Source organism: Barbus barbus (genome assembly GCF_936440315.1).
Source record: "Barbus barbus genome assembly, chromosome: 6".
NCBI classification, from domain to species: domain Eukaryota; kingdom Metazoa; phylum Chordata; class Actinopteri; order Cypriniformes; family Cyprinidae; genus Barbus; species Barbus barbus.
In genome coordinates this window covers 30,168,611-30,312,311 of record NC_136734.1, presented here as the reverse complement: position 1 = coordinate 30,312,311, position 143,701 = coordinate 30,168,611, and the positions used below count along the sequence as shown (strand labels likewise).

General features: G+C 38.5%; 11 protein-coding genes across 12 annotated transcripts; 7 read left to right on the top strand and 4 right to left on the bottom strand.

The window, feature by feature from the left end:
- Positions 1-22,829: 22,829 nt before the first annotated feature.
- Positions 22,830-26,592, top strand: LOC306871806 (zinc finger protein 703-like). The gene is made up of 2 exons (XM_079419977.1): positions 22,830-23,543; positions 24,292-26,592. The coding sequence occupies exons 1-2, from the start codon at positions 23,286-23,288 to the stop codon at positions 25,804-25,806; spliced, it is 1,773 nt and encodes a 590-aa protein (XP_079276103.1). The 5' UTR covers positions 22,830-23,285; the 3' UTR covers positions 25,807-26,592.
- Positions 26,593-41,380: 14,788 nt separating this feature from the next.
- LOC306871456 (procathepsin L-like) lies at positions 41,381-43,897 on the bottom strand. Its single transcript, XM_079419405.1, has 7 exons — positions 43,765-43,897; positions 43,521-43,643; positions 43,204-43,356; positions 42,876-43,100; positions 42,583-42,751; positions 42,308-42,425; positions 41,381-42,199 (listed from the first exon to the last, which is right to left on the bottom strand). Exons 1-7 carry the CDS (start codon positions 43,888-43,890, stop codon positions 42,100-42,102), a joined length of 1,014 nt encoding a protein of 337 aa, XP_079275531.1. The 5' UTR covers positions 43,891-43,897; the 3' UTR covers positions 41,381-42,099.
- A 4,475-nt stretch (positions 43,898-48,372) lies between these two features.
- Positions 48,373-51,216, bottom strand: LOC306870676 (uncharacterized protein). Its single transcript, XM_079418079.1, has 4 exons — positions 51,075-51,216; positions 49,587-49,907; positions 49,048-49,136; positions 48,373-48,801 (listed from the first exon to the last, which is right to left on the bottom strand). Exons 1-4 carry the CDS (start codon positions 51,157-51,159, stop codon positions 48,649-48,651), a joined length of 648 nt encoding a protein of 215 aa, XP_079274205.1. The 5' UTR covers positions 51,160-51,216; the 3' UTR covers positions 48,373-48,648.
- Positions 51,217-62,214: 10,998 nt separating this feature from the next.
- zdhhc23a (zDHHC palmitoyltransferase 23a) lies at positions 62,215-68,033 on the bottom strand. The gene is made up of 5 exons (XM_079418137.1): positions 67,660-68,033; positions 66,522-66,869; positions 64,658-65,308; positions 63,072-63,239; positions 62,215-62,975 (listed from the first exon to the last, which is right to left on the bottom strand). Exons 2-5 carry the CDS (start codon positions 66,641-66,643, stop codon positions 62,702-62,704), a joined length of 1,215 nt encoding a protein of 404 aa, XP_079274263.1. The 5' UTR covers positions 66,644-66,869; positions 67,660-68,033; the 3' UTR covers positions 62,215-62,701.
- Positions 68,034-76,075: 8,042 nt separating this feature from the next.
- LOC306870763 (uncharacterized protein) lies at positions 76,076-77,571 on the top strand (the record flags this gene model as incomplete). Its single annotated transcript, XM_079418184.1, has 2 exons — positions 76,076-76,532; positions 77,447-77,571. The coding sequence occupies 2 exons, from the start codon at positions 76,076-76,078 to the stop codon at positions 77,569-77,571; spliced, it is 582 nt and encodes a 193-aa protein (XP_079274310.1).
- A 951-nt stretch (positions 77,572-78,522) lies between these two features.
- LOC306871920 (V-type proton ATPase catalytic subunit A) lies at positions 78,523-93,666 on the bottom strand. Of its 2 annotated transcripts, none has more exons than XM_079420175.1 (15): positions 93,227-93,666; positions 91,282-91,378; positions 91,043-91,171; positions 90,433-90,647; positions 89,587-89,724; positions 89,217-89,368; positions 83,931-84,093; positions 83,705-83,813; positions 83,415-83,537; positions 81,471-81,585; positions 81,246-81,309; positions 80,928-81,131; positions 80,671-80,765; positions 80,360-80,531; positions 78,523-79,614 (listed from the first exon to the last, which is right to left on the bottom strand). In XM_079420175.1, exons 2-15 carry the CDS (start codon positions 91,361-91,363, stop codon positions 79,522-79,524), a joined length of 1,854 nt encoding a protein of 617 aa, XP_079276301.1. In that variant the 5' UTR covers positions 91,364-91,378; positions 93,227-93,666; the 3' UTR covers positions 78,523-79,521. The 2 variants fall into 2 exon arrangements, with proteins under 2 accessions (XP_079276301.1, XP_079276300.1); XM_079420174.1 differs by lacking the exon at positions 93,227-93,666 and adding an exon at positions 91,940-92,079.
- Positions 92,174-96,675, top strand: LOC306871921 (PHD finger protein 23A-like). The gene is made up of 5 exons (XM_079420176.1): positions 92,174-92,993; positions 93,552-93,583; positions 93,867-93,959; positions 94,863-95,412; positions 95,544-96,675. Exons 1-5 carry the CDS (start codon positions 92,966-92,968, stop codon positions 95,741-95,743), a joined length of 903 nt encoding a protein of 300 aa, XP_079276302.1. The 5' UTR covers positions 92,174-92,965; the 3' UTR covers positions 95,744-96,675.
- A 560-nt stretch (positions 96,676-97,235) lies between these two features.
- On the top strand, positions 97,236-99,140 carry LOC306871919 (phospholipid scramblase 2-like; the record flags this gene model as incomplete). The annotated part of the gene is made up of 6 exons (XM_079420173.1): positions 97,236-97,324; positions 97,939-97,981; positions 98,093-98,313; positions 98,466-98,627; positions 98,809-98,967; positions 99,081-99,140. Exons 1-6 carry the CDS (start codon positions 97,265-97,267, stop codon positions 99,138-99,140), a joined length of 705 nt encoding a protein of 234 aa, XP_079276299.1. The 5' UTR covers positions 97,236-97,264.
- A 2,133-nt stretch (positions 99,141-101,273) lies between these two features.
- LOC306871918 (sentrin-specific protease 3-like) lies at positions 101,274-108,517 on the top strand. Its single transcript, XM_079420172.1, has 11 exons — positions 101,274-101,709; positions 103,550-104,267; positions 105,293-105,454; positions 105,542-105,653; positions 105,737-105,884; positions 106,779-106,826; positions 106,994-107,071; positions 107,289-107,426; positions 107,509-107,592; positions 107,726-107,776; positions 107,879-108,517. The coding sequence occupies exons 2-11, from the start codon at positions 103,592-103,594 to the stop codon at positions 107,987-107,989; spliced, it is 1,608 nt and encodes a 535-aa protein (XP_079276298.1). The 5' UTR covers positions 101,274-101,709; positions 103,550-103,591; the 3' UTR covers positions 107,990-108,517.
- Positions 108,518-109,081: 564 nt separating this feature from the next.
- Positions 109,082-131,322, top strand: LOC306871917 (eukaryotic initiation factor 4A-I-like). Its single transcript, XM_079420171.1, has 11 exons — positions 109,082-109,336; positions 109,982-110,030; positions 110,285-110,417; positions 111,055-111,194; positions 111,671-111,839; positions 125,301-125,410; positions 125,714-125,857; positions 126,053-126,190; positions 129,748-129,837; positions 130,160-130,239; positions 130,350-131,322. The coding sequence occupies exons 1-11, from the start codon at positions 109,314-109,316 to the stop codon at positions 130,492-130,494; spliced, it is 1,221 nt and encodes a 406-aa protein (XP_079276297.1). The 5' UTR covers positions 109,082-109,313; the 3' UTR covers positions 130,495-131,322.
- Positions 131,323-135,728: 4,406 nt separating this feature from the next.
- LOC306871916 (transcription factor Sox-19a) lies at positions 135,729-138,049 on the top strand. Its single transcript, XM_079420170.1, has 2 exons — positions 135,729-136,705; positions 136,798-138,049. Exons 1-2 carry the CDS (start codon positions 136,062-136,064, stop codon positions 137,042-137,044), a joined length of 891 nt encoding a protein of 296 aa, XP_079276296.1. The 5' UTR covers positions 135,729-136,061; the 3' UTR covers positions 137,045-138,049.
- The last annotated feature ends 5,652 nt before the right edge of the window (positions 138,050-143,701 follow it).

Here is a 143,701-nt window from a genome sequence, read left to right as displayed (position 1 = left end):
ACGTCACTACAATGATTGGGAGATTGACAGTAATACCGTCTGGCGTCTGCGTACGTGTGGTGCGGAAGATGGTTAAAGCGCTTGGCGGAGAGGTCCAGGTGAAACAGAGAAGGGTACTGTTCTCCCACGTAGCGCGAAACAAACTGCTGTTGACATCCCTGTCACCAGCTCTCATTTCAACAACGCTGTAAAACTGAAGGAAGCCTATTAAAAGGAGAAAGAGAGTCAAAAATGAAAGTGAAAGATGCATTTATTCCAAGCCTGCCGCGTATCAGCACATCAGCCTGATCAAAGATGTTACTTGGGACGATCTGGGGTCAGTTTCGATGAATAAGTCATTCAAAGGGCGAAACGCTCAAGATCAAAACACGCTCTGGTGAGGTACTCTCACTTTTGCTTTGAACGGCGCAAACACACCAACACACACATCCTTCCCTTCACATAAAGAGGAGTTTTAAAGTGCATAAGAGTCGACAGACAGCATATTTTCATAACTCTTCTTGTTGGCTTGTAGTTCACCGGTAGAAGGCCTGTCAGCCTCTTTAGTTTAACAGTCAAGCACAGGGTGGATGTGGATGTGTTTGCAGCGAGCTTCTCAAAATGAGAACGAGTAGTAAGAGAGAGAGAGTGAAATTGAGAGGGAGAGATGAAGTGCAACTAAGATATTATTATCGATGCCAAACAGCAAGTATGAGGTCTTTCTTCTCTATTACTGGAACTGTAACTTAAGCCAAGGTGCTTGGAGCTACACGCGTCACTAAGAGTTTGAGTAAGTGACTTTGACGAGGTGGCCTGCAGCCAAGGCGGTAAGCCCACACACACTCACATACACACGTACGCCATGAACAGTATGCTTCACTTCACCTTTAGTTTGCTGCTATGAAACCTTCCTGTCCCCAGAACACACCTCTATTGTTCTTCAAAAGATCTCAGACATTCAAGTACAACTCAACCTCAGGTTAACACACAAAGTCATTATTCGACTTTATGAATAAAACATGTTGTAGGCTATGACACACAAAGACATAATGTCATGTATGACATGTTGTGTTGTTCATAACCACGTGGAAATATGACACTGTGACACACTGAGCACGACTAAGAAAAATGAATGGTATTTGAAGAGTTCTGTGCACTTTATGACTAAGATGGCTTAAGGAGGAACTGCCCGTTCCATTTAGTCCTCATCGTCCTCAGGCTGGGGGCTAACAGGGGCAAGGGCAACCACCTTATGTCTAAGCATGCTAACAGCAGGCTGATATTAACAGGTTCTAATGTGTATTTTAGGTGATTTGTTAGCACAAATGCTCGCCTTGCTCTGTTCTGTGATGCGCGTTCATGACGTCACGTAATACGCAGTTACGTGGAAAAGGTCACGGTTGACTTAGGCGGAAGTACCGAGTCAGTGTTTACAAATGTGCGGAAGGAGGACCATATACACGTATTCAAATGTCTTTGTGTCAGTTTATCGTTTAAAAAAAAAGCCTACTGACTCGGTACTTCCGCCTACCTCAACCGTGACCTTTTCCACGTAATTGCGTATTACGCGACGTCACGAACGAGCATCACAGAACAGAGCAAGGAGAGCATTTGTGCTTATAAAACTTAAACTTTTTTATTTATTTTTGAAATGACCGATCGTTTCGCTAGATAAGACCCTTATTCATCGTCTGGTATCGTTTAAAGCCCTTTGAAGCTGCACTGAAACTGTCATTTGGACCTTGAACCGTTTGGGTCCCAATGAAGTCCATTATATTGAGAAATGTTTTCATCAAAAACCTTAATTTCTTTTCGACTGAAGAAAGAAAGACATGGACATCTTGGATGACATGGGGGTGAGTAAATTATCAGCAAAAGTTTTTTTAAAAGTGAACTAATCCTTTAAGAATTCACAACATTTCTTAAGTCATAACGCCACAATTTCAGCCTGTGACTCACCTCTGCCACAACAAACATCTGATCCTGAAATTGTGTGAGCATGTGTTTAACGGGGTTGGATGTGAAAAGAGAAAATGATGGATAGCATTCATTTTCTTTTATTAGGGACTTTGGATTTGTGAGCTTTGGCTGTTCAGAGAGAGGGAGAGAACGAAGCAGGTCATACTAGTGGAGCATTTAACATGTTATTGGGTAAGAAATGGGGGAGGAGAACTGAGCAAAGCTAGACCGCTGGCAAATGCAGCCCATCTCCATAGCTGTTGACACATTTTAAAACAGTGCTGAAGAATAACTGTAATTTCTGGAGACTAAAGGATTTGCTCTGTTTGGCAGAATAATACCGTCCTTTTGGGCTGTAAAACACACTCCCAGTTCAAAGGCTGCCATGCAAACATTACTCACTTCTCTCTTCTTAAAACCAATGCTATCACTGTTCATTCAGCATATGACTCAAAAGTACACACAAAAAAATTTGGTATGAGGAGAGAGGATAAACCATTTCTGAACAGTGCCGACGAGAAACTAACTTGGCTACATTTTTTGAGATACATGACAATAGCTCAGTTGTTTTCAAAACAGTGTTTCATTAACAAGCAATAGAAAAAGTAGCGGTGTAGTTTGGCAATGTGAGAAGAGGCGAAATCAGTTTACATGCAACTTGGCATAACACTGTGGTTTAATAGGGATGCATCAATATTAACATTTTGGACAATGGTTACCTTGAAGTTATGGCCAATAACTGGCTATATTAAAATTCTATTTTGGCGATACAAAACTAAAATAATTTTAAATTCTGCAAATTAATTTAGGCATCACAACGTTCTGACGTACAGTATGAAAAATGGATTTTGAGATTATATTTAAGTGTTAAATTTAAGTGAAAAATTTTATCAGATTTAGATGACTGGAAAGCATGCATGCGCAATTACATACAGATTATTGGCAGATATGATACATTCTACATATTTATCATTCAGTACCATGTTAATATCAAAGTGCCATGGTATTCCCATCTTATCGGTTTCATAACATGGCTGCAGTACTTTTCTTTCTCTCCTTTTCTTACTGTCAGCTCATTTCAAAACGCAGTCCTGTTCTGCCAAATATAATAACCCCTCTCTTTATTTACCCTGCCCCACTTTATACTTTTGCTATTTTTCAATGTCAGCTGTGGACTTTTAAATAATTTTTATTGGATGTCCTGCTGGACTTAACAGCAAGAGCCATTTTTCCTGTCTTGCTCCCTCCACTCTCTCTTTCTTTCCATTTCTCTCCATTTTACTTTTTCACAGGTGTGACAGGCATAGTTCATTGCTATGTATTGCCGTTTTTTCCATTTTGCCCTTCGTTTTTTGACAACTCTCCAACCTTGCTAAAGCAGGGCAAGCCAGGAAATCTGAAATAGCCTTAAGCTACATTTTAACTTCGAAAGATTCATAATATACCTTAACGTCATCGACTCTCTCATCCTCTTTCCAAATGTGTTAGTGATCACGCATGTTTTGATTCAACATTAACGTCATCCGCAGGCTTCCTAAAGCATGAAACATCCAAACGTAAACTCTAGTGGCTAAAAAGCCCTCTTAGCTCTTTCTTGTGGTAATATGTTTGGAATTGCCAGTCCAGACTTTCCCTCAGAGAGCTGTGAGTGTAGGCAGCGAGTGCCATACGGCCGTAATCACATTACGGATGCCATATTGTGTGTCGAGCTGTCAGAGTTCATTTGAACCTCTCCCTCATGGGGTTCAGGCATTTTTTTTATTTATGTTTCTGTTTTGATGTAGGGCAGATAACAGCAGTAAAGCACATGTGTGACATTGATTATGGCAGAGGACTGTAAGTTTGTGATTAGCGTTGGTGGTTAGGGGCCAGTTTGTGTAACCTCCCTCTACTCGAGGGCATGTCTGAAGTCATTGAGCTTTCCAGGCTGAAACTCTGTCAGGAGGTTGAACCCTGTCGATCTGTCAAACTGCATCCTCCTCGTTCACTTCAGGGGGAGAGAATTGAGGAGAGCAGAGAAAATTACATAGACAAAGACTAGGAGAGAGCAGACTAACTGTATTCTTTTCAAACTAGAGCTTCCAAATCTATCTGACGTAAAATATCTTCCTGTTTTACCTATTCTGATGATCAGAAATTTATGGGAATAAAGTACATTGAATATGTTCTGAATTATCCTGCAGGTTTGCACTACACAACATCAGAAAGAGCAGGCCCTTTCTGACAGAGCATGCTGCGCAACTTCTTGTCCAGGCCCTTGTTGTTTCTAGACTGGACTACTGCAATGCTCTTCTGGCTGGTCTGTCATCAAACACAATCAAACCTCTACAAATGATTCAGAATGCAGCGGCACGACTGATCTTCAAAGAACCCAAAAGAACGCATGTTACACCTCTCTTCATCTCCTTGCACTGGCTACCAGTGGCAGCTCGCATCCAGTTCAAGACACTGATGCTTGCGTACAGAACTACCACAGGCTCAGCACCCTCCTACTTCCACTCACTACTACAAACCTACATCCCCTCCAGAAGTCTGAGATCTGCTAGTGAGCGACGCCTTGTGGTACCATCACAGAGAGGCTCAAAATCACTCTCCAGAACATTCTCGTTCACCATTCCTGGCTGGTGGAATAATCTTCCCACCCCTATCCGGAATGCCGGATCCCTGGCAATCTTCAAGCAACAACTGAAAACTCATCTATTTCGGCAGTACATGACTTCATCCTAAACTCAAAAAAAAAAAATGTCCCTCTATCTTTCTCTCCACTTACTAGCTTGTACTTGACTGAGACTTGGTGTTACGAGCACTTCCTCTGTCTGATTGCCTCTTCAAGATTAATCGCTTTTTGTATTCCCCAATTGTAAGTCGCTTTGGATAAAAGCGTCTGCCAAATGACTAAATGTAAATGTTATCAAACAGCAGAGGTGAGGTATGAGCCCATTTTCAGGAAAAAAGTTCTAAGATAACATTAGCAGAAGATCACATTAGAATTTCAAACAATTTCAAACAAATTTTGATGGAAAATCAAGAAGAAACATAAGATTCTGCACTATTTATAGGCCTTTCCTCAAATAAGAAATCTGTGACATTGATCATGTAAACTTAATAAAAATGTTTCTGTGGTGAAGAAAATAGATACTACAGAAAAAAAAATTTAATTTCTACATGAAAAAGTTAGTTCAGGCAATAATAAAAAAAACTAAGAAAATTCTGTATTGGTACTCATTTCAAGCTTGTAGAAGTTAAAGCATAAATATAAACGTTATAAAATTAAGTAAAACCTACTCAACTTTTCTAATACTGGTGTTCCCATCATGCACTGGGGCATGAATAATTAACGAGGTAGATTTTTTTTTCCTGTTTTCCAGCTGTATTTACACTGTTTTATACATACGTAACTTGCGATTTTGTTATATCTGGAGTTCATATTCTACTCAAAATGACACATTTATACCATAATTGTGTATTGCATACCAAATATTGAAGTCTCTGTGTTCGGATGACTGCCGCATTTCTAATTATGTAGATATGGTGTCTACATGATATCTATTGTATTATTTACTTGATGTTTCTAAGTAACATACAGCATGGTTTAATTAGGTGTTATATTAAGTAAAATCAAAGTATTTCCAAGTAAGCTTGGACTAAGTAAAAATTATTCAAACTTAGGTAACATTTTACTTAATTCTGTATGTGAAATTATATATAATTATGTAATATTTACTTAATTTCTGTATGAATGTTAAATTAAATAGTAATTAGGTTATACAGAGCAGTAGCAGTAAAATTTACTTCAAATGTGTAAGTGTAAACTGTTACACAGATTTTTTTTAAGTAAATCCTACTAGTTCTTTTTTTCAGTGTACAGATGGTAAGATATTTTTCACTGAAGCACAAGATGTGCACTGGATCATTCTCAAATAATCATCAGGTTTTAACAGGGTAGCGCCATATTTAATTTTTGAAAGGAATGAAAACAAGGCTGTGAGGGACAGAAGCACAGTGTGTTCAGTGAATACAACACACCAATTATCCGTTTGAAACATCTTTCCTCAAAAAAACAAAAAAAAACAATTTCAGTAGACAAAAACTCCATAGAAGTTTTGAAATCTGACAACTTTTAAAAGTTTAGAAAATTACTTTATCTGGGAACTTCACAAGGTGTATGCCATTGTTAAGACTGGGAGTTACTAAGAATTTGAAATTAAACTTTTCACTCAAAAGTTATGACATATCTCACAATGAAAATGGTAAAATATATGAGAAAATTAAAAATAGAAGAATTATCATTTGTAGTCATTTGTGTATTTAAAATTCCAGTAATTCTCATTTATGGCAATCGTGTGCACATAATTGAGATGATCTGATAATTAATACAGTGATCAGTGAGGTTAATTAATAAGTAAGAGATGACCAGGATAAATTAGTCAAAGTTTTTACCTTTAATTAATTGAGCTGTTTGATATAACTAAAGCCTCTGTATAGACACGGCATCTGAATATATCTGAACAGATTGTACAGAAATATATAAATATATATTAATCATAAGTAAGGTAAAAAAAAAAATGCCACAACAATTTTACAACAGGTAGAAAAAAAAAGTTTGCTCAAAGCTTTATGAAGCAACTCAGCAGTTCTGGGCATGAGAGGAGATTACATTTTTCACAAGCCACTTGAATTTATGGAGACTTATAAATGTGCACATGTGCAATGTGTAGTGACTTATTGGCATTGGCAGGTCACATTAATATGTCACATTAAAGCAGCAAGGCTGTTGACAGGTGCTGTTTGACCTCCATCAGAGTCGACACACGCACACACACCTCAGCTTGACTCTTTTTCCATTTCCTCTACTCCGAACCACATTCTCACAAGTGTACATGTCTGACACCCAAGCTCTAACATAAACATACACCTACATTTTAGATACAAACACAAATTGTTTAAACCATCTGTGAAAAGATTAAAACCACAGGAGTTCACCAAAAAGGAAAAGGGCATTAAAAAAGGCCAAACTCATAAGCAATTCAGCCTGAATTAACACAACAGAGAGGCAGGTCACACTTCAGCAGATACTTGTCAATACAGAAGTACACTCAAGTGGAACATTGGCCACTTGAATGCTCTTGTGTTAAGCCAGAGGGGGTTAAAGAAAAAGAAAGAATGAGAGACACAGAGAGAGGGGGGGAAAAAAAGGAGAGAGACATCAAAGGCCATGTTCCAGTCAGAGACCCCACGCAGACAGCGGCAGGTCCTCATCAGACAGGCCCCCTCATGAGTTCCCCCACCAGCAGCGAGCTGCTCTGCTTATCAAAGTGCCACAGAGCTATAGAAGAGCACTGAAGCAACGCTCAGCACACACACACCTCAAATCCTTAAATAAGGCTGATTATCTCGGACCTCACCCATCAGCGGTTTTTCTGTACCATACTTCATCCCCAGCTCCCAGAGACACACCCACACAAATGTCTCTCTCTCTCTGTTGGAGCTTTTACTTCTCAATTTTTAATTGTAGTTTTGGTCTTTGGCCACTTATATTGACAGGGATGTACAAAGAATGTTAGAGAAGAGCAGCTCAAATGATTTTAGCATCCAAATCCCTTTCCATTCATGACTTTGAATAGAATTGGCCACATACCACAGGAAGTGAAATTGGAATGTGAATGGCAAGGACAGAAAGTGGAATTGACTGACTTGCAAGTCAAAACAATTCAACAAGTAACAGCATCCTGCGAAATAGGAACTGTTCTTCCATACTAATCCACTGTGTTCCTGTTGTTCCTAAAAATCTTATGTTTCATACACATCAAAACTGTCCATAAGTTTGAGGCCAGAAAGACTGCAGTAATATTTTTGAAAGAAGTCTTTTATGCACAAAAAGTTTGGATTTATTTGAACAAATACTGCAGAAATGGTAAAAATTGTGAAATATTAGTTAAAATAACTATTTTCTATTTTGATATATTTTAAAATGCAATTTTTCTGTGATTACTCCATACTTCCATGTCACATGATCCTTCAGAAATCATTCTAATATGCCGATTTGGTGAAACACTTATTTATTATTATCAATGTTGAAACAGTTGCTGTTTATTATCAATGTTGAAAACAGCAACCCATTTGCAAACCATGATACAGGACAAAAAAAGAACAAGGTTTAATTGAAATAGAAATCTTTTGTAACATTAGAAATGCCTTTCCTGTTGCTCTTGATCAATTTAAAGCATCCTTGCTTCTTTCAAAAAAGAAAAAATTAATCGTATTGATGTCAAACTTTTGAACGGTAGTGTAAACAGATTAAATCTCCGGTCTAGTTCCTGTACACAACTTTTATGAGGTCGTCTACAATAAAGTGCCAGTACAAAGAGTATCAGAAACCCAAACAAGAGATCCTCCTGTCACTGACCCTCCCAGCATCTATTTTGTAGTGTCATTAGCACTAGTGTTGATTCCCCTCCTGTAATTGCAGGTCTAGTTATTTTCCTGCAGTCTCTCAGCCATCTGAAGACTGCCGTTTTACAAGCTCTCCCCCCTTTTCGTGTCCTCTAGTGATCAAAGCCTCCCTTTCACAGATACATTTCCCCATCAAACAATACCTTCTCACAAGCTGCTGTCAGCTCATCTTCTTTTCTTTCATTTCATCTTTTAAAGTTTTTTTTATCTCTTTCTTTTAATCATCATTCCCCTGCCTCTCTCTCTCTTCTCCTCCTTTGTGTGTGCTGTCAAGCATGACAGGTTGTAGCTGGGAGGGATGAGTGCGTAGAGAAAGGTAGAAGCAAATTTACAACAGGACGCCACCTGGCCTTGCCTCAGTAGGGCTGTCAATCACAAACAACGCACACATATAGTTTCGCACACATATGCTAAGAAAATCTGGTGTACTGCTAAAGCCGCTTTGGCGATCGACAAATAAACCTAAGCTGCGTATCTGATCTCTCTTTGCCATTGCATAACGTGTATTGTGTTCTTCAGGATCACCATGGTGATAGTCAAAGGCGAAACCTGAGTGTCAGTGTTTGTGCTGTGAGCGGCGACAGTAAGCGCGGTAAATCAAAGTGACGAATGGCTGCCACGGCACATTGATGGGCTCGGGATGATAGACAGTCACTGACACAAGCGCTCAGGACATGGCTGCTGACATCATGCTGTCTCCCGGGGGGGACCGGTGGGCCCCTGTGAAACTTGAGGACCTCTGTTGACCGCAACGGCAAAGACACATGCACACGAGACTCGATCCAGCAGCTCAAACAGATGAATTTTAGACTGGGGAGAAATGAGAGGAAAGAAAAAGAAGAGTGTATAATTTCAGTCCGTGAAGAAGAGGGAGCGATAAATAAAAGGCTGAGAGAATAGATGAGACTTTTGCCCTAAGGGTAAGGATTGAATCTCTTTGCTCATATGTAACATGCTAAGAGGGACAAACGTGATATTTATTCTGTCACCCTTGTAGCATCACATGTTACACTGTAAGGCAAAGTAAAGAATGATTTACCAAAAAAACTATAGTTTTCAGACGTCAACAACAGCCTAGTGGTTAGCACGTGGTGCTCATGTGAGATATGCAGGTATGATTCTATTGTGCCATCTTCTATTTTCCATTCCACTAATTTCCAGCTCCCTTCTATGGAAGCTTGTTTCCGCCACTTAATAAAAAAAAAAAAAAGTTAATTGTGAATTTTATCTCACAATTCAGAACTGTGTAATATAAACTCAAAATTGCGAGTTAAAAAGTCATAATTCTGAGATATAAACTCGGAATTCTGAGAAAAAAAGTCAAAATTGAGTGACATAAATTCGCAATTCTGAGAAAAAAAGTCAAAATTGCGAGAAAAAAAGTCAGATTTACGAGATATAAACTCAGAAAAGTCAGAATTGCGGGTTTCTATCTCGCTATTCTGACTTTGTAACTCGCAATTGCTATAATACCTATAATAAAAAAAGGTTATTGCGACTTTTTTTCCCACAGAATTGTGAGATAAAAAGTCGCAATAACCTTTTTTTTATTTTTTATTCAGTGGTGGAAACAGGCTTGCATAGATTTGCATCATGTTAACTCACAATTCTGAGAATTGTGAGATATAAAATCACAATTGTAACATATAAAATCAGAATTACGAGATATAAAGTAAGAATTGCAGGATATAAATTCGCAAATGCGAGAAATACAATTTTTTACTCGCAATTATGAGTTTGTATCTTGCAATTCTGACTTTTTTTCTCAGAATTGTGAGTTATAAACTTCAGTTCTCAGGAGAAAAAAAGACTGATATGGTCTCAGAATTGCAAGTTTATATCGCAATTCTGACTTTATAATTCACCATTGCAAGTTTATATCATGTAATTATGAGAAAAAAGTCAGAAATGGCTGTTTATATGTCGCAATTCTGACTTAATTTCTCACAATTCTGAGAAGAAAAGTCAGAATTGCGAGTTTGTATCAGGCAATTCTCAGAAAAAATGTCAGAATTGCAAGATATAAACTCACAATTGTGAGAAAATTGTGATTGTCAACTGTCAGATAAAAAGTCGCAATTACCTTTTTAAAAAAAATTTATTCAGTGGAGGAAACGGGCTCCCATACCCTTCAGTCCGTAAAAACCTAAAATAAAAATTAAACAGTATATGTTTTTTAGAGCTTTGTAAACTACACTGGCTCATCATCTTAGTACACTACAAAAAACAGCCTTTTCTGCCCATTTCCAGTAAAATAAATATATCTGAACATTCTTAAACAAGAAGCGTAACAGCTTGTTTTCAGAGAACATAACTATTCTTGTTATTCAGTCAAATTGTTTATTGTTATAAATTTTTTTATGAATAAAAGAAGAATAAACAACCTGACACACGTTCTCTGAAAACATGTCATATCTTACACAATTAACAAAAAACTTATAGTAGCTCAAATGAACAAGCTCTCGTCAAAAAAGTGCATAATTACCTAACTGTAATAATGAACAACTTCAAAAACACAACAGGGATCAGGAAGAGACACTGAGAGTTGATATTTGTCATATTTTAAACAAGTTAAGTCCACAATTCATTTATTTTTTAGTTTTGTTTTAGGTTTTATGTTGTGGAATTTGTGAATGTTTATGCAAAAAAAAAAAATTCAATAACAATCAAATAAATCTAATTAAATTTGAAATATTTTACCCATTAAAAAAGAAAATCAAGTAACTTCTTTCAACAATGTTTACAGTTTTTAAGACAAGAATACTTATTAATAAAATGTTTGGTACAGTGCTAATCATGGGAGAAGCTGTGTTGTCACTCAAAAGTGAAGCCCAAGATGAACCACAGTTCCAGCAACATTCAGTGCCTGAACGAGTTTCCTTTTTTTCAGATAATATCGATCATCTGGAGTTCAGATGAGCTGAAGTACGGTCACTTTTGGAGATTGTGATTTACTTTCAAAGTCACATATATTCCATTTTGTACCTCTCACTCTCCTGACCCCATTCGCATAAACTGGAGAAAAACTCACACTGACTAATACCATAGCCCTCTGCCCCCTGAGTTCACACATTAATCTAACACGTCAACGTCAGCTCTCTGTCACACGCACACACGTGTACACCACAGACACGTGACCCCCACAAATAGCACATACCTCACCTCCCTGCAGTGCCAGCTCCTGCTCTTTAGAGAAACAGCTGTCCGCTATAAACCCACACCTTCTCTTCAAACATCTGGAGTGCTGGGATTCACAGCTTTATAAATGTGTGTGCTGACTTTGATGAGCAAAGGCGTCCCATTTAGCAGCTTCCTTTAAAACTCCCATAGATGGCCGCCCACTGTGTCAGGATGAGGATATTAGCCTGTCAATGAGGTGTAAACTTTGTCACAATGCTACAGTTGGCTTCAAGAGAACATTAAAGGGGAGAATGGTGTTACTCAAGGTTGCTTCACACATAACATCCCACCTCTGTGAGGAAACGGATATGAAGCTGTTATGGCTCTGTAAAATTCTATACCACCTAGTAAGCTGCGGTCATCATATTTGGCTTTGAGTCAGCGCTTACGAGAAGGTTTCTTTTATTGCACGAATGCGGAGTGTCATTCATCTCCAGGTTTTTTTGTAAAACCCTCTATGCCGTCAAAATATCATGAGCCCCATATGAATGGCATATTTCCAGTGAACGCATATAATCCGATCCACATTATGGAGAGCATAGAGGTTCCAAGTTGCACCGCTTGGACAAGAAACACACGGTGAGGTTTTATTCACTGGAAAAGTTTCCACTGGCAGTTGCTGTGCATTGATATGATCTGTCCTTCCTCACAGACATTATCTTGTCTTCCACAGGCTCCTCCTATCATCCATTCTGATCTAAAGCATTCACTCAAAGATTGAGAGAACTTCTCCAGACAGACGTAACTTAAATCTCACTAAATCCACACATGCAGCAAATTACCCCATTCTGACAGCCGCAGTCAATCCAGGATATTTACTTTCTTACTTCTAAGCACAGAGTACACAATGACAAAGTGTCTGAGAGGATTAAAAAAAAGGAAACTCCAAAAAAATGCTCCTTCCATCAGCCCTCCACCCCTCACTCACCCCAATCCCTCTCTTCTCTCTGTCACTCTTTTCTCTGTCAAATCAATGCCACCATATCTGTTTTGCTGGCACATCACAGAGCGCACAGTATATAATCCCTGGCAGTTTAATGGCAAACCCCTTTTTTCATTTAGTCTTCCCACATGCGAGCCGTGTTTATAGATAGAATCTGCCTGCAGACTGAGATCAACACATATCAGAACGTTGCCACACACATACACACTCATCGCAGAGAAGAGAGATGTCAAAATAATGTCCCCATATAGGCCCTGTCACCGAAGTGAGATCATTTTAACATGCCACCCAAAAATTCTCATCATATTTTATATATAAAAACAAAACATCCTACCACAGCGGGTGAGCAATGTGTAGGACAAAAATATATTTTTTGTATTCAAGTAAGATATTTGCTTTTTAGATAGCAGCCATATATCTAAGATGGATCAGAAAAGATTTATGATGGCATTACACCTAGATGGGACATCAACTGATCATAGTGACACAATGCTAAAAGATCTAACAGACAGCATTCCTGTTGTAGCTCACACAACAGAATTCGATTAAAGGTATAGTTCACACAGAAATAAAATTCATCACCATTTACTCATTCTCATGTCATTCCAAACCAGTTGTTGCTTGCTTTCTTCTGTTAAACACAAAAGAAGATATTTTTAAGATGCCTCTCCTTCTCTCTGTTTGTTTGTTGTTGTGAGACAATGGTGTCCAATGTTGTTTTGGACCCTACTGATTTTCACTGTATGAAAAAAATCTGTTGTTATTGTTAACTGAAACTATTAAAAGACATTTTTGTTCATTGAAAAAAAGCAGAAATAACAACTATTATGTAAAATGATACTTACAAAAAAATAATTGCCTTGACAAAAGAAAAAGTTTTAAGTACCAAAACAAATTAAAATTAAAACAAAAACTTAAAATATAAAATGCAATTAAAAATACTAATAAAGATTAGAATAATAATATGTAAATAATACTACAAATTCACTGTGACAAACAAATTCTTAAAAATATTATCTTTTGTGCTCAGCAGAAGAAATAGAGTTTACAGACTTGGTGTCAGACTCAGTACACGACAGAATTTTCATTTTTGTGTGAACTATCCCTTTAAGCTTTCCTGTTTCCACCAAGTGAGCCCTATCCTACAAAAAAAAAAAAAACATGCATGATAGTGAAATCAATCATATTCCGTCGTGATTTAAATCAGGTTAAAATATTTTTCCCTTGAATTGAAGAAGAATGGGGGTGTAGGTGTAGGTGAAAATATGGATAGAGACTTCAAAAAAAGAACGAAAAAAGCTAAAGTTAACAAAGAGAAAAGGATTAAGTGCATTCTCTGTGGAGAAAAGAAAAGAGGGAATTGGTGGAGGAGTGGAACAGAGGAAAGAAGGGGAGATAAGGAGGAGGATAGGCCGTCTTCGCTCTACCCTGTGGGAAGAGATTTGGGTGGAGAACCTCCCTCGTATCCACACACGGGGAAGGCGAATGTGCGTTTTTTCCCCTGCCGCATCTGTGCAAGAGCATGTGTGCGTTTTATATCTACAGAGAAATGTGATTTATATTTTGGAACTTTGATCTCCTAAAAGGCTTTGAGATTTACACAACAATAATTCTTCTTGGCCAGCGCTGAGATAAATGATGTGCCTATGGCAGAAGTCCAGAGCAGATTTTAATAGACTGTAGGGAGAGGGGCTGGAAACAGAAGACATTCACCCTGCATGTATCTGACAGGCTCGCACAGACTACGGCGCACACTGGAAAGAGTCAGAGGTTAAAACAGTGTATAAATATCATAGGTAATAAAAAGCAAGGGCAGGGAGACTGCTGAATAAGATTACAGGCATCCTGTCTTTCTCATCGCTGCTTTAAAACGAGCCAGTTAAGACCCTCATGTTTAACAAATGTTAATGGACACAAATGATAGCTTTAGCTCTGTTTGTGGAAGGAAGAGGGGTCATATATTGTAAACCTCAAGTTTTTTAAGCATACGAAGGTCAAAGGCCTTTTACAAGCTCTAAAATAAAGACAGGAAGGGAAGCTATTGAGGTTAATGGAACAAAATGGCTACCAGCATCTGGTTAAAACATTTCAACCGGCATTCCTGACAGTAGAGTACAGCGCTAGCAACACCGAGATCATGGGTTTGATTCCTAGGGAATGCATACATTTGATAAAATGCATATCTTAAACACAATGCAAGTAGGGTTGGGTATCGTTTGAATATTTTCAATTCCAGTTCCAAATATTTCGATATAAAACATGTTTATGCTGTGTCTCTTTTCGCAAAACATTTAATTGCTGCTGAATACCCTGAACAAAAACCAGCCGGTTACATAAAAACTGGACTCGATTCAGAGCTGTTTGTGTGCAAAATAGAGATGCACGATTCTGGATAAATTTAGACTTTTTTTAAATGGATGTTGTGTTGAAATTCATTTTTGATCATTAATGAAGTACTCTCTATAAGTAAGTACATACAACATCCATATTTTGGAATATGTTTTGACCAAAGATATAACAACAAAAGTTACCAAAACAATTTATTTTCACTTGAAAAGACTCACCCATTTCATAGTTCTCCACCATTTTCTTCATGACCTCCTGTTGCCCTTGTGGGAAGTGTTACTGGTTGCACACTTTATTATTGCTCTTTACTATATCAATAAAAATCTGTAATAAAAAAAGTTCCAAAATGAACCATAATTTGCCCTCTATCCTGTCATTTAAACATGTATGACTTTTCTTCTTTGGAACACAAAACAATACTGCATATCAGTGATATCAATAAAAAAGACAAAATATAGAAAGTCATACAGGTTTGGAATGACATGAGGGTCAATAAATTATACCAGTGAACTTTTTGAGTAAACTATCTCTTTAAGGTCTTAAAAATGAGCACAAAGGCATGTAGGGTAAAAGTCACAAGCATTTAATTTAGACACATACTAGTCTCCAAGTCTTCAGACAGGCGAGTGTGAAGACAGACAGAAAAAGAGAGAGAAAAGGCGGTGGGAGGGGGAAGACATAAACGAAGACAGAGAGAGCACGAGCGCCAGTCTTTTGTCGTTTCATGTGTAATTTGTGCTCTCCTTCACCTTTCGCTGAGGGACTGTTTCTGTCAGGAGAGGAATGCTCTCCAGCAGCTCCGAGAATGGATGACTGACAGGCAGCTCTAGGTTTGGTTTCAATAACACCGAGCACAAACACTGTAAATTTACAGCTACGGATGACTCTCTGAAAAGATCACCCAAATCTCAGCAGTCATAACTCATTCTCTCTCGCTCTTTCCCCACCTCTCACTCTCTCAGTGTAGCAGCTGGTTGTACTCAGTATTGGGCCTGACACGGCACTTTGAAATAGCAATCAATGCCTTTATACTGCAGGGAGGACACGTAAAAGTGTCACGGCCAGAATATACGGCACCGTATTTCATCGCGTTTCTCTATTTTTAAACGCTGAGTTATGGTGGTGGAAATGTGTACCTATTAAAGGTGATATGATGTATTCTCTGCCTTGTTCTGAGGCTCATTCATCAAGTGGGGACCGAAAAGAAAACTGCACCCACTTCTTCACCCTCTTCCCTTCCCTCTTCCTCTCCTCCAGCTCCCCGGTTCTAGCGGCCTGTCGAGGGTAATTTATAGCAAGCAGGCAGTGTAACCTTCTGGCAGGCTTTGTGGAAGAAGCTTGTGTGCTCTCTCTCTTGGCAACTAATAACCTTTTATAAGGCTCAAACTTGGCCAGGTCATTGGACACGGGAGACAAATCCAGACAGGACCAGAAATGTAAAATGCGAATGAACTTGAGTTTTCTCTCTACAGAGAAACAAAATCAAACGAATCATGGAAAACCAGGGGAACTGTGTCTAAACGAAATGGCAAAAGACTTTAGTGAGGACGGCAATGACAATTTTAGCACAACATCATCTGATGTTCTTTACTACACTCTAAAAAATGCTGGGTAAAATATGGACAAACCCAGCTATCGAGTTGCTTTGACCCAGTGGTTGGGTTACCTCCCAGAAGGTTGGGTTAAACATTTCACCCCGCAGCTGGGTTGTTTTGACCATATTTCACTCAGCGATGGGTTGTATTTAACCCAGCATTTTATGTGCGATTTAGTGTCGCACAAAAAGACAGTGAAATAGGAAGGGGAAAGCGTTTTAGCGATACTGCAAGAGTTAGCTATTGCTAGCTTACACTTAACATAGCATCTGAAATGAGTATGCACAAATGACTTTATAATGATCTTGTACAGTGAGGCAGTTCAGTTCACTTCTTCCTCTGCTATATTTCCCATCATTTATTAGGCCATTTTATTTAGGAACCGGATAGAAAATTCATTCTCTTTTATTTTTACATTTAAAACCATTATACAGTTGGAATGTTAAAATAATATAAAATTATGACAGCCTAGAGGACATAATAAAAAAAAAAATCATAATATCCTGTTTCTCGAGTAAGCTCGCATGTAAGTTAGACCAAAAGTTTTGAGATCCGTTTCCTTATCCAGTTTGTCTTATGCGTTCCTCAGTTGTGACCTCGTCTTGACAGGTGAACAGTGCGAGATTAATGAGGTGGGCGGAGCAGTATACTAAACGTTTGTTTGAAGTGACAAGGCTGATAGGTGTTGATTTACTTACACGCTGATAGGCTTTTAATTGAGCGCCTCCATCTCTCATCACATCAAAGTCACTGTGACCGACAGGGCGCTCCTCCATACCGCGGGCCGTGATGACTGGCAGCTGACACTCTGCCAGAGTTTTTCCACACGCCTTTAAATCTCACTCCATAAATTCATTCTAATCCTGTATTATTAAATATAACACAGCAATACAAACAAGAATACAGATTATGGTACGACGGGTCTAAAAAACAGAAACAGTGTTCTATCTGGTCCCAAAGTGTAAGAATAGAATATATATTTAAAAAACTATTTAAATAATATTAACATTTATAATGCTTTCAAAATTGTTACAAAACGCATAAGAAATTACAAAAAAATCATTTATTGATATATTTGAATTGAATAGTGATGAAAAAAATGCGTTATTGAATGGTGAATGATGTGCTCTCCTGTATTTTATTCTAACAGCTATTAATAAATGGTGTAAAAAAGAATGCCTTCTGTAATGAAGAAAATGCACCATCATGTAGTTGTCAGTATATGAATATATGATGTAATCTTATTTTCAGAATTGATGGAGGACTCCAGGGAGGTGATGAAGGAAAACATCTGTGTTTTTACTGCAGTTTTCACAAGCCGCCAAGAACTGGGCTGTTGAGTTGTTATTGTTCAGGCAGCAAGTTTTCATATTTTCCTTATGTGCGACACAATGACATAACCTGCTTAGAGATCAACTGGCAAGCGCTTGAGCCTTGTCAGTCAACTGTGAGCTGATTGACAAGACTAACACAGGCTAGGTCAGTATCATCTTTTTCTTTGACGTCTGCTTTGTGTGAAAAAGTTAATTATTTCTTTGCGCGCCAGTGAGTATGACTCAGAAATGAAATGTGGGAATGAGCGTGGAACTTGTGAACTCTAAAAAGTGAATCAGACTTGCCTGAGGAACAGAGAGATTTCATTTGCCCAATGCATTACTAAAATGGAACGTGTCATGAGCCTCATGAATGGAGTGACTGTTGCTCCACACTAGCATTTTCTGGGCCAGCAACAGATAAAAAACACCTTTTGATGTCTGCTTAGATTTCACACAACAATATAGAGCAATCTGATTTGTGGCTCTGCTGTGTGTAGCCGGGTAGTTCTCCCACCCCTCCTGATAACTTCACCATGCAGAGGACAATGGGACCTTTTGTTTGAGCAAGAAGGGTGCATTTAAGTTCATTGTGTGTGTGTGGGTGTGTGTGTGTGTGTGTGTGTGCGCTTGTGTGTTTAGGTGCATATGACATGTTTGAAAGCTAAATAAAGATCTGTCATTAACTGTAGGGCATGTACATAATCACTCTGAGATAATCAGTGAGACAGGAAGATGAGTAGATCTGCCAGGCCCTTGATCACAGTGGCGACAAGAGAGCCGAGCCATTAAGCCTGTGAGAGCACTCAACATCACCGATATCATGAAAAAAATGGAAATAAGCTTTTACTGGGTATATAACTATTACTCAAGTCTAACTCATCCATCTTATTGTACGATATTCCATTCCGTCACATCATGTGCATGTGGTTTCACACAAATATTTATCCTGTCATCTCACCATCACTCACATCTTTGGATCAGAGAGACTCAAGATGTTCAAGTCTGATTATACCAAAACACAGAGATGAGTCATTAAATCAACCTGAGAAGCTCCCATTCTCCGAGGATTCTGGGAAGAGCCTTTTGTGCCATTTGTTCCCCCTGCATGCGTGTATGTTGTGTGCTCTATTCACACCGAACTAAATAAATCTTCTTTCTCTGCTCTTTTTTTGGCTCTGTTTGTGATACGTTCCTCATTTGATAAGCTCTCTCTATCATCTCCTCCACACGCACAAACATTACTCTTAGAAATACTTCACAGTGGAACAGTGCACTTTTAAATATCTGATTCTAAAAATCTCACAGTCACTCCGAAGGATTGTGAGGTTTGTGAAAGCAAAGAGAGAAAGGGAGTGCTACGTTTTACAGTTCTCTAGGGTTGGTCTCACATGTCAGCTACACTCCATAAAGCTGTCCTGTCCCTCTTTTTTCACTGGATTATTATTTCTGGAGAACAGAGCAGGCATGAGCAGCAGACTCGCTGCCTCTGGGCTCCCTTTTCATACCACTCACCTCATAAATCAGTCACAGGTAATTAAATGCAAGTGATTTGCATCCTTTTTGTTTCTCTCGGTCTGTACCAAAGAGTGACAAACTGTTCTGTGCCAGTCAAGTATAAAAATATAACACCAGTTTTTTTTAGCAGACAAAACAAGGCATTTTAGTTTTAATTAAATTAATTTTTATTTTTGTACTTTAATCTTTTCTTTTTCCCATGTGCATGTCCATGTTACATATTTTTGGTTAAATATGTAACATGGACTGTTACATAGTCCATTTGCTGTTTCGCATTAACATGAATGATGGCCTGCTATAAAATTCCGGTAGGTTTTCTGCTCTTCAGTAATCTGTTCTGAGTGACCTCTCACAAGAAACAGTGAGGGATGTGAGTGGGCTACGGTTAAGCAGGATGTCTAGCCTCTGCTTTTAGACCTTTGTTTAGTCAAAGTTATGGTAAAGCCCCGTGCTTTGATACAGTCATGCATAGGCGAACGCCTTGGGGCTTAACAGGGATTGGTCAGACAGGCCTCTTAAAGAGGAGGCCTGCCCCTTAAAATCCACAACAGGAAATGACAATCCGTCATTTATACGTCAAAACAGCTGTTAGCAGCCCACTTCAAGGCCAGACTTGAAAGGAGCTGTTCCCCGTTGTTCCAGCCCGCCCTCAGTTCTTTCTCTCACTCTCTTTCTCTTTTTTTTTATTTTCCCTTCCTCCTCCTCTAGGGTGCCTTTAAACTCCCTCCATTCCACCCACACCTTTGCCCCCTGCCAAACTTACTTATCCTGAAAATGTTTTTGTAAGGCAATCCATCTTAATTCTAAACCATTGGAATTCTAAGATTTGAGGTTTTCGTTTTTTTTTCGCATTTTCAAGAAGGCAGCGATCCTTCATTTTCTTTGCAGTCCTAAGAATACAACAATGGTTACACCCTGTGATTCTGGGTTTCTGACTAGAAACATCATTTCTAGACAAACGGAAACATGCCAGACATCTCAACCAAACTTTACGGAGTGGCAACAGGGATGGATCGACTGTAAAAGCAGGAAAAAAAACCCCCGTCTACCTGCATTAATACACTCGTTGACAGGTTAGACCACACCTGTCATAACCTGAAGTATCTGTTTGTGTGGGGCAAAGACAACTGATCTGTTCAAAGGAAGTGATCGCATCATATCACTTAACCCTGAGCTAATCTGAATTTGAATGTTCCTGTAGTTTTTCAGATTTGCACAGGCATTACAGACTCCTGTATAGGTGGCAAGTGATGGATGACACTAATAATGACAAAGCAAACAGCAGGGCTGTTGACAGAAGGAGAGGTGACTTCATACAACCATCGCTGCCATCTCTCAACACACACATGTGCACACACACACACACACACATGCAGAATGTTAAATGATTTTAGACGCCGCGGGTAAAGAGTTCCTTGTTTAACAATGGCAGATGCTCCTGTATGTTGACTCGACAATGTGTAGTTCCTGAATAAATAAGACAACGAGGGTTTAAAACTTAACAAACAATATATTTTGAGATGGATCTTTGTGTCGTGAGACAGAGTGACAGTTTAATCAACTTAGCTTTGATGTGCAAGACAGAAATAACTGTTATGTATGATTGAGAGCGGTTTAATACTTTGCCACTCCAGTCAACTTTGATCGTCTGTACGTACTTGTGAAAGTGTGGGAGGCTGTTTGTGTGTGTGTGCTGTATGTGGGATCTAAAATGACAGGTTGCTGACAAGCTTAAAACTCTTTCTGCCTCTGAAATGCAGTGTCCCGAGGCTTTCATTCCTCCCTGCACACCATTATTAAATGAATATTCACCTCTGCCACCCAGATACGTGAGACAAAGCCCTGCAAACACAGGTTTGCCTGTGGCTCCTCCTCTCCCTAGGTCAACAGTTCATGCATTCTGTCTTTTTGTCATTTTTATTACACTAAGGCAGGCAACATCACCTTTCAAGAAGCTTCCCAGGTGCTCTTTGTTTTTAACCCCGAGAACAGCTCCAGAGATCAGGCCTTTCTCATCTCTCTGACTCACCTGACAGGTATTACCATTCAGAGAAACATAAATATTCTCTCCCATCCATATGTTTACAGCACTGTGCAAATGGGGCAACTTTTATACTGTCAGTTTGTAATATGGCTCATCCTAAGGACAATGCATTATCAATACATAACAGCTAAATCAAATTAAATAATTCACACACACACACACACACACATATATATATGCAAGCTATCATATCATATTTGATTGCATACAGAAGTCACAAACAATTTTGTCAATACATGCAAGTTTGCTTCGCAAACACGCTTGCCAAAGTAATGTAATACAACTCAGTCCAATGTCTGAGGTTTAATAATACGCACTTTAAAGCACTTACGAAAAATCAAAGCCATTAAATATTCTGAACTTCAAAGTTACTTAGACACGAATTAGCACAGTCTCCCTGTAATAGCCTCTGTCAGGCTTCATTTTTCAATGATTAAGCCAATTCATTGCATAATTAAGTTAGCTAAATTACTTCAATGGCAAAGTAATATGGGATAATGTAATAAAGTTATTAACATTCCAGAACTAGAGGCGCACACACAAGCATGTACTGTTATTATGTATGAATGTATTGCTCAATATCATTTGACTTGTTTGACCTAAATAAGAAACTGCTACCACATTCTCAGCTTTTCCTTTTAACATAACGCTCTATTATTACAGTTAAGCTATACAGTAAAACTAGCATTGGCAGCATTAAATTAGAATTTTGTGTATAAGTGTGAAATACTCTTTAGATTATATTATTAATATAATGTTTGGACTTGCAAAGACAAATTATAGTAGTATGAATGTCATTTTGAACGACATGTATAAATACATCTGAATTAGTTTACTTATTATTAACTAGCAATGTTTGAAAAACTGTCAACTTAGTGATGAATCTATAATATCTTTGTTCACAAGGTGTTTCAATATTTATTCTTTAAAACTAACTAGAATGCATTACTCATATTTAAAATAACTACTAATCCAATAGTGACTATTTCAATAATGTAAATTCAAGCTTAGTAGCAGTCTGCATATTTACTAAAAAAATATTTATAAATGAGCCAACATCACCACAGATCCAAAGAACTCAGTGGCAAAAATGGCCACTTTTACATTAACACAGAACAGAATAAGAAAGACACTTGAAGTAAGGAATTAAGGAATTAATTACTAGTGTAAAGCCTACTCTAATTAAAGTTACTATTGTAATAAACAGTAAATACAAAATTAGCTACTCTTAATTGAAGTCATACTAAATTACTGGTGATTAAAAATTAACTATAAAAAAACACTATTAACAAAACTAGATAAGTAATAAAATAAACGTTAAAGCGCATGTCAGAGTCTTTGCATGTTTTGACACAGAACGAGCAAGCACTTGGCCAGCGGGTCAGGAGCGAGGAGCGAGGAGGAGTCTCCGCGTCTGTTGTGCCTACCCACTTATTACTAATGCAGATGCAGGCGATTGGACAGCGGCGGAGCGCTTTGAAGTTCTCCCTCAGATCTTCACTAGCAGAGTGTATATGCGCACGGAGGCTGTGGAGCACACACCGGAGCGCGCACAGACCAACGCAATGCCATTATTTGACACCATATTTCCCAGTAGTTCTCTTGCGTAGTTTCTTTCTTTTTATTTTACGACAAGTAAACAAGACTTCTCTTATATCTCTTACAAGTCGTCGTTTGCGCGTAAAGGACTCGCGATCGCTTTGGGGTTCAAGGCAACACTGATTCGGTGACGGAACGATGTGGAGACGGAGTGTACGTTCTTCATAGAGACTATAGCAGCTCTTTCTCTGGACTACACACAGAGTTGATGATTCAACGGGATATTTGACTGCAAGTAGAAAAGGATATAATGTCGTTTGGCTCTTTTTTGAAAACACTGGATATCTCTAAATGAAAACTGAAGGACACCCGCCCCGTCGCTGCCCTCGACAGGTCTCTGATCCGCCCCGATCCAGATGAGCGAACTGCCTCCTGGATTTGCAGTCAATTCACGGAACCAGCAGACCCTTAAAAGTCGTTTTATTAACAACGATAGTTCGCCCACCTGTTTAAGACCCCAAACCGACTTGATCGCCTCACTGCCGTACCGTGATCCCGCCCGTCAGGAAAAAAGGCTGCCTATACGGATTCTCAAAATGCTGACCGCTCACACAAGTCACATACTTCACCCAGAGTATCTCCAGCCGCTCAACTCCGCGCCAGTGAGCATCGAGGTACGAGTTACTCCTTTCTATTGCATCTGTTTCTTACTTCATTCTAATAAAACAAATAATATTTTCAGTGAGAAAAGCTGCTTGGTTGTCCGAGTTTGTGCGTTTCTTCTAAGTGAAAGGGTGTGTTAATAGATGTTTCGTGTGGGTTTGTACATCGTTTCTCAGTATTAGAGGTTATCTCGAGCGCCTCGAATTAATTCTATAATTCGGAATTCGCCAAGATTGCGATTCAGCGCCGATTTGAATGGATAGTCCGGATTTGAATGAGGCCGTGCTCCACTATCTGGCAGCATTTTAAGGTTTCACATTTCCTGATCGCTACTGACGTGTTTTTACGGTACTTATTTTTTTTTAAAGCATGTTTATCTGCCAGCTTTTCTTACATTTAAATAAAGCAATAGATTTTCATCAAGTAGCAGTGTACGACTGTTTATTAAATAAAACACTGCACCGCGTACTTTGTGTGTTTAGGTGCCGCAAAAACGATTTCAAAGCAATTTATTCCACCTAATATATTTAAAATGTGACTATGCCACGAAAACATCTCAATTAGCATTTTTGGACAATGTCACAGTTTCAAACCTCATCTAAATATAAACCAAATGATTTAATATTTTGTGAAGAAATATGAGCAATGTTGCAATCATTCAGCACATTGCCTAGAATTGGTTTTGAATTGGTCTTTTCTGTCAGTCCATGAGAAGGAAAAATAAAGAGTTAACCGTTAAATCTATTTTTTTCCCTATAGTTGGATGCTAAAAAGAGTCCCCTAGCATTGCTGGCCCAGACCTGCTCACAGATCGGTAAACCAGATCCTCCTCCCTCCTCTAAACTGGGATCCCTCTCCTCCAGCAGCCATGGAGACAAGGACAGCCGCTCCAGCCTGAAGCCTGCGGAGCATCAGAACCTAGATGACAAGTCCAGCTTTAAGCCTTACTCTAAAACTGGATCAGAATGCCGGAAGGATGGCGCTGGGATCAACAGCTCAGCAGATAAAGCGGGGTTCAGAGTGCCAAATAGCAGTTCTGCAGCTGTGACGTGCCCCTCTTTACCTCCTCATGCTCCCTCTCCACAGGCCAGCTCTCCTTCTCAGCAGACATCAGGACAGTCACACACACACCGGCAGTCTCAGTCTCCTGTATCGCAGAAACCAACGCATCTACAAACCTCCCACATGGACTCCAAAGCTGCAGGTTCAGACCTAGGGAACGACAGCAGCAGTGGTGGCGATCGCAATGGGAAAAAAGATTCAGACCACAGTAAATCTGGAAGCCTGGACATTGCACAGATCGCCAACTCCAGTCACGCACGTGCTAGTGCGAACTCCAGCAGTGCCAGCTCCTCCAGCAGTCCTCAACCTGACAGTAAGTCTGACGCCCCACACCCTCAGCCCAGCCTGGGCACGGGCCACATCGCCCCTGTGTCTCCCTTCAAACCAGGCCACTCGGTGTTTCCCCTCCCATCCTCCACCATGGGCTACCACGGCTCCATTGTCGGGGCCTATACCAGCTATCCTTCTCAGTTTGTGCCTGGGCTGGATCCCGCTAAATCTAGTTTAGTTGGTGCTGGGATGGGTGTTCCAGGAAAGCATCCCAGCTCCAGTCCTCTCACAGGGGCCTCGCCTCCCTCTTTCATGCAGGGGTTGTGCAGGGACCCATACTGCCTCACCTACCCCAATGCACCCCATCTCGGGGGCAGCAACTGCTCTTCCTGCGTACATGATCCATCATCTGCCCTAAAGACTGGCTTCCCTCTTATGTATCCCACCCATCACCTCCACTCCCTCCACCCCAGTTCTCTGTCCTCTAGCGCCACCTCTTCTCTGTCCCATCCTCTGTATACTTACGGTTTCATGCTGCCCAATGAAACGCTCCCTCATGCCTGTAACTGGGTCTCAGTGGGTGGCCCATGTGACAAACGCTTCACCACCTCAGAGGAACTCTTGGCCCATTTGCGTACGCACACGGCTCTGTCAGGTGTGGATGGGAAGCTGCTCTCCGGCTACCCTTCATCTGTCTCCTCTGCCGCTTCCTGCCACCTCCACCTGCCTCCTCCCAGCAGCCCAGGAGCCCTTCCCAGTTCCCTCTCCCTGCGTGGATCACCAGGGCTAGGTTTGGCACGGTATCACCCCTACGGAAAGGCACACTTGCCAGGAGCTCCATCCCTTCCTATGCACTCTCTCCCAGCCACAGCGCCCTACTATTCTCCCTATGCTCTATATGGCCAGAGACTGGGCCCAGCTTCAGCTCTTGGGTACCAGTGATTAAAAGACTTTGGACAGTGTAAAGATATTGGCATGAGCTCGCTGGCAAGCACAGGAACATGCAGGATTGCCCTAAAAAGAATGAAGCTTGGAATAGTTATATTCGCAATGAGGAATAAAATCTCATCTGCTTTGGATGACTGTTGCTTAATTAATGGTCACTCCAAATTTCAATTAGGATATTAGGGAACCCCTATGAACTTTAAGGTGGAGAGCGAATGAGAATGGCGGAACTCAGTTTATTTTATCTGATCAATTGTTTTTTTTTCAATTTACCAAAAGTGTATATTTATTTTTCACTTGAGCGCTTCACTTTTTGTTTTCTAAGTGACATTTACCGCCAAAATTTGTTCATTATCATTTTCACACAGGAGCAGTATTTTCACAGTATGAACATGATTGCTCCTTTCATACACTTTGTAATAATGCAATGTGTGCAACAACAGACTACGACATTGTCTCGCAGACATAAAATCTTTCTTTTAATGTCATTTTCTTTCATGCGTTAGATCTGTGCAACTCATTTTCTTTACTGGAGAACAGATGAGCATGACTCGGTCAACAGCTACCTTGTTCCTTATGATTTGGCGTTTATTTTGTACTTGTAAAGATCAAAGAATAAAAAACGGAAAGATGTGATATATTTTCTATTGTACCTGACTCTGCAAGCTGGGGATGGAAGTGGAGAGGGGAAAATAATTCAAATAAGAGTACTATGTTGTGATGGCAGCGCTATCCATTTAACAAAGTCTTATTTTGTGTAATAAATGATACTTGATTACATTTATAGATGTCCCTCGCTTCTCTTGCATATACGTTTCTTACACTCTTAATAACACGCATGCTTTCCCATATGTAATTTTGAGCAAAAGTTAGGCAGTTAACAGTCACACTTTGAAGAAGTGTACACACTGATCTCAAAAACTAATATATATATATATTTCTGCTACATATATATTAGACCTATCATAAATGCATATTTACACAATTACAGATTTTTTTTGTTTGGGTTGGTATTTAAAAAAAGAATTGCACTTTCACTTGAGCAACTAATCTTTGACTTTAGCTTCTACACTACTGACAGTTTTGTTCCCTATTAGTTCTAGCTATTAACACAAAATAAGGTCCTCTGTCTGTTTACTGTTCTGCTCGTAATGTGAAAGTGCAGTGTTAGTCACTGCTGCTTGTTTGTGCCTCTGCAGCATTGTGTAAAGAGCTGCCTCAGCACAAGGAAGTATTGGGTCTTAAATACAGCTCAATGATAGCCTGGTAATAACCCATGGGAGCCATGCACTCACTCCCAGTGCACTCTGATGGATTGCCTTGCTACACAAAGGGCAAAAGATGACAATGGGAGGCTGTTAATAGAGAAATATTTATCAAATGCTTGACATGACCCCCAGGAGTGCAGTCCCCATTGTTTGACCTGAGTGTGTTGTGTCCTGTGGTTCAGAAAGTCTTGCTTAATGCTGTGCTACAGAGAGGGTCAATAATCAATGTTGTTGATGTGATTGCGTGACAATGTCAGGCTTAATGTCTAAAACAGAAGCGGCCAGTGTGTAAACTCTTCTTCAGAACCATTTTCCTCAAACAGGATGAGTGGAAATGCTCTTAAGAGCTAAGATGAACCACACACACACACACGTACCCACAGATTCTCAGTTCATTAGCACCTCAGACAGGAGAGGACGCAGCACAGGTGTCACTTGACAGGGCCATTAAATGAATAGATCACTCCACCGCCTCTGTTAACTCAGGCTATCCAGCAAGGACACAGCATACGGTTCCTCTTATGGGAAACCAGGAGGTCAAGACTAGAGGAGGAAGAGCTGAGAAGAGAATAAACACTTGCGCTTTATGGTTCTGACTTCGCATTACCCAAAGCTACATTTTAGCAAGGCCCAACACAGGCCTGCTAATAGTACACAGTGTACTCATTACTGTCACAGGGCAGAAAATGTATAAACTGCAGTGGAGAGTATCTAAACTGTAGTATTGCATTTTGTTGACATAAAGAGAAGTACAGATCTAAAAGTAAGGTTAAGTGCCAACAGTCTATTTTAGAAATGGTCTTGAATGACTTCCTGTGAGACTCAAGAGAGGAAGTTATTTAATGGAGTTACGGACTATTTGAGCACAGCCCAAGAGAATTAAAACTTCATAAAATGGATTACGTTTCCCCTAGTGGTGAAGTAATGCAATTTCAATACACAATATGAAATTGTTGAAGTTAGTCAACAATTTGTGTTTTGTAAAAATTAGAAAATGCATAATATACCGTATTGCGAGCATGTAAACAGTGCTTTGATGAAGACTGGGGAAAAAAGAGATAAAATATTAGTTAAAGCAAGTACAGGAAGGTTAAATGGAGGGGAGGAATTTTCACATTTTATCCGAAGGTGAGGGATTAATCCTGCCATCAACCCGTTCCCACTCATTCATCACATTCCTGCTCTATCCTTCTCTCCGTCTTTCTCCTCATCAATCTCTCCCTGCCATTTATCTTTCTCTCCCTCGTCTCCCGGGCTCCAGCTGAGTCAATATGCAGTCACTCTGTTTCTGTCGCCTGCTTGTGGAGGGGAGGGGAGTAGGATGGATGTGTGGGTGGGGGTGTGGAGTTAATTTAGTCCCTGACCAGTGTCTTCTCAGCAGGGCTACACCTGTCTGATTGATCTCCTTCTCCCTTTCTCTGCTGTCCCACTGGGTTTAGAATGGAGGTGGTGGTGGTGGGGGGGTGCGACCCCCCCATTCCCAATGTGTCCAGTCAACTACTAAAGAGAGAAAGACTGTGAGTGAGAGAGAGAGAGAGAGAGAGAGAGCTGCAGCCCATCACAGCAGTGTCCCGGGCAGGCAGCCCAGCAGCCCCAGTGATTAATGACGACAGGGTGTGGAGCTGCTCCTCAATTAGCTGCCAAGTCCACAGCAACTCATGAGGCTGACAGCCCCAACCTGAAAAAGAATGAGAGAGGGAGAGCGTTAGATCACCCCTCCCTCCCCAACTCTTTTACTTGGGCTGTCTCTCTCCGTTTAGATCTTGTCTCTTGTCTCTCTTCACCTACACCCTCTTTTTCCCCTGGCTTCTCTCCTGTTGCTTTCTTGTTGTCTCTTTGATTATGTTAGCCTAATGTAGACTCTCTCTCTCCCTTCGCAAACTTCCATATACATTACACTCTGTTAATTACCGCATGAGTACTCCGATGACTGTTTGTCATGGTGATACAGACCAGACCATTCTCTTTCTCACACACACACTCCTCAAGCTCATAAAGCAATCAATTACACAACTGCTGCTGCTTCATGACTAAAAAAATCCATAGAGGACTTTCCACGGGACTCTTAATCTCATCAACCGCATCACAAAATACCGTTCCATACGCCAGCAACAACAAAAAATTGTGTCGGTGAGCACCTCTACCCAGTGATCTCTTAGCCATCTCATTTGTCTAGCGAAACTGTGTATGTGTGACGACAGCCTGACAACGCAGGCAAACGAGTGTGCTGCAATTATGGCTAACCACTAATAATGCATTCCACCGCTACAGCTGGATTCCATTTGCAAACGCGCTGGGGGAGTGCCGCACCGATGTCACGAACGTTGTGCACATGAAAAATCGTGTCTTGGCACCGGAACGGAGGGGTTAAGATTGATCCCGAGTCATGCCCGGAGTGACAGGACCTTTTCCTGCTCAGCATAGGAAAACGTTTCAATTACCTAATGCTTCCTCTATAATATGATTTTCAGGGTTTTTTGTGCTTTTAGTCTATGTTTATTAGCATTGAGACATATACGTAAAATTTGTTTCAAATGTTTTTGAAAGAAGTCACCAAAACTGCATTTATTTGATCAAAAACACAGTAAAAGTAATATTTAATATTCATAAAAGTTTTCTATTTTAACATTTTAAAATATAGTAATATGATTATGTGTTAAATTTATTCCTGTGATATCAAAGCTGAATTTTTAGGTGCCAAAAACAATTTTGTCCAATAAATAATGCTCTCTAGAATGAGAATAGCAAGAATCATAGTTCAAGGCAGCGATGTTAAAAAAAAAGATATTCCATTTGATATGTCCCAGTGGCCCAACTTCCTGTTTTCAACAAAAACATCAACACAGGAAAACTTGCCTTCATCATACCATTTCATGGGATCTTTGAAATGTATCTGTCCTCTAATATAACTAGGAACACCTACTATTAAGAATTCAAATTGAAGAATTCAAATAATAAATTCTGTAGTGACATCTGCTGGGGAATGTTTTCAGTTTCATTATGTAATTATTTTGATTCATTTCATGTCATGATTGGACATTATGTTCATTCTGTGCTTTGTGTGCACTTCAGTGTCAGTATATATAAATAGTATATATAATCATCATATAATTCAAACAACTAGCTACATTAATCCAGAATAATGTGCTTGAATAAAATGACTAGCATATTGTAATTTGTGAACACCACTATGAGGACATGTGGCATATGGAGAGCTTTGTAATTGTTAATTTTACCTGCTGCCCTCAGCCTCAAGCTTGGCATAACATTGTCCTAAAGTTTAAATACTGCTGTCATGTGCAGCCCGGCTTTAAGTGGACTGTATGACATCATTTATAAACTTCCAACGGGCAATGTTGGGTGTGAGCATGACACAACGATGTGTTAAACCCAAAGGTCAGCCAATCCATTAAACGCCATGTATTAAGCTGCCTTCTGACACACGCCGGGCAGACGGAAAGAAATTTGGCAGAGTTAAAACTAAGGTGTAAAATACTCTTTTTCTCCCTTTTACTATATATAGAACTACTATTAAAGGTTAAATAGGAGTCCTCACACTCAAAACCGCAGGGCACAGAAAGGTACAGAAATCTGTCAGATCTTGTTTAATGAAATATACAAAGATAAAAGTACTCTTGTCAACACCCTGCCATTTTTCTTCATAATGTGACAAGCCTGCACATACCACGCAGCTCTGAAACTTTTACCCAAGGCCTCTAAGTCACAAGATTTTCCTTCCGCCTATGTCGGGATATTTTATGGACCGTCAATGTGTGTACGTGTGTGTGTGTGGTAGCGAGCGTGCACCGCAGAACAGCCAAGTTAATGTTATGAGAAGCGGCAGGGGTTTCTTAAGTAAGAACAAAAGTTTTCCAGAGCAATGTGATTATTTTTACTGACTCGACGCCCCCTCCCTCCCTTTTAGCAGCGGTGATGGTAACCACTCGGTCTCCTTGCCCTCTCTGTCTTGGCGGTAAGCTAACCCAGCTGTTCTCAATGCCATTTTGGGGAGAGGAAAAACCGAAGGCAGGAGAGGGACAGAGAGAGAGAGAGAGAGAAAAGCTGGCAGGGAAGGGAACAGACCTGATTATCCAAATACAGTCATTAAAGGGGAAATGTGTTTTTCAAACTGTCAAGATGATTAATGAGGGAGAGCAAATCCTCACAAATGCTCTTGTTTAGTCTAACTGGCAGACATGATCCTGGCCACTGATTAATGGCAGTGCTGGTGCGTGAGGCCACCGTGAGGTGAGATGAGTGGGTGGGTTGGTGGGTGGTGGGGGTATGTGTTAGGTACTAGAAGGACGTGTAGTGTGGCAGAGAGAAGGAGCGAGACAAGAGAAAGCGCCTACTAGTCAACAGCACTTTTATCTTTGCCACTTTTTAGAGGTTTAATGAGTTTAAACAGCAACGCTGCATGGCTTCACCTCACAAATATGCTCATTAGATGTTTTTGGCCAAACTTGCGGCGGTTGAACAAATACCACTCATGTAATTTATGGCATAAATAACCGTGGTAATAATTATAGCATACAACAGACTTGCAGTGAAGTAACAGTCATTAGAGTAAGAAGAAAAGCAGATCCTGTCAGCTCTAAAAGGATCTCGGTATTGTTTTATAGTCAAATCATATGGAACACTGTAACAGTGTTTGTGGAAGACATTGTGTGTGTGTGTGTGTGTGTGTGCATGTTTATGTGGTTTATGAGGACACAAATTTGTATAATGACATGGGTATGACAGAGGTATTACAATATGAAGGTGGTTTATGAGGACACTGCCTATGTCCCGTAATTCAAAAGGCTTAAAAAACATATTAAATGGTGTTTTTTTGAAAATCTAAAAATGCACAAAGTCTCCTGTGAGGTCTAAGTTTAGGTGTAGGGTTGTAGTTTAGGTGTAGGGCAATAGCACACACAGTTTGTTCAGTATAAAAACCATTACGCCTATGGAGAGTCCCCATAAACCACAAAAACCAACATGTGTGTGTGTGTGTGTGTCAGACAGCTGACCTTAGAAATGACCGATTTTCCTCCTAGCAGTAGCTAAAGTGCTGATACCTGACTATTACAACATGCACACACACACACACACTCACTGGTTAAGATTTCTGTGGCATAATGACACAGAGCACACAATCATTAGCCACTGTCTCATTGACAGTATTGGAAACCAATGGGTCTGCAAGCTATTCATCAGGAACACAGACAGGCTAACAATTCTTATATGGACCGCAGAGCTATTGCTCTGTGCTGGGAGGTCTTCTTTAAACTCAATGGTTACAGTTTTTTCAAACCACATGTTGGGTAGAAAATTAGCTTGCCACTAACCTACCAGTGTTGTACTTCTTTAGACAATTCCCACATCCAACTGACCACTGCTTTATTACTTGATACATTTCTTAGAATATTCCGAAAATTTAAAGATCTCAGTAGAGAAGGGTACAATTCTGGATGACATAATATAAGCCAGTAATTATTTTGAATTATTTTGAATAAGCCAGTAATTATTTTCACTGCCTTATGTACACTGCCATTTTTTTAAGAATTTAAAGAAATTAATACTTTCATTCAGCAAGGATGTGTTTAATTGACAAAAATTTATAATAAAGACATACTGTTAGAAAAGACTTCTATTTTGAATATGCTTATCAGGTTGAATATATCAGATTCCAAAATAAAAAAAAGTTACATATATATATACATATATATATATATATATATATATAGAACTTAGCAGCACAACTGTTTCTGTATCAGTAATAAATAATTTCTGAAGGATCATGTGACATTGAAGACTGGAGTAATGGCTGATGAAAATTCAGCTTTGCACACAGGAATAAATTCTATTTTAAAGTTCAATAAAACAGAAAATTGTTTTTTTTTGTTTGTAATAATCTCACAATATTACTGTTTTTTCTTTTTGTTTGGATCAAATAAAAGCAGTCTTGTTGAGCAAAAGATGCTTCTTTAAAAAACATTAAAAATCTTGCTGATTCCAAACTTTTGAATGCCAGTGTATATTAACTTACAAATGGCTGATATGAAAAAATGCGTGATATTAGACATAAAACATTATGATGTAGCGTTTGAAGTTGTGGAAAATGTATATACTCATTAGAGAGCACCATTTATTTCAGTATAAAAATAGCAGCATGAATCTTAACTTCTAACAGCAGTTGTTTTTATTTTTGTAATTATTTTGCTTCAGATTTTAGGTCTCCTTATGACCTCTTTTTTCCTCATATCGACTCCCTGTACATTAATAAAATGGGTAACAGCTGTGAACCTCTCTTAACATGACAGAACGTGAAGCTGTGCATCTCTCATTTCCCTCATGATAATGTTCTGTTCTCGGTTCCCATAAATCCCACTGTGCCTCACTGGAAACACACACACACACACGCCACACACACACACAGTACTTTTGTATATCTTCACACTAAATAGAGCAGTACAGCCCTATGGAAGACATTGAACAGATTGATCTGACCTGTAACACACTCACTCACACAAACATACTAGACAACATTCATTAATCTGGCTTCTAATACTCAGAACTATAAGCAGATGATGGCAAGAAGCACCTAAGCATGTTAAATTACCAGCTATCAGTATAAATGATGACATGAAAAATTTGAAAAGGGAATGGAGATTTAAAAGTCAGTCCCAAACTCTCCAGATGAACACATCCCTCAATATGTTCATGAGAAGATAAAAAAATGTAAGACGGGGAGAATGATGACAAGAAACTCAGAGAGAGAAAACAGACGGGCAAAAGGGAGTTAATGGAAGGCACGGGTGGAAAAGCTGGGTGGAGAAGTCAACGTTCCTGAAGAGCTGAGAGTAGAACAGCTGTGTGTGTGTGTGTGTGTGGAGGCCCTAGAAGCAAGCTCTGTTTGTGTGTGTCAGAGGGAGTAGTGATTAATGACCCACAGGCCTTGTTTCTCTTGCTTCCTTCCTCAGCAACGATGTCACACACACACCGTCACATGTCAGCCTAATGGACATGGGCAGACAGTGGCGGGAGCTGCCCGTCGCTCCAGACTCGCACGCACATTAAGAACATGCATGCGTGTCAAAAATCCCATGTTTTTATTGAAAGAGAAACAAAACAAAAAGAGCACCAAATTTCACTGTGCGATTCGTGGTCGAGAGAGCCCGCAGTGTTTGTTTTGTGCACTGATTATGCGCAAGAAAGAAAGAAAGAAAAGAACAGGAGAGAAAGATGTTGTGTGTCAGAGAAAAAGGAGAATGTGCGGCTGAGAGAGAGAAGTCAGTGTTTGCATGTGTGCCGGTTCCCAGCCCTGTCAGCGAGCTGTCAGAGTGTGATTTATGGTTGTGAGACTCACAGCAGTCCTTGCTGCCAGTTCAGTATTGTTACAACTGACATCTAATGAAGCCAGACGTGCTTTCAAGCACAGCACTTAACACAGGCCTCCATCTCCACCAGTCACAGGCCCTCTTTTCTCCTCCTCTCTCACTCCCATTTATTTTCTGCATCTGGGGTGGCAGACCAAGGAAAGGAGGAAAGACACAGTCTTGCTGCGAGAGCTTACAAAACGGAGAGCGCAGATGAAGCTGCAGTCAGCAGGCTTTTTTTTTTCGTCCGTCTCCCCCCCTCCCCCTGATACAAGCCTGCACAATGGCAAATTAAAGTAGAGTGAACCTTTATATACTGATGACTTTGCTTTGAAAGGCAATATCTCACCGTTTTTCTACGCCATTCAATTTTTCAACTGCTTAGTAATTGTTTGGTGGATTGTCTGCGCTCTGGACTAATCATATTGGTTGCTGTGTCATTTTGAAAGGGAGGAGGAGTAATGCTGGATGAGAGCTCTTTGGCTTTGACTTTTCCCTGATCTTGGGTTTCTGCTCCGCTCCTCTTCAGGCTGCTAGCTTAGTCAGGACCCCTCACAGTAATCATAAACAGAGCCGCTGGCAGCAGCACCCACGTACTGCGCTCCCTCCCTACGCCCCCTGCTCCGGTTCCTTGTCAGACGTGATTAATGGCACACGGGCCCGGTGTGCTTTGCGTTGCCAGTTCCAGCGATGTTCCCTTGATACTTAATGAAGTCTGACAAACTTCTTTTCCCTCATTGTGTTCCAGTTATTTTTCCCCGCTCCATTTAAGAGAAGCCCAATGAAGCTAAATTTGCCACCGCCGCACAAAAGCACAGGTCAAAGTTTTCATATTTATTGCGCAGTCGAGGAGCGCAGCCTATAACCCCGCTGGCAACGTTGGCTGTTTCTTAGGCAGCTCATGTTGTTGTTCATACTTCAGATTTGAGTTTTGATTGCAGTCATTAGACGTTCCACAAGTTCAGTTCCAAGAACTAAAGGTCGCAGTGGCCTTACAGGACAAGGTCTGCGGTGTCTCAAACACATGCGCTGAATTTACTTACTGCCATCCAGTGGAAGATCATGTAATATATCATTTTTTTGTTACTGTACAAAGAGATCAGTGGCATTTTTTTCAGAAGAGGCAGAACATAGAAATATTACAAAATATAAGATTAAATAATGTGTAAAGCACTCATTTTTCCACTAGCAACGACGGCAGAAAAAAAAACAGATTTGGCTGATTAGCCTGTCAATGCAATGATGACCACCGATCATGCTCGCAACAGGTCTGGAAATCGGCCTGAATTGGTAAAATTTGTGGAAATTGATGGGCAAATTACAAAGAAAACAAGTTACACACTCAGAAATCACCAAGTTACTCAATTTGGACATGACATTTCAGTCATGTCCAAATTGAAACTACTTAAAATGATGAACTGTGAGCCAGACATTTTTAGAAAGCACACAACTTTCTTTAAATTTAAGATCAACATAATACATGCTGATTAGCAGTTAATAGTAGCAAAAAAAAAAAACAGTATGAAGAAAAAGTTGTCTTCTTTTAACTGCATATATCAATATTTAAAAAATCTAAAATGATATATTAATATAAACAAAAAAATATTACAACTACAGTACACTTAGTACTGTACTCAGAACTCAATAGTACTCACTTATAGTGTAATATACATATATATAGAGTTCTAATCTAATCTGTCTAAATCTCAAAAAGGAAATGGAGCATGAATTTCCCATTTCATCTTGAAAATATAAATCAGAAAAAAAGAAGCTTACATATCCATATCTTACATGTCTTTAACCTGCTGCATTGTAGACTACATTATGATTTAAATTAATTCAAAGGCAATCTAAACAACATGATTAACATAATTACTATGGAAAGGAAATGCAAATGTTGTTGATGGTTAGTGTTCATAAAGAATCAGCAGATACGAGAGAAAGTACACTTGGGAGAACAGAGCTATGATATGTTACAAAACTTAAAATTGTGTCATTTTAACAGAACACTACAGGTCTGTTAAAAGAGCATCAATGATATTAAAAAGAAAAAGAGAGAAAACAGCTCACAGAGCCACTGTGCCGTTTTGTTGCCTTTTCTCTAATGCATTTTGTCTCTGCGGTGAAGACTGTACTCTGTACCAGCAGGGGGCTCTGTTGTTGCCATTTAAAAGCAAAGTAAGTAAATACATATATTCAATACATCAATACATTAAAGTGCTGCAGCATTTTCATGTTTTTTTACCATCTTGCAAAACACTTTGAGTCATAGTTGAGCTAGAATAGGAGTCATAACTAGTCTGGTGACCAGGAATATCCTTAACAAACTGTTCAATGCTTCACTGTCATGCAAGAGTGGTCTTTAATCTACTGTGCCTACCACACAAGCAAGCTGTAATTGTATCATGACAAGTCCAATCAAATAAATCAAAGAGCCTTCACCTGATTTGCTAAGAAACTCATTACATGGTGAACACTTCTAACCTATCTATCTAACCCTAACTCTGTGCAGAAGACAAGCCACCAGTCTGTCTTAAAAGTAACAAACATGGAAACATTTGGTTTTCATTAGTGCAGTGTACAGTAGCTTGGACTTTTTCAAGCCTCTTTGGAGACCCCCTTGTTGCAGTTATGAGATACAAAGCAAATAAGAGAAAGTCACCACTGATAAATAAGTAGCAATTAAGAACTTGAACACACAATGTTCATAATAAAATATATTCACTGGCACAAGAATTCTGTGGTTACTGGGACACTTTCAAGTGCAGTACATCTATCTATATCTTTTTTGTTTTATTACGTGCTTAACATCCTTACTGAATCAGGGCCCATATTTTGGAACCCAACAATGATCTACTGTTTTATACGGTGGCAAATAACGATTCTGAAAACAAAATAACAAATTACAAACGCAAATGCAAATCTAAAAAACAAAATAACAATTCAGAAAACACAACAACAATTCCGAAAACATTATAACAATAAGAAAACACAATGACAAATCCGAAAACAAATGAACAAATCCGAATTAAAAACGAACAAATTAACAAATTAGAAAAATTAACAAATCAGAAAACAAATTAACAAATCAGAAAACACAACGACAAATCAGACAAACCGGAAGAGGTAGGTATAGTTTGAGACAGCGCCATTGGTTTGGGAATAGATTACTCATCGCTGATTGGACAAGACATCTGTCAATCAAGGTGTACGAGAAGAAGAACAGCAGAGTCAACCATTGACAGCATCAGCGCCAGTGGGGCAGATGGTAGAGCGCGAGTCATTGTGTTTTTGGACGCGATCGACCCGGGTTTGAGCCCACCTTTTGCCAAACTTTTTTTTTTCTCTTCCTTTTCAAATCTCGTATCGCATCGGGAAGGCATTTATTTTCAATAAAAATTAAGGAAATAATCCAAAAGTTGTAGGGTTAGGCTAGGTGTAGGGAGAGGGTAGGGTTAGGCTAGGTGTAGGGAGAGCTTTATTGTACCAATAAGGTGGCATCCATTTTAATTAAAATTATAATTTACACTCAATGCGTTATTATTGCATACTGTTTTTTTACTACAATACTGAGGTTAGCTGCTATCGCTATTTGACAGAACTATGTCAAATTTACCCTCACTCCCATAGACACTGTATTAGAAACACCCTCACATTAGCGTTAACAAGTTTTTTTTGTATTCTGATTCAAAGGTAATATAATACAGAGTACAGTGTTGTAAATGTACATGTATGTATATTTTTATGCAGCAGCTATAGCGATAGAGGCTATTTAACTAAGTGCAAATACGTATTTACACTTTGTTAAAATTTTCTGCTATCTATACTACTTGTTGCAAATAGTGGCAATTATCTGCATCTCAGTATTGTAGTAAAAAAAACAGTATGCAATAATAACGTATTGAGTGTAAATTATAATTTTAATTCAAATGGATGCCACCTTATTGGTACAATAAAGCTCTCCCTACACCTAGCCTAACCCTACCCTATACTTTATTTTCAAGTTTTGGATTATTTCCTTAATTTTTATTGAAAATAAATGCCTTTCCGATGCGATACGAGATTTGAAAAGGAAGAGAAAAAAAAAAGTTCGGCAAAAGGCGGGCTCGAACCCGGGTCGACCGCGTCCAAAAACACAGTCACAAGCACTCTACTATCTGTTCTTCCTGTACACCTTGATTGACAGATGTCTTGTCCAATCAGCGATGAGTAATCTATTCCCAAATCAATGGCGCTGTCTCAAACTATACCTACCTCTTCCGGTTTGTCTGATTTGTCGTTGTGTTTTCCGACTTGTTAATTTGTTTTCTGATTTGTTATTTTGTTTTCGGATTTGTCATTGTGTTTTCTTATTATAATGTTTTCGGAATTGTTATTGTGTTTTCTGAATTATTTAGTTTTTTAGATTTGCATTTGCGTTTGTAATTTGTTATTTTGTTTTCAGAATCGTGATTTGTTTTGCACTTCTCGGCCACCTTAGTTTTAAGTTATATCTGAAATATTCTGTCTACTGAGAACAAATTATCACAAACAGGGTTGTACACAATTCACACTTAAAGTATTATCTCCATTTCAATTTATGAGTTGAAATTTTAATTTATTTGGCTACACCCCACAGGAAAATAGGCATTAAAGAAGTGAAATTTACTGCATGACTATTCAAAAAAAAAAAATGTAATAGCACTGACCAAAGTATTCTACTGCCCTGGTCCATAAATACAATCTGTATCTCTCTTCATCAAAAACCTATTTGTGAGAAGACGTAATATAACTATAGAAAAGTGATTTTGATCTTGTTTAATCCACATTACTATATCACAATAAATCACATTGTCAATTTGCCACCCTTTTCTGAACTACAAGCATGTCACAGGAATACTATACTAAGACCTTTTTTTTTTTTGTTGAAATGATGAACTTTCCCATAGACTGATTATTCAGAGGAAAACAAGAAACTAACTGTGCTGCTATTTACAGCATGTTCTTGAATGTTGAGGAAGGTCTCTACCAGCAGAGGCTGCTCTTGCTACAGAAATGTTTATTATACGACTTTCTTTCTTTTACCACCTTTGTAATTGTGATTACTTTAAAAATATGGATGAATTCCAAGCTAATAAACAGGAATGCTTTTTTTATCTAGATATAAGATAAACTATTATGAGGGAAAAAACACTGTACAACATACAACACAAGCAATGCCTTCTAATTCTGTGAATAGGAAAAATAAACAAAGACAGGTTTCACAACCAGTCAATCATAGCATTTTCACTTCAACTCCATCAGCTGCATTTTTTAATAAAGCAAAAGCTACAAATAAACAATAAAACTCCATATCATTCCTTGACTTATTGCTGACATGCACCATGATCAAATTATGTTCAAGACATAAAATCAAAGCAAATGCTGTAAGAAATGGATAACATTTGATAACCATGAAGCTGGCTGATATTATAACAAGAAGCTGCTTAGAACAGCAGTGGAATGGCAAATCCAAGCACATGACTCAGAATGACTCTCTAACAAGCACACACAGCATGTACTGAACTCTCATATTTACAGCTCAAACTTCAAAGCCAAGCTAAGTAGTGTTGTGTCAATGTCTAGGCAAGGGCTGTCCAAACTCGGTCCTGGAGGGCCGGTGTCCTGCAGAGTTTAGCTCCAACTTGCCTCAACACACCTGCATGGAAGTTTCTAGTATGCGTGTAAGAGTTTGATTAGCTGCTTCAGGTGCATTTAATTATGTTTGGAGCTAAACTCTGCAGCACACCGGCCCTCCAGGACCGAGTTTGGACAGCCCTGGCCTAGGCACATTACCATGTACTGGTGGATTTTGTGTTGTGCATACACTGTACAGTACCTTGCTTGTTTCATCTGATCTTGAATTAACATACACGTTTATATCCCAGCTTGACACTGCCAAGACAGCTAGGGCCTGCATATCATGAGTGTCTGAAAAGGGGGAAAAAACATTGTAAAAAATATTTCTTAATAGCCTACTAACCCTCAGCACCCAAGTCTTTTATTATACTTTAAATTAAGAAATTTATTTTATAATCATTAACAAAATTAGAAAATGTTAACCTTTTCAGTGGCCAAACGGTTTGTACTATTTCGCTGACAACAAAATTACTAACCTGGTCTCAGTACTTTCTGGCAAAGACGCTGTCATTTTGTTTTTGATTTAATGCAACAGTCACATATTGTGTCTTTGACAACTAAACTTACCTTTAAAGCATCAAGTGGAAGTTGACAAACGCTGAATGCCTTCAACACTGCTCTAGACAGACTTTTCAGGAAAATCGTCATTTGGTGTTGTTTACCACCTCTGGCTCCCTCCACGAGCGCCAACAGTGAGCAGCGCGTGATCACTTCAAAGTGCACACTTTGCAGGCCTAGAAGTTTCTCTTTTAACTCGAAATGGTGTGCTGTGTCAGAAATGCAACTTTTTTTGTCTGCCAACTGCCATTGAACACCAAGGAAGAAGAAATGGCGTCCTAACGCTGCGCTCATACGGAACGTTTGTGAAAAGCAACAAGATGCGGCATGCATCTAATAACGTTACATGTTTACACAAGAATGAATACATAAGGAAACTTACATTCATGAATTTGAGTAAATGAGAATAAAAATCAGGAGTATGTATAAATTAGTCTTACGTGTGAATCAAATAAAAGGGTAGATGACACAAAGACTCATTTTATCCGGTCGAGCAATGACATTGAGCAAGCAAGTGTAGTACTTGCAATACAAGCATGTCGGTTAGGTGTATAAATTCAGTAATAGTGCTTTTCATTGGGCCATTAACATGCTTGTTCCGGACAACTTAAGCGTGTCTTTGCATGGGAAGCATGGTTTAATCTACAAGAGCAGCAAACTAGTACTATGGATTTGCGCAAACAAGACAAGCATTATGTTTAGCACAAACAATTTTAGGAACAGGTTGTACGTCCATTAGAGACTTTTATTTACTGATGTGGTACAATATTCTGCAGCCAAAAAAAAAAAAAAAAAAAAAAAAAAGTTTGGCAGTGTTGTCTTAGTCCAACATTTAATTTGACAGTCTATTGCCTAACATTAATTTAATAAAGTTTATGGGTTACACAGCACAATTCAATAGTGTGAAAAAGTGGCTTAGGAGTCCAAACTTTAACGACACTCCTCAGAACAGAACTATTGCTTGGCCTTACCACAATTTGGTCTTCTTACGGACCATGCTTGCATGAGATCCCACGTGTACATAGACTCATAACTCTATACCAGTAGATTTAATTTATCCACTTACAGGTCAAGTAGAAAGAGCACAATTTGTACAAATACATGGCTCATGTCATGTTACATGTTCACATCTATAACACTGCTGAAAATAAAGCTTAAAATACAGTGACTTGCGTCACAAACGAAAATGGTTCACTGAAATCAAAAGAAAATGTAAACTGATAAATTAGTGTATTCCAAGATAGCTTAACTTAAATAAGGAAACTTTCTACAATATACTGGCAGTGTTCCAGACTTAAATGACTTTAAAATAACAAATGTAACAAGCATTCAGAAAGAAAAAATGCATTACAATATTTAATAAAAAAGGGAATTAAAACAGCATGAAATATTAAAAGAAAGTGAACTACTGGCATTTCCATAATGCAGAGAACAGTCCAGTGGCCTTACATTAGGGGATAGCTGGCAGATGTTGCAATGCCACAGTGGTTCTGTTGGTCTTTAGCCATGTAGATGTAGCCTTTGTCACCCCATTTCTCGGTCCAGCTAAAAGATACAGAACAAGTTTAAAAACCATGCAAATGAGGCTGTTAAATGTTATTGAAAACTCAGAATTGTGCGCATCATTAAAAAGACTCCAGACGCAAATCATACCTGTTCTTCACAATCCAGTATCTCTTCCCAGCAACATCAGCACCCTCATAACCATAACCAACCACCAGGACTCCATGGTCAAGTTCTTCACTGCTGCACTCCCTCTCATAATAGATGCCTACAGCAGAAAGTTGGAAATGAGCAAGATGTTCAGACTGACTCAGGTTTATAGGCAAGCCATGTAGTTTTCTATTAGAAGTGCACAGAAGTTCTTGCATAATTCAAAACTAATCAGAATTTGACCGTTTACACAGCTCAGGGATAAAATCACTCACCAGACTGATAGAACTGGAAGGATTCATGTGCAGCATCAATGGCAACAGCTACAGGACCCACAGCAGCGACAGCCCTCATTAGAGCATGTTCTTTACCACTGGGAATGTCCACAAAACCAGTGGCATTAGCAGCACTATAATGGGGGTCATAGTGGCACGACCGATCATCCTGTTTAAAAAAAATAAAAAAATTTAAAAAAAAAAACCACGTGGGGTTACTGAATATGCAATGAGACACCCACAATAGAGTCACTACCAGTAGAAGTCAGAAAGAGCAAACCACTGATTCTTACCATTCCAAGGTAGGGATACGACTCCTCTGAATCCAGCCCATTGTTGTCCTGAACATACTGGAAAGCCTGGTCCATGAGGCCCCCATCACAGCCGTTATTGCCCTCTGGCCTGGAACAGTCCATCAAGTTTTGCTCACTCAGAGAAACCAGCTTTCCAGTTTTGCGGAACAGCTGACCCTCCAAGGCACCTGTTGAGCTGAAAGCCCAGCAAGATCCACAACGTTTCTAGAACCACAAAACAGGACTTCGTTAACAGTCATGCAACATGCAGATTTTAAAACTGATACATAAACACATGCTCCAGGAACTAGTTTGATAAACCGCTTACTTGGTCTTTGATAGGAGTAACATAACCCTTCTCTCTCCAGTCAACCTGTTCAGGGGCTTCAAAAAAGCTGGGTTCCATGAACAATGAGCCTTTTGATTTCCGGCTGGGGTCATGATTGTAACCATTCATCGCCTGTCTGAACTCCTCATTTGTCTAAGAGAGACAATGCAAACAAAAGGGTTTAATAAAACAGCCCTAAAAAAAAAAATTCCAGTGTCAATCATAAGTATGAAAATTATGCCATTTTGCAGCAGATCCACCAGTTTAGATGTTGCAGAGAAAAAAAAAAAAATCAGAAGCCATATTGAACAGTTTACCATATCACCAAATTGGTTCATGCCCAGCCGGAAGGTGTGTTTGCCCACAGAGTGCTCAAGGTTGTGCAGCTCAATTTTCCTCAAGTTCTTCTCCCACACCATTCTCCTCCAGCCCTCTTCTTTCTGAGGAAGAAAGCAGACGTTGCAGCCATTGAAAAAGTTCCGTATAAAGACTATCAAGTTGTTGCTTTTCAATTGTGTTGAAGATCGATTTGTGTTTGGCTACAGACTCTATACTACCCACCTCATGATAGTTTTTTCCATGCCAGCTCTTCCAGAGGTGCCAGTGATCATCTAACTGCTGGTTTAAGCTTGGAGCAGCAAACACTGCACTCAAGCATAGCATGAGGAGAGAGGCAAACAACATCATCCTGCCTGGAACACTGTGACAGAGGGAAACAAGATACAATTGGAAGGAATGTAACAGAAGTTACACTTAGACTGCAGCAGTAAGTGTTCTAACCAATTAGACAGAAAAACCTCAGTGCGCAAGTTACCCTAAAAAAGACCCTGAACATGTACAAAGCCACATAATACGACGTATAATAAAACGGAAGTTTTAATTTGGAAGTTTTACTAGCCTAGAAAACATTCAAGCAGCTTCTTTTTAAGTTAAACAAGCGATTTTGCTCAATTAACCTCTACAGACGAAGCTGATACCCACGTAAAAATATAATTCGACCACTGTATGCACAAGCCGAAATGTAAGTAATAAACTCACCTTTAACCAGCGAACGAAATGATTGACTATCATTGCTTGCAACTGAGCGGATTTTAAAGCGTGTCTGATCAGAGAGGCGGCTTCTCATTGGCTGAGGGTGATGATGAGAAAAGTGTTCACAGCCAATCAGTCAAGCAGGAATCTCATCCACTCATGTGATCAAACAACGTCACAAGATCGAGAACTCATCACTTGCATATAATGTAACAAGATTAAAAGTTACATTCGAAAACTCTTTTCCTATATTCCTATATTTTTTCACATAATCGTTTATGACATTCGAGGGGAAGTTAGTTTAATTTGAAAAATAAACATTTGATTTGGCGGTGCGAAAATAATTGAGATTTAATGAGAATTACCAATAAGTTAAAATAAATGTTTTAACTGCAGGTTTTTGGAAAGGATGCATTGTGTTCATGAGAATTCTGTGCTTTTCTCTGTTCTGTGTTAATTTTTATTTTAATTTGTGCTTGTCATGATCATGACATGAAGCGTGTGCCTGACAAATGCAACATGCTCAGACAGAAAATAATCAAAGTGAAAACGCTTAGGCCCTAAAGAAAATCCCCTAACTAAGCGTTTTGAAGCACAATCAGCGGCTTGTGTTTTGTATGACTCAATATACTAAATGTAGCAGACACAGTACTTCTTAGCATTGCCTAAACTTGCTCTTTCAGTTGCAGAGAACACACGTGACATTTTCACACAAAATGTTTTTAAGTTTAAACCTTTTTGTTGTTGTTGCTCTTAATATGTATAAATGTACATACAGAATATTATATAACCTTTATATAATTTCCAGTAATTATATTATTTATAGAATCTACAGTAGCTACCTCCATGTATGAAAAACTCCAGAAGGATTCTAGGACATTAAAAGTGGCCTTTAATGCAATAAAAATAAGTGGATTCCTTCAGAAATGTCTGTTAATGCAGTGGTTCTTCTGAAACTCTCTTTTTACAAATACAGGTATATTTTATACATAAATAAATGATATATACTAGACTTGATTGTTTTTATTTAGTAAATATATATCATTACTGTTATACAAGTGCTAGTCTCTAAGGATGATGGTTTAAGTCATGTTTTATTAATAAAATGATGTCATAAACAGGGGTTGAAATTAACACTTTAACCTTTCGTAAGTTATTACTCGTTAATGTCTTGGGGAAGTTCATGCAAGCCAAGTCTGCGCAGGTTTAGCGCAAATACCGAACTCGTGAGACATCATGATATTATCGAATATATTGCAAAAACCAAACAAAACACACCTACAGAGTGCACTCATACACGACTATGTGATAAAGTCTGGTTAGACCAACTTAGTGCGCGTGCGCATTTAGAGTACGTTCTTTCACTGCATGATTCAGTCTATTAATATGCATTAAGAATGATCATAATTCAAGATAAGGGGGCAGAAAATGTATATATTTATATACATTCATATAGTTCATCAATATCACACGAAGAGTGCCGTTTTTTCTTTAAAAATCAGGTTACAAATGTGATATTGATTTTATTCAACAGCTCAATAAACAATAAGATAATATCAAGAGATTTACGTTTTAGCCACCATATTTCCTGTTTTTGTGCTATTTCAACAACAACAAAAAAATATTCAAAATACAGTCACTGCTCTATTTTGCGTCTCTGAGCAACATGACGGTGTTTCGTTCCTGAATGAATCAATCAACCGTTTAAATGATTCGGTTCAATCACAATGACTCAGTTATTAACAGTGACTTGATGCCACCTACTGGTGATTTTAATTTCACATTTACAGTATCCTTTCATTTTTTAAATAATTTCAAATATCAGTATTCAACATTTCATGTTTAAAATATCAAAATATTACTTATACATTTCTAACTGCAAGCTAAAACATTCCATGTCCCTCTTAGCTGCATGTGTAAATACATCTAAATGCCACTTCATATGCATCTTCTGTAAAGATGAATTTTATTGATACTGATTTCATTTGTTTAGTAACAGCCTAAATGTATTATTATAATTGACTGATTAAATGTAAGAATTTGACTCAAAAGATGATGCACACTTTTAGAAAAATAATTTTATAAAGGTAAAAATGCCCATAAAAGGTCAAATCAATTTAAACTTATTGGAAAAGATAAATTTCTATCAGTGCTGTGAACTGACCACACAGAATATGAAGAATATCAAAAATTTCAAGAGCCAGCTGTCCACGGCAGTCCTTAAGATACCAGCACAATAACACACTCAGCAAAATATCGTCTAATTATCTTTATCGATAAAATCCCAGAAAATGTTGAGATTCTTTTTTTTAGTATTGCACATCCCTAGTACTGACGCAAAATGATTTGCAACGGTCGCTTTGTCACTTCCAGTGTAGACAGCCTCAGGCTGTTGGTTTATTTCTGTTGGGGTTTTTTGGGGGGGTTTTTGGCTAGTAGAAGTTATGAATGGCCAGTAACTTAAAAATTTAGTAGCCAAATTGGCTGGTGAGTGAAAAAGTTCATTTCAATCCCTGGTCATAAAGTATTTGGTTTATAATGAAAATCACTTATTCAACACAAACCTTTAACGGTTACCAAAAACCACAAAGCAACCATTGCTATTTCTTGCATACAGCATAAGCAAGGAAAAGACGTTTGCTGGAGTGAGACTCTACATTTATATGTAACCTGTGCAATTTAACAATGGCAAAACCATTGGTTAGACCCTAAAAGACGCAGCAGGATGTTACCTGTTTCATTTTGCATCACATGTAATACAGTTTAATCTGTGGCTTTCTGCAAGAGCTCTTTATTTGTACGTTTGCATTTCTGAAGAGGAAGCCGTGAGATGTGACGTGTTGTAGGTGTTATGTGAATGTACTGTCATGATTAATTCAGTCAATCAGCAGTGATGTAATCAGAATCTGAGAGGAGTCTGAACAACTGATCAAACAGAGTGGCAATCAGACTTCAAACAAAGCAACAAAAAAAAGAGACCATTCTGCTCCTCCTGCTGATGAGCTGTTTAATCTAGAAAGATCACTCAGAAGTCAGGAAGTGACTTTTCTTGTGGTTAACTGAATAACTGAAGAAACTGAATAAAAAGTCCACATGCACTTATTGAAACTTCTGCTAAGTTACAAATGGCATTATTGTTAATAATACTTTTGGAAGTGGTATTTCACAAAAATCCATAGAGATATTTATATGCAACGCAGCCGTAGAATCATTCAATCTTGTACAATGCCACCATCTGAATAACAAGGGTAATGCAAATTGGTGTAAGCTGAATTGCTTTTTTGTTGTTGTTGTTGTTGTCGTTGTTGTTTTTGCACTTTTGACTTCTGGAATTTGCAGTGATCATTCCTTGAAACACTTCAGGCAAGAAAGGAGACTTTAATCATACGGAGTGTCTATTTACACTAAGTGCAAATGGCCTTGTTGGCAAAGGCTATTTACACTAACTCCGCCCACCAACGTGTGATTGGGATAGTCAACACTGTTTTACATTAGTTTCAGTAGTGTAGATGGTAATTAAGGCGCATGCTTTTTGACGCAATTGACCCGAGTTCGAACCCGCCTTTTGCCAAACTTTTTTCTCCCTTTTCAAATCTCATATCGCATTGGAAAGGCATTTATTTTCAATACAAATGAAAGAAATAATCAAACAGTTGAAAATAAAGTATTGGGTAGGGTTAAGGTAGGTGTAGGGACGGCTTTATTGTCCCAATAAGGTGGCATCCATTTAATAATTTGAATTAAAACTGTAATTTACACTCAATACGTTATTATTGCATACTGTTTTATAATGCACTACAATACTGAGGTGCAGATAATTGCCACTATTTGCAATAAGTAGTATATAAATGGCAGAAAATCTTGCTATTTTAACATAGTGTAAATAGACTCCATTGCTATTTGCACTTAGTGTGAATAGAATCTAATTGCTATTTAAACTTAGTGCAAATAGCCGCTGCCTTAATCATAAGTGCAACTCAGCTAGAGTATAATGATGTTATCACTGATTTGCTTTTGATCTGACTATAGGCTAGATCAATGAATAAAACAAAACTGCCAATAAACATCTTCTAATCATCCTAATCATATTTTTTTTAAGTTACCTTGATGGAAAAATAACAACATAAAATACAAAACAAAGAGCCAACATGTTTATTGCCACAGACGAAAAAATGTAGTATATTACAAAATAAAAATGAACACAAAATAAGGCTGAACTAAAGTCTATTTAAAAGCTAGAAAGAAAAGCTTATGAGTGTATATAGAGTCCACATGGGATTATTGTTCCCAATGACTTCTTTTTGTCATTAAAACAGTCAATTGTAAAAAAAAAATAAAAAATTTAAAAATTTAAAAAAGGTAAAATTATTTACAGTAAATCCAGTAATATCCATTATAGACATAGTGTGTAGGTTAATTAATATTCAGGTAATTGAAGTCTTCAATCTCCACCTCTTCTTCATTCTGTGAGCGTATGCGCTTGGGTCGCTTCTTATTTTTCATTCGTACAGAGGGCTGACTGCCAGGAGGTCCTCCAGGATGCAACGCAGTGTTGCTTTTCCTCTTCTAGAAGAAGAGACATTGGTCAAATTAAACATGTGGTGAAACATGTCACCTGATGTTACTAAAATACATTTATAGAAGATATTCCAAAACTTATGTGTGACACACACATTGGTCTTTATTCATTAAACATGAGCAGAATGAATTTCTTTGTAATCATTCACTAAACCACTCGGTCACATTTTTTTGTGTTGAATTCGGCAAATTCTGTTTTGTTCTTTAGAATGTGGACCAGTTTGGGATTATTACCTTATAGCAAACCACTCCAGCGATGATTCCACATAATACTATTAAACCTATGCTGCAACCCACGGAGATTATCATGATGGGCAGGTCACCTGCGAGAAGATTAACACAATGTTTCTTTTTATTTGTTTCTTATTATCGCAAAAAATGCAGGTCTGTGCATAAACAAGCATCACTACATTAATATTCAAATTATACAGTTACAACAGAGTCCAAACAAACAAAGTATGCAAAAACAAATATTCAAACATATGTTCACAGATCATACTCTGTTATCCTTCTCTTTTTTGTATTTCATGAAGAAGTTTGTCAAAACTTTAGGATGCATTTGATTTGAATGTTATGTCAACAAAGAATTTGTTACTATTGTGTCATGACCCTCATACTTGATTCTGAATGTTAAATGATAGTCAGATACGGGTGCGACTAGGTAAATAGCCATAAAATGCTTGTATTTCCATATAAATATAACATATCTGCAATAACAACACGATGCTTGGTGTTATGTTGAGGAAGATGTCTTGTAAAATAAATATTCTCACCGTTTTCTGTCGTTTTCTCTAGTTTATTTTGTCCTTGAAGCTTTCCATTTGGGAAAGTGGTGAGTTCGTAACAGTAAGTCCCAAAGTCACTCTCTTGTAAATTATCCAGAATAATGCTGTGGTTAGATTTGACGGAAAGACGACCTGCATAATTGTTGTCATCTATAAAAAGTCCATGGATGGGGCTAAACACAAAAACCTTGTGATTTGGACACTTTTTCCATACAGCTAGGGTTACTTTCATGTCTGCTGTAACCTTAAAGTTAAAAGACGCACTGCCACCCAACAGAGCTCTTGTCACATCTTCATCTGCAAAGGCCCCTATGAAAAACAAACCGAGAAAGAAGTGCAAATAAAGAATCATGTAACTGTCCAAACAACAATTATCATAATTTAAGTTTTTTTTATGTGATTAGTATATTAGTTTTTAATCAGTGAAGCTGTAAATGTAAATGTTCTTTATTTTTTATCTGCTTTTGAACCTTTATTTTCTCTTCCTGTATCTAACTAAATTTCCTTAAATCTTTTTTTTTTTTTTAAATACACTACCATTTAAAAGTTTGGGGCAGTAAGATTTTTAATTTATGAAATTAATTTAAGAAAACAACACTTTTATTTAGCAAGGATGCATTCAATTGATCAAAAGTGACAGTAGAGACTTCTCCTCGTTTTGAAATATTTCATACATGTTTTGAACTTTCTGTTCATCAAAGAATACTAAAAAAATGCCTCATGCTTTCCACGAACATATTAAGTGGCACAATTGTTTTCACATTGATAATAATAACAAAAAAAGGTTTCTTGAGCATCAAATCAGCATATTAGCATGATTTTTGAAGAATCATGTGACAAAAAACTGGAGTAACAGCTGCTGAAAATTCAGCTTTGCCATTATAGGAATAAACTACTTTTAAAAAGAAAACAGTTAGGCAGTTAGTTTATTATGTAATAATAATGTACAATATTACTGCAATACTATTTATGATTAAAAAAATGCAGCCTTGGTGAGCACAAGTGACTTTCAAAATCCTCACAAAAAACTTATAGACCTCAACATTTTGAACGGTACCAGCCTAAATATAAAAAAGTAAATCCTCTCTCTTTGTGTGTGTGTGTGTGTGTGTGTGTGTGTGTGTGTGTGTATGTGTGCACCTGGTATTCATCACGTCCTGGGGACCAAATGTCCCCACAAGGATAGTAATACCAGTAAATCTTAATCTTGTGGGGACATTTTTTGGTCCCCATGAGGAAACAAGCTTATAAATCATACAGCATAAAGTTTTTTGAAAATCTAAAAATGCAGCATGTTTCCTGTGAGGGCTAAGTTTAGGTGTAGGGTTGGTGTAGGGCAATAGCACATACAGATTGTACAGTATAAAAACCATTACGCCTATGGGATGTCCCCATAAAACATGGAAACCCAACATGTGTGTGTGTGTGTGTGTGTGTGTGTGTGTGTGTGACAGTCATATACTCTCTCACACATACCTGTTATTACGGTTATAAAGAATATCAACAGATGGATCCAGTGCTGTTCAGGCAAAAGAAAAGAATTAGTTTGTCCAGTCCTCATGGTGTCTTGTGCTACACAGGACGTGTGATGCCGTCTGATACAATTCTAAGCAGAGACACACAGTAACCACAAAGACAACACTGATGGCTCTATACCACGTAAGGTTGGGGGCAGGGTCTCAGTAAATCACATCTATAAAAAAATATACTGTATATAAATGTACTTCATGTAAAGGATTATCACTTCTAAGATCTGTATAGTAGAGCAGGTGTGACTGTACTGTCTACTCTAAGTTGAATACTATGTTGTTTTTAAAGTGCTCAGATTTTAAAGCTTTGACACTCTTTGTACTCTGCAATTTGCTTAAAATTTTAAGCTGTACATTGCTCATATCAGTCTTTATATTTTAATCTCAATATTATAATCTCAATATTTTGGTGTCGTACTTTCACTTTTTTTGTGTGCATATTTGTAGGAGGAAGCATTGTTTTCTGTTTTGTACTGAATCAACATTGTGGTTGCACAGAGGCAAGAGGGCCAGCATTGCTCTAAAAACACTTCCTGTCTTTTTCAGATGCAAAGATTAGCTGGGTCACTCACACGTCCCTTCCACAGTAATCAAACACAACGAATGACTTTTACTAAAGCGAGTGGTATTCTGTTTATTGCGTATGACAGAATTTAATTTATTTTGTAAATTTATTTTTACACATATGAAATGATGGATGCTCATTAATTCAAGATGACAATACATAACTGTAAAGTACACCGCAACATAGCTTAAAGGGGTCATGAACTGCCTTTGCTTTTTATTTTGTATTGTTCTCTGAGGTCCACTTATAATGTTATCAAGATTTTTACATCAAAAAAGATAATAATTTAGAAGTAATAGGCTACCTACTGTTTCTCAGCCTGTAATCAAGATCTGTGAAAAAGATGTAAGAAAAGTCTTCAGGAAACAAAAGATAAGGAAAGCCAAAGGCCCAGACGGTGTCTCTCCAGCCTGCCTCAAAGCCTGTGCTGTCCAGCTATCGTCCAGCTATCATCCATCTTCACATTGATCTTCAACAGATCACTGGAGCTGTGTGAACCTCCTGCTTCAAACGCTCCACCATAATCCCTGTACCCAAGAAACCAAAAATCACAGGACTTAATGACTACAGACCTGTTGCTTTAACGTCTGTGGTGATGAAGTCTTTTGAGAGGCTCGTGTTGGCTCACCTGAAGGACTTTACTGGTCCCTTGCTGGACCCCCTGCAGTTTGCTTACCGAGCAAACATGTCTGTGGGTGATGCAGTCAACATGGGATCCATCATCCCGAACACACTTCAGAATAAAATGACATAGCTCTCCGTCCCCACCTCCGTCTGTCAGTGGATCACCAGCTTCCTGACAGACAGGCAGCAGCTAGTAAGGCTGGGAAAACTCACATCCAACACCTCAGCAGAGATTGTACTTTCTTCGTCAACTGAAAAAGTTCAACCTGTCACAGGCGCATATGACACAGTTTTACTCTGCTGTAATTGAGTCGGTCCTGTTCTCTTCTATAACTGTATGGTTTGGGTCAGCCAACAAATCAGATATAAGAAGACTGCAGGTCAGTAGAAAGCATCATTGGTGTCCACCTGCCCAGTCTTCAGGACGTGTACTACTCCAGAGTGAAGAAACGGGCAGGTAACATCATCACAGACCCTTCTCACCCTGGACATGACCTGTTTGCGCTTCTCCCCTCAGGCAGACGTTGCAGATCTCTGTGCACTATAAACATCTAGGCATAAAAACATTTTTTTTTCCCCATGCCATCTCCAGCCTAAACAACTAACACAGGAATTATTACCTGTGTCCTGTAATTCATGCCTGTAATTCTTTCCCCATCTCTAATTATTGACTCTCTCCCTATTACTTTGTAAATATATGCATATTATTCTAAACAGCTGTATATATAGAGAAAATGAGGCCCAAATCTGTACATAAATCTTCTGTTCCAGATTCTTACACATTATTATTATTATTGTTAAGTCTTATTTAAATGTTTCTGTTCTCATGTCAGATATGTATGTATGTATGTATGCATGTATGTACCAAGAGCTTCTTAAAAACCACAACAAATTCCTCATGTATTTGCGCACACTTGGCGAATAAAGCTGATTCTGATACCTTCTGCCTTGTTTTGACCTCCCTCATCAGAACGCTCTGTTTGAATAGACCTGGCGGATTGTAAACGCCCACTGCTATGGCAAACAGTTGTGTTTGTTTGACAGTCTACATCCTTCATAGATGGATGCTGCTATGATTTAGGTTAAAAAGCATTACTACTCAGTAAATAGCAAACAATCTGTAAAAACAGACAAAGCAATAGTGACCACGTAATAAAAACAGTCGGCACAGCCAGGATTAGCACAGTGTAGTGCCCTAGGGTGACCACATTTGAAGCCCCCCACCCCCCACCCCCACCGGATCAATAACAAAACTTAGCATCCCCATTACAAGATAATATTTGACTCATTGAAGTGGGCAGTTTTTTTTGGGGGGGGGGGGGGGGGGGGACTAATTTTATTAAGAGTATATCATTATGTCAAATTCAAAAATCTATATCTATAAGCTTTTCAAAAATTTCTAATTAAAAAATAAAATAAGAATATGTAGAATAAGAAGAATAAGTTACCAATCAAAAGAAATCGATATTAACAAAATTATTTTCCACTACAAAGGTGGCACAGAAGAACACAAAAGTGGCATGTAGCTAAATTTACAGACATTTACAGAGGCTCAGAGGTGGCATCGATGTTTTAAATTCATAACAATGTTGTGAGATTAATGTTTTAAATATAAAATTTAGAATATAGAACTATTGTTTGATTGAAATGATTTAAATAATTGAAATTACATTTTTAAAATAAAAATAAAACTGCCAGCAGGTGACGCAAGTCATGATTTTATCACTGAATCATTCATTCAATTGATTCGTTTGAACGACTGATTCATTCAGGAACGAAGCAAGTGAATGTCTTTATGAATAGGTAATTGAATCATTGACTCACTAGATTTATTTAAAAACGCAGGTTCCTTCATAAACGAAACACTGCTGTGTTTGAAAGGAGATGTGCAGCGGCTCAGCTGAGGCTGTTTGAAACTATTTTCCTTTAGAAATAGAGCAAAGTCAGGCATTGTTAAAGTCATATAATATACATCACTTAATATTAACTTATTGTATTGAACTGTTGTAATTTAATATCACATTTGCAAAATCTTTAAAAGCTGTCACTCACTTCAGTTCATAGCATCTCACAAAGCTCCGTTATAATCAATGAAGCTCTTATTTACACCGTCTACACTTTGTTTGTTATTATAACAAGAGGATTTGTGAGCTTGCATAATTTAGCAATTAACAAAACTCCAGTATTTTTTGAGCAGTGAGTGGATTCTGATTAACATTGCATTAATCAACATAATGTCTGCAACTGCGATACATTACCCAACCCTGCAAAAACAAGCTAGAAATCTTTGAAGAAATCTTTGAAGCTGCCCTCAGTACAAACACAAATAGCCTATGCAGTACATTTCAGTCACACTGAAGCTACAGCCCTGGCTATGTATCCTTATATTTTCTCTTTTTTAAATTTACGTTTCGCACAATCGCTAAAGGGATGCTGCCTGTCCATTTGTGAATAAACATTAAAAAAAATAAAATAAACAAAAAATAAAATAAAAATAAAATTTGTGAATAAACATGCTCGACTCTGACTGGGGGAGGGGGCAAATACACTGTGATCTGACCAATCGCAATTCTTTATATGCATGCATATATTTTATATTCTTTCTGTATATATTGTATCATTAACTGTTCTTTTTCTATGTACCTGCATCTCTTCCAGCAAATTAATATATACAAAACACTGAAAATATTTGAACGTCTAGTAATTATATTAATCACTTGGTGTCCCCCTATTGGCTGGTGCCCACTCACACTGACAGAATTTCATGTGAAATATTCACGCAATATTACCATAATTTTACATTCCGACATGTAAAAACCATTCACGTCCTCGTCCTTTTTATGAGACGTCTTCCGAAGCTTTCTCGCTTCTCAAGACGGCCACCGACAATCACATAAGCACAGCTCTTTGTGCTCTAGTCTCTGGTCAAACGCGCTCAAACAAGCCTAATGTATATCTATTAACTACACACACATCATAACGGTTTAGGCAAGTAGGATACTATATTATGACATAAAATATTTTGACCAAGACCCGAGACAAAAGTTTTAGGAAAAAAATTGTTTTTTTCATTTCTTTAAATTGTTTAGAGCATTTAGAATAATGTAAAAAAATAAAAATAAAAATCACAAAATTATATTTCATTCATAAGTTATACTATGTCCTCGGTTGAGGACATCGGGACTCAATTTCTTTGAAAAACTAAAAAGACATGAATGAACATGCATGGGCAAAACAATAGATTTTTTAACTCACCAGTACATTTTTAGTTTAAGATTATTTTTTTTTACCAAACTTTGTATAAAGATAATTCTCAACTATGTTATAACAGAATGATTCAATATAGCTACCTTTGTTCTTTATACAAAATGTGTGTAAAATGGGCATAAACGGGTTTTCTCATTATATACAATGTATCTATAAACTAAATCTAATTTGCATATTAATGTGTTTTTGGGGCAACATGTAATGAAAAAAGAAGTGTAATAATGGGAGTAATAATTGACCAGATTTTCATAATAATATATAATATTTCATAGAATATTGAAACATAATTTCTTTCCATATTCATTTGTTATGTCTCCCAAAATGCATAATAAACATGCTTTTAGTCCCGGTGTCCTCAAATGAGGACATGTATGAAATCAACGTCCTGTTTCGTAACAGAAGGTCATATTTTGATTTGAAACCCCATAACATTTTCCTGGGATGTTGATATATGACACACAATTTAAAAATTAGACAGATTTAAATGATAATTACAAAATATTATCATATTTCCATAAGAGTGTCACAAAATTAATTTCAGACATTTTTGAAGACCAAGGAGAGGTCATGGTGAAACATTTATCATTTGATATCTCTGAAGAGCCCTGACTTAAACAGCCAGACTTAAAACTGTGGCATGTATAGTAAATCTATAAACAGTGATGTTGTCTGCAGTGTATGATGACTTAATCTCTTATTTACATCGCATGTACATATGAAAGTGAAAGTGAAAGTGACGTGACATACTGCCAAGTATGGTGACCCATACTTGGAATTCATGCTCTGCATTTAATCCATCCAAAGTGCGCACCCACAACAGTGAACACACACAGACACCGTGAACACACACCCAGCCATTTATGCTCTCCAACCATTAGGCCATGACTTCCCTGCACTTTGTTGTTTCCAATGAGAGAATTCGCCGATGTTAGGCGTCGGGTGGTTGTGGTAAATGAGGCGCAAGACAAAGGAGTAAACAAAAAGGAGTAGTCTTTATTATACGGCATCAACACACTTGCAGACATTAACTAACTTAAGAACGGACAAACACTGAAGGGAAACTCAGGACTTATAAAGGGACTAGAACAAAGGCACAAACGAGATAATTAATAAAACACAGGTGATGGGGATGATAGATAATTAACTAATGACTAAACCAGAACAGGAACTACCAAAAAAGGGCAAAACCAAACTGAACAGAAACATACACGTAACAGTTATTGCCCCCCTCCCGGAAGGTGCGTCCCGCACCGTAACAGTAACATCGGGGAGGGGGGGGCGGGCACCCTGGAGGCTAGAACAGGGCCAGGACAAGGAGGAGACTCGGGAAGCCTCCAGGGCGGATCAGGAGACTCAGGGAGCCATGGCGGGACTGGAGACTCGGGAGGCCATGGCGGGTCAGGAGACTCGGGGAGCCACGGCGGGACTGGAGACTCGGGAGGCCATGGCGGGTCAGGAGACTCAGAGAGCCATGGCGGGACTGGAGACTTGGAAGGCCATGGCGGATCAGGAGACTTGGAAGGCCATGGCGGGACTGGAGACTCGGGAGACCATGGCGGATCAGGAGACTTGGAAGGCCATGGCGGGACTGGAGACTCGGGAGACCATGGCGGGACTGGAGACTCGGGAGACCATGGCGGTATTGTTGCTTTGGGAGCCCAAGGTGGATCAGGGAGCTCAGTGGCCTTGGCCCTTGGTCCGGCCACACAGGCAGAGACTATATGGCCACCCCCCCCAAATTTATTTTGGGCTGTTCCCCTCTGGGGGCCACACTGGAGGAGCAGGCTCTGTGGAACACTCAGGAGGAGCGGGCTCTGTGGGACGCTCAGGAGGAGCAGACACTGGAGGGCGCTCTGGAGGAGCGGACACTGGAGGGCGCTCTGGAGGAGTGGACACTGGAGGGCGCTCTGGAGGAGCGGACACTGGAGGGCGCTCTGGAGGAGCGGACTCTTGGGGGCGCACGGGAGGCGCGGAGCTGAACAGAACCAGCAGAGACGAAGGAGAGCCGGACGGGACCAGCGGAGACACAGGAGGGCGCTCTGGTAGCGCGGACACTTGAGGGCGCTCTTGCAGCGCAGACTCTTGAGGGCGCTCTTGCAGCACAGACATTTGTGGACGCACAGGAGGCGCGGAGCTGGACAGAACCAGCGGAGACGAAGGAGAGCTGGACAGGACCAGCGGAGACACAGGAGAGCGCTCTTGCAGCGCGGACACTTGAAAATAATAGAAATATTAAAGAAAAAATTATTGAACTAAAATCACAAAAGCACAAATATATATTGGTTCGCATATAACTCTGTCTTCATTTGTATGTTACTAATCTATAAGAATTTGGGCTATTTAATATTAGGATTTTTTTTTTAAATCCCCCACCTCGGCCCCGCCCTGCAACATCAAGCCCCGCCCCCAGCACCCCCAGGATAAAATATGTTCCTGCGGCTATGTGTAACGGTCTGTGGTTGTGGATGAAAGGCGCACGACGAAAGAGTAAACAAAAAGAGTAGTCTTTAATAAACAGCATCAACTCACTTAGACAATATGTTAACTCAAGATCGGACAAACATAATGGCAAAACTGAGGACTTATAAAGGGAGAGTAGCAAACAAGGAAACAAGGTAATTAATTAAACACAGGGGATGACGATCATTAATTAACAAAACTAGGACACGAACTAAAACAGGAAGAACCAAATATGGGCAGAAAGGAAACTAAACAGAAACAGATACGTTACAGTATCTCCCCCTCCCGGAAGGTGCGTCCCGCACCGTAACAGTAACATCGGGGAGGGGGGGCGGGCGCCCTGGAGGCTGGAGCAGACCAGGACAGGGAAGAGACAAGGGAAGCCTCCAGGGCGGATCTGGAGACTCGGGAGACCATGGCGGATCTGGAGACACGGGAGGCCATGGCGGATCAGGAGACTCGGCATGCCATGGTGGATCAGGAGACTCGGCATGCCATGGCGGATCAGGAGACTCGGCATGCCATGGTGGATCAGGAGACTCGGCATGCCATGGTGGATCAGGAGACTCGGGACGCCATGGCGGATCGGGGTCCTTGGACGGCCATGACGGATCGGGGTCCTTGGACAGCCATGGCGGGACTGGAGGTTTGGAAGGCCATGGCGGATCGGGGAGCTTTGTGGCCTTGAACCTGATGACTGACATGACGGATCGGGGTCCTTGGACAGCCATGGCGGGACTGGAGGTTTGGAAGGCCATGGCGGATCGGGGAGCTTTGTGGCCTTGAACCTTTGGCCTGGCCACACAGACTGAGGCTATATGGCCCCCCCCCCCCCCAAAATTTCTTTGGGAACGTTCCCCTCTGGCGGCCATACTGGAGGAGCAGACTCTTGGGGGCGCTCTGGAGGAGCGGACACTGGAGGGCGCTCTGGAGGAGCGGACACTGAAGGGCGCTCTGGAGGAGCGGACTCTTGGGCGCGCACGGGAGGCGCGGAGCTGGGCAGAACCAGCGGAGACGAAGCAGAGCTGGATGGGACCAGCGGAGACGCAGGAGGGCGCTCTTGCAGCGCGGACACTTGAGGGCGCTCTTGCAGCGAAGACATTTGAGAGCGCACAGGAGGCGCGGAGCTGGACAGAACCAGCAGAGACGAAGGAGAGCTGGACGGGACCAGCGTAGACGCAGGAGGGCGCTCTTGTAGCGCGGACACTTGAGGACGCTCTTGCAGCGCGGATTCAATGGGGCGCTCGGGAGGCGCGGACACTTGAGGGCGCTGGCGAGGAGCGGGCACTGGAGGGCACTGGCGAGGAGCAGGCACTGGAGGGCACTGGCGAGGAGCAGGCACTGGAGGGCACTTGCGAGGAGCAGGCACTGGAGGGCACGTGTGAGGAGCAGGCACTGGAGGGCACGTGCGAGGAGCAGGCACTGGAGGGAACTTAGGTGGGCTGGACGGGACCAGCCGGAACTCAGGTGGGCTGGACGGGACCATCCTCACCGTCCTGGGTGGCGGGATTATCATCGCCGCCAATGGCGCAACGTTCTTCGCCGGTTGCGGCGGTTTCCTTATCGCCGCGGGCGGAACATTCTTCGCCGTGGGTAGGGCTCCGGCTCGGGGTTCGGGATCGGCACTCCTGGCCGTTGCTTGAGAACTGGATTCTTGGGGGCGCTCTGAAAGCGCGAATTCAGAGGGGCGCTCTTGTAGCGCGGAGCTGGACGGAACCAGCGGAGACGAAGGATAGCTGGGAGGAACCAGCGTAGACGAAGGAGAGCTGTGCGGAACCAGCGGAGACTCAGGTGGGCTGGATGGGACCAGCGGGGACTCAGGTGGGCTGGATGGGACCAGCGGGGACTCAGGTGGGCTGGACGGGACCAGCGGGGACTCAGGTGGGCTGGACGGGACCAGCGGGAACTCAGGTGGGCTGGACGGGACCATCCTCGCCGTCCTGGGCGGCGGGACCATCATCGCCGCCAACGGTGCAACGTTCATCGCCGGTTGTGGTGGTTTCCTCATCGCCGCGGGCGGAACATTCTTCGCCGTGGGTAGGGCTCGTGGGCACTTAGAGATTGCCGCGGGCGAAGTTCCAGCTAGCAGTCGGAGACTCTCCAGAACCCTGATGACTGTCTCACTCCAGTTGAGGCCGGAGGTGTCTGGGAGCTCTAGCCGCTGGTGACAAGTGATCCCAAGCAGGAACAGTATCCTTAGGGTTTCTCCCTTGAGGCAAGGCAAGGCAAGGCAAGTTTATTTATATAGCACATTTCATACACAGTGGTAATTCAAAGTGCTTTACATAAAAGAAAGTGAAATAGACATTAAAAATCAATAAAAACATGGAAATAAAAATAATAAAAACAAGGAATTTTAAAATGATATAGAGATTGATTTAAAATAAATTTAAAGAAAATGATTATACATAAAATTCATTGTAGTCAGTTCGGACATATAGCACAGTGCTCATTCAAATGCACAGTTAAACAGATGAGTTTTGAGTCTTGATTTAAATGTGGCTAATATTTTAGCACATCTGATCTCTTCTGGAAGCTGGTTCCAACTGCGGGCCGCATAATAGCTAAAAGCAGACTCCCCTTGTTTTGTGTGAACCCTTGGTATTTCTAACTGACTCGATCCTAATGATCTGAGTGGTCTGTTCGGTTTATATTCAGTGAGCATATCAGCAATATATTTAGGTCCTGGGCCATTGAGTGACTTATAAACAAGTAAAAGTACTTTAAAATCAATCCTAAATGTAACTGGAAGCCAGTGTAAGGACCTGAGGACTGGTGTGATATGCTCAGATTTTCTGGTTCTAGTCAGAATCCTGGCAGCAGCATTCTGGATGAGCTGCAGTTGTCTAATGGTCTTCTTGGGAAGGCCGGTGAGGAGACCATTACAGTAATCCACCCTGCTGGTGATAAAGGCATGAACAAGTTTCTCCAAGTCTTGACTGGAAACAAAACATCTAATTCTTGCGATGTTTTTGAGATGATAGCATGCTGATTTAGTTACTGCTTTGACATGACTACTGAAACTAAGGTCTGTCTCCAGAATCACCCCAAGATTTCTGACTTGATTTTTAGTTGTTTGACCCCTAGAGTCAAGGCATGCATTCACCTTGAGAACTTCATCTTTGTTTCCAAATGCAATGACTTCAGTTTTCTCCTTGTTTAACTGAAGGAGGGAGCTGACGAGGGCGAGCGGAACATATGCTCGTATATAGTCCAGAGGGTCCCTGGTGGAGTTGGCCAACGTGATGAATTGGAGGCGTTCATCCATATTCGATTAGGTCCGATCTTCTGTAACGGTCTGTGGTTGTGGATGAAAGGCGCACGACGAAAGAGTAAACAAAAAGAGTAGTCTTTAATAAACAGCATCAACTCACTTAGACAATATGTTAACTCAAGATTGGACAAACATAATGGCAAAACTGAGGACTTATAAAGGGAGAGTAGCAAACAAGGAAACAAGGTAATTAATTAAACACAGGTGATGACGATCATTAATTAACAAAACTAGGACACGAACTAAAACAGGAAGAACCAAATATGGGCAGAAAGGAAACTAAACAGAAACAGATACGTTACACTATGTGGATAATCCGGCCCTGGGCACAGCATGATCATTTAGTTTCAGTATCTGACAATCCTGCATCGAATTGTGCCTTGTTTCCACAAATCTGTGGAAAAATTAAGTGAATAAAGGACTAAATTCTTACTGACGCAATCTGGAACTTCATTAAAAAATCAAATTCGTCAAATAAAGTTTATTGTTCGATTTCTTCGTAGACCTGCGTTTGCCTCTCTCATTAATTACACTACATGCGCGAATCAGTGGGTGGGGCTAAACAGGCAGTGATGTAGAAGCAGGTGTTGATCTTCTTCTGTGGATGAAGAAGAAGATCAACACCTGCTATTATGTCATAAAATGGCGCATTCCTTAACCCGTCGTTTTGATAGGTTGGCTTCAATATAAACTGCTTTTAGACTAATGAGCAAGTTTTGAGTTCTGAAACGTACAAAATCCTTTTATAGCACAATGACTTTATATCAAAAGATATATCATTTTGATTTCTCAGTTCATTACCCCTTTAACGCGCTGTTCAGTGAGCACTAAACACAAAAACCTGTAGTTACAGAAGTGTTCAAAATTATTTGACCTGAGAGAGAGCACACACAATTTGGTGTATAATGTATTTTTTTGTTTATTAGCATTTCAGGGCATCACATTTTTCTCCCGGTTTTATCATCAGATCAAATTTTCATAATATTTCTTAAACTTGTCATTAACAACATACAAACACTTGATTGCTACCCAGATTACAAAATTGCCCACTTAATGATCATGTTTCATTCATACAATTTGGTTATTTATGCAATAAAGTTTTTATTTAATGAAAACAATGCTGTGGTCATATATCACATTGAACCCAATTCAATATGTCCGTAAGAGACGACCACTGGAATAAAAATCTAAAAATAATACCAAAAACATAGGTATTTAATATGTTTGTTCATCAGTTTAAACGGACTGCCTTAACAATACAACCAGTGCAAACAAGGTAAATGTGTCAACCAAATCATTAAGCCTAACCAGATGCTTAGTTGTTTAAGATATCACATGATTATAGATTAAATACCACCCAGGATCACATCTGTAGTCCCTTGACTCACACCATGTCTGTGAAGGTGAAAGGGGAACCACTCTGATCCGTGTTCATTGTGAGGAACTGAATCCAGTTCTGGAGGAAGCCTCGCGAATAGACGCCAGTCTCCACAACCAGGCCACAAAAGCGCCGTCTGCCAGTTTTGTTACGCAAAGCGATCTGAGCTTCGCGTTCCGTTACGTTGTAACTGACATTGATGATCTGAAGGATGAACAGGTGGAGCAGACCGCCTGTTATGATAACGCTGTACCACACACATGTAAAGCACAGCGCTGTGCTACACACAGATACACACACAAATGCATTACATTAGGCTGAAAACACACTGTGTATGTGCATATTTTCCATTAAATAAGAGTAATGTATTATGTACCTGTATTGGTTATAGACTCCAGGGCAGTATAACATGGCTGTGAATAGACTCTGTCTTGGACATATACTCCGTAACACCAAACTGATCCCGTATAATGATGTCAGCAGGAAGAGAAGGAGCGTCAAAATGAACTGCCTGTGATTGGCTTGACCTACACAGCTGTTTATCCTGTCGTGAAAAGTCACATACATACAAAAACACAAAACGTAAGCAGCCATATAAACACACATTCAAACTCTCTTTTCAGTGTGGCTTTAATGAGAATTGTGTGGCTCATGGCATGTTTATATTTTTATTTGTGGTTGTCTGTGTGTGTTGAGGCAGCATGGAGACAGATTGGCCTGGTGAGAGCACCCTTTACTGTGCAGAAAGCTGCGCTCCTGTGGCCTTTGCACATGTCTCACCAGCCTGCCTGCTCCAGTGACGTCTTTTGGGAATCAGCTTGAACATATGTGTGTGTCTGATGGGGTAGGGAATACATGCATACAAGTGTGAAAAGATCAGAAAAGGAATCAAATGATTGGAATACATTAAACAATTCATTCTGGAATTGTCAAACTATTTCTCTAGTAGGGATTTGCATCTTACAAGGAACAGCACAAATAACAACACACAAATTAATATTTTAAATAACAGAAAATATATTCAGATGGCTGATTACCCAACAAACAAACACAAGTATAAAATGATGTTATTAATGAACATCTAAAATTACAATGCAATGGTGAGTCTGTGAAGCAGAGATGACTATGAACTTGCCGAAATGGGAACTTTATGAATGAAAACAGATGACCACATGGCTCTCTCTCTCCTTTTATTGTTCATGTATCAGATTTGTAATGTTTATTTTATATAAATGCTTTAAAATAATTATTAAAATAATTTAATATTATATTTATAAAATTCTATATTTGTAAATACTACTTGTAAAACATTAAAATTATAATAATACAATAACAAAATATAAGAATACTTTTATCAATTATGCAATGCATATTTGCTATATGAAACTTATAAATGGAATAAAGTTACATCATTAAAGGGAGTTATTATTTTGCATATACAGATCCGCATATACACTACCATTTAAAAATTTGGAATTGGTAAGGTTTATTAAAAAAAATTATTCATTTATTTTAAATTGATCACAAGTGACAAGCAAGGACTTTTATAATATTACTAACATTTTCTATTTCTAATAAATGCTGTTCTTTTGAATTTTCAAATAATCAAGAAATTTAGTTGAATAAAAATATTAAAAAATAATAAGAAATTTTTCTTGAGCACCAATTCAGCATATTAGAATGATTTCTGAAGGATCACGTGACACTGAAGACTGGAGTAATGATGCTGAAAATTCAGCATTGTAAATCACAGGAAATTTTTGTTTTTTAAAATATATTTTATATTATATATTAGTTATATTAATTGTAATAATCTTTCACAATATTGCTGTTTTTACTGTATTTTTGAATAAATGTAGGCTTGGTAAGCATAAGAGACTTTTTTTAAATGTTCAATTCACTTCACACTAGGAATAAAGTGCTCATACTCAGTTTTTAAAGAAGAATAAATGAGACACCCACCAAACACAATGGTGGTCCATTCGAAGGACACAAGCTCCACAGATCCTGCAGTGCCCTGACCTTGGTGGGCGCACCAATCGGCAAACAGGACATAACTTCTTCTTTCCTTTCTTTTCCCCATTTGACTGGCTGATTCCATTGCAGGGGGCAGAGTCTCCAGGTATGTTTGTGCTCTGATTGGTTGTAGAGATACTGTTCGTTCCCTGAGCTAAAGATTGGGATTTGACAAAGCCTGGTCCTTGTTTGGTGCGCACAAGGGAGATAAGCGTCAACATCATGCCTGTTGTCGCAGTAACCAGCTGCAGATTACTGACGTCTCCTCTGGGAACGATCTCAGTAAGGAAAAGGTAGTACAAGTAGGCAAGGGAGAAAAGTGCCAAGCTAAGGAAAAACAATGTGCGTCTTTTCCTTCTGTGAGTGACATAGTAATACCAAAGCACCAGTCCTGGCAGGGCAGTTAGGACTACAACTCCCAACACACAGTTCATTGCTGCCACTCGCAACAGGCCAGGAATTAATAACATCGGAGGCAAGACAGATATTTCCAAACGAAGGGATCCTATGGCACAACTCGGCAAACCCAAACGATCAGCCATACGAGAGATGAAATGAGAGAAGATGTCTGGCTTGCCTTGCTCTCCTCTGAGTAACCTAATGAGAAGAGGTGACAGAGGAAATACAGAACATTTCACCGAAAAGAGCAAACAATTGTTCATGGATTCACCCCAAAAATAAAGTTTTTCATAATTTACACACCTTTATGTTATCACTGACTGCAAGTTGCAAATGATAAAAGTTAATTTTAAAAGGAGCACTTATAACCGACATAATACATATAAAAGAATATAGCTTACTGCAGACTGAATGTAATGTTATTAGACACATATTTACACATTATGACTACTTTTGACAACCAGTTACAAGTAGCACGGGCATGTTTGTAGCAATAGCCAACAATACATTGTACGGGTCAAAATTATAGATTTTTCTTTTATGCCAAAAATCATTAAGATATTAAGTAAAGATCATGTTCCATGAAGATTTTTTGTAAATTTCCTACTGTAAATATATCAAAACCTAATTTTTGATTAGGAATATGCATTGCTAAGAACTTAATTTGGACAACTTTAAAGGAGATTTTCTGATTTTCTCAAATTCCAGATTTTCAAATAGTTGTATCTCGGCCAAATATTGTCCTATCATAACAAACCATACATCAATGGAAAGCATACATTATTTATTCAGCTTTCAGATGATTTATAAATCTCAATTTCAAAAAATTAACCCTTATGACTGGTTTTGTCGTCCTGGATCACTGCTTAATGTACTAACCAGTAGTAATTTCCATTGAAATTTGTAATGCATTTAAATATATTAAAATAAGTATACACTTTTGTTTACTTTACAGAATGACAAAAGATTATTAAAACATGATTTTAATTTATTTCAAATCTTTTTATTAGCATTTTCAGTGACAGTTACAGAATGGCACATCATAGAAAATGATTTTAATTTGACACTATTACAAAGTACACTTTTTAAAACGTGTGTTATGAAAGTGTGCTCTCATTAAGTACACTTAAGTGGCCATTTATTTAACTAAGATTATATTATATCTGCAAGCACAATTTTTAAAACATACTTTTAGGATTAGAAGTATATTACAAGTGCACATTCGTTACCCCTTTCACAAGGGATTTCACAGATAAAAATAAAAGCAGTTTGGACCAACATGAAGGTGAGTAAATGCACAAAATTCATTCCTAGAATCATTTTAGTACACTACACATTAAAAAGCTTATACGAACAAATGTAATGACAAACTTCCTCTGCATGCAATGCCCTTAAATGGTAGATCTCTGACCTTTCACAGGTGTCATCAAGTTCTTCACAGTCACAGCAGCAGTACTCTCTTTGTTGGTCGATGTCTCCACAGCAGCACAGAGGGTCATCTGGTTCTGGGGGCTTAAAACGTTCTCGTTTCATCTCTTTATGTCATAGACAACCTGCTTCCTCTGTGAAATCAGGCTTTCTTTAGGAGTAGGTTAGATCACAGCTGAGTGGAAAGGGTTAATTCAACTTGGAAGAGGGCTGTTGGTAGTTTTAGCAGATAGTTGACAGAACAGATGACTGCAGATTTTTTGTTCAGCTTCCTTACTGGTCATCTGCTGCTCTTTACATCAGAAGCTTCATGTAAAACTCATGCGTTGCACTGTCATAAAAAAGCATAAAATTGAAAATAATGATTTCCACCACCATGCTCTCCTTATTGTACACATTTTTTTCCCCTGTTGATCTCAGTTGTTATCAGACAATTCACAATGAGCAACTCACAGACTAATGACATAGATTTATCACAGATTCTCAGTTCTGTCTTAGATTTAACAATGAACTTCACCAGGTGGATTGATTCTGATACATTTTAAATGAATTTAGAAATTTTCTTTGAAATTAGAGTGTTTTGCCATCATCACCATGGACATAAATATATATGAAAATAAAAGAAATACAAAAATATTCAAAGGAAGGTGAAAAATTTCTATAGTCAACTTATACACTTGTGTAAACACTATCTAGTTTTAGGTCACTGGCACAGACATACAGGAGGACACACAATAACATAAGAACTGGTCTTTAAATAATCTACATGGAGTGTATCAAAGCAGAAAATATTAATAACTGAATCTGCTCTTTATATCTTGAATTAATACCATCTCACGTCTCATGTGTATCCCGTAATTGGGCCATCAAAAAACGTTTCCCTGAGAGGCCGTTTTCCATCACAGTTGTCGGATAGAGAAATTAATTGAGTGGCATGTGTTTGACATGTTCTAAATTACATTTGTTCCCTGGAGTAAACAAAAGGTTTGCCCTTGAGTGTGCTGTGTTTTAAAATGAACCCTAAACAGGACAATTATCATTTCTGAAGACCACTTAAAACATGCATCAACAATCATTTTATTTTAAAACTGTTTCAAATGATCTCAAGATCAATTCGTTACCTATGATTTAACAGCCTCAACACAGATGGAAGCTGCATTCATTTGTGGCGAGTCCTAAACAGTTCCTCATCTTCTGTGATGTAGCCTACTTTTAGTTTTCCAGTTAATCCGTTTTTTGCCCCCTGTCAAATGAGTACTTCCCGTAAAAGAACGCAGATGGAAGTCCAGGCTCGTCTTCGTTTCATTTAAAAAAACGAAAGCGAAATATACTTTTTAAAAAGATGCATCATTCATTTGCTCCTTAAAATACCTCCAATGAACAGAAAGGCGCGTCCTTGTAGGGTTTATCAGGCTATGAGGTGCAGCCCGTGAAGACTCTCAGGACTGTCCGGAAGGCAGTGATAGATAACGCTCCGCACTCTCAAGCGTTCTGTAAGGGCAGGCGAGTCAGAGGATCTGTTTACAAGTGTTGTTACCGATTAGGGTTGGGTGGCGGCGATGAAAAAGGAAGCTGGCAGGTGTTACCATGACAGCGACTATGTGAAGCATCTCGGAGAGATACCGTGCATAACCGGCGGGCCAGACACTGGGTCACTGTCGCCTTTTCACTTCAACTTTTAACCCTTTTTTGGTAAAGAATAAGCTGTAAATACTGTTTTGTTATTGTCAAGTATTGGGATACTGTATGCAAAAAAAACATAATGAAAGTCAATTTTAATTTTATGACAATAATTAAAAAAGTTTAACATCTGTGAGCTGCATGTCAAATTTGAACCGGTCAAGACACCATTGACCCTTCATTGTAGCCTTAAATACTTAAATTTATGCTTATTTTTATATTTATATTATTTATCTTTAATGATGTGACTTTAATTATTTTAAGGGGTTATAATAACAATAAATTATGCGTAATTACATGCAAGTAACCCTAATCCTAAACATATAGTAAGTACATGTAACTAATTAATATTACTCAGTACTTAAATGTATAGTTACATTGTAACAATGACACCTTAAAATAAAGAGTAACCATAATTTCTTCTTAGGGAGTCTGTTTTGGGTTTAATGGGGAGAGACTGAAACTGTAAAAAACTCTGTCTCTGTTTAGTTAAATACATTTGCTTTTTTAAAAATACTTCACACATTCTCTATAATAGAGTACAGTGGGAAGAAAGGCCCCTGGGATAAAAAATACTCCTTTATGTTGTTTTCTCCTATCACAGACATGGTAACAAAATCACTACATCACTTATCCAAACATCTGCACTACATCTATTTATTCTAGTCAGGTAGTATTGTGATTCATTAGAGTTTCAGATTATTAGTGCTCAAATCCCAACAAAATGGGATGACGTCTCTGCTACTAACTTTCTAGAAACATTGGCATTTCACTTTAGCTTTTCTCAAGCAGAATCATGAATGCCCGTAGACCAGGTGTGCTACTGCTCATTCAGCACGATTCTTGCAAGTCAGCCATTAAAAGTTTCCTTCTGGTGGTCAGCAGGTGCTACATGATGGGAGAGCCAGTGGTCCCTCGTGGAGTTAATATGGTGGCAGAAAGTGGACCTCCTGGAGTCCCCAATCCCATCCAAAAACAAAATACTAGGTTACTGCCAAGTCTTGACTGACGCTGTATACATGTAATCAGATCACTTACGGTGCTCATAACTCCCTTCACCCCAAACTTGGTTGTGTGTGTACTCAGCAGTTGACGCCTTGATCTTTAGCAGCCATATTTGGAGGTCAGGGTCACAGCAGAGATGATATGTGACCTCCTTGCAATAGTTTGGATAGATGTGACCACACCCTCTGAGATCAGATATCTTGTAGGTGATGACCTGGCCCAACAGGAGAACACAATGTTCCCTCATAAAACAAGTGCAGGTTCTTGCTACTGCAAAGCACACTAGGCACCTATCAAAAGCAAATGACTGGGACTACAGTTTGACGAACACAGAAATGGATTAAATATACACTTAATAAAAACAGACTCAAGTGCAAGCCCTGGCTTTATATGAACTTGCTTTTACAAAAACACTGTATGTGCAGGACATTTTTTTTCTAAATAAAATCCATGTGCATGACTTTCAGTTCATTTAATGGTATAAACACGAGTCATGATTAGCAACACATGAAGCGACATTCTCAAGTGCAAGAAGCTTCAACAGCCGCAGTTTGCTGATAAATCAGTCTATAAAATGCAACAGGTGTTTCTCTGCTATGACCTCATCTTTTGAGGCAAAACAAACAGATTACACAAGCAAAATATGAAGAATTTAGCCCTTCTAACTGGTCTTTATAATCTGCTGATTTGGGGCTCCATTTCCCCAATTGGTACGCAGGACTTCAGGTGTGCTTTTGAGTGTGCTTGGGAGTATTTAATCTGAGAACACAATTAATCACAGACCTTGTTTGGTCATATGATGAACTAAGAAGGAAAGAAAGGCAACCACACACATACACGATGTGGATCTCAACCTTTTTGACTCGAAGGCCCCCCCATGCACTATCCAAAAAAAATTTGTGTTTCACAGAGGAGGGAAAGTAATCCAGGTTTGTGTGTAAATGATGACAGAATGTTCATTTTTAGCTGAACTATCCCTTTAAAGACAGCCATAATCAACTTAACAAAACATTAGTGTGTAAAAATATCTTGCAGCACACTGGCTCTAGAGACTTATCGAGGCTCTGTCATGATAGTGCAGCTCTTACTGTAATGTCTTACAGTAATGCAGTTGGTATTGAGCTTCTTTGTGGTGAAGACTAAAAGTGAACCGGAATTAACTGGAGGAGTGTGTTAAAAGCCTGCATGTAATTAGTGCTCACAAACACTCTCATACGGCAGCCAACCTTTAGGCTTAATGCACTTGGTCTAATGCAGTCTGTCTGTCTAATGCATCTATGGGTGTAGCCTGTTGTCTTTCTCTGTCTGACAGAGATGACATAATGATCCGGAAACTCAGTTTATCCATAACGTTATGCATTTTATGTCTGATAGCGCAAGGAAGAGAGACAAATTGCGTGTGCCTATTTTTGCAGAGACTGCTGTTTTTGCTCTACACACTCTGTAATAAAATCATGAGCAAGCTGGACAGTTTCAAACAGGTGCAGACAAACAGAAAGAGCAGGGCGTGACATGGGACCCTAATGATAAACTGTAAAACAAATGTATTTATAATTATATCCTGCACATTAATATAGCATGAGCCATATGCATGTAAATTCATAATGGCCTTCCTAAAAGGGTTTTTGAAAGACATGAATTTGCAAACAGCCAGACAGCATTTCGACATAAACTCCATAAACATACCTAAAAATTCAGCTTGAGTAATACATATGAAGGACAGTTTTAATTGCCTGCCATACACTGAGATGATGGGTGTGTGACAGTAAGCTGGACATGAAGAAACTTACTTACACAGCTACTCACCAAATATTATTTTCCGGTATACATTAGCCTACTCGGTAATCTGTTCATCCTCCTTTCTTTCACAGTTGAGTTTCAGGCTAGATAACCACATCTACTGCACATCTCAACATAACAAACCACATCCATTTGTCATCATATAATCACCCCCTAATAGATTCTGTAGACACTTTGTAGACTCTGGAGGGCTCACATTGCTCTTGTGGGAGATTTTAAGCCAGAATCTAGAGAACCGTATAAAGACCCTTTGACAGAAGCCACTTAATTTAGTTTCGGTTACAGCACATAATGGAGGGTGATTATGTACAGTGACAGAATATTGGAAGATAAATAGACACAGACAGACGGATGGTTTAGATGATAGATAGATAGATAGATAGTATTTTAGAGCAGTAAATGCAATTTGGGAAGAAATCACTCAAATCTGTATGTGTGTGAATATATTCAGATGTAACCCCCTTTGTAATCTTTAACATTTTAATAAGTAACTGTAATCTAATTACACATTTTTTCTTAATAACTGTAACAGATTATAGTTACATTTATTTTGTAATTAAATTACATAATTCCGTTACATGTAAATAGTTACTCCCCAACACTGGTGACAAATGCTTAGTATAGTTCACTTACACGAGAGTTCTTGTAACTACAAAAGAACTGTAGGGGGCACATGATCCTTTAATTTAGGTTTACTCGACTTAAAGGGGTCATATGATGAGATTTCAAGTTTTCCTTTCTCTTTGGAGTGTTACAAGCTGTTTGTGTATAGATAAGATCCCTGAAGTTGCAAAGATTAAAGTTTCAAAACCAAAGAAATATTCTTTATAAAACTTAAGACTCAACCACGCCCCCCTAAAATGGCTCATTTAAACACACCCCCACGTCTACGTCACAGTGTGGGAAGATTAGCAAACCACCGCCCAAATGTTTACGCAAAGAAAGAGGGCGTGATTTTTATTCTCGCTGTAGTATAGTTGCTGCCGCCCGGCGCCATGTTGTGGAGATGCTGTGTTTCGTTGTGACAGTGAAAGTACTTTGTTTGGGCTTCCAAAAGAGGACACAACTAGAAATCAGTGGTTAAGTTGTTTTACAACACTGTTCCAGAACAGTTCAAACCAAATATTAGAGTGTGTGCAGCGCATTTTATGGAGAACTATTTACTGAACCTGGAAGAGTAGCTTGCTGGCTTGTACAAAGGTTGTTTCTATAAAATGGGGCAATTCCAACTTTGCAAGGACAGTCTGGCACTTCTGACTCACAGCCTGTAAGTATATTTTCATATTTAAAGAATTTGCCACTATTCAAACACGAGTTTTGAGCTGTGTAGAGTAGCGCTTGTTGTTTGTCGTTTCTCCGATCACAAATGCAGACATGATAATGTTTACGCAGCCCGATGCAACGCGACGCGTAAAAAGACAGTATAAGTCATTATAATCAGTAAATATGTCCCCACTGGATGCAACAAATGCCTTGTTTATAATGGGTTTTATTGTTTTTGTGTCATCGCACTGGGACACGGCATCACAATATGGTAAGGGGCGTAACATTTCCGTTACTCGCTTAAGGTATTCGGCCAATCACAGCGCACTGGATAGCTGGCCAATCAGAGCACGCCTTGCTTCTCAGAAGGATGATGTTAGTCTAAGGAAGAAGCACAACATGAAGACTAGCATGAACTAAAAGATTTTCAACAACAATATGTTTATTGGGAGTTTAAGTTTAGGAGCCGACAAGGCTAAAATAACAAAATTTTCTGGTTTTTAAACCTCTACCTTGCCTAACCAAAATAAAATAAAATAAAATACAATTCACTACCCTAACTTCCTAACACTTAAACAGAGAACAAAAGTATTCACAAACAAAAATGGCGTCAGACTCCCTACTATCCAAATTTAGTATTTACAATATTTTCAAAATTATTTACAAAGCCAAGCAAAAACCAAGTTTAGAGGGCAATCCAAAAATCAGTGTCAAACAGGAAAATGAGTCAAATAAACCAGTATATCTTTGATACAACACTTGCAACCAAATACAAAACAAACAAAGCAAACAGTACTCACAATCTCTAAATACAACCTATCACAAAAACTCTGCAACTATACAAAACATAACTGCTCAGACCACAAGATGGCAAATATTGCTCCTGAGGAAGTGATGTCGTGACTTTTAAAGTTCTGTAGACCAATCAGGAGACAGAAACAATCAGACTGCAGGAGCCAATCAGATGGCTTCCCTAGGAGCAGAAACGTTCTCGGTTACTCACATAGCCTTGGTTACCCTTCAATTCGGTCTCTCTACATTGCTATGGGAAATACCGTTTCCTCGAATACTACTGAAGCCTTATTGAATCACGCCAGTGAAACTGGCCAATGGCGTTCATTATCATTGCTGCTCTCATTACGACTCCGAATGTGAAACTTGACATACTTAGTCGAGCCAGGCTCCATCGTTGTGACGTCGGGATTTTATACGTTCCCATAGCAATGTAGAGTGACCGAATTGAAGGGGAACGCTCTCGGTTACTCACGTAACCTCGGTTCCCCCGAAATGAGGGAATGAGACATTGCTCTTATTGCCGTGTCACTGAGCTCAGGATGTTAGAATGCCAAGTTGCTTCAGTCAAAGATTCTGAATGAATGACGTAGCACTATATATAGAGTGGGCTTCCCGCTCATATTTCGCGCGCTTGAATGCAATATTCAATAAGTGATTCAATAAGGCTTCAGTAGTATTCGAGGAAAAGGTATTTCCCATAGCAATGTAGAGTGACCGAATTGAAGGGGAACACAGACAGCCCCATCACAGCAGAGAAAACAGAACAACCACAGGGTTGTAACAATGATCTTTGTAAAAATCGATGCATTTCAGAAAGGCGGAGCATAGAGGAGCAACAGTAATGTACAGTATGTGGAAAATAATGTTTTTTGAACCTTAAACCACATAAACACATTGCATTACATCAAATACACAAAATAATGTTCTTTTTAGCAACGTCACATGACCCCTTTAATATAGCTACTCATTGACTCCCAGAGTGCATTGTGACATGAATAAATTATGCAATTGCTTTGTTTTACTGTTGCTTTTTGCCAATTTTATTTGCTGTCTTGTGTCAGTAGTAGCACAACAAAAAGAACAAATAAAATGTTTTTTGTTACAATTAATAATAATTGTATAAAATTGAATTGTTACCAATTATTGTTGAATTGTACTAACTCTGATTTCATGATACATTGCTACATCAATAGAAAGAAATGTATAGGCTAATAACATAAACAAAATTCCAAGTGCCCAACCAAAGGGAACATTAATCACTATAATGGTGAGTTAAAATGTTTTTTCAGGAAAATGAACATCAATTTATGAAGTCATCTTATATGATGTTCTCTCAAATATTTCAGTTGTATTGAAAATTCAACATTCAAGATGACTTTGGGAAATGCAACTAGTTGTGAATGCAACTAGTGAAAGATGGAGGAAATGAGTGAAACGTCTATTAAGAATTGATCCACCTCAAAAATACTTTCTTCTGTTGTTATGTTGCACATTAGCAACATATTAGTTTTATTATATTTTTTTTTTACAGTCTATGATTAGTGCACTGCTGCCTCTCATTGGTTTATTAATGTCATTGGTTCCTTTGTGGCTACTTGAATAATTTAAGTAACCTTCATTCAGAGTAGTGCGTAAATTGTTCTATTTGCCTTTAAGTTAACTGTAACTTAAGAAAACCTAATTATATATTATAATAAAAATTCCTTTACATTAATACAGTATTGTGCCTTAACAGATTTTTTTAGTGTTGATAGACAAATAGACAGGCAAGGTAATACTGTGTGGGTGAAAAGGGACTAAAGTGTGTGTATGTGTATGTGTGTGTGTGTGTGTGTGTGTGTGTGTGTGTGTGTTTGTGTAAGAGATGTAGGAGGGGGAGATAAAGTGAAGCTCTGTCAGCTCAATGTCAGTGTGTGACACTTCTCTGACACAGAGATGGCTTTCCTCGGTCTCTTACCTAAAAACTTACTTAGTCACCTTTTCCACTCTGCCCTCACAGGTAAGAGTATATCTTTCTCTTAGCATTTAGCTTTCTCAATTGTCTGTGTTCTACTAACGTTGCTTGACAAATTAACAAGGAAACTGAAACAAATGAGCAGACTTTATACCTTCTCTCCCTCTTCAAGTAACCATATCCACAAACATTACAATTCAGCATCTAGGCCTTCATAAACACACACGAATATCGACATGTGCCAGCCAGGGGTAACCTAATAGTTAAACAAACTGTATATCATCACCTATTAAAAAGCATTTTGCTCTCATTTCTCAGTCCGCATCTGTTAACTAGAACCTTTAAAATGTATAAACTGGTCATCAAATCAACATTTACTGTCTGTTTCACAGTTAATGTTCTTCTAACTCCTCGTGTTTATGGAAGCAGCACTTTCTGAGACGTTAATGAGAAGATATGAAGTATGAGAGAGGAACATGTAATACTGTACTGAGGCTGCTGCCGCATTAATGTTATCTTTAAAATATTACTCATATCAGTTTAACGTTTTTGAGTTACATGACACCGCTCTTGTCAAATCTGTTTGTTGGTAATTCAGGCTTGATTCAGAAAATCTGTGGATTTCATTCTGAACCGACTTCTAGACTATACTGACTGAATAAAGTCATGGTTGGAGGATTTATGCTCCACGCAGGACTTTTGATATTTTAATCCTTGTGACTTTTGAGTCTCTAATTTTAGTAAAGGGACTTAGTGTGACCATAACACTGCTATGTAAGCTACTGTATTTATAGCATCAGTGCGTCTACACAAGTGTGTATAAATGTGAATTTTTCTTGATTGGTTAAAATGTTCTTGAGTGGTTGCTATTCTGCTTTAAACATGATAAATCTTGAATTTTGACCTCATTCCATAAATTCCATAAATTATATACATATTAGTTTATGAGTCCTATGCATTCACGTATAATCATTGCACTCTCAAATAATAATGTTGTTTTATTGACAGGTGGGCTTCTTTTTCTTTGTCTTCTTGTAAATATGACCATTATCGCCAGTCCCACTCCAGCTCCCCAGCACATCCTCATCATGTCCACAGCAGAACCTTTATCTTCTCTGCCTGCTGGTGGTCCTCCCAGCTCACAGGGGGCGTCATATTTACAACAGCCTCCAAAGGAAAAAGCTGTGGAAGGGGAGGATGTGGTGTTTCCATGTTTTTTAAAGAGAGATGTGGATGAAGTACTGGCTGTGGAGAAGGTGAGGTGGTATGTGCAGAGTTCGGAGAGAAGGAAGAATGTTCTACAAGGCAACGAGACGGTGGAGGATGAGTTTGCTGGCCGCGTGATACTGTCTGGTGATCTGTCTGAGGGAGATCTATCCATGACACTAAGGAATATTTCGGTGGAGGATCAAGGCCTGTATTTGTGTGCCTTCATATCAACACGCTCAACTGTTCTTCTGGGAGGCGGAACCAAACTCAGCATCCGCAAAGGGCTGGGTGAGAGAGGATCAGGGGTTTAAAGATATTAGTGTAAAAAACAATATTCAGATACATATATGTTTATCCTTTTTTATCTTTTAATCAGTCTAAGGCCTATAAACTTCAAGGAAGAGCTTACCAATCTTTCAGGGTTACTACAGTTAGCTAAACTACAATGATACTAAAATAACCATGTTTCAAGGAAGAAAATATAGTAAAGAACCAGAACTAGGACTAGAGATTCACCAATATTAAAATTATGGCCAGTGCCTATTTATGACCAATAAAATGAAAGAAAAAAAAACAAAAAACACACACACATATATATACAGTATATACACACACACACACACACACACACACATATGTATATATATATATATATATATATATATACATTAACATTTCTTTTTTTTTTCATTTTATATTTACATTTAGTCATTTAGCAGATGCTTTTATCCAAAGCGACTTACAAATGAGGACAATAGAAGCATTATATTATCTTATTTTATATATATGTATATAAAATGTAAAATATATTCATACATATATACACAAAAATTTATACATATATATATACACACATATATAGTAACATAATAAAATGTTATTTATATAAAATAATAAAATATTTTATTAAAAATGATAATAAAATAAAAGTTTAGGCATCACAACAATATAATGTACAATATGAAGTATGAAATACATGTTAATTATTATACATGGTATTATACATGAAGATTCTTTTAACAGTGCTATTAAAATATTAGCACTATTAAAGATTAGGCTAACTAACTGAGCACCAGGTAACTGCCAAAGCAATCTGAATAAGTGTGAAATCAGAAGTATTTCGTTAGGGAGCTAATTACATTCATCTGAGACAATGAAAGATGACATTAAAATTATAGCTTTTTCTTCAAATCCCTGCTCAGGTGTGATTGAAGAGTCTGTGGGCACTATAATTGGCATCATTGTGGCAGTTGGTGGCGTGGCTGCGGGCCTGGTTGCTGTGATACTGACTCAGTTCAAGGACAAACTGAACTGCCTGCAGAAATGATACGCAAGCGACAGCTTTGGAACTTGGAGGTTAAAAGTGTGGGGAGGCTACAGTAAAGGCCAAAGGTAAAAGTGAACCAACAGCTCACGCTGCTAAGAACTGACTGCAGTGCATGAGAGAATGACTCAAATGAACCGTGAGGCATTTAGTTCAGCCCATATTCTGAATCATAATATATACAATTACATAGACAAATAGATCCGGTGACCCTCCTTGAATACATACACACCCCATCAGATCTAACGATGATGAAAAAGAGCAGCTGCGTTATGAACTGTTGAGGTTTTGTAAGCTTGCACTGATGAGCATGCATTTCCTTTGTAAGAATAAGTACATGAGCCATTTGAAAATATCTGATTTCTACATGAATGGTTCCTGAGATGATTCACGTTTTTTTTATTTCATCCAGTCTGCTGTGTATTTATTTTTAATAGTTTTATACAACTTATTATATAGCTGATACAACTTTCAGTTCATTGTCAGTGTTCAAAGTCATCCCATGCTAAATTATATTTGCATACTTTTGCTTTTTATCGATCTATATGCATGCACATGTTTTCAGTATTGCAAGTCTTTTCATACCAACATATGACAGATGTTATTTAGACACTGACAAAGTCCTTTGCATACCTCAAGTGGAGCAGGTGCACTGTTGAGTGGATAGAATGTTTAGCAGAGGACATTATGAAGTTATATCAATCAGAAACTGATCTTGTATCAGCACTCCACACTGAATACATTTCCTCTCAAGAGAGGCCTGATCTCAACACTCATGTTGTGCTTCAGTATTCTGTTTTGATTAAAGAACCTAATTTCAAAGTGCTTCATTTTCACCTACATGCCTTTTGTAAGACCCAGCAGGGCCTGCGCCTCAGAAATAGCCGGTTGTGATTGTGTGATTTTGTCCCGTGGGCTTAGGTTTGTTTACTGTGAAAATCACCATCTCTCCTTCTGACACAAATAAACAAGTTTTATTATTCAAAGTGTCTCTGGTGACTTCCCTGTCCCCTGTAACCACAAGAGTAACCACAGCTTGAAAAACATCCACAAGGCCAGGCCAACACAAGCCTGTCTCTGAGGAAAGCAAAATAAAGAAAGTCATAGGTGGATTCCAAATATTGTGGATATGTAAAGATTTTCAAATTGGAAACATCTACAATACCATTCAAATGTTAGGGTCAGTACATTTTTTAAAGAAAATTATATTTTTTTAATCTGCAAGAGCACATTAAGTTTATCAAAATTAACACAGAGTCATTCAAACAGTTTCCAATAGTTTAATTCTTTGGAACTGTACACACAACACCACACACAATAAATGTAGTAATGTACCACTACAGAAGCCACAATACTCTATGCGCACACCCACACACACACACACACACACACACACGAATATGAGGAACACACAGAGCAGAAATCACATTAATGAAACAAAACAAGATTCAAATAAATAAGGGAAGCCTCAATGATCCCTTTCTGACTTCCTTTGTTCCCATTATTATATAACACATTTCTACTGGTCACAGAGAAAAAAAACAGATGGGAATAAACGCTGTGCTCCCCTGCACTCTAAACACATGCAGCGAGGACTCGTGGGAAAGCAGGTGGTGAGAAAAAGAGAAGATGAATATGTTTTCTGTTTTTGTTTTTCAAGTGTTGAGTCTCAGCACAGAGAGATCACAGAGGCATTTGCTTAAGATGATAAAATACAATCTTATAATTCAAACACCAAGTAACAGTTGTAATTCTAGAGCGAGACAACACACTCTTTTTACATTTCTAAAGACCGTGTTCAGATTAGCGATGGCTACTAGCTCAGACTTTCATTCGTCTCGTTCAGTTTCAGTGTATATTCAGACGAGAGGTACACATGCACAAGGGAGCACTGGGAAATGCACAGCACAGGGGAGGAGAGAGCTGGGACACATGTGAGGTCAAAGGTTGCTTTTAGTCCTCGAGAGTGCGGAAAGAATTCTGCATGTCTTCCAGCAGTTGAGCGTAGTCAGCTTTGATCTTTGCTTCTCCCTCTTTGACTGGATCCTGCAAAACACACAAACACATGCAGTTATGGAAAACTGCTCAATGCTAGGCATAAAATGAATGCAAGTAATTATTTAAAGAAATTTATATTTATTATAATGAACATGTATAAATAATTCAAATAATTTAATTACATTAACAAATTGTCAGTAACTGTTCAAGTCAATATTTAATGTCCTTGTATTACAGGTAACAAGTAAATATGACCTATACTAGATTAAACAACAGTTCAGTTACCATTAATGTTTTAATGTTAATCATCTTCCATACTGTTTGGTCTGAAAGGTTCATGGCAATAATAATGGACATTTTAAATACATCTTTTTTATAACTGCCGTTTCTTTTTAATACCAGATTTTATATTTCTGTATATTTTCAAACACTTTTAAACATTTCACAAATAATGTTATGTCTTTCTGGTCGAAAACAAGATCAGAATGGGACACAACAGACTCAACTCTAATTTTTATTACAATTTTTATTTTTCTATTTAGCTTTAATTCATTTTTTAAATATTAATTTTAGTTATTTTGTGTACATTTTTCAGCTTAAAGGGTTAGTTCACCCCAAAACGAAAATTCTGTCATTACTCACCCTCATGTCGTTCCAAACCCATATGAGTATCACAACGCATACTTTTGCCTAATTTAATATTTATGTTTTATTTTATTTCAGCTTTCACAACCTGTGGCCTGTGATCTTTACATCTACAAGGATCCCAACATCAATATTTGAGCAACGGTACCTTAAACTTCATGGAGCTGATGCGATAAAGAATTTCTCCCATGTGTTCACGGATCTGGGCCCAGGTGATCTTGTTATCGCTCTGTGCTGTAGTCTCGACAGCATGCCGGGCAAGGTCATAAAAAGCTATCGTATTGGACAGGATCCCCACCGTCTTATAGAAAGGACAGAACCTGGAAGAAAGAGAGACAGGGAGATAATGTGAGAAATAATTAGCACAGACTGCCAAACAGGCAACTAGAACAAGATGACACCTAAAAAGAGGTCTGTGGGAATGTCAAATTCTTCATATTGCAAAGATGATTAGTTCACCTGTCATAGGGAGTGTAACCGTTCTGCTGCAGGAAGTCATCTTTAATGAGTTTGGCCACCTCCAGAGTGATTTTATCTGTCTCAGCCAGAGATGCCTGTGGGCAAAAAAAAAAAAAAAAAAAAAAAAAAAAAAAAAGGCATTCAGAATTAACACAAATACATTAAATAAACCATCAATACAAATATCATTGCACAAAAAAATTGTATGTATGTATGCATTAATAATACTATTTAACAAACAACATACACAAACATACCTTTCCAACAAGTTGCACAATCTCAGCCAGGTCCTCCTCCTCCTGCAGAATCTCTTTAGCTTTGGTACGCAGCGGCACAAATTCTGGGAAGTGTTTGTCATAGTACTCATCCAGCGCTCGTGTATATTTACTGTAACTGATCAGCCAGTTAACAGAAGGGAAGTGTTTCCTCTGGGCAAGCTTCTTATCAAGACCCCAGAACACCTGAGAGCAACAGTTCAAATGAGAGGGGGGAAATAATGGAAGATTCTATTACTGCTTAAAAAAAAAACCCATCGCATCATGTTGCTGACAAGCATTTTCATAGGAATCACCCACCTGCACAATACCAAGAGTGGCAGAAGTCACAGGATCTGAGAAGTCACCACCAGGGGGAGACACACTGTAGAGAAATGAACAGAAACCTCTGCAGTTAGAAACCACCACAAAAATGCATGTAATATTTTTAGAAACACACGTAACTTCACAAAATGATAAATCAGAGTTTGTACAAAATTGCATATTTATTATAATAACCGCTTGATGTTATTTGAGTGTACTTACGCTCCCACAATGCTGACGCTGCCCTCTCTCTCTGGGTTACCCAGGCACTTCACTCGACCTGCTCTCTCATAGAAAGATGCCAGACGGGCTCCAAGGTATGCGGGATACCCACTGTCTGTAGAAGGAAAACAAGAAAGTTTGATTACCCAATATAAGAAAGTCTGCTTTGGACAGGGCCGCACAATTCGAAACACCAAGTTGGAATTGTAATTTCAGTTATTAAATGTGTGACATCTTATTTTGCTTCTTTTTGGGTAGGTATAAAAAAAAAAACTGCATTGTAACCACAACTGCAGTGTATATGACAACAAAATAGCAACAATACCTCAATTTGAAGGAAGTCTGAGATGTGTTTTACACACATTTTGCTGCCAATACGAAGCATAAGTTTAAATTATGCAGTACATGCAAAGAGTATTTTTTAAAATTCAATAGTAGCCTATAGAGATTTAGCAATCATGCAATCATGAAAGTTTAGGGTTGGTAAGATTTAAAGAAAAAAAAAAAGGTTTCTTATGCTCATCGTGGCTGTTGCCACGAATTACAATTTAAAGCTGCAGTCCGTAACTTTTGCCTCTTTGTCGCCCTCTCTGTATGAAAACCTGGAATTGCAGTTTTTGTGGAATTATCGAGATGGTCCTCACTGCAGAACACAAGATCCAGGGGGCGTGGTTGGATCTAGATCAACCACCTTACATTTACCTACCCGTCTCCACCCCCTGATCCTTAAACCCACCCATCCCCACCCCTGAACCTACCCATCTCCACCCCCTAAATGTGGATCCATCCCTGGATCTTTGTTCTGCAGTGAGGGGCTACTGGAATTATCTAGCTTGCGTAGATTGTGAGTTGGCACGGCTTCAGCACGGATGAATCTAATGTTCTGAGGTGAATGTGTAACAGTCAGTCATGCACCGGTGTGGATATTCACTGTACTTCGCAATCACAGATTCTAGCCTGTCTTGGAATATATGAACCAAATAAGTAACGAGTCTGGCATGTTTGTTCTGCCCAATTGAGGAAAAAAACATACTATAAATTGCGCTATCAATGGTGATTTAATCTAAAGATCGGTTAGCTCATATCACATCAAACCGTGCTAATTATTATTATTGTTATACTTTATTCTCAAATTATTCATGTTAACAACATCAGCATTGCGTGACTATGAGTATAGTGTGTATTAACGTGTAGATTTCAATTTCTGTACAGTCTAATCTAATTGTCAAGCCATTCGAATTTCATATTAAGAAAATCTTATAACCCAAAAAGCTAATTATGCTCCCTTCCAACTGGTTCTCTTTAAAATACAAATCTTGTGTAATCCCAGGCTATCTGTAATCAGAAGCACATTTAAAACTGGAATATAATTTAATTTCATTCACATGTGTTTCAGAATACATAATCCTTTCCTCAAAACGATACATTTAATTATTCTAGCTGCTGTGAGAAAAAGCTATAAACGATCCGCCACCTGCAAGATCCTCATGTGCGACAGCCTTGTAGCCGGGACAACTTCTTTATGTTTACAGACATGACGTAATGAACCAGTGTCATGCTCGAATCTCCCGCAAAAACCTACCCGTACCACTCAAATTAGAAAACATTATTATAAGCTAACCGTTGTGAATCGGGCTAAAGTAAAGCGATAGTTTTGAAAACTTGCTGGTTATGTACTTGCTCGAATATTGATCTTGGATAATTTTTAACCAAAATAAATTACGGACTGCAGCTTTAATAGAATATATTTTAAAATGCAATTTATTCCTGTGAAGCAAAGCTGGATTTTCAGCAGCTCTCTAGTCTTCAATGTCACATGATCCTTCAGAAGTTATTTGCTGCTCATGAAACATTTCCTGTCTTTATCAATGTTGAAAACAGTTGTGTTGCTTAACATTTTTGCAATTCTTTGATAAAAAAGAAAATTGTAAGAGCTGTACATACCAGCAGGCATCTCAGCCAATCGTCCAGAGATCTCCCTAAGAGCCTCAGCCCAACGAGAGGTGGAGTCAGCCATCATGCTGACGTTATAGCCCATGTCTCTGAAGTACTCAGACAATGTGATACCTGTTCACACACAAGGCATGTTATGAAGATAAATGCATCCACATACATGCATATACAGATGTTCTCTTACAGGATTTGCTTCAGTTCATTTTGCCATCATAATGGTCTCATAAAACCTGATTCACCGCCATTACAGCAAACTTAATATATACAGCTCTTGAGTTTACCGGTGTAGATGGAGGCTTCTCTGGCAGCCACAGGCATGTTTGAGGTGTTGGCCACCAGTGCTGTTCTCTTCATAATGCTCTCCACCTTGCCGTCCACCTCCATAGTTAGCTATGGAACAAAATTACTGTCAATACCAGGTTCATTTAAACCACTTAACTGGGTTACTTAAACTTCTCCGGTTATGAATCACTAAACATTAATCATTAAACCCAGTGCCATACCAACCTCCGGAAAGTCTCTTAATACTTCAGACATCTCGTTTCCACGCTCTCCACAACCCACGTAAATGATGACGTCGCTGTTGGAGTACTTGGAGAGAGACTGAGAGATCACGGTCTTACCACAGCCGAAGGCTCCTGGAATGGCTGTGGTCCCTCCTTGGACACAACTGCAAAATGGCAGAAATTAGGACTTTACAATAATGGTTAAACTGATAATCATAAGTATTTTGCACAAAATTTATAATAACAATTATTCATATTCAAAATTGAGACTTTTTACTTTTATATTTCATCAGAATTAGTGCACTTTCGCATAAGCTCAAATCAACCATAATGACCAACATTAAAATACGGTTGCATAGTAGGCCTAACTATTCAGCTACAGCAATTCAATTCAATTCAAAACTGAGGCAGTTTTATTCCTAATAAGAATATTTATTGTTGTCAGCCACTTTAACATTGTAAATACACAGTTTGAACATTATCACTGCACTGTGTTACATACAGGTAAATAAAAAACTTAAAGATTAAATTAAAATGTATTGTGTTTTAACATTAATTTATATTTAATTTAGTGATTCCTCTACGTACCACTAGAGAGAGCCTGAGTACCACACTTTGAGAACAACTAATCTCATTCCTTATTTATTATATATTTATTACAGTTAATCATCAAAAGATGGTATGCTTTCAGATTTAGCAGCAGCAAATAGTGCAAACAGCTTCATTAAAAAAAACACAGATTGGCTGTATTGCACTTTCATTGGAGAAAATCCAACATACAGTACATTTTTGTCTGTGTTTTCTGATTATCGGTTCTTTTTCTGCAGTGTAAAGAGAGTGTGTACACATGATAACCAGGTTGGGAAGTTTAAGTAAAACTATTGGCAGAAAATGCATCCATTTTGCAGAAAAAAATAAATCTCTGATTGGGGGATCTGGCAACCTTAAGCATGAAAGCTTGAGGGGGTTTGATACCAATGCAAGATAATAGAAACAGGGTTCGTACAGAAACTGCAAAATGAAATTCCAGGACTTTCAAGGACTTTTCAAGCACTACTTTTTTTATTTTCAAGGACTAAAATCAGAGATCAGAATATCGTTATAATCTTCCGAATTCTAACTTTAAAATTTGAAAGGATACTATGGCAAAGTTTTAAATTTCCTCATTCAAAGTGATTTTTGTCATTATTATATGATTAACCTGAAGAGAAAAAGCATAATACACTTAGAAAATTACGAGCTATATCACGTTCATGGACACTAGGGGTGTGACAACACATTTAGCTCATGAGATCAGACAAAATATAGTTACTTAGTTCACTAGAACGAGACAATATTTTATTTTTTTTACTTATCTAGAGCCGTAACTAACAATTATTTAGTCAAGTAATCTACTGATTATTTTGACAAGTGAACAATCTGATAGCAGACCTAAGTAATAAGCAGGCTTTAGTATGACTACATTTATATATATTAAGCTAATGATGAGACAATAATAATTGGTTTGAATAAAGTATGAAAAACCAAGTAATCACATGGTTTTAATGAACAACACTGTTAAAATACATAAAGTAATATGCCTATACTACATAATATGAGCATAACCAACTTAACTACATTAAGTATTATAAGTTTATAACAAATACCTGCAGAGGGCGCCGGTGGCCTGGTCAGGGTTCCCACTCTTTCATGAACACCAGATTCAAGGACTTTCAAGGACGTTTTAAGCACCATTTATTTTATATCAAGCACCTATCAAATTCACACGCCAGCGAATGTAGTGTCATGAAAGACCTTACAGTACTAAACATTTTACTTACACTTAACATTTACATTAAAAATTTCAGAGTAATAATGTTTTGAATGTGTAGGTTTCATAAATTTAGACCATTTTGAGTAGTCGTGTTCGAAGAATTTAATGAAATCCATTGAAGTTAATACTGGTAATATTCAAATACAATTTCTAAAATATTTTTAGAAAAACAGCAAACTACAAAAAACAAAACTGTTTTTTGCTGTAGTTCTTGTACAAGATTTAAATTTGAAAGAATTTCACAATTTTTAAATTAATAAAAAGTGGTTAAATGTTGTAATAACACTGTAAACATGTTAACATTAAAAATTAGCATGTTCTCTCTCTAGAGACGTTACTCATTAATAAACAACTCAAGTCAAAATTATTTTGTAAATCCCATTTTTTTCATCTTTGACCTAGAGAAATGCAGGTGCTCAAACATGCAGCTGCTCAAAATTTCAATTTTGTTTTTTTAATATGTCATGAACATTTTAAACATTGTACATGTGCAAATCTGCAAATAAATATAAAGAAAAGAAATAAAAAAATAGGACTTTCTATTTGCTTTTAAACTGTAAACGCGTTCCACTAAGCAGTTTTTCTTATTTTTCAAGTTCTACATTTTCTCCTTAGCCTCATGTCGCAGTAAGTTTTGAGAGTTCATTTTTAGTCCATCTCCTATCCTGAAAAGTCTGTCTTGCAGAGATTGACTAAAAATGAGCTCCTAAAACTTACTGCTATTCTGGAAGATAAATTCTTCAAACAGTGGTACAAGAGGATGTGGTGCTGGTCCATCAAGAGTCACTCTCAACCAGTGTTAATTTCGTTGACGAATACTTTATCATAATTTTCATCAACTACATTTTTTTCACTGACGGCAACGAGACGATAATGAACGAAAACTATTTTTGAATGACAAAGATTATGACATATCTATCTATCTAATCTAAAATGTTAGGGAGGGACAATTTGGGAAGAGATTCATTCAGAACGAATCTGCTGCATAGAAGGTTAGATGCAAACATACGAACCGGTGGGACATAAGCTAAAATACACTTGCTGCACGGCGCATAAAACATTAAAAAATGTCAATATGTGGGAGTAAGAGGAGAGCAGACATATGCATAAATCTGACGACGCAAGAGAGAACTCAATTCGGTCCCGTTTTCTGAGTGCAGACACACAGATACACACAGAAAGCGCGTCTCACAGCACGTGAGTACTCTTTCACGTCGCATGAACGGAGAAATACACACAAAATGATGACGAAATGTCCGTTTTGACGAGTATTCACGTAAACACAGCTGTGAACGTAAACAGTAGGGAGAACGTGTATCAGTAGGCCTACATTGCATCCGTCACCGTGCATTCGGTTTTAAAGGGATAGCAGCCTAATTTAGTTGCTATTGTCCTAGTCATTGATGTTAATCAAGCAACAAAAGAAAGACATACAATCACTCACTGCTCTTGACTGAAAAACTTTAGTAGCCCTAAAGATTAATCTAAATTTATTTATAGAAATAAATATGTCTGCTTGAAAGAATGATAAACAAGTTGTTATAAAGAATGCGTAATTAGCCTATATAATCATTGGTATTTCATTAAGAAGAAGACCATATTCTTGTTATTTATGAGAAGTGGTTTTATTTAATTTTATCAAAGGCATGTTGTGTGTCATCGCAGTTAAATTGCAGTCTATCATGATAAAAAAAACAATATCAAACCTATATAATGAGTTTGGAAATTTTAGAGAAATGCTTAATAAATGCACTGTAACTAAACCCATTAGATTTTAGCCGACTAAATTTACTGTAGATTTAGTTGACTAAAACTAGACTAAAACTAAAAACAACTCAGATGACTAAAATATGACAAACTATATGGCATTTTAGTCATGACTAAAACTAAATCAAAATTTGCTGTCAAAATTAACACTGCTCTCAACTTATCCGTCTATAAAGCCTATAAAAATTTGTCTTCATGTATTTCACAACACTTCAGCATGTTATTCTCATTAAGTGAGGGTATTTTTTTAGGATTTTTTACAAGCAAAGTCTCTGAGAACCTGACATCTTATAATTCTGGAGACTCCAGGAAGGTTGCAGTTCTGGAAAATGGTGGCGCTGGAGACAAAATGTTTGATGGTTAAACCTAATTCTTCACATTAATTCTTAATTATTTTGCAGTTACCGTGTGTCTTATCTTCTCCACCTGTTTTTGTCTAATCCCGCTGTAACCAATGAGCATTTCGCTGACCAATGGTCATGTCTTAACTTTACAACTTCTGTATTGCATTAGTTTTGAATATTTCTCATTGGGGATTTAATCATTTTTGACTTTTCAGTTAAATCTCTTTTTTGGCTCATTTTATCTGTAAAAGAAAATGTGCCTAATAATTCTGCACACATGAATATAAGGAGTTTTTCACTTCCAGCCTTCATGGACAATTATACATCACTTATAAATGATTAATTACAAAATTAATAGTAGTTATTAAGATTGATGTGGTTTGGAATTGGTAAAATGTTCTTGGAAATAAATCAGAATATCAAGTGTCTAATAATTATTCACGCACTGTAAAGATGTGCTCACTTTACACAGTGTGTGCGTGATCGTGTAATCGAAAGTGAAAGTGAACTGCGAGCGCTCATTCAAATGTGATTTCACTTATTAATAGCACGAAAATGATATACAATATTAGAATGTTTGCGGGAGCGGCACACACACGTTGCGGGAGTGGGCGGTAATGGTCAGACACTCAGCGGGAGCGGCTCGAGAAAACTCTAGGCTCCACATCAACACACGCTAAGTTTTTTTTCGCACTACCCCATCTCCACCCCAATTATTTGTGCCGTTTCGTTCTGTCTTTGACAGCACATATAGGACAATTTTGAAATAGCGCCATAAACTAAATTTATTTTAAATTTAATTCAAGCACTTTCAAGGACCTATGTTTGTTTTCAAGTACTTTCCAGGCCTTGAATCCATATGTCTGAAATTCAAGTACTTTCAAGAAGCGTGGGAACCCTGCCTGGTGATGTTTCACTTTACAGAACAATATAATGCAAGCACCATCAGGTTTTACACAAACTCAACTTTATACTGATATCGCGAGACCGCTTTTAACCTCAAGGAGTAATATCGCCAGATCGCGTCTGGGCAGGGCAGCCGGGTGAAGTGCTCTGTATTTAGACGCGCTGCGTCGTTAATTTAGCCAGAAAAGATTGTTTTTTTTAAACTAAAATTAACACCAATTTCATATACTGCCTTTTAAACATTCAAGTACTTTTCAAGTACCTTTTCATAAATATGGCGGTTTTCAAGGGTTTTCCAGGACTTAAATTTCAAAAAGTCAAATTCAAGTACTTCAAGCACCTTGTACGAACCCTGTAGAAAGTGACATTTTCAGGATAAATAACCAGTGGGCCAAGACTGTAGACAAGTCTGTTTAATTAATGAAGAAATGAGAATCAAGAAAAGCTTAAGACTCACGGAAAGAGGGCATCCAGTACTCGTTGTCCAGTCAGCAGGGGGTGATTCGCAGGTAGCTTCTCAGTAACAGGCCTCACCTGTCGCACAGGCCACACCTGCACCATGGTGAACTTCTCCTTTACTCCTTCAAACTCCAGTTCCAGCACCACATCCTGACACACACATGAAAAGGGAAGTTCCAGTAATTAGTAATATTGGGTTTCTTCCTCATCTTACCTAAACATCTTAGGGAGTTTTTCCCAACCAACTGTTGCTTTTATAAGAGGCTATACAAATAAATTGAAATTGATGTGAACTACTCTTGCATGCTTGTCTGTAAAAGTGTGGTAATATTTCAGGACATGTGAGGATAATTGTGAGCTTGACTCACAGAGACGTCATAATTTCCTGGCGGAGCGAGGTAGGTGACTGTTCCCCTGCTACGAGGGGGCAGCATGATCTTGTGTTTGATGAGAGAGTTCTCATACACCAATCCATAGATATCACCTCCTGTAATGTGACTTCCAACCTGAAAAAAAACAGTGAAAGGCTCCAATTAAAGTAAACACACATCCAGTGCATAATTTCAATATAATATTCAAATACTGGAAATATGTGTTGCATGTGCAGCACATTAAGGACTACAGAAATTACAGCCTCAGTTTTACAAAATCAGCTTCCATACACAGCGATAAGGTGCAGTTTAGCTTTGCCCTGTCAAGTGCTAATGGTTAAAATTAATTTGTTTCTAAAAGCCACAGAAAACTTGTAATATTCTTTATATTGTAGAATAGCAATAATAAAGACGTGAATGTTCTTGCCTTGGTTCATAATTCAGAAGTATATAATTGGGTCTGAAGACATTTCAGTAATTATTACAGTGAAGTAACATTTTATTCTAAATAATAATAGTTATTTGGGGGGGGGGGGGGGGGGGGGTTGTGTTTTAATGTCACAGACATTATCATAAAGTAAATTATGCTGTTTTCAATGCATGAAAATACAGAGTGATTACTGATAGTTGAGTTCATCTGCAATTTTGCTTGGTTCATGGTAAAAATGCATATTATATCAGAATTTGAACTCGGCCCCATGCATACTACTATGTTACACCACTAGACTATCATGACTCACAGTTCTAGAAAAAAAGTGTTAGAACTGTCCATGGTGACAAATCCAAAAAAACTAGGTGCATGACGTCACTGCATACAGAGAAAGGCACACACATAATACTTACCCTCAGGTTCTGAAAAGGAGAGAATTCCCACTTGAGGTCCCTGTTAAGTGCTCCTATGTTAACCCCTCTGGGGATGTAGATGCTCTTTGTGAGGTCATTGATGTCTTTGAGGGGACGCTGAATACCATCAAAGATGGAGCCCATGATTCCGGGCCCCAGTTCCACAGAGAGAGGCTTTCCAGTGCGGAGCACGGGGTCTCCAACAGAAACTCCAGCTGTGGATAGCTCAGGAAAACATATAGACATACAAATACAACACAAAAATATACTCTGGCAACACCATGATGAACCATGAAGAATAATAACCTGAGCCATTTCCCTGAAATTTTTTAAAACTTTTGCATTAAGAGTTTGGATTAACTTTACTAAAAAACTTTTACAAGTATTGTAGACTGAGTAGGGGTTGGAATACACTACTACACAACTTTTAAAATCCGAACAGATTTTTAAACGCACGGCATCATATAGTTACAAACTTTGTCAACTCAAATCTGCAGACTGCCTCAGACTTTCGGCAACTAGCATCAACTTATTCGGACTGAAAATCGGGGCAAAAATTGGATAGTGTATTCCAGCCTTAAGTAAACCACTCTTGAATGGTAAAGGATACAGGTCTCCTCATACACTTGAATGGTTGCCATATCTCCCTCCAATCGGATAATTTCTCCCACCAGCTCACTGTGGCCCACACGCACCAGTTCATACATGGCAGCACCTGCCATGCTAGAGGCCGTCACCACTTAAATAAACAGACACACAGACTGTAACCTGTCCATCTTATGTGAGGAATGTTGTGCTTCATGTTCAATTTTGTAACAAAGTGACTTTAGAACATGTTTTTATTTTTACCTGGGCCTGAAACTCCATGCACATATCCGAACTCATCCTCACGGTCCTCATCTCGGATCTTAGGCAGCTTGGAAAAATCCATTCTGTGTTAGCAATCCTGAAAGAGGAAGTGTGAAACAGTTCATTCATGCAAGTTGCACCAATATCTTTCAGTGTTTCAAGACACATGCCAAACCTTATCACCATTACATGGTCTGTTTTGTTACGATTCTAATCAACATACTCGAAAGCAAATGTGAGTTTCAATTCTACTGTTATGGTAAATATTTAAATTACCGATGACAAATTTAAAGATTTTCTCGATGACAACACTATAATACTAAGAGAACCACTATGGCCGACCGGTATCTAACGTTATTCAGATTCAAACTATTCCTGCTGAGTATCAAATGAAAATGATATGAATTTGACTGCTGTACTAAACGCACCACAGATACAATAAAGAAATATATAAATAAACGCCTTAACTCGATCAAAACTACTGAATTACGAGATAAGGAACCACTGGATGTCAGGTGACAGATGGCTATTAGCAAAGCCTGATCAGCAACTGAGCAGATTTCACCTGCGTAGCGTTAGAAAATGAGATGGGGCCAAACTGCCCGGTTTGATAGCAATAAAAATATAATTGTATAAAAAAGCAAACGATGAGTCTTACTGTATTAGCATGAAATGAACGACAATCCTTGGAATATTCTACCAAGCAGTAGAGCGAGGGAAAAAAAACTGTCACGACATTGGTCAGCTGACCTGCCAGGATTAAGGAAGTCGGTTTCCACAGTGCAAAAACAAACTGCGCCATTATGGCTCCCACAGAGGAAATTTTGCGTGGAAATGTATAGCGCATCTGATCCAACATGGCGCCCATCAAACCACAGTTTCTCCATTTCCTGTGTTCGTCGAATGAACACAAGGACGTTGCTGCAAGCAGCGACGCATCGTAACTGTTGATATTTACAAAGTCTGGGCACAGTGCATTCCACCAATGAATACAAATAAAAACAGTGTTGTCTATTTAGTCAGATTTTGGAATTATCTTTGACAATCTTTCATGCATATTCATTACGTTCACATCAATATGCAGCGCGCAGAAAAGTCTGGCGCTCTTTGCGTCACAGGGTGATTCCTGTCGAGAACGCGTGTAATCCAGACTTTGTTGAATGCAGTTGCAAAAAGATCGATTTTGATTTTTCGATATTCGAAAATTGCTAGCTAACTTGGTATTTCTCGTCTTTGCCTCGCGTTTGTGGATACAATCAAGGCTTCAGCAGTTTTGTACGTTAGATCTAAAGCCATCAGTTTAAATTCGCTGGTGATCAACGAGGATCAAAGACAACACAATCATCCATAATTGAAGTCTGGACGAAATAATACACGGTTCAGCTTCATTTTAGCTGAACCGTGATCTAATCGTCGAACAATCTGGTCGTTTGTTTAGTATTTAAGTTAGAGTTTTGATGACTAACGTTAGACTACTCTGAGCATATGGCAAACCTCCCTTCGGTTATGCGGTAGTTAACGTTAGTTTATTAGTTATCTGATCAAGCAACCGGACTTGCATATATTTTCAACTGGAAGAAATTTCACTTTTCCTCAAAGTGATTTAAGATAATTAGCAGGAAATCAAACGGCCAACACCAAGAAGCGCCCAATTTTGTGGTACTAACGGTAACGTTACCCCACCATGTTGGGTATTATGGATCATCACCAAGGTAAATATGTGCTTTTTTTATTGTCACACACATATTCTCTTTTCATTTTATTTTAGTGTCACACCAATACTCGAAGTTTTAAACGAGCCTCGTGTAACACCCTTTTAACAAAGCGTTCCTGACTGGATTAACTAACCTAAGAGGCTCTCTCACTGCTAGCGTTAAGTACACCTAACATGGCCTCTCTACTAACATTACCTCCAGATACATAACATATAATTTTCTAAGCGTACTTGAGTAGTTCTGATGCCAATTTGCTTCCTTGTTTTGCTGACTTGACAAGGTTGCATCTAACGTTACTCGTTAGCTTTTAGCATAAGCAGCCTCTGTTCGGATGTGAAGATGTCATCTTCACAGAACATTTACCAGAAAGTTTAATGTTTAGAATTCGATTTCGAACGTTTGTAGCATTCCAATAATCACGTAAGGAAGTTACTTTAACAGTATCCAAATAGCCCTGGCTAAAGCTAACTTGACAGTTCATTTAAGGTTGTAGTTTCAGCATTTAACAATAACAGATTTTGCCAGTAACGCCGATTTCTTCTGTTTCTTTTACAGACACCGTCCGGAATTGTAAAACGGAGGCTTTGGTAAGTGCTGTCGCAGTTATATTCTGTAATTGTTTTAAATGGTGACACAGCCTCGTTACTTATTTATAGCTTAGGCCACATGTGGCCGAACATGGGGGGGGGCTGGGCTGTGGATAAAATCAGTATGTGCCTGTAGTCACTGACAGTAATTGGCAAAAATATTTTGGTTTTTAAAATGGTTTCAGATTGGTGACAGACTGGTGTTATAGCTTTAGATATCACTGTAAACGTACTGTAAATCACTACGATTGGTCACTATTAATGTACATTTTCTTTGTTCCAGCCACCAGAGCGTAGGAAGAGGACCGTAGAGGATTTCAATAAGTTTTGCAGCTTTGTCCTGGCTTATGCTGGGTACATTCCACCTCAGAAAGAAGTGAGTTGAATGTCATAAAATATAGTCTTTCTGTACAGCAATTAAGTGGCAACTTTGACCATCTTCATGATAATCACCTGCTGCTGACTCTGTAGATTGTGTGTGTTTTAAAATACTTCACCCTAATTGCATTCTGGTCTGTTTTGACCCAGAAGAAATGCATAAACATTTATTTTAAAAAAATGGAAACCAAACTTTGTAAATGTGTCACAACAGACACAATTTAAAAAAAAATTATAATAATTGTTTTTTTAAGAGATATAACCATTACAAAACGTATCATTTTTTAACTCCGATATCAACTAAGGATTAAAAATACTTTTGTAAAATATATTGACCCTGTTTACCATATCACAAACACTTTTGGGACTAAAATGTATCATCTTTTTCATCTGACAGTGAAAGTTTGAGTAAAATAATGCGTTTGTTTTGTTGTAAATTATATATTTTTTTTGTTGTAGAGGTAATTTTATAAATTTAGTGTTTTTGAGCAGTCGTGATTTCAGAGTAATGTATTTAAATCGATTGATTTCAGTAGAGATGATACTGGTAATTCTCCGATTGTTATAAACTATATGATACATTCCAATATATTTTTTTTATGGTTATATTTAAAAAAAAAAAAAAAAAACTCAAACTATCACAGTGTTTTTTTTCTAAAGTTCATGTAAAATTTGAATTTATGAATTGAATTAATCAAAGGGCTAAATTTAGTAAAAGTATGGTAATAACACAGCACCATTCAATACATACATTTCACTCTTTAATGAAAAGTTATTGATCAGGTCCAATATGGTTTGTTGAAAAATATTAAGCCATGACTGTTTTATAATCTCACTTTCCACCATGCAATACAAAATCTTATGCAGATAAATAAGAAATTGTGGTGATGTGTGTTTCCAGGAGAGTTCATGGTCTCCATCTTCATCTCCATGTGCGCACGAGCTTTCTGAGCTCTCCGGCGATGGGTCCGTGAAGGATAGCTGGACGGATGCACACTCCAGCCTCGACAACATTCACAGTTTGGTTCACAAAGCTGAGACTGACAGGAGCAGCACAGAATTCAGCCATCTTCAGTCGGACAGCTCCTTAGACAAGATGAGATTGAAAGAGTCTCTGAACCAGATCCATCTGCATAGTAAAGCTGAGCGGAAAAAGGTGAAGAAACTCGGACGCTTCTCTTTAGGAGGGCCGAGAAAGAGCATCTCGGAGGCAAGAGCGCACAAACAATCGAAAGCAGCACTAAAGAAAATGAAGAGATTGGTAAAGGCTGAGAGACACTTTCCATCCACAAGCCCTTTGAACGAAGGGCTTGAAAAGGAGGAGGAGCTAACAGAACAGGCTATTGACATGCATGAGGCGGGGCTTAAACTGGAGTCCAATCAAGAAACAGACCTGAGCTCTTGCGAAACGGACACATTGGTGACAGATGAAGATATTATGGTAGAGTCTGGTAAGTGTCTGATTAGACTTGGCATATACCTAGAATAGCATTTGTGTCATAAATGTAAATTAAAGAAAATATGTGATTTTTATTTCAACCATCCTTTTTTTTTTTTTTTTTTTTTTGTTCTATCCATATAGGTGATGATTCATGGGATTTGATTACATGTTATTGCGGGAAGCCTTTTGCCGGACGTCCCATGATTGAATGTGACGAGTGCTCCATATGGGTCCATCTCTCCTGCGCTAAGATTAAGAAGTCCAACGTACCTGATATTTTCTACTGCTACAGATGCAGGGACTCTCGGGGCTCCACGGTCAAAAGAGACCAATTAGAATGAATGTATAGGAGCAGATCCTATGTGTGTATTTAAATGAATGAGACCTGTGCTTTTTACTATTCTGATTACTCTTAATTAGTTTAAATTAAAAAAATTGATTTATATAACTCCATTTGTTCTCCTTTGTTATGTGTTGAAAGGTTGGTCTTGGTTTATGACATTAAGTGTTTTTCAGGTATAAGGCATACAAAAACTCATGCACTTATTTGCACTACTATATGCCAAGATGGATGAATCTCACAAAATCGGTCAAGGAAAATTGACCCATGTTTTAGGACAATTAAGATTTTTAGTTTTCTTGACATTTCACCACATTTCCCCCCAAGTTTTCATATTTATGAATCCAAATACCATGTACAAAGCATCCATTAAAACAACTCTATTTCCAGCAACGAGGTGTTGTTCTAATCCAGTATTTTTCTGTCTTGCCCCTGGGGGGCCCTTAGCACAGGTGTCACACTAAACTGTCACACCTTATTTGGGTCATGGAGCACTGTATGAAAGACTTAATGAGTGCAAATAGGAGTGGTAGATAAGGGACACCTCCAGCTCCGATCTGTACGACTCAAACACTGTTCAAATCAATGTAATTGTTTTTTCTAAGTAACGTTTTCAGTCTTGTGATGAATATCCTCACTTTTATTGTTACAGGATGTTCTTAGATTAACCTTTGACCATTGTAAAGCAGATATCAGCGTATTTAGACAGGTTTACTGCTTGATTTGTGTTGTTTTTGTATTCTGTCAAAAACAATGGTAGAATTGAGTTTTTGATTTTAAGACTGAAAACAGATTTCTCTTTTGTTCATGTGTCCTGCATCCCAGTGTAAATAGTACATGTACAGGTGTATATGTTTGATAGATGAGGAAATGCTATATTTTTCTGACCATTTACAGCAGTGAATTCTAAAAAATAAATGTTCTTTTAAAGCCAAGCTGCTTTTCATTTGCACTTTTTTGTTTGCCGATGTCACTACTCTTTCCGTGAGTATAATCCAAAGGGAGTGTGGGCAAAGGGGTGTGACAAGACATTGACGTATGCACACTTTCCCCCAGTCATGCTGTAGTAGAAGTGCACGACTCCACTCGATCTTGCCATTATTTCAACAATCAGCTACATAACTTGAGGTAAGCGCATATACAATATAGAAATTTGATTTAGTTTTACGAATTCAAGCATCTCATTTTTGAGTGTTATTTTTACTTGTGTAGTTGCTTAATGGTCTCAGGTTACAAATTTGCAAGTTAAAAATGCAATTTCTGTATTTTCATAGGCAGAATATTTTGTCAACATATTCTGTGCTTTAAAGTAGTCAAACATTTTTGTATAATAGAAATGGCTTCAAACACTTAGAGGATCATCAGTGGATTAGTGTCTCTTAAAAAGAGCGAGTTGAGTGTTGTGGACCAATATGACGAAAAACAAATATCAATTATTTCCTGAAATTTGTGAAGTGTGTGGAATAATGAATTTGTTGTTTACTCTCTATTAGAAACCTTTTTGCTGTTTAGTTAGTTGAACATGTCCCAGCTTTATTCTAACCCAGCGGCTGTCCCACCTGGTTTGGAGTACCTTACACAGGTGAGTGTGCCATGTGAAATGAATTATTTCATGTAAATAAGATGGTAAGAGTTCTAAAATCACATATTACCACAATAAGTGAGCAATATAATATGTCAAAAAGGAACAGTTCACACAAAAATTTAATAATTTACTCACCCTTTGTTCTGTACTGTTTCTTTGTGTTTTGAGGAAAAGTGTGTTTCTGATCCCCACTTCCATAGTATGACAGAGACAAATTCTCACTATATTAACGATGTTTATTAGCATGCATATTACTAACATATTGGTTGTTTATTAGTACTTACAAAACGCACATTAATGCCTTATTCTGCATGACCATATTCTACATCTCTTAATCCTATCCAATGCCTAAACTGAGCAACTACCATACTAACTATTAATAAGCATCAAATTAGTAATTAATTGAGGCAAAAGTCATAGATAATAGTTAGTTAATAGTGAGAACTGATCCCTAAATTAAAGTGTGATCAGAAATTCATACAGGTTTAGAACAAACGATGATAGAATTTACATTTTTGGTTGAACAGTCCCTCAAAGGTGTACACAATAATTGATGTTATAATAGGAAAATGTACAATGGAACATACCTGCTTTCTGTGCTGCTCTTACAGATTGACCAGATATTAGTCCATCAAAAGATTGAGCTCCTTGAAGGTAATAAAAAATTAAAAATGTCATATATATATAACTTTAAATCTTTGTCTTTTTGTTGGACACACTAAATTATAAGTCAAATGCTAATGAACAAATGATCTTCTTTTCCAGCCATTATTGGCTTTGAGACTAATAACCAGTATGAGATTAAGAACAGCGTGGGTCAAAAGATCTTCCATGCTAAAGAAAACACTGACTGCTGCACACGAAATATCTGTGGCCCTCTGAGGAGTTTTGAGCTGCAGATAAAAGATAATTTTGATCAGGAAGTGATTCACTTAATCAGGCCTTACCGCTGCACATCCTGCGTTTTTCCCTGCTGCCTTCAAGAGGTAACAACTCAGAATGCAGCTGACCTTTGGAAAGAGAAACCTTTCAACAAGATAGATTGCTGAAATTGCAAAATTACAATAAATATTATATATGTATTTACGTAACCCATTCTTCAATTCTTTTTCCTGTCTGAATGTGACATTGGCTGAAGATGGAGGTACAGGCTCCACCAGGGAATACAATAGGTTACATCAAGCAAGACTGGCACATGTTTAAGCCCAAGTTCTCTATCTATGACATGTCCAAAACAAAGGTGCTGTCCATTGAAGGGCCTTTGTGTGCCATCAGCTGCTGTGGGGATGTGGATTTTGACGTATGTATTTATCTGTTATTGTGTCCGTTTGCCACGTATGTGTGACTGCAATTGTTTTTGAGATATTTAAATATACAGTATCAGAGTGAACAATTACTTTTAGTGCTAATATTCACATTGTGTTTTCCAGACCGAAAGAAAGTATAATAGTTTGTGTGCGTTTTTCTGTCCTCTGGTGCAGATTACCGGTAAAGATGGGCATTCTGTAGGTCGTATCAGTAAACAGTGGGCTGGCTTAATCAAAGAGGCACTGACTGATACAGATAATTTTGGCATTAACTTTCCCATTGACTTGGACGTGAGGATGAAAGCAGTTCTGCTGGGAGCATGTTTCCTTATAGTGAGATATGACACAAAACATTCATTCATCCACCAGTTGAGCTTTTTCCTGTTATTGTCTTTATATGTCCATTCATATATTTAATTTGATCGTTTCTCTGTGTTGACCTGCAGGACTTCATGTTCTTTGAGCAGACCGGTGACTCAGGACAGCGTTGCAGTGTGTTTGGCTAGTAGGGAATGGCAGAAAGATTGCAGTTCTTGGTTACATTTTTTTCTGGAATATTCATATGTAGTATCACTACTTTTACCACTTGTATGTACTTTCTGTTTTGTTGTAAAATCACTATAAAAGCATTTTACAAAATAGCTGTAACCCGGTCTGGCTATAGATAAATAATATTTTAGTGTCGATTTTCTCTTTTGTAAGAATATTAAATAATACATTTCCTTCTGAAATCTCCTTGCTCTCTAAAAGAAAAAAATGTTTCAGCGACCACACCTTTAAAACAATTTTATGATAACAAAGTTCAGAGTAATTACACTATCCATCCATTTTTTACTGAGCGTCTATGGAAATAAGTTGTCATGAACAACTTGACATTTGCCTTATCATGCTTATCATAGATTTTCACAGTATTTTTAAAAGGTATACATATAGGTAATCATTGCTGATTAGTTTACAAACTGAAGTGCACGAGTAAGGCTTTTTCTGCTGCCATTGTGCCAAAATAGCATACAGTTGCATGCAAAAGTTTGGGAAAGCCTTGCAGAATCTGTGAAAATGTGAATAATTTTAACAAAATAAGAGAGATTATACAAAATGCATGTTATTTTTTATTTAGTACTGTCCTGAGTAAGATATTTTCAATAAAAGATGTTTACATATAGTCCACAAGACAAAAAAAATGCTGAAATTATTAAAATAACCCCATTCAAAAGTTTGGGAACCCTTGGTTCTTAATACTGTGTGTGGTTACCTGGATGATCTACGACTGTGTTTTTGTTTTGTGATGGTTGTTCATGAGTCCCTTGTTTGTTCTGAACAGTTAAACTGAGCACTGTTCTTCAGAAAAATCCTCCAGGTCCTGCAGAATCTTCAGTTTTCCAGCATCTTTTGCATATTTGAACCCTGTCCAGCAGTGACTGTATGATTTTGAGATCCACCTTTTCACGCTGAGGATGATTGAGGGACTCAAACACAACAATTAAAAAAGGTTCAAACATCCACTGATGCTCCAGAAGGAAACACGATGCATTAAGAGCCAGGGGTGAAAACTTTTGAACAGAATGAAGATGTCCAAATTTTTCTTATTTTGTAGAAATATAATTTTTTTTCCATTTAGTACTGCCCTTCGGAAGCAACAGAAGCTACTTGCATGTTTCCTGCAAGACAAATTAAGTACAATTTACCTTGATCTTCAAATTCAAAAAGTTTTCACCCCCCGGCTCTTAATGCATCGTGTTTCCTTCTGGAGCATCAGTGGATGTTTGAACCTTTTTTAATTGTTGTGTTTGAGTCCCTCAATCGTCCTCAGCGTGAAAAGGTGGATCTCAAAATCATACAGTCACTGCTGGACAGGGTTCAAATATGCAAAATATGCTGGAAAACTGAAGATTCTGCAGGACCTGGAGGATTTTTCTGAAGAACAGTGCTCAGTTTAACTGTTCAGAACAAACAAGGGACTCATGAACAACCATCACAAAACAAAAACACAGTCGTAGATCATCCAGGTAACCACACACAGTATTAAGAACCAAGGGTTCCCAAACTTTTGAATGGGGTTATTTTAATAATTTCAGCATTTTTTTTGTCTTGTGGACTATATGTAAACATCTTTTATTGAAAATATCTTACTCAGGACAGTACTAAATAAAAAATAACATGCATTTTGTATGATCTCTCTTATTTTGTTAAAATTATTCACATTTTCACAGATTCTGCAAGGGTTTCCCAAACTTTCGCATGCAACTGTATACCCAGGAATGGAATAAAGATTAAACTATGCAATTTTCAGCAGTTATCTGACACTAGAGAGCTGATTGATAATTCACCAATTTAGTGGTAGCCTATAATTGTAGGATTCACACAGAATCCTCACTAGCCTCCAGATTTTCAGAATAGTATGATAACATTCATATGATTTAAAAAAAAATCTCTCCTCTGAAGTAGATGCCATGCATTCAAGGGTTATTGTTGCACATCATTTCAAAGATTTTTTTTTCAGAAAGTTTTTTAGAACGGAGGTGCTCTGCATAAATGTTGTACAATTTATCAGTCAAGAACATATATTACACTTGTCATTTAATATTCAATCGTCACAATTAATTTTTAACACTATCTGTGAATGTGTCAATTTATACCATAGACTGTAAAAAAATAGATTTATACACATCATTTGGTGACTGGTAGCTAATATTTTATTTAGCCTACTCTTTTTAGTGTTGCGTTTGAGGGGGTTTTGATGAGAAAATTATTTTAAAACGTGTTTAATCGCTTGAGGAAACTTTAAAATAGCATTGTTGAGTCGTATTGTATCGGACAATACTCGTAAATAAATCATTTTCAGATGTAGTTCATGTTCCTGTCCACCGCGCAGCGCGTACGCCGACGTGACGTTATAGAGACGCGGCGGAAGAAGAGTGTTTTCGCCCTAAAGAAGCGCCAGCTCTCATTGAATGAGCCAAGATTTAAATCAGCCTTTATTTTATCTTTCATGTTATATCCTCGCAAAACTTAGTTATCCGCTTTTTGCGTTAGCAGACTACGCCAAAGCTTTTGGCTTGAGGTTGCGGTTAAACGGTGAGTACTCGGTGGTGCCGACACCCCACATTTTCTGCATCGCGACACCGGAGGCCATGCAGTGTTTATCTGTGATCGGTGCTTGATTTGCCCGCTGGAATGATGCGTTATATGACCAATGTTTGTGGCGCTCTGTTCTATTAGAAACCTGATGCATCATTTTAGCCAAATACCAGACTGGTGCATTAGCTAGGCTCAGTCTGTTCCACTTCACACTTTTCACATAATTCAGAATAAAACAGGGGAACAAAGCGCACCGTGCACGTGTTTATCTCCGCTGCGCCAGCTTTGACTCTTCTACAAGTAATACAGCCACGTTCATATATTTATAAATACACATATTTGTCCTCATTTGTAATTCGCTTTGGATAAAAGCGTCTGCTAAATGATTAAATGTACATACATGTGCTAGCTTTGTGTTAAATAACATTAAAAGGTAAAGTAATTTTACGTAAACGTTTAAGTTAATACATCTTTCGGTATTACTGTCAATAACAAATTACTGAGATGGCATCCTCAGAAACTTCCTTTATTGTAGGGCTAAACAATACACCATACTGATCTCATGATGCTTTAAACTAGGGCAAAATAGTATTTTTATTTATGTATTATTATTATTATTATTATTAATTAAGACTTGATAAACAGTTAATAAAAAGTGTTGTTTATTAAAATTTGGTATTACACCATGAATGATCTTGGTCCTTTGTAACTTTGAAACGCATTCATGGTTCTGCTTAGCTAAAAATACAGAATTAGGTTAAAACACTGCATTCTGACACTGACTACACACATTTAAACATTTTAATCTATTTTAGTTTTAATGTATTAATAATTATAAATACAGTACACTACAATAATAAACACGGAAGCTCAAATGAGTATTTAATGCTAAATTAAATGTCATTTTGGGTCAACTGTACACCGTACGTACGTTATTATCACTATCTACAATACATATGTTTGCATTTTTTTGTATTGTGATACGTTATAACACCTCATTAGTTATATGTTAGCTAATAGTTGGAAATGCCATGAAGTTTTCTACTTTAATCCATCCTCTAATACAATGAAGCATATTTTCAAGGAAGGCCTGATTGAATTACAAAAGTAGAACTATTAGTTTATTAGTATTATTAAAATATATTTAATTTTTTATTAAAGTCCGCATTAAATTGAAATTGAGTTTATTTACTTTGTTACCACACATTACTAGTCTTGAAATTAATAAATAATCCGTGCTATTTGATCCATATCTGTGCTACTTAAAAACTTGGCGTGCTAAAATCAAACCTGTTGTTGCAAACCTGTGTGAGTTTCTCTGCTACAAAAGAAGATATTTTGAAAAATGTTGGCAATCAAACATTTGACGGTAGCCATTGAATAACGAAATAAACTCATACAGGTTTGAAACAACTTGCAGGTTAGTGAATGATGATGGAATTTGAATTTTTGATTGAACTATTCTTTTAAAAATGGCTACTGGGTCAAAAAGAACCTGATTAGTGACGCATATACTAAACACACTGAGACTAGACCCTTTTCATATACTAGTCTGTTTTTTTTAACTAGCTTGGTGTTTTTTCTTATTCTCTGGTTGTTGTTAGTTTGGTCAATTGGACTGTTGCTAACTGTGCATTCAGCACAAAGACCTGAAAGAAACCAGTTAAAATGCACAAAAAATAATCTCACTGATCATGCTAATATTTGTATCTCAAATGACAACTAGAGTTTATTCAAGTTTCAGGTCACTGAATTTGCTTGCAGTCTACACTTTTTGCATTTAGCATTCTTTTGGTTCTTTCCTCTAACAACTGTCATGTTTTCTGTCACGCATTAGCGAGGAGGCAGGCTGGCGCAGGTCGCAGGGTGCTCCTGGATCATGAGAGACAGTGGCAGCAGCCTGGCTCAAACACACTGGTCCAATGAGCTGACGCTGACCGCAGGGCAGGAGGGCGCGGGGGGTGGGGGTGCCATTGGAAGTGGCCATTTAATGAATCCAGCTATGGCCCAACATGCCCCGAGCCCAGCCCACTTCAAACTGGGGCGCAGAGAGGAGGACATCAGAATGTGGGGTGCAGACTATACTGTCCCTGAGGTGAAGGACGAGGAGGAAAATGTGGAGATGGAGAGTGAAGAGGATCTGGTGGACAGGAAAGCCAAGGGTGGTTTGCAGTGTAATTATAAAGGTGACGATGAGGAGTGGGGCTCGCCAGAGCACTCAAAGCTAGTGGAAATGGATGTCAGTGTTACAGATGACTTTACCCTCTGCTTAGCCCAGACTAGCCTCAGTTCGCTCAAAGAGAGGAAGCTAGCCCGGTTGCGGTATCGGGGCCAGAGGTGTTCGAGCATTCGCTACCGTTTGGCCCAGCAGTGGAGAACTTGGTGTCAACGAGCCAAATGGGCAGGAACTATGGGATACAGGAGGGTACGCAGATGTCACAGACGCCGCCACTCTGGCAGTCGACCTTTCCAGAGACCGCCTGGCAGTTCATTGTTAAATGGAGCCCCAGAAGGATATTTGGGGACAACAGAGGAGAGAGGAGCTGATTTATCTGGTGAGTATGATGAACTCTCTAATTAATATTTGTGGTATAATTTTGGAAAACAAGTTAGTCTTTGCAGCGTATTTAAAAGAGTTGATTAGATTAAAGGGTTAGTTCACCCAAAAATGTCATTTAAAATTAATTTAATTTTAATTAATTAATTACTTACCCTCTTGTCGTTCCAAAACTGTAACATCTTCATTCATCTTTGAAACACAAATTAAGATATTTTTGATGAAATCCAAGGGCTTTCTGATCCTGTATAGACAGCAACACTACGGACGCATTAAAATAGTCCAGAAATCTTTAAAATAGTCCATATGACATCAGTGGTTCAACCGTAATTTTACAAAACTACAAGAATAATTTTTGTCCACAAACAAAACAAAAATAACAACTTTATTCAACATGCATTGTGTTACTCTCGATAATGGCAGTGGAAGGTGACGCGAAAGAGAAGAATTGTTTAATAAAGTTGTTATTAGTGTTTTCTTTGCTCACAAAAAGTATTCTCGTAGCTTTGTAAAGTTACAGTTGAACCACTGATGTCACATGGACCTTTTTAACGATATCTTTAGTAGTTTCTTGGTCTGGGAACATTTCAGTTCTGTTGCTGTCTATGCAGGGTCAGAAAGCTCTTGAATTTCATCAAAAATATCTTAATTTGTATTCCAAAGATGAACAAAGGTCTTACGGTGTTTGGAATGACATGAGGGTGAGTAATTAATGACAGAATTTTCATTTTTGGGTGAACTATCCCTGTAATTGAGTTTTCAATTTGAAGTGTAAATTGTGAACATTTGAAAGTTGAACATTTGTCTATGCATTAAAATATCAATTAAAATGCTATTTGTCCTGCTAAAGATAACTTAATTGAAATAATTAAAATTTTTAAATATAAACAATTAATAGCTCTATTTTAATATTTCTTATTTTATTGTTTAGTAAAGGTAAGTGACTGGCAAAGCATTCCAACTTGTGACATTTGTTCATTTATCCTCCTCCTTGGCTATTAATGACTCCTATTGATTCCCTAGGCTCCTGTAGCACAAATGGGATTCCGAAAGGAAGGGATGGTATCCATGGTGAAATCATGGGGGACAGGGAGGGACGGGCCTCCCCTGCTACTGTCCAGGCTCAACGGGAAAAGTCCTCCCCACAGAATCAGCTTAGCAGCGAACACATCTCTTGTGTACAAGGTACAACATATAATTTTTCCTAAATATGTAACAGGAACATAGGATATGTAGTTTGGTTATTCTTCTCTCACTCCTCCTCTTTCTCAGGTATTCTGGATGAGTTTCTCCAGCAGTATGGGAGTTTGATTCCCATCCATGTGGATGAGGTGGTGGAGAAGCTTCAGGAGATCTTTAACGAGAGCTTTTCAAGTCCTCAAAGGTCAGAGCTGGCTCATACCGGTTACAAGGCTTATTGATGAAAGTCTCACTTTGTATACCATTTTAACTTGTGCCTGTTTACAGGAAGTTAATGGTGCAACATTTAATGCAGTCCTACCAGCGCATGTCCGGAAGTGCAGTGATGCGGGGGTTTCGTGTAAATTACAAGCGTCATGTCCTCACCATGGATGATCTGAGCACACTTTATGGTCAGAACTGGCTCAATGATCAGGTGGGCCTCTTGGTTAAAAATTATTTGCAATTATTAATGAATATTATTATTAATATTGGGCCACATTCACTAATCATATGTACACTTTTTCTACATTTTGGATAAAATTCAGAACCAACTCCAATTGTGACCCTACAATAAGTCTTGTATCTGGCATCCTGTATAGGCATACACTATCGTTCAAAAGTTTTTAAAAGTCTCATACAATACAGTCAGTAATATTGTGAAATATTACAATTTAACACAACTTTGTAAAATGTTATTTATTCCTGTGATGGTAAAGCTGAATTCTCAGGATCTTCAGTATCACATGTTCCTTCAGAAATCATTCTAATCTGCTGATTTGGTGCTCAAGTCACATTTCTTCTCATTATCGATGTTGAAAATATTTTTTTTGTAAACAGTTATCCATTTTTTCAAGATTCATCGATAAACTGAAAGTTCAAAAGAACATTTAAAATAGAAATCTTTCGTAACCATATATATCCTATAAATATGGCACAATTGACTTTAAGAATGCGTCATGTTTTGCAAACTTTGTTATATATGGGGATTGTGCTTTGTTTTCATTTGTTTATTGATAATTTAGCATATTTCAGATTCATCAACATATTAAAAGGATGATAATAAATAATTGTTTTGAATCCACTAGAAATTGTGTATGGAATCTTTTTGGCACATTTAACAACACTTGTTGTTATTAGTGAACGAGACCCTCTTTCATTGTAGATGATCACTATTATGGCACTGTCTTTTACATCAGCTTGTCAGAGCTGTATAGAGAAGATATCCATAGTTATGACTCTTTTATTTGATGAATGGGGGGCCCTTGCTCTGGGATTGTGCTGAGTTAGCTCTCTCTCTCTTACGCTTGTAACTCACTGTGTCACCCAGGTCATGAACATGTATGGGGATTTGGTCATGGATGCTGCTCCTGAAAAGGTAGGCAAAACATGCGCACGCACACATTTACCCATATGAGCACAAGGGAATTTGACTCATGACAGCCATTATATGAGCGTGTGTCAGACAGTTAAATGACTATGAAAGCAGTATGTGAATTAGTTCTCATCTCACAGTCTCACCGTGTTTTGTTTTGTAACTTACAGGTCCACTTTTTCAACAGCTTCTTTTATGACAAACTTCGGACGAAAGGTTACGACGGGGTCAAACGGTGGACAAAAAATGTCAGTACTGGGGAGAGATGGGGAAGGATTTTGTCTCTTTCACATCAATTTTATTAATACTTGCACATTTTAGGACTGTAAAGTTAAGTGTAAAGTTAAAAAAGTTAATTGCTTTTTGCAATACTTTTTTAACTTTTGTGTGGTGGACACACCATCATCATTTTAGTACTACATTTATTTAGCTGTTGTGTATTCTACTGTTAAATCTCCCCATTAGGTTGATATTTTCCAGAAGAAGTTCTTATTGATCCCTATTCATCTGGAAGTGCACTGGTCATTAGTGTGTGTGAATGTTCCTCAGCATAGCATCACGTATTTCGATTCCCAGAGGACCCTCAACCGTCGTTGCCCCAAAGTAGGTGTTGTTTGTTCTATTGATGCTATTTTAATGGCTACGCTCCTTGAACAATTTCTTAGCCCGTCTTTTTGTTTTACAGCACATTGCCAAATACCTGCAAGCAGAGGCAATCAAGAGAGAACAGAAGGAGTTTTACACAGGGTGGAAAGGCTTTTTCAAAATGGTAGGGTGAAAGGTGAATTTGATGTGCGTGTTTTGTGCGTTAGCGAAAGTGTGAGAGAAATAAGGAGTAAAAGAGAGTGGAAAAGCTATTTTGTGTATGTGCTGTTGACTCTTCTGTCCTTGGAATGTTTTAGGATGTGGCAAGGCAGAACAATGACAGTGATTGTGGAGCTTTTGTCCTTCAGGTTAGCATTTTTTCCTCATTAGTCAGTTTCATATTGGCTGTTATTTTAACACTTGATTTTTTTTTTACTCACATGTTCATTCTTCTTATCATTGTTCTCCAGTACTGTAAGTGCCTGGCCCTGGAACAGCCTTTCAGCTTCGGTCAGCAGGATATGCCCAAACTACGGAGACAAATGTACAAAGAACTGTGTCACTGTAAACTGTCTCTGTGAGACCGTGACATCTTACACTTCTAAATAAGCTCCAAGTCCAGACAGCATTTAGGTGGGAAACGTGCAAACGTTTTTAACCCTCTTTTTGTTCAATGACTTTGTATTTTGACTTGGTGAATGCCATACTCTGTTCGGCCCAGTTGTTTGTTTGCTCAGATCAAAACGCAAGAGGAGTTGTTTTCTAGCAGTGGGGGTGGGAGTTGACCTCAGTGAACTGTTCATTAGGTGCCGCCATTTTGTTGGCAATTCTATTTTTTATTTTTCATGATCTTGATGTCAGTAACTTGTATGTTAAAGTTTATACCATTGACTGGTGAGGGAGGAGACTTGCAGACATTTTAAAAATGTAATGCGATGTTCATTTACGGATAGTCAATATGGACCATGACACTATATGAGCAGTTTTGTTTGTTCAATATTGTTTGTCTGTTATGTACCTGTGCGATTTAAGATGCAAAACTATGGAGATGGAAAAAAAGAGCAGCTGTTTTATATCTTTTGAGATGCATACGTTGTTGTAAGATGTACAAATAAAAATTAAGAAAATAACTGAGCCTCATGAATTTGTGCATTAGTCATAGTGTTAGAGTTACTGTTGGTGTGTAGTAGTTTGTAATGTGGTGACTTCAAAATGGTTATAAATACAGCAGCTAATTAACTAACTATACAAATAGGCCTACATAGGTTGGTAGACAGGCTAAACTTGCTAAATTTCTGTGCTTGGATCAAAAACAAGTTGTATATGTGTTGAGTGTTCTCTTACGCTATATTAGTCACCACAACAGGAACCACCTCTTAATGCATATTAAAATAACAAAAAAATATTAGTAGAATAAAACTGTCAAAGTATGATCAAATAAAAAGGCGATAACAATAACACGCTAATTAAAATATATTTATGATTCACAATTTACAGAAATAATTAAAGAATGAATTACAAGGGAAAGAGCCAAATTATATGCTATTATTTAAAGCACGGTAAGATTGAAAACATTTTGTGAATTTCTAGTTACTGTAAAATGTCAAGATGTCAACAACAAAGCCAAGTATTTCTGGAAATCTATGGACGCTGATCTACGCCACAGTAGGCCAAGCGAATGATATTTTGAGGTTTAGCTTTAGTCCAATTACATGTTAGCTAAGGCAGGACTGACGTGACTGAGGCGGCTACCATTTGTTGAGTGACGTCTGTATTAGCCAATGAGAATAAGCGAAGGGCGGGCCATATTCTGACTGATGGTCGAATGCTGCAATCACAATTTTAGTAAGAAATCCGTGTTAAACTATATAAAACATATTCGCGGTGTGCTCGCCCTTTGCGATAATGTCGGCAGAATATGAAGGGAGGTAGGGCAGATTGAATTTAACGATCGTAACGTATTTGTTTATGAATTAGCAATCATTTGCATACATGTTGTCAGTCGATAAAGTGATCCCGCTTCTAGATGTTGTTGGAAGTAGCTTGGTTGCTGATCTTGAATGTCGTAAATGAGTTGTAAAAACCCACTTGTGTTAGCATACGAGCGCTTAGCAGCCAGGCCTGCTTGAGGATATAGACGATCTCTCCTGTTCAGGCGGCTCAAATTATAATTTAGATCGCGAACGATGTGTTGTTATGAAGTTAATGTCCAATCCAATCGATTTAAAGTGCTTGACACATAACCCATTAGTGGCCCCGAGTAAAGCCTGTTTAATTAATTTTGCTCATAGTTAAAACTGTTCTGCTGATTTTCTCTGTTAAATACATTTTCTGTATAACCGATTTACAATGTCAAATTGCCTTAAAATAGTAGATGAAATAGAATATTAGTGCATAACGTCTAAAGAATATTAGTGTATAATGTTCTTTTTTATTCCTGTTATATGTGTTACATTGCCCTGTTTACCTCACAGTGCTGATTTGCTGCTATTTCAGCATAGTCTCCATTGATGGATCAATACAATATCTATCTGTCTGTCATGAATAACTGTATGGTGCTAATTCTTTTGCAGACCTAGAGACAATGGCCCCGAGGGCATGGAGCCAGATGGAGTCATTGAAGTGAGTTCATAAAAATTTTTCACACTTAACTATTTTACATACATGCTGTGTATTCCCTGCATGTCTCTCTTGGCACTGAATGTGCTGTCAGTTGTTTTGACTGTGGGGGTCAGCGATTCCCTGCCAACCTGTTATCCTTCATGCATTATGCATTGAGTGACAAATAGCAAATCCTTTCTTTTCAGAGCGAGATGGAGTAAAGATTAGCTTGTCTGTGGTCTTCTGTATCTTAATCACTTTCCCTGTAATTGCAGAGTAACTGGAATGAGATCGTGGACAGCTTTGATGACATGAACCTGCGTGAGACTCTTCTCAGAGGAATCTATGCTTATGGTTTTGAGAAGCCCTCTGCCATCCAGCAAAGGGCTATTCTCCCTTGTATCAAGGGTAAGATACCTTTAAGTATAAATATAAGATTGTAATTACTGATACAGCCCAAATTTATCAGATGCTCTATTATATTTTCACCTTCTGTGAATGAGCTTTTGGGCACATAATACAACTCACAAGTATTGCACACCAGACACGTCACATTCAGTTGAAGATGACAGTCCAAAACAGTTCATCTGTTCACCAAACCGGCAAAAGTGAACAGTTGCGTTGATGAGTTTGAAGTTCAGTGTTGGGGGAAAAAAAGACAAAGAGAAAGTGTGATCCATATTAGTGTAATCTCTGTATGAAGCATATAGCCATTCAAGCTACAGAAACACAAACGACAAAGTTATTATGTACATTAACAATGATTCGGAAGAAATGCAATGTAATTGAATGGAAAACTATGGGGTTGACACAGCCAGGATTTTGAACGGCCTCTAGAGTCATAGATGGGTGCCGCGGACAGGCAACGCCCGCGAGTACATAGAAAAATGATTTAAGGACTGGTACAACAGCACTATGTGCTTTTTGTCCATTCTGAGACCCCTCTTTAGGCTGCCATTGCCCATCTTTGCATGCTTGAAGAAGAATGCCATGTTTCTATCAGTTAGAGCTCATTATCTGGCCTTTTGTTTTTTCCCCACACTAGGATATGATGTCATTGCACAGGCTCAGTCGGGCACGGGCAAGACTGCCACCTTTGCCATCTCTATCCTGCAGCAGATTGACATAGAGCTAAAAGGTTCTCAGGCCTTGATTCTGGCACCCACCCGTGAATTGGCTCAGCAGGTTAGTGCTGTCTCTGTGCTCACTGCTTTTGGGTACGACTGTATGACTATGTTTTGGGTATGGGAGAGATTTCAGTTGTGTTTGTGAGTAAATACATTATTATAAAAATGGAAGTGCTTATTTGGAAATGTAAAGCTAGTATGTAGTATTGTGTAAAGCAGTGATACTCAAATCTGGCTCGCGATATCCACTTTCCTGCAGAGTTTAGACTCTGATTAACCCTGATTAAACTCGCCTACCTGTGATTTTCTAATGATCCTGAGGACATTAGCATGCTCAGATGTGTTTGATTAGGGTCAGAGCTAAACTCTGCAGGAAAGTGGATCTCGTGAGCCAGATTTGAGTATCCCTGGTGTAAAGTAATAAAAAATGAGCCAACGCAGAGGCACACATCAATGCAAGTACAGACCTTCGTGCTTTTTGTCATAGAAATGTTCTAAAAGTTACATTACACTTGATTTTCTTTGTCCGTACAGATCCAGAAAGTGATTCTGGCTCTTGGAGACTATATGGGTGCGACGTGCCATGCCTGCATCGGTGGGACCAATGTGCGCAATGAGGTCCAAAAGCTGCAGGCAGAGGCACCGCATATTGTAGTGGGAACCCCAGGTCGCGTCTACGACATGCTTAATCGAAAGTTCCTCTGTGAGTACTCAGTATTGTGATAGATCTAGTGCTGGGGCCAGATTCATGGAAAAGTTCTAAGAATAATTTATTTTATAATTTAACAAAGTTAAGATTTTGTATTTCCAAAAATATTTATTAAACATTTTCTTTTTTTTTTTTTACTCAATTCCTAACAAGAATGTTCCTAAAAAAAGTTATTATAACCTCCAACTTGTCTTAAAAGCGAGCATGTTTAATTGAACCGTGTTGTTTGAAATATACAGTGGGGGAAAAAATTATTTGATCCCGTGCTGATTTTGTACGTTTGCCCACTAATAAAGTTAACATAATTTTAATGGTAGGTTTATTTTAACAGTGAGAGAGGAATAACAACAAAAATCCACAAAAAATCCAAAAAACACCTCCAAAGTATAATGTTTGACGGTGGGGATGGTGTTCTTGGGGTCATAGGCATCATTCCTCTTCCTCCAAACACGGCGAGTTGAGTTGATGTCAAAGACATCTGACCACAACACTTCCACCCAGTTCTCCTCTGAATCATTGGCAAACTTAAGACGGGCCTGTACATGTGCTTTCTTGAACAGGGGGACCTTGCAGGCACTGCAGGATTTCAGTCCTTCACAGCGTAGTGTGATACCAATTGTTTTCTTGGTGACTATGGTCTCAGCTGCCTTGAGATCATTGACAAGATCCTCCCATGTAGTTCTGGGCTGATTCCTCACCGTTCTCATGATCATTGAAACTCCATGAGGTGATATCTTGCATGGAGCCCCAGTCCGAGGGAGACTGACAGTTATTTTGTTTCTTCCATTTGCGAATAATTTGCACCAACTGTTGTCACCTTCTCACCAAGCTTTGGAGTTTGGCTCATTCCAGCCTTGTGTTGGTCTACAATCTTGTCCCTGACATCCTTGGACAGCTCTTTGGTCTTGCCCATGGTGGAGAGCTTGGAATCTGATTGATTGCTTCAAATCAAACTTTTATTGTTGCATCACCACAGCACATGTGCCTTGGTGAGTGAAATTCTTGAGAGCGTGCTCCAGACAGTGCAGAAACAATTTACATGTAAACATTACCATACATACTTACAGACTTATACAGATGACAATGTGTAATTGTAAGGGGTTTATTACATTTTATAATATTAATACGTAATTTAAACAAATAGTTTAATTTAGCTCAAAGGGAATCATTTATGATTTTATAGGGATTCGAACAGAATCAGTGTTACGGCGATTCACTGAACGAGCCGTATAACAAACTCTGCACTGGATATTAAAATCCCAAATATAGTGAAAACACTATTAACTAGCACAGTAACGAAATCGACAGATTAAGGCATTAACTTGTGAGCAGAAAACACAAGATACTTCTCTTTTAAAATATAAATCAGTTTTATTTATATAAACCTAAGACATAAACTAATCTAACACATGAACACAAGCATTCACACATTCACACGTTGCAGAAAGAGAGAGAGTGAGGAAAGGATGAGTTTAAGAGAATGGAAATGTGAAATCCCAAGTTCACAGCAATATGTAATATTGCATAGACCTGAACAACCATCAATCACTTATTTAACCCTCGCTTTGAGTTTCTCAATGAGGCTAAAATTTACATTAAAGTCACCAATTCAGTATTTGGAGGCATTGCTTGCTTGCCTGTGTTACGGGGTTTCCTTTGTGTCGTCGTTGCAGACAGGGGGTTCCCCGAAGTGTCTGATTGGCTGGAGGTTCAGTAGTCTTTGAAGTGATGTCTCTTGGGCGTTGGCTGAGGATGCAGAGTTCTTTCTGGTTGAAGTTTGAAACGGGTCGGAGCTAGACTTTGTAGCAAACTTACATTAGAACACGAAACTCCACGGAAAGAAAAGAAACTAAAGTAAAATAATAAAATAAAATGATGTAATGAGACTAAGTTGTTTTCTTTCTCATTATGGCACGTGGGCCAGGGCACGCTCAAAGAGCAGCACGCACGCGGTGAGAGGGACGAGAGTTGGAGAGAGTAAAAGGCAAGAGAGAGTATTTTACGATGTCCTGAGGTTTTAAACTCAGCTTTTGGACCGTCCCATCTGGATGGTCCTGACCAATTAGAAACTGTCCTTGCTTAGCTAGGGTGTGTTCTTCACGTCATAAATCAGCTTGTTATCAGTCACATGGTCCGAATTTTACAGGCTTTGGCAAAGTATAGCTTTTTGAACATGATTTCATAATAAGACTATGATGCATTTGACAAAGAATTGATTGGAAGAAACATTCACAGCATGCATTTTCGAGCTCATACATACTAAATATGCAATATTTATCTTTAAGGCTCGAGCTATTCAATAATGATTAAAAGCAAGACATACACAATGAGTGATTAAAACAAGGATATTAAAATCATATGTGGGGTTCTGCATAAAAATGTCCTTTTAGGATGATTTTATGTGCATATGAAAAATAAAGTCTTTGTATAGTTCTAAGGAGAACGAAGGAATGTTGGTTTGGTCTGTCTTCTATGTGGAGAAACGCCCGAAAGAGTCTGTAGCTAATGAATTTCTATCACAGGTTTACATGTGAACATCAGTCTTGATTACTTGCAACAAATTTGACAGTCTCCTTCTTGAATTGGAATTATCAATAAGTGTTTCTTTGTCCTCAGTGTTGTAAGTTGTTTGGTGAAAAAGGCTTGCTAGTTGGGAGTTGCTTGACCCAAACTAGATTTATGACGTCCTGTTCCTTAAGGCCTCTCTGCATTCCAGCTCCTCAGGTTTCAATGTTCCAATGCATCTTAAAAATTGTCTGATTCAGTCTATGATATCCTACATCTCCCCCTTTCGATCGGCGAGGTGTTTAGTTGAAGACGTCGTCGAGCGCTGGAAACACAAAGGCAGAAGAAGCAGACAAGAACACAGCAAACAACAAGACAACACCTCCATAACAGTTACTGTATTGGTGCAGGTCCTCAGGTTATTTGAGGTACAGACGGTTATATTCAATTAGTCAGTATGGTTTAGTAAATTGAACAATTCAATTTGGAAATTGTTGTTCTAATTCGGTTGAATACTTTGATTCTTCGATCAAGTTTTGTGATTTAAATTTGTTTGTTCCTTCTAAGTTGTCTTAACTTATGAATGTTCACCTTTAGTTTCTGGTGGCATCATTTGTGGTAAAATGAATTGACCTATCGTGCATGGAGCTCTCTGGCTTCCATTCAGTTTAGAGTGGCTTGCGGATATTAGGTGTGACGAGTCAATCCTAATATCAGACCTTTGACCCTTGCAGGGTATCTAGGTTTTGCACCTACTAAAGAAAGAGGGGAAGGAAAAGTATAGGTGAAAGAAGAACAAAACAAACAAAGCTGCTGTGGGTTTTCCTAGCGTGGTTTGCAACTTCTGTTGAGCTAGGATGTCATGTGCAGCTAGGAAGTAATGTACCTTAACTTAGTGTCAGGTGTTCTACCTATTGTGAGGATAGCTGCATGTTTCTTCAAGGTGGTGTATGTAACTTTGTTATGCTCCAATTTGTATATTCTACTTGTGAGAAGAATATGTTTGTGGAATGTGTTATCAGTAGATGTGGTTACCTCTGGGTATAGGTAATGTTATGTGTGTTAGTGGTGTAGTGTAGGTGTGGTCAGATCTGTTTCAGTCTGTGTTGTCTCCCCCCTTTTCTGGTATGTCAGTGAAGACTGGCTCTCTACATCCTTGGCGTGGATGAGGGCATGTCCATGATCTCATGGGGGTCAGTCCAGCAAGGCAGGAAGTTCTTAAGCAGACAGTCGGAGGTAGTTTGGCATGGCTGTGTGAAGCTGGGATGCAAACTTCGTCTCCTATGTTGCATTCCTCTTGTGCTGCCTTCTGGATGTGGCAGACGTTCTGACCTTCTGTGCTTTGGTGGTTGCTGTTGCACAGACATGAATGTGGTTCTTGAAGTTTAAGTTCATTTAGCAGTTTGTTAGTGAGTGATGGGTGACTGAGGTGATGTTCTCTGGTACCTCAGTTTTCATCAACGGTTGGCCGTGAGAGACTTGTTCATTCTGGGTGGTTGTTGAACAGGTGCTTGTCATCTCTGATATGGTGTTGTACCATGTGATCACCGGCCTTCCGTTCTGTCGCTGGTCACAGCGAGCATGACTCAATTTTGTAGTCATCCATGTTCAGCTTATCTTGAAGGAACTCGTTCAGTTGTTTCATGACTTGTTCCATGTCTTCTGATGGTAAGCTGTCTTGTTCTTGTGCATACTCAGCACTGTGCATGTCTGAGTGGTGCTGAGGTGGGTTTCGTTGTCGCTTACCCACACGAGTCGCTCTTGGATGAGTCAGGCGATTACCTTTGAATGTCTGGTTAGGTTTCCAGTTGTTGTGGTTTCTTGAGAAGCGTGGCTGGTAGCTGTCGTGGACATGGGGGTCACGTTCTCTGTGCTCTTGATGGAGGACTCTGGTGTTGTGATGCAACTGGGTGTCGTCCAGTGCAAAGCTTGAGTCTTTGTTGCCAGAGTTCAAGAGTGTGGAGGTTGTGTTACCTTTCTTTGAGGCCATCTTCTGCTTGTTGTAGGCCTTCTGTGTTAGGTCACGCAACTGTTGGGTGGTCATGGAGCGTGGACAGGCCATGACGCCTAGATGGTGGCTGACTCCAGGGTGCAGATTTCTTAGGAAGAGGCTTTTGAAGTTCACATCCTCTTCAAGGTCAGGTTCGTTGTGTGCACCGAAGTAGGCTTGTCGGAGTCGGTTGTAGTAAGCTTGTGGAGCCTCTTGTCGACCTTGTTTGGTTTCTAAGGCAGTTAAAAGTCCATGTTCAGATTCATAGTCTGTAAACTCTTTAATCAGGACTTCACGAAGTAGCTGGTAGTCTGACTTCGTTCGACTGGGCTGTCGATCTAGAAAGTTTCGTACCTCGGAACTGGACGTGGCTCTAAGGAGGTACAACCTGTCTCTGTCAGTCACATGAGGTCTCATTTCCAGATAGAAGTCGATATCTTGAAGATGGGCCTGGATGGTGTGGCCCTCTGTGGAGTTCGGGTCGAACTTGCTGATGTTTTTAGACAGCTTGTCGAGGTCTTTGATGGTCATCCCATGTGCAGCTCCGAGGTCTGCTTGGATGGGAGGTTTTCTTTCGTGGACAGGAAAGAGTTCTGTGGCGAAGGCAGGTGAGGTTTTGGGTTGTGGCTCTTCGCTTCTTTCGCTGTATACCAGTTCTTGGATGTGGGACTCTGCTCTGCTCAGCAGAGGTGAGGCTGAGAGCTGTTTCTCTCGCCTTGGCTCTTGTTTCTGCTCATCAGCATGTTTAAGTTCTTTTCTGACCATGTAGAGCTGATCGTTGGTATCGTCTAGTTGTTGGGTCAGAGTGTCTATTTCAGAACTGTACCTTTCAAGGTGGTCTTTCAAGGCACTGATTTCAGCATTCTTGTCGCTGATGTCATGCTTGGCTTTCTCTAGGAGCTGTTCAGCATACTGGAGTCTGTTTACCAGGTCTTTCTGGGCAGCCTTTGCATGTTGTTGGTCGAGCTGAGCTGCTGTCAGGGCTGCTTGGAGCTCCTTAACTCGTTCCGTTGATTCCTGCTCCCTTTCGTTGGGTGCTTTGTGTTGATCTTGAACTTTCACTTCCAGCTTGTCAATGCGGCGTTGAACACGTGTCAGCTCCTCTTGAAGGTGGGTGACGTGCTTGTCACTCAGTTTCAGCTGGGTTGTGAAGGCATAGCTTAGAGAGCTGGAGATTTTGACTAGCTCCTCGTGGTTGTTGTTCTGGCTTGAATCTTGTGTCAGGAATCTTCTCAGGCTTAAGATTATTATTAAAAATAATAACAGTTCAAGGGTCTTGGGGGTGAGGCTGTCTGTCGTGCCTCTCAGCCAAGTGTTCCCATCTTCCCCTTGTGCAAAGGGGTTTGCAGTCTGCGGCATGTTGGCACGCTAGGGAGAAGAGAGACTGACACAGATCTGTGTGGAGTAAAAGCCTATGTGTGGTGACAACTACGTGTTGTGTCAGTGATTTTGAACCACTAATGTAGTGTGGTGGTGATGACTGTGTTGGTCGCAGTGTCTAGGTGGTAGACTAAAGATGTGAAGACTTCGTCACTCTAATGAGGAAGAGGGGAAAGAGAGAAAACAGGTGAAAAGCAAATTCAATTAAAATAAACAATTCCCTTTTTTTTTTCAAATGAGAAATTATTTATTAAAAATTTCTTTCAATTAAATGTTATCAAGAAGGCAAACAATATTATTAAATCTCTGTTCTCGACAGATGAATATAATAATAATTCTGATATCTCTTTTTAGTCTGACAGGATTGACAACGTACACCTTACAGTTGGACCGCTCACCAGGGAGGCTGCGAAGGCAACGGTTGCTCAAAACTTCTCTATTAAAATTTATCTCAGCGTTGTATGAGATGTTAAAATGTTGATTGCGTTTTTAATGTAGGGAGGTTAGGAAGAACGATTACAATCAAATTCGTAAAGATGATTAGTCCTTTTGACAAGCTTGTGTATCTCATTCACTTAGAATTGATTGATGGTTCTTACAGGTCCCCACAAATGTGAAAAGTGAAGATGAAAGAAAGCAGGAGAGAACAGGAGAGAAGAGAAAGAGACAGTAAATCGAGTGGATCGGGTCCACTAGCAAGCAGTTATGCCCGACTACGAGTTGTTGTCAGTTGCTCCACAACTAATCAACAAAAATAAAATTTTGGGTGCAAGAGATTTGTCTCTTAAATTTATTTGAACTCGTAGTGACGGATAACACGGTCTCCTATTAAGGCTCAGGTGAGACAAAGTGAAATTGAAATTAAATAAAGGAGAAAATCAGTAAATAAAAATAGAAAATAGTGGCTAAGTCTATAACCAAAACAGGAAGAATGAGGGAATAAAACGCAATAAAGTAATGAGTGAGTATAAGTCTGAATAGAATCTATTAATATGGGTAATAAATCGATTAGATAGAATAAGTTTACTTAAACGTTCCAAGTTCAAGACTTATTTGTATCTAAAATGATTAGGCCCAGAAGAGAATACTAGAAGTATTGATCATATGAAATGATCTGAGGGAAATTTGAATGATTCCAAATAAATTTAATGTTTTAATTAAATTTTGAATTTGGCACAATTAATAATTGTGAACTAGTATTTCCCTTTCTAGTAAAATGCAAATAAGTGGTAAGAAGTGAGAAATTAGAGAAATAAGAAATAGAAAGACCAACAAGTCTATTAGTTGAGAGGTGTTTAAAGGGTTAAATCACTTTAGCTTTCCAAACACACACACTGTATTAAACCACCGGAGGTTAATGCTAACTGCTAACCTTTGAGGCTAATCTTTAGCATAGACTTGTACCAGGTAAACAACCGTTTCGTTAGCTTAGCAACAGCATCGAGTTTGTTTACATCAGCATCGATGTGCTGCGCGTGCGCAGTACAAAGTTGCTCCGGAAGTAGGTTAAGACTTCCGTGTCACGATCGTAACTGTGGAAACCAAAACAAACGTTGCATTGCCTGTACAGTTAAGCATGTTACATGAAATGTCAGCGCATTTCAACACTGTACAAATAAACAACACCGCTTTTAGTTGTTCTGCGATGTGGCGCTTAAACTCTCAGTTCGTTCAGAGTTAAACTTATTAAAATAGCAGCTTGTTGCTGCAGGGAAGCAGTACTGTATCAGAAGCCGTGCCAGTTTCTCTGGACACAAACACAACAGGTTTTCTTCGCTGTTGCTTCAAAGTTAAACTTTACTTGATAAAGCTTTTAAAACTCCCATTAAAATCTCCCGGACACACGCGGTGTTGAGCGAGATTAACTTCACTTAGTGAACAGTTACACAAACAGACAAGCGTTATTGTCTAATGTTTAACTGAGGGAGTCATAGATGATTTAACAATGGAACACGCACTGCTAATCAAACTATGAATAATAATGGCTCTGATAAATAGGATTGAGGAACACGCTCAAAACTATTCTTTATCCACTGATTTATTTCCCGTTTAAATCACTGCAGTTTAGCTTCGTTCTGCTAACAGACTGAGATTCAGGAGAATAGCTACTGACTGACCTGGAACCCGCAGGACATCACTTCAACTATAAATAAAAGGCATTACAGAAAGAGAGGAACACGCTCAATTTCGACCTTATTGTACGATCTCAGATGTTAACTTTAAGTTCACTTACTGCAGTTTGAGAAGCCCTTTTGCTGTCTTCATTCATTCAAGCGGGGCGCGCGCAGCTGACGTCACTCACGCGCACGCGCACACACACACACACACACTATAGTCTCGTCTCTCATCCGCGGCAACAGAAAAAGATTAAATAACTCGGTTTATGCTCACAATTTAGATTAATCTGCCCGCATCCTCCACCAATAAAATGTAAGGGGTTTATTACATTTTATAATATTAATACGTAATTTAAACAAATAGTTTAATTTAGCTCAAAGGGAATCATTTATGATTTTATAGGGATTCGAACAGAATCAGTGTTACGGCGATTCACTGAACGAGCCGTATAACAAACTCTGCACTGGATATTAAAATCCCAAATATAGTGAAAACACTATTAACTAGCACAGTAACGAAATCGACAGATTAAGGCATTAACTTGTGAGCAGAAAACACAAGATACTTCTCTTTTAAAATATAAATCAGTTTTATTTATATAAACCTAAGACATAAACTAATCTAACACATGAACACAAGCATTCACACATTCACACGTTGCAGAAAGAGAGAGAGTGAGGAAAGGATGAGTTTAAGAGAATGGAAATGTGAAATCCCAAGTTCACAGCAATATGTAATATTGCATAGACCTGAACAACCATCAATCACTTATTTAACCCTCGCTTTGAGTTTCTCAATGAGGCTAAAATTTACATTAAAGTCACCAATTCAGTATTTGGAGGCATTGCTTGCTTGCCTGTGTTACGGGGTTTCCTTTGTGTCGTCGTTGCAGACAGGGGGTTCCCCGAAGTGTCTGATTGGCTGGAGGTTCAGTAGTCTTTGAAGTGATGTCTCTTGGGCGTTGGCTGAGGATGCAGAGTTCTTTCTGGTTGAAGTTTGAAACGGGTCGGAGCTAGACTTTGTAGCAAACTTACATTAGAACACGAAACTCCACGGAAAGAAAAGAAACTAAAGTAAAATAATAAAATAAAATGATGTAATGAGACTAAGTTGTTTTCTTTCTCATTATGGCACGTGGGCCAGGGCACGCTCAAAGAGCAGCACGCACGCGGTGAGAGGGACGAGAGTTGGAGAGAGTAAAAGGCAAGAGAGAGTATTTTACGATGTCCTGAGGTTTTAAACTCAGCTTTTGGACCGTCCCATCTGGATGGTCCTGACCAATTAGAAACTGTCCTTGCTTAGCTAGGGTGTGTTCTTCACGTCATAAATCAGCTTGTTATCAGTCACATGGTCCGAATTTTACAGGCTTTGGCAAAGTATAGCTTTTTGAACATGATTTCATAATAAGACTATGATGCATTTGACAAAGAATTGATTGGAAGAAACATTCACAGCATGCATTTTCGAGCTCATACATACTAAATATGCAATATTTATCTTTAAGGCTCGAGCTATTCAATAATGATTAAAAGCAAGACATACACAATGAGTGATTAAAACAAGGATATTAAAATCATATGTGGGGTTCTGCATAAAAATGTCCTTTTAGGATGATTTTATGTGCATATGAAAAATAAAGTCTTTGTATAGTTCTAAGGAGAACGAAGGAATGTTGGTTTGGTCTGTCTTCTATGTGGAGAAACGCCCGAAAGAGTCTGTAGCTAATGAATTTCTATCACAGGTTTACATGTGAACATCAGTCTTGATTACTTGCAACAAATTTGACAGTCTCCTTCTTGAATTGGAATTATCAATAAGTGTTTCTTTGTCCTCAGTGTTGTAAGTTGTTTGGTGAAAAAGGCTTGCTAGTTGGGAGTTGCTTGACCCAAACTAGATTTATGACGTCCTGTTCCTTAAGGCCTCTCTGCATTCCAGCTCCTCAGGTTTCAATGTTCCAATGCATCTTAAAAATTGTCTGATTCAGTCTATGATATCCTACATAATATACACATACATGTACTCAGTACACACAGTGTACTATTAGACATACTTACAGGTATCAATACACATTATACACCGTATGTACACATATCGTATCAGGCTTTATAGGAACGCCAAGGTCATGGGTTCGATTCCCAGGGAAAGCAAGAGCTGATAAAATGTAAAAACTGTAACTTGAATGCAATGTAAGTCGCTTTGGATAAAAGCGTCTGCTAAATGCATAACTGTACATATATACACACACAATAATATGCGAAGGTGCAGCAGATTATACATAAACTGGATATGCAAATGTCATGGATGTGCATTGGATGGTATCCAGTGGTAGCAAAAAAATTGTTGTATTAGTGTAGTAATACAACAATCTTTTTGCTACCACTGGATACCATCCAATGCTTCTGTGGATAAGTTGTCTTTTATACAGGTAACAAGCTGAGATTAGGAGCACTCCAGGGTTCCCGCGGGTCCTTAAAAAGTCTTAAATTTACTTTATCAAATTTAAGGTCCTAAAAAGTCTTAAATTGCACAAGATAATGATTTCAAGAGGTCTTAAATTTGGGTACAGACCAGAATCGCGATACAGCTTAATGTGACGATTAAATTTCAAAAGGCTATAAATAAATATGAGCGCTGCATGTTTCAAAGTCACTCAGTGCTGCACTGCTTTTTGTTCTGCTGTTACCGTGGAAACAGTTCGAAAGCGCCTCCTGCTGGCAGAGAATGAATGTGCATGTTCAGTAAGGCTGTTGTGAGTAGGGTATTCCTGCAATACCGGAAAGTGCCAAGAAGCTCTTTCAGAAAGGCAATTTGGAAAACATACGCATGACACTTACTTTGTCTGGAGCTGAGGTTCGCGCACGAAGTGTTGGTATTGATCCCTACACGTATTGGGGATTTAACTGATTTTTTTCTGGGACATTTCCTTAGACAATGAAATTTAACCACAGTGTCCTCAGTGGCTCAGATGGAGGGAGTCTATGGAGACTATGTTCATTAGTGCATCCCAAAACACAACACTTGAAAAGCCTCTTTGGCGCTGACATTGTATATCTCCAGCAGCTACAGAAAATAATCAGTAATGGCGGAGGCGGACCGCAGCTTCTCACTCAGGGCTGTGTTTATAGGGCAGTGTCACTAATTTTTCCCCTCGGTGACGTGAACAGAGGGAGAATCTGAAACTGCTCGTTCTGAGAGACTGTTTATTTATTTATTTTTAGATTATAATAAAATGAGTTGGTGGATTTTTACTATTATAGGCTGGTTGTTTTCACACACTGCGGCCACACAACTGTGTTCTAACACATTATAAAGTGATTTCCCTTTAAATGTTCCCTCCTGGTGGAATGACCTGCCCAACTCAGTCCGAGCATCTTCAACAATCGGCTAAAAACACATCTCTTCCATCTTTATTTGACCCTCTAACTCTAGCACTCTCTATTCTAATTCTATTCTTTTAAAAAAAACTGACCCTTTTAGACTTGCACTCTATTAATTTACTGCTTGTTTTCTTTAAAAAAAAAAAAAAACTAACACTAAATTTCCTAATCTTTTTGTATTTTATTGGTTTTCTTTTTAATAATTATACAATTAACAAAAGCAAGGTCTCTAACACTAGCTTGCTCTATTATTTTTCTATTCTATCTGTTTTCTTTTTATTTATTATATAATTTAAAAAAAAATAATCCCTTGCTACGTGTACTGTGTTAGACTAAATGAGACTTGTTACAGCACTGGCATATCACTGCTCTTGTTGATTTTGATTGCTTCCATTGTCCAATATCTGCTAAATGACTAACTATTAGTGGCTCATACTGTTTTATAGCACTTGCTATTCAATTCTGTATATTATTATTTTTAAGGAATTATGTAGTTGTTTAATTGCATACACTTAATTATTGTCCTAACCAACTCCTAAACCTAAACATATTTATTATCTATTAATATAATAGTTTATTGTTAATTTTTCTTAATTGATATAATTAATACTTTTGACTTATCCATTTTCTTAAAGGAACACTCCACTTTTTTTGAAAATGGGCTCATTTTCCGACTCCCCTAGACTTAAACAGTTGAGTTTTACTGTTTTTGAATCCATTCAGCCGATCTCCGGGTCTGGCGGTAGCACTTTTAGTTTAGCTTAGCATAGATCATGGAATCGGACTAGACCATTAGCATCTCCCTCAAAAATGACCTAAGAGTTTTGCTAATTTTCCAATTTTGCCATGGGTGCAGCAGGCGCAATATTACGCAGTGCCTGAAAGTAGTCCCCAGCTATATCATAGCTAGTCACCTGCTGCACCCATGGTACGACAGCAAAGTTCCTTTATTATTACGCTGGAATCAGAGAATAGTTCCTAGCCATATTGGCCTAGAAAATCGTAAAATTTCATTTTCCGTCAGTCTTAGTACACGATGTAACTACCGAAGAGTCGAGCTTTAAATAGGAAAATTATCGAAACTCTTGGGCGCGATGCTAATGGTCTAATCCGATTCAATTATTTATGTTAAAAGTGCTACCGCCAGACCCGGAAATCAGCTGAAACGGTAAAACTCAACTGTTTAACTCTAGGGTTGTAAAATGAGCATATTTTTAAATAAAGTGGAGTGTTCCTTTTAAAAAATGGTTTAAACGCTGAAATGTGAAGTGTATCATTTTATGAAACTTTTTGTTTTTGTGAAAACTTCTATCTGAACTGTAAATCATGCTTTTTACAGTCATTTTACAGTTTAATAATTTACCATAGACATTGCCCTACCCCTCTCATATGGTATTCATTTTATTTGTGCAGGTCTTAAAGTCTTAAAATGTCTTAAACCTGAGTTTATAAATCCTGCAGCAACCCTCCTAATCTCAGCTCCTTACCTGTATAAAAGACACCTGGGAGCCAGAAATCTTGCCGACTAATAGGGGATCAAATACTTATAGGGGATCAAATATATATTTTTTTAAATGCATTTTTCTGGATTTTTTTTGTTGTTATTCTGTCTCTCACTGTTCAAATAAACCTACCAAAATTATAGACTGATCATTTCTTTGTCAGTGGGCAAACGTACAAAATCAGCAGGGGATCAAATAATTTTTTCCCCCACTGTAGATCAATAATGTAATGCTTAATATTCATGTAGTTTTTTATTAATGTGAACGATGATCTGTCATGATTATGCATGACTTGAGTTTTTGCTGAATTTGGAAAAGTATAAAAATGACTCCAATAGGGACCTCATTTTTAATTTGATAATTACATCATTACATCGTTTTATAACTGTATAATTATATAATTTTTTCATCATTTCTTCCTAAAACTGTTTTTAAGAAAATATTTGAGAACTTTATTCAAATTTTTTGAAGAATTTCACTTAACTTGATCTTGTGAATCCAGAACCTGTTTATTTATTTTATTGCATGTTATTTTTGTGTTATGTTATTTACTCTTGTCTTTTTGTGTTCACCCCTCTTCCAGCTTCTAAGTACATTAAAATGTTTGTGCTGGATGAAGCGGATGAGATGCTGAGTCGTGGTTTCAAGGACCAGATCTACGAGATTTTCCAGAAACTCACTACTAGCATACAGGTTAGGAAGTGAAACGGACTGTATTTCCTGTATGGGCTGTTGCCAGGCTGAATATTTCCAAGCTTAACTGCATTAGTGTATAAGAGAATATGCTTTTGCCAAAGCAGCAACAAGTACAAACAAACACAAATAGCATTGAAATCTGGATTTTTGTTGCTTCTGTTGAGTCCACATCAGTTCCATTAATACCAGTAGCAATAGCTTTTTAGGAGACCCAGCTTTAAGGGGTCATATCATGTACTTATGTGTTTGTTTATAAATGCGAGTAGGCCTCAGCATGTTGCTGCGACGTTTGTCCTCCAGGTGGTGCTGCTGTCAGCCACCATGCCTGTGGAGGTGCTGGATGTCACTACCAAGTTTATGCGAGAACCAGTGCGTATCCTGGTGAAGAAAGAGGAGCTCACCCTTGAGGGTATTCGTCAGTTCTACATCAACGTTGAAAAAGAGGTACAGTGCTGACAACTGTCCGATCTTGGGGCACTTTAATGCGAAGTAATGATAGCAGAAATGCATGAATTACATACATGAACACATCAGAATTTATCAGGGTTCTTAAAAGGACACGTTGAGTGCCCATATGCATTGATTTTGACTAATGGCTATTAACAGGTCATCATGTTGGTGTGTTTGTGTTTTTGTCAGGAATGGAAGCTGGACACTCTGTGTGATCTCTACGAGACTCTGACCATCACTCAGGCGGTGATCTTTATCAACACACGCCGGAAAGTAGACTGGCTCACAGAGAAGATGCATGCCAGGGACTTCACTGTCTCAGCTCTGGTAAATACTAAAAGTGACACACCGCAACTATAACTGGAACCAGTATCGTTGGGATCACTTTCAGAGAGAGATAAATTGATTTATTTTCTTACTAAAACAATCAAAATCAACAATAAAAAAATTAAATGAAAATTGTTAGGAGCTAAACTGTTTTGGTTCCCACTGACTTCCATCGTATGAACAAAAAATACTAAAACCGAAACTGTTTGGTTATCAACATTCTTCAAAATATCATATTTTGTCTTCCACAGAAGAAAGTGTGTTCAGCAGAACAGGCATATAATGCATAACACACTAAGATGGCACCGCAGATGGCTACTGTGCTTTGCTCTTCAGTGTTTGTACTGTTTTTGTTTGTTTTTCCTGTTTTTTTGTTTCTCAAATACAATCAGTTTTACCAGGGATGACCTGCTGAACACCACAAAATCTTTTACCGGATTTTGACTATTCGGATGTTTTGCTGGACATTGTAGTTGGTGGAGCCGTAGCTCTGGTCAAACGCTTTAGGACACGCAGAGGGGTGAAGCAAGCCGGCGCGCTTGGGAAACTCTAACTCTGCTGCTCTGTGTTTCACGGAAACCTGGCTGAATGGCGACATACCGGACAGCGTGCTAAAACTTCCAGCTGATCAACGGGGAAATCACGCGGCGGCGGGACGTGCATTTACATCAATGAGAGGCGGTGTACAGATGTAACTGTGTTAAAGAAGATGTGCTGTTCAGATCTAGAAATGCTCTTCATTAACTGCAAGCTGTTCTATTCGCCACGGGAGTTCTGCTCGTTCATTCTCGTGAGTGTCTACATTCCACCGCAAACGCATGTAAGCACAGCTTTACAGAAACTCGCTGATCTGATAACAGACACAGAACAACAACACCAGACTCTGTTTTATTCATTCTCGGGGACTTTAATAAAGCAAATCTCTCCCGTGAACTGCCAAAATACAGACAGCACATCACATGTCCCACCAGAGACAGTAATATATTGGATCACTGTTACACAACAATAAAGGACGCATATCACTCTGTCCCACGAGCAGCTTTAGGACTCACTGTTTGGTTCATCTTATTCCAACCTACAGACAGAAACTTAAATCTGCAAAACCTGTATTAAGAACTGTTAAAAGATGGGCTAATGAAACCGAGCGAGATTTACAAGCCTGTTTCTCTTTCACTGATTGGACTGTTTGTGAAGCTGCTGCCACCGATCTGGACGAACCTGTAACAGTGACTGTAACATCTTATATCAGTTTCTGTGAAGATATGTGCATTCTTACCAGGACCCATTTAACCTACAATAATGACAAACCATGGTTCATTGCAAAACTCAGACAGCTCCGTCAGGCCAAAGAAGATGCTTACAGAAAGGGGGATAAAGTCTTGTACAAACAGGTCAAATACACACTGGAAAAGGAGACCAGAGTGGCAAAGAGGAATTATTCTGACAAGCTAAGGAACAAATTCTCTTCCAGTGATTCTGCTTCAGTGTGGAAAGGTATGAAAGGTATCACCAGTTACAAGACACCACCCCCCACCACTTTGGAGAATCAACAACTAGCAGACAACTTGAACGAGTTTTATAGCAGGTTTGAAAAATCACCCCACACCCGCTCTAAACACCTCTCCAAGCAACCATTCACACCTCCAGCAACCCCCTCTCCCCCACACCTACAATTCAGATAAGTGAAGATGAAGTGTGCCAGGTCTTCATAAAGAACAAAAGAAGGAAAGCACCAGGCCCAGACGGTGTGTCACCAACCTGCCTAAAAATCTGTGTTGACCAGCTGGCCCCCATCTTTACACAGATCGTCAACAGATCACTGGAGCTGTGCGAAGTCCCCTCATGCTTCAAACGCTCCACCATTCCAAAGAAACCCCAAATTACTGGACTTAATGACTACAGACCTGTGGCTCTAACATCTGTGGCCGTGAAATCATTTGAAAGACTGGTTTTGGATTATCTGAAGGACATCACTGGACCCCCTGCAGTTTGCCTGCAGAGCAAACAGGTCTGTGGATGATGCAGTCAGCATGGGACTGCACTTCATCCTGCAGCATCTGGACAGACCAGGGACTTATGTGAGGATCCTGTTTGTGGACTTCAGCTCCGCTTTTAACACCATCATCCCGAACACCCTTCAGAATAAACTGACACAGCTCTCCGTCCCCACTTCCATCTGTCAGTGGATCAACAGCTTCCTGACAGACAGGCAGCAGTTAGTAAAGCTTGGTAAATTCACATCCTACACCCACACCATCAGCACTGGAGCTCCTCAGGGCTGCGTTCTCTCCCCACTGCTCTTCTCCCTCTACACCAACGACTGCACATCTAAAGACACCTCTGTCAAGCTCCTGAAGATTGCAGACGACACCACACTGATCGGCCTCATCCAGGACGGTGACGAGTCTGCTTGCAGACAGGAGGTTAAGGAGCTGGCTGTATGGTGCAGTCTTAACAACCTGGACCTTAACACGCTCAAAACGGTGGAGATGATCGTGGACTTCAGGAGAAACCACCCTGCTCTCCCCCCCACTCACCATCATGAACAGCACTGTGACTGCAGTGGAGTCATTCAGGTTCCTGGGCACCACAATTTCTCAGGGCCTGATGTGGGACAATCACATTGAATCTATTGTCAAAAAGGCACATCAGAGGTTGTACTTCCTTCGCCAGCTGAGGAAGTTCAACCTGCCACAGGAGCTGCTGAAACAGTTCTACTCTAACATCACTGAATCCATCCTCTGCACTTCAATAACTGTCTTTTTCAGCTCAGTTACCAAATCTGACCTCAGAAGACTACGGAGGGTAGTCCGGATTGCTGAGCGAATCATTGGTACAACCCTCCCCACCCTCCAAGAACTGTACTTATCCAGAGTGAGCAAAAGGGCTGGTAAAATCACTCTGGACCCCTCACATCCAGCACACTCCCTCTTTGAACTGAGCACCAGAACGACCAGACACAGGAACAGTTTCTTCCCTCAGGCAATCCATCTCATGAACACTTGACAATAAACGCGGAACACACAACTATTATACATTATTTATTCACCACACTTATTTATTTTTTTCTCATTTCAAATTTGCACATGTCAGACCTGTACATACATAATTGTCTATATTATATATTGTGTTTTTGCTGTTTTGTATATTTGTATATTATTCTTTATTATCTGTGTCCTGTCCTGTTGCTGTCTTTCTGTTGCACTGTGGAGCTTCTGTCACTATAACAAATTCCTCGTATGTGTAAACATACTTGGCCAATAAAGCTCATTCTGATACTGATTCTGATTCTAACAGGTTTGAAACGACATGACAATGAGTACAAGACAAAATGTTAATCTTTTGAGTGTATTATCGCTTTAAATGTATTAATTTATTTATTTAACTTTTGCGCTGTGCATTGACGCTGTGCATTTTTGTATTCATTCTACACACTGATGGTCTGATATGTGCTCCTATATATCATTTTCTGTCTAATGAATACTTTAAAAGTAAATGTGCATAATTAATTATATAGTGTGCTGTGTGGTAATCAGGCACTGTGTTGTATTTGTCAGCATGGAGACATGGACCAAAAGGACCGTGACCTGATTATGAGAGAGTTTCGCTCTGGTTCTAGCCGTGTACTTATTACCACAGATCTGCTGGTGAGCAAATTCATCACTGCATGTTCTCCTAATGGATTGAATTCTATTAAAATCAGGTTCATATAGCAGATGAGGTTGCCAGACTTCCCTGACTCCTTAGTACCCTCTAGTGCTTTGGGGTAATTATAGTATCTGGTATAAAAATAGTGTGTATCCTGCTGTGGATGGCTCATGCTGTCCTTCCCCATAGCTTTATCAAGCTGCACAGGACAAAAAAAATGTATATGTTAAATATAAATGTAAGTTATAGTAAGTGAGCTTTGATATTGGAATTGAAAAACACTGGGAATAAAAAAGAAAATGTCTTCTATCTCATTCATAGGCCAGAGGAATTGATGTCCAGCAGGTGTCTTTGGTGATCAACTATGACTTGCCAACCAACCGCGAGAATTACATTCATAGGTTTGTGTTTGGTACACCATTCTAACCTTGAGCTTGACTTAAGCAAATGAATTATTTTCAGTGCTGTTTTATTATTTCTTATGACACATTTTTGTCTTTTATACTCTTAGGATTGGTAGAGGAGGCCGTTTTGGCAGGAAAGGTGTAGCCATCAACATGGTGACAGAAGATGACAAGCGTACTCTGCGGGACATCGAGACCTTCTACAACACCACCGTAGAAGAGATGCCCATGAATGTGGCTGATTTGATCTAGAGATTTCTTTGACCTGATCTAGAGACACCCCCTTCTTCCCATCTCTACAGTCTCTTTATTTTCTAGTTTAAGCACTTCTGAATGGAGCAGGCAACATGCAACTCCCTGTGCTTCCACAGTTGCAAATTAGTCATTTAATTTTCCCCAAAACTGATCAAATTTTATCAATCTCAAATGCTGAATGTACATCACTTTATCTCCATCAACTTTCATAATAAACATTGAAATATGGGCTCAGCCATCTTCTCTTATGGAGAACAGTAGCATGTTCTGTCACTCTGCTCTCGATTAGTCATCCTGGGCTCTTTTTTTTTTTTTTTTAGCTGGGAATCATCTTTTTTTTGCAGGGGTAATTGGACTACAGTTATTGGTTTTCAGCTTCTGTGCATTGGCTTGTGCATTGACATGTTTCTTTGAGCACACCTCATGCTGCTGATGTATTTGGGCCATGTGGTAAAAGTGTGCTAGCTTTTGAAAGCATTGAATTTGATTGGTTTTTTTCAGACCAAACTACTCGTTGCTGTAGTGTTTGCTGTAAAACTTTTCCAGACCTATTTAATCACCCTTATACAGTATATGATATAAGATGTATTGTGGGCTTCCTGAATTGAGATGTTTGGAAGTCCTTACACAGATGAGTTTTGACTGAAGGTGGTACAAAACTGTGATGGAGAAAAAAAAAACACATTGCAACTTTCATCATTTTTTGAAAAAAAAAAAGAAAGAAAAGAAATTTGAATCATTTTTTAACATTTAAGTTATTTTGCAAGTGTATTTTGTTTTTTTTTTGGAGGAGGGGGTAAATTTCAATAAAGCTCGTCAAAATGTTTCCTTTTACCTGTCGTTAAATGGTTTGAAAGTTTGGTTATGCTGATTGCCTTTTTTTCTTTTTGCAGGTTCAAGTTGTTAAAATGACAATGTTTGTTGGATGATTACAGAAATATTCAGTTTTTCATTTTTTGGGGGTGCTAATGTAATGAATCTACATTGGAATCTGTACAAATTAAAAGTTATTATGGGTTTCCTTTATTTTAACTAACCCCTAAATTATTCTATCCAGCTTAAAAACATTTAAAGGATTTGAGGTTAAAGATTTTCTTCAGCTACATGAATGTTTGTTAATAAATTTACAAGCAGAATCTGCCATGATCTTTTATTGCAATGGAACTTTTCATTCACTGAATTTATTGTAAATAGATACTGTAATGCCATTGTTCAACACTGGAGGGAGGCTCCACACAGCAGATCTGAGCCTTTAACATTCAAGAACAAACAATCTGCAGTAGATAGATGGACCAGAGCTTAAAAAGTATCTGGTTCTGAAGTATAAGGATTAATAGAAATTCAGTCCAAAACTAAGAAATTCAGAAGTCAACAACAAATCTTTTCTATAACAATTCTGTTTAAATTTGTGTTTTGCATTTTACCAGACAAGTAATCAACATGTAGCATATTCAAGATGTTTGTTGCAAATGAAATAACAAAAATTGTTTATGGCACATTGGAAGAGTTTGCTAGTAATTAGGAATCACACTGCTTTTCAAATCCGCTGTAAACTTTGAACCGAATCTCTCTCCTCTTCATCCCCATTGCTATTCCATGGCACCTTACCATCCCCAACGGCCGCACTGCAGTTTCTCGCACAGCGTAGGTGGCCTCACCGCCTCCCCACCCCCCTTCCGTGGCCATAGTGTTTGTGGGGTATGGTGATTTTGCAAGTGGGAGGCTCGTAAAGGCCTGGCTGGACTACTGGGCAGTGTGATGGATGGAGGGAAGGCCGCAGACTCCATTTACATGAGAACAGAAGCCGGAGAGCGGCTGAATAGAGGGGCTTTCAATCTGCTTGTCATTGAAAAAGCTTAAGAACTTTCTCCAGCAACTAACCAACCCCCCTGCTCCTCCGCTCTCTCTCCCTCTTACTTTCTTCTTTCTTCTCGACCCCCTTTTTCCCCCCTCGCTGTCTCTCATGCTTTTCTTCCACCACTGTCCTCCTCCCCTCCCTCTGTCCATCGTTCTTTCTTTTCGCTCGAAGCCCCCCTCCCCACTTCATTTTTTCCTTCCTCTTTTATCTCCGACCATCCAATCTGTCATTCTGGATCTCTGCGTCTCTCGCATGTATGATGTTTGGCTTCTTTCAGGCTTTCTCTGGACTCTCCGGCTCTCTCGCGAGGCCCCCACTTAAATTTTGATTTGATTGTCGACACAACACCAGGAGACATCAATGTGTTTCCTCTCTTTATTCTCCTGCTCTTGCTTATAATGAGACTGATCCCATACATGAGAATGACTCATGGACAATAGCTCCGGCACACTCCATATTCAGCCTCCACATAAAGTAAGGTTAATTGTATAATAAGTGTGTGACAATGACCTGCAACAATGGCTCGAGTCAATATTGACGCCGTACAGTGGGCTTTTGCAGCGTCAGGCCGTGAGCCAGAAGAAAACGGCAGCTCACGTGTCAAGCGTGAGATTTTTTTACATTGCTGCTCTAGTTTGAGGTAATACCACTTGTTGTTCTTCTATGGAATTTCGGTGTGGTAAAATGGGCCAAAGGTTTCGGTCACTCAACGCGTCACAAAGCCAGAAAAAACATACTAATCCAATAGAAGATTCTGGTTTTACAAGCCACTGTCTACTGACACCATGCATGGCTACTGCTGGTTAAAATCAACAGGTTTTACACCTTACAAATTAGCTTTGCACTATTATAGTCTTTCATTTTCCTCAAAATTGTTTCTACAATGGCACTTGTAGAGCACATTCAACAAATTATTATTCAGACTTATATTTAATGTTCAGGCTCCATTAGCAGAATCAACGTCATAGAAGAATAATGTGGGTTCCTCCAAAAAAATTCTTAAAATAACTTTTTTTTAGTGTAAAGAAAATATAAAAAATCTAAAGAGCGATATTTTACTACACTAAACTTTTTTCATCATAAACAACTTTTTGTTCAATGGAAAGTTTCCATGGATGTTAAAGGTTCTCCATGGAACCATCAATGCCAATTAAGAACTTTTATTTTTAAGAGTGTGTTGTCAATGATTAGACTGGAGAAACTAAAACAAAAGAGAGGAGAATAGGAAAATTCCTTCTACTGTTCTTGGAGTGCTGAGTATCTGATGAAACAATAATGCCAAATTCTAAATGGGGTTTTCACAAACAATTATTATGCATGTTTTCAATGATTAGATGGGAGAAGCAAACAAAAAAGAGAAGAATAAGTACAGCAAGTTCTCCTTTTCCTATTCTCAGAATGCTGAGGGTTGGATGAATTTGTTCACTGATGAAAATGTAAGGCCATCTACAATATCTAAATAAAACAAAGGAGGGTTTTAGAACAACCATTTATGGTTTCCCAAATAACAATTCTTAAAGGAACATTTTACTAATCTAAAGAACCGTTTTCCCTTTCCCTTTGAATTTGAATGGATGTTAACGTTTTTGTGGAACTCGAGATGCCAGTAAAGAAGAGTGTATTGCAGATTAATAGTAAACTAGCAACTTTTGTAAGTTATATTACAATGACCTAATGAAGTCATTTTTATAACAGCTTTTCTGTAGGCCTTATAGGAACGTTCAGATGATGTGTTAGTACAAGCTAAACTCAGAGGGGGGGAGTTCATTGTCACACTTCTTACTGATGGTCAGTCATACTGGCTGTGTTTGGGGGTGCAGGGCTCACAATAGACGTGTGAAGTGATGCCTATAGAAACTAATGTGTATGGATGGCTGGGTGATAAGGAGTAACTACTCACACCTGCGGTCATTAGAGAAGACGACTCACTGGGGTAGAAGACATTCAGCAGCATCGTGGAAGATAGCTAAGAGGGAAAAAACGAAAAAAACACATCCATAAAGTTTTCAACTATACAAATAAAAAGTGTTGTTGTTTTTAAATCAGGAACCTGAAAAATGTTCTTTATGTGATAACATCTTTTATTCCACGTTTTTAGTTCCAAGTTTTTAAAGGGGCAGTGCACAATTGCAACAAAACAAAAGTTTTTTTAAACGCATCACCAACAATATCTTGTTTTTTTATTTTCATCTTCTTTAATCATGAGGACTCCAGCACTGTATTTCCAACATTTCTTTGCATGCTGCTGGCAAATGTGCACATCTCTCTCCTTCTTTTCAGAATTAGCATGAAATTAGCATATTAGAATGATTTCAGAAGGATCATGTGACACTGAAGACTGGAGTGAGGATGCTTAAAAGTTCAGCTTTGCCATCACAGGAATAAATTACATATAAGGTTTTTTTGTTTTGTTTTTTTTTGTAATAATATTTCACAATGTTACTGTTCTACTGTATTTTGATCAAATAAACGCAGCCATGGAGAGTATAAGAGATTTCTTTCAAAAGCATAAACAAAACAATTATTCCAAACTATTGACCAATATTGTACATATACACAAACAGAGAGAAAGATGTGAGCTTTTTAGTGAACACTCCTCATTAAAAAGTTGTATTAATGTGTCTTTTATGTATCAACTCTGTTATAATCATAACTCCACTTACTAAAATGATGTAGAAATCCACAAATAAATAAACTTTGTTGTATTTTGTGGTGTTGGTCAGTAGGGAACAATCTTAAATAAGACAATATTACAACAAAAAAAAGCACACTGTAGTGTCATGACCTTCAGCACAAAGCTAGTAATTATTAAATAAACTACAAAACAGACAATTCTGTTACTTTTTTTAATTTATTTTTCAAAAGCAATACAATCCAACATATATTAAAACAATTAAATGTAGCTTTATATGGCATAAACATTTAAGGATATTTTGTCGTATATTTATGCCAAGGAAAAATCACCTATTAAAAATGTAGAAAACGCATCCATTGTGTGCAATAAAACAAATAAACTTGATTGTCCAAAAGTTGCCTTTTCATCAGGTAAAAAGTATAAATAGATGATTTTGTTTCGATCAGAAATGTAAAAGTAAAAAACAGAGAGAGCGAGACTGAAAAAGAACGAGTATGAACTATTCATAAAACACTTTGGTGTTTATTTCAGCTGTGGATAAAGATAAATGCATAGTATACTTCTTTTAGAAGAACAACGTATTAATAAACAAGCACTTGATTTTTTGGAGAACTATGGTCACTTTAAAACATTGTAAAATCCGTTTAAAGAGTTGCAGGTGAAGACCGAAACTCTTCTCCCCAAAACGGAATCCTCCTCCTGCTCTTGGCCTCTCCACATTCACCGCACCCCTTCTTTAGTGATGCTAATGTGGAGAGAAAGAAAGCAGCAGGAGGCGGACAGTGATGAAATTCTATTATCACTCAAGCACTGAAAGAGTCGCTGGCAGGACGCACAGAGAGTTCAGCTCGGACCTGTTTCGCTTTTAAGGCAAACTAACGTCACTTCAGAACTTGTTGATAGTCTTTAGGCGTTTACAAACACTTTGGCTGTAGTTACAATTAGCTCGCTCTCGTCTTTTGGACTTATGTGTCCAGAGCGCAACGCGTAAACATTCACCTTCGCGGACACTGAAAGTCAGTGGATTTTATTTTAAGTTAGTTAGTAGTTTACTAACCTCTGTGGTCAGCTATGTACAGCATGCTAGAACACGAGATGAAATCCGCCGTGCCACCGACGCACCAAAGCGCGCAGGGAATGACCCAGCTGAACTGTGGAGTGACTCACGGAGCCGCCAAACAGGCTGTCAACAACCAACAACAGAGTAGCGATCCTATGGACAAAGTTAAGAGGCCCATGAACGCGTTCATGGTCTGGTCTCGGGGTCAGAGGCGCAAAATGGCACAGGAGAACCCCAAAATGCACAACTCTGAGATCAGCAAGCGCCTGGGCGCCGAGTGGAAGCTGCTGACGGACGCGGAGAAACGCCCGTTTATTGACGAGGCCAAGCGGCTCCGCGCACTGCACATGAAGGAATACCCAGATTACAAATACAAACCCCGACGCAAGACGAAACCCGTGCTGAAGAAGGACAACCCGGCTGCTAAGTATCCCCTATCAGCCGGCAACTTGCTGGCGGCAGCCGCGGCTCAGGGATCGGGTGGAAGCCCGCGGATGGACAGCTATGGCTGGGGTCACACGGGTGGCTACACTGGCATGCAGACGGATGCTCTGGGCTACAGTCAGCAGCTGCACCGCTACGATCTGTCTGCCCTCCAGTATCCATCCGCCATGGCCACCGCACAGACTTACATGAATGGTGCCAACTCCTACAAGTAAGTTTTGAATTCCTCTTACAGTCAGATATTTGCATTTTGATACTTTTAGTTTTGCATGGTCTTTAAAAGTTTTCTTTTGTTCTCTCCAGCCCCATGTCCTACAGCAGCACTCCACAGCAGCCCAGCCCGGTCATGTCCATGGTGAAACCAGACCAGGTGTCTCACTCTCCCACCGGAGCCCACAGCCACCAGCGGGGTCCTTTACAAGGAGACCTGAGGGACATGATTAGCATGTATATCCCCGGTGGAGACACCACAGACAGTGGAGCACAGAGGGGCTATTCCAACATCCAACAGCATTACCTCACCGGTACAGCACCTCTCACTCACATCTGATCGGGAAACTGTTATCATGCCTTCCTGTTCCGGGTCTGGAGGCCCACCGATGTCGGTTGTAGATGTACATTACTTGATATGTAAAAAAGGATGAGGGTGTGTGGACACATGGCCGAACTGGAAATCTCAAGGCAGCTGGACTTCTGGCCTTGTTGAAGTGCCTCAGAATGTGTGTCGCCCCTTTCTGTAACATTTTTTTTTTTTTTTTGAGGTCCATGTCTTTGTTTTCTGCATAACGTTTGATGATTATGTCATTGAGGCCTGGTGCACTGTTGTTGGAATCGCTCATGGTAGTAACTTGGCACATTTAATTTTTTCCTAATCGACTAGCCAAATGGTTGATTACTGCTTATTATTTGCATAATCACCCAGCTAGTTTAATATCTCACCGACTACTGACTTTAAAGGCATGGCTGTAAACGCTAAATAGGGAAAGAAGGGAACGGAGCACACATTCCCTCAGTCGCTGCTTGTCCAGATGATCGAAACACCTCAAAATGAATCTCCCAAGTTTTACTTTTAAGCTTTCATACCATAAGACACTGTAACATTGTGCTGCTCTTCATTGTTTTAGGTAATGCAAAAATATGAAATGCACAACGGTTTAGACATTTTTGTTTTAGTGTAGATATGCCCTGAGCTTCAACAGATTTTTGTCACATTAAAAAGTGAAAATGAAATAGAGATCCCGCTTAGAGGGATTTGACTGTATTTTCTATAAAAAAAAGAACAATTAATTCTCAACTCCTTTGAGAAATAGAACATTGTGATTAGAAGGGTTTTTTGTGAAAAAAAGGGAGAGTCAAAACGTTTTGAATAATGTTCATTAAAAACGAAACTTTATGAGCTTGTTAAAAGACTGTTTGACTGAGAATGTATTGTTGTGAAATGTTTCTTTTTTACTTTTAAGCCCTTATAGTAAGGGTTAATAATCTTGTAAGTGACTTGACAACCTTGATAGAAAAACAACAACAAAAATTTAATAAAGTATTTTATTATTTTTGTACACTCGTCTTTCTTTGTTCTTGTTATATATGATATATAATTTTACAACTGAAATACAATGTCATGCCAATCCGTAAATGTGAATTTCAGCATGCTTTAATAGGAAAAATGAATAGATATATAAAAATAAATAATCGATGGAAATAAACAAGAATTTAATAACTGAAAAAATATCTCAAGGAATAATATCCCTTAGTAATAGCCCTGTTCAAATTGATTATTTTCTATAAGGTTTGTTGCATTAGACCCCAAAAATGTCTTTGCACTGATTGGCCTACTTATGGTTAGAAATTTAACATCTGTTATTTTCCTCATGCACAGATTTGACAAATTCAGTTACATTCAAACACACTTTACACTGTGACGTTCATAAGTAGGGAATGCTGGAAAGCAAGTAGCCTAAGCCTCAAGTTTGTTTAATGTTAACATGGCAGGTGTTGCTTTTCTCAGGCGCCACAACCTACACACTTTCACGAATTAGACGATAATGTGATAAGTGCAAGACAGCCCAGCCCAAACACATCAACTTTTAATGCGAAATTGTTGAAACGAGCTTTTTCCAATGGTTAATCAAAGCCCATATGGATCCGCGTCATAAGGCAGCCCATTTAAAAGCGACCAGACTCGTTTAATTCATCGTTAATACGATAGCGGGCGTATGGTCTCGACATTAACGCATTTAAGTCGATATGACTAATATTACAATTAGCTAAAACGCACCAAATTAAGCAAGCAAAGGGAACAATGCACCAGAGGACACTGATTTGGGAGGGCCAGGGTCTTGGTTTTGGCGAGTGCTGTGGGGACATCTGACCTCCATCACCTAACCTCAAGAAGAAAGTGGACATCGATTAAAACTGATAAAAGTTAGAAGGATCAAAACACAGAGGTCGGAAGAATATCCCTCCCTTTCTCTCGTTTTTTTTCATACTTTGCCCGCTTTTTCCAGGAGAGATAGCGAGTGGCTGTCCAGGCCGTAATTGGCCGTTTCGAGGCTCATTGTCCTGCGCTTTTGAGCACGCAGGTGCGCGCAGTAAAAGCGCGCAGTTCTCAGCGCCTCTTATGCTCGCCTTTGTTCTCCTTTCTCTCGCTCTCCTACCGGGCAGAAAATTAGCGTTGCATTGAGTGCCTCGTCTCCCCTCTCTCAGCAGTCCCGAGCTTAACCCGCTCGCTGCTCCCCGCTATTCTCATGGTAATGGTGCAGTCAGGACCGGCTAATCGGGGGTGGAGGGGAGGGGAGGACTGGGGGGAGATGCCAAGGAACAGTTTTGAAAGGGGGATGGGAGTTATAAACACTCACGCATATGACAAATATAGTCCGCCGGACTCATAAATGCTGTTGCAGGAAGCTGTGCACAGAGGAGGAAGTCAATAACAACACTTTTTATAGGCAGAATATCTTTTGAAAAGGGTGGAAATGATCCTTCATGTTCTTTTTTGGTCAAACTGAACAATTAAGTTAAAAATGCAATGCATACAGATTTAGTTAGCTTATATAGTCTATTTGGTCACGAACACGTGCATTAAAATTGCATTGATATTTTTTGTACTTAAAAAGTGTGCATGTGGTGTAACTGTCCAGAGATGAAAAAGAAAAAGGGTCTAGACATAGCCTTATAATAATACGGACCTAAGTATTCCTAATTTAAAAACATGAATCTGCCAAATCAAGGTCAGTGTGGCATGTTCAACATACAGGAAGACATTTTGTTGTCATGTGACAAAGAAAAACATAAGATAGAAATGTCTCTTATAACCTGTCAATAAAAGTCGTTAATACAAGATATTTCAACCTTCTCATGACCTTCTCACATTTTGTTCAGGTAATGAAGTAACCATAAGAAAACATGTTGGAAATTCATATTTGTACAATAAAATAATAAATAAATAAATACATATATACAGAAAAATATGCTTAACTAAAATCATTAAGTTCTCACTTATGGTGCAAAGAGAGTCTTTAAATACTTTTAATAATACTTTAATGCTTCCCTTTGTTTATTTAATGTAGCCATATTGTGCAGATCCAGTAATAGCATGTCAAGTGTGTAGGGGAAGGGTGAGAGATACGTGAAGCCATGAAAAGCATCATCCACTCATTTAAGATTTGTTTTGCTATTAACATCTTATTTTCAGAATTAATCAGCTGGCAAACTCCAATACTGAGTGAGCTTTATGTGTGTGTGTGTGTGTGTGTGTGTGCGCGCTGTGTGCATGTGTGGGGGTTCAGTTGAAGGGGGAGACAGATTTTCTTGCTGAAAGCATAAAATCTCCTAGCAACAAACAGAGGCTTCTACAGGTTGTTCCCAAAGCAACAGCAATCCCCCAAACTAACCCCAAAACTCAACCCCACACCCACCAGAGAGAGAAGAGAGGGGAAGGGGAAGAAACAGACTCCACAATTTCAGTTCAACAACATTTAAATGTCCACTGACTCACTCAGACAATCTCAGAAACTTTTCATACACACATTTTTTTTGTCTACATGTGAAACTGATATCCAATAAAGTTCACAAACCGATATATATATATATATATATATATATATATATATATATATATATATATATATATATAAACACGATAATAGAAAAAGACAGCTTCAAAGTTTTTGGATTGATTTTATATCAGTTTTCACACTGTTCAGAATTTGAGCAATATTGAGTCAAACCAGTCAGATCATAATCAAAACGTTTTCAATCATACTTCAAATATTGCAACATGTGCTGCTTTTTTACTTACTCATCAGTGAAATAAGATTTTTTATTAATTATTTTAATATTTTCTGCTTTTATTTAAAGTTTCTGTTTTTGTTTGTTTGTTTGTTTTGCATATGTTTCATTTGTATTATTTTTTCAGTTGTGGTTTTAATTATTTTAGTACATCAAGAAATTGAGAACTAGTTATATTAAAATACTTTTTTTTTCAGGCAGTTCAGGCTATTTTCAGGCAACATTTATTTTAGATTAAAATATGTTTCTTGTAATGGTTTTAGTTTTAGTTATCTATAACCCTGATCTGCACAATACAAAAGTGATTTTACTCTACTAAGTTATGTACTATATATAATAGCATAATAAAGTTACCATATACAGTTAAACACATTTTTAACCAAATAAGTTTAATAAGTTTGGCTCTATATTCATGTTTATGACTCGACGGGACACAGTTGCTATGCTCCAGTTCAGAGCTACAACAGAGAGCAGGACCAACCACATACTTAACCACTGCTGTCTGCTTGAATGCCACCTACAACTTTATTATGCTTGACTTACATGCTCAACAAAAACAAAACAAAAAAGAAAAGGAGCGAGAAAGAAGTAGTGCAGGTTTGTAGGTGTGGTGCTTATTTTGTGGGAGAGATATATAGCAAACATTTGCCACCAAAGGATTGTGCAAGAAAAATGAACCGATGAGTGACAAAAAACCTCAACTGGTAAGCAGAATATCGTCACAATCGTCTTAACTAACGTCACACAGCTTAACGTGAGTCACCAGAAACATGTAAATTATTTAAACTTGCTTGAGCGTCAATCAATCTCAGCTATAACGCAAGTACTGGTCTATTATCAGCTCAACTGCTGCCATACAATGACGTTTGTAGAACTAAAAAATAGATTAATACAAACTAAAATATACCACACATATAACACAATGTTTCTTCTATTCTGTAAATGTGTAAAATCTTAACTTTAATAGTTATCGACTTTCTTCAGATATTATCATTCGACATGGACAATATGGTACAATATCAGATATTGTTAGATATTACATACTTTTTATCATTATCAACTGAAATCCTTTATTTAATTGTGCATGCTTATTTCTGACTTTTACATTTAGATTACTTTTGCCATCATCTAATGCTCACTTAATCATTAAAGACTAATAAAATTAATCACACTGTTAAATGTAATCTTTACCTAAATCTCAAAATGAATTTCTATTTGTTCATACTGTAGATTATACTGTTGTAGTGCCTAAATCCAAAACATTGATTTTAGTTGTTAATGTTTTTTTTTTTACTTCACTTGGACAAACTAGTATAAAACTTTAACATCTAACATTATCAGTTATCAGCTGTAACACACAGAGAATAATCATCTTATTTGCATCACATCGTTTCTTTAAAAGACATTCATTTCTTCACAGAAAATGTAAAATTTCACTATATTTAAATACTGCAAAGAAGTGTGTGTACAAACACCATGAAAGCCTAGGTCATATTGGCAGGTGATAAAGTGTTTCAGCTAGAGACAGAATCAACTCTATGTGGATCAACATGTTTGCTGAAGTTGCTTGATAAACTGGACTTCACTTTTACTACTGAAATGTAGGAATCACATTCCTATCACTATTTTTATGCTTCCTTTGAATCCAACCTGGCTAGACGGACAAAAACTCAAGAATTGTTGCAGGCATGATGAGCGATGGCCTTTCCACACCTTTCTTTTTCTTTTTCTATCTCTTTCTCTATCTTGGCCTCTCTCTCCCACACATTTTGTTTGAACATGCAAACAATACGTCATTTTGTTTTTTCATCTAGGGTACTATTTTAAATAAGCTCACAAGAGAAACAGAAGAGAAGGAGAGTGTTAGTTTTGACATGCTGCATTGAACAGCAGAGGGATTACAACACTCAGATTGAAGTATTGATCAGCTGCAGCTGCTCTTGCATGGAGGATGAAGAGAGAGAAAGAGAGAAAGAGATGAAGACAGACACATAGCAATGCGATCTGATTTCTGATAGAGTGTTTTTCCACTTTACTCAAAACAGCTGCATGGCTGTTTCTTCACCTTAGAGCACTTTTGGCCATGTGAATGAAGAAACTAAAGTTTTAAACATTTTTCAGACTCTCAGTAGTTTATTAAGATTGTCTACTGACAATGTTGTGTGTGTAATTTCATATGTAACTAAGGAATTCTATCGTTTTATCTAAAGGTAATAAACATTTCAACCACAGCATCATGTGGCATGATGAAAATGACGTGATGGAAATTACATTTTAAACATTGTTGAATTAAAATAGCTGACTCCTTTGTCTTGCTAATAGTATTTTTATGCAGCCCAATTATACACAATACACACCTATGCATTACACATTTTGCATTTTGCAAATGCAATCCTATTTCAAAATTTCTTTGCATACATTATGTTTGTTTCCTTTGGTAAACATGTATAAAAAAATAACTGTATCAACAAAATTGTTGATCAGGATGGAAATCAAGCCACATCTGAGGGACAGTTATTATTGGTGTAGAAATTAATATACATTGCATTCGCTTTTTTAGATGTATGTATTTTTCACATTGTTTGGAGTATATTAGATTTAAAATGTAGTAATTCATATTTTAGAGTAATTTTTATATTTCAAGACTGAAAGTCTGGGTCTGGGAATATGGTAAAACAATAAAATGTATATGAAAAGCACATGAAAGGCTGCAAGAATGAATGCTAAAGGTATGGCCAAAGTTCCCAAAGTTCCCATTTTTATTGTAAATTCACAAAGAATACGTCATAGAAGAAAATATTTAAAATCTGTTTATTCTAAAATAATAATCAGTCCCTGGCACATAAAAGTTCCTGACACTGAAGAAACACCCCTATCTAAATGAGGTGTACTTCATCTGCATTCATTCAGAATTTTTATT

Excerpts from the sequence above, each read along its gene's own strand:
- LOC306871806 (XM_079419977.1), top strand. The coding sequence starts at position 23,286 with ATGAGCGAACTGCCTCCTGGATTTGCAGTCAATTCACGGAACCAGCAG. Across the intron at positions 23,544-24,291 it reads CCGCGCCAGTGAGCATCGAG|TTGGATGCTAAAAAGAGTCC; the intron begins GTACGAGTTACT and ends TTTTCCCTATAG.
- LOC306871456 (XM_079419405.1), bottom strand. The coding sequence starts at position 43,890 with ATGATGTTGTTTGCCTCTCTCCTCATGCTATGCTTGAGTGCAGTGTTT. Across the intron at positions 43,357-43,520 it reads TGAACCAATTTGGTGATATG|ACAAATGAGGAGTTCAGACA; the intron begins GTAAACTGTTCA and ends TGTCTCTCTTAG. Across the intron at positions 42,426-42,582 it reads CTTCCAGTTCTATCAGTCTG|GCATCTATTATGAGAGGGAG; the intron begins GTGAGTGATTTT and ends TTTCTGCTGTAG.
- LOC306871920 (XM_079420175.1), bottom strand. The coding sequence starts at position 91,363 with ATGGATTTTTCCAAGCTGCCTAAGATCCGAGATGAGGACCGTGAGGAT. Across the intron at positions 84,094-89,216 it reads GTACTGGATGCCCTCTTTCC|TTGTGTCCAAGGAGGGACCA; the intron begins GTGAGTCTTAAG and ends GCCATTTTGCAG. Across the intron at positions 80,766-80,927 it reads TTGTGCAACTTGTTGGAAAG|GCATCTCTGGCTGAGACAGA; the intron begins GTATGTTTGTGT and ends TTTTGCCCACAG.
- LOC306871917 (XM_079420171.1), top strand. The coding sequence starts at position 109,314 with ATGTCGGCAGAATATGAAGGGAG. Across the intron at positions 109,337-109,981 it reads TCGGCAGAATATGAAGGGAG|ACCTAGAGACAATGGCCCCG; the intron begins GTAGGGCAGATT and ends ATTCTTTTGCAG. Across the intron at positions 129,838-130,159 it reads TTATTACCACAGATCTGCTG|GCCAGAGGAATTGATGTCCA; the intron begins GTGAGCAAATTC and ends TCTCATTCATAG.
- LOC306871918 (XM_079420172.1), top strand. The coding sequence starts at position 103,592 with ATGAGAGACAGTGGCAGCAGCCTGGCTCAAACACACTGGTCCAATGAG. Across the intron at positions 107,427-107,508 it reads TCAACCGTCGTTGCCCCAAA|CACATTGCCAAATACCTGCA; the intron begins GTAGGTGTTGTT and ends TTTGTTTTACAG. Across the intron at positions 107,777-107,878 it reads GTGGAGCTTTTGTCCTTCAG|TACTGTAAGTGCCTGGCCCT; the intron begins GTTAGCATTTTT and ends ATTGTTCTCCAG.
- LOC306870676 (XM_079418079.1), bottom strand. The coding sequence starts at position 51,159 with ATGAGGACTGGACAAACTAATTCTTTTCTTTTGCCTGAACAGCACTGG. Across the intron at positions 49,137-49,586 it reads AGAGAAAACGACAGAAAACG|GTGACCTGCCCATCATGATA; the intron begins GTGAGAATATTT and ends ATCTTCTCGCAG. Across the intron at positions 48,802-49,047 it reads CTGGAGTGGTTTGCTATAAG|AAGAGGAAAAGCAACACTGC; the intron begins GTAATAATCCCA and ends CTCTTCTTCTAG.
- zdhhc23a (XM_079418137.1), bottom strand. The coding sequence starts at position 66,643 with ATGAAACGAGAACGTTTTAAGCCCCCAGAACCAGATGACCCTCTGTGC. Across the intron at positions 65,309-66,521 it reads CTTGATGACACCTGTGAAAG|GTTACTCAGAGGAGAGCAAG; the intron begins GTCAGAGATCTA and ends TCTTCTCATTAG. Across the intron at positions 63,240-64,657 it reads ATGGACCACCATTGTGTTTG|GATAAACAGCTGTGTAGGTC; the intron begins GTGGGTGTCTCA and ends TTTTCACGACAG.
- LOC306871921 (XM_079420176.1), top strand. The coding sequence starts at position 92,966 with ATGTTGGGTATTATGGATCATCACCAAG. Across the intron at positions 93,584-93,866 it reads ATTGTAAAACGGAGGCTTTG|CCACCAGAGCGTAGGAAGAG; the intron begins GTAAGTGCTGTC and ends TCTTTGTTCCAG. Across the intron at positions 95,413-95,543 it reads AGATATTATGGTAGAGTCTG|GTGATGATTCATGGGATTTG; the intron begins GTAAGTGTCTGA and ends CTATCCATATAG.
- LOC306871916 (XM_079420170.1), top strand. The coding sequence starts at position 136,062 with ATGTACAGCATGCTAGAACACGAGATGAAATCCGCCGTGCCACCGACG. Across the intron at positions 136,706-136,797 it reads AATGGTGCCAACTCCTACAA|CCCCATGTCCTACAGCAGCA; the intron begins GTAAGTTTTGAA and ends TGTTCTCTCCAG.